Raw genomic sequence first — 144,179 nt, 5'->3', positions numbered from 1 at the left:
GCTGTCAAGCATAAGGAAAACAATGAAGCTTTAATGAACGATGAATGTTTAAATCATTCAATGGATAATTTTATTTAAACATATTTAGAAATTTGGAAAAAAATATATTAAACAATATTATATCTATCGAAGTGTGCAATATTAATAATAAAACATACACGGGCAAGATTATCTATGGAGTTGACTTCTTTGGAATGTGTAATTTGCATAGTATTTTGCCAAACCATTTGATAGACTAATAAAAATCCATGAAAATAATATAATTTCTTACTTCGAATTTACTCATTAAAAATGCTCGGTCACGATTTCCAATAAAGCTTTAATTTATACTTGTCGACCAAAACATGCCATTAAAATTGACAACAAAGTACACACTCTTAAGCCAACAAGCCCTGAATCTTTGAATTCTTGGAGGCTAAATATATCAATTTTTTTATTAAAGCTGGATGAGGCCTTTACCCGTGAAGGGTTTCCGATCGACGGTAATAAAGGAAGATAGAATATAGGATAACAAGCAAAAGAAAAAAAGAATGTATAAAAATGTAAAATAATTAATCTAAGCTGTATATTATAATTTGTTTTTGTCATGATTGGAAATAAACGGGCTTTATTATTATTATATTATACTTATACCTATTCTACCTATATTCTACAACTTACTTTAGTGTATTGCCTATACTATCTTTTATTATGCTTTCTTATCTAGGAAAGCTACATTAAGCAAAACTACAAAATTCCAATAAAACTGTATCGTATTATTCTAGCGTTTCTTATTTGCAATATAACCATTGACTAATATCTTCTGAAATATTTATGAAACCATCGGTGAAATGCACTCCAGATAATGCTGCTTGCAACTACATAACTCGGTTTCATCGTCCCCTTTCAAACTACGCTCGGCTAGAAGCACGCTGGAGTTTCACCCCTGCATTGTTGACATCCCAAAGTACCGCACTACACTATTTGGTGCGTCGTCTCTTGTGAAATGCGAAGAAGTAGAACTCCTTGCCCTCGTCGGTCTTCCCTTGAGAGTATAATATTGTCTCTTCCAAGCAGCGGATAAATAAACGCTGGTAAAGCCTGCCCTTCAATAGGTCATCTCACTTCATTTCACGTCACTCAGGTGGGATTACAGCCATATGTGGTTTGGCTGAGCCAATTTTGTATAAAAAATTGAAATTCAAAAATAATTTATAATTCTAGCAATATGAAGAAAATAAAAATCCAAATATTGTTAATGTTATAATACTTATGGCAAGGATGTATTATACAATTTTGGAAAGTATTAAATACTTAGCTAGGCCATACGTATAAATCGCAACAAGCGCACATTGAATAGGTTACAAATTGGAATTGACATAATTTACGATAGTAAAAGGACGGTATCAAGATAAGTAATATAATTTCGATGAAGGAAACCCGCAAAATTCATTGATTTTCCCAATACAAGTCCGATTCAATGTGTACACGGTTTAGTCACTGATATGTAACACTTATCCTTATTTGCTCCAATGAACATCCTATTCGATTATATAATTATTATTGTGTGTATATTGTGACAATATATTTATTAATTTGATCCACACTTAAGAAGAAAAATAAATACATATACTAATTCATTAATTTGATTATAAATGTAACAAATAATATGTACCTTTTGCAAAAATATAATTCTAGAACCCGTTACAAAGAAGAATGGCACCAACATTTGAGTTGAGTGATAAACGTGCTAGATGTCGCTGCACCACACTTAAAACGCGATACAAGAGTACCGGAATATTTGTATACAATATTTTTCACAATACTAACATGTATCGCTTCTCGGCCTTTTGGCTAAGATCAAAGTGTAGTATCTGTTCTTTTCAGCTTAATATCTGAAAGTTCCCGCATAGCGGGACCAGTATATTAAACTGATTTTTGGAAACTGACGGGATGTTCGGGGCTCGCTCCACTCCTGTCACGGGTCGGCCCGGCATTGCAGTGCCGCCGGGATCGGCCCACATAATAAATATGAAACTAAAATAAATATTATCTCATAATCCTCATTCCTCGTAATTCGTATACATTTAAAATTAAAATACAAAACAAAAAGTAAAATAATTTTATTCAGCAGCACAAGGTTACAAACAATAAAAAAGCCAACAAAAATACTGCAATGTGCTACTGAAAAGGCATACACTCAGCTCTCAGGATCTAGAGTAATATAAGTGTGTAACTCATAGTCTTAATGTAGTGATTATCAGAGGACACTCATTATTATATTATCATACCATTTTGTGTTTTAGATGCCAAAGCATCCGTTTTTCTGATTTATAACGGTTTATTTACCACTAGTGCCACTTAAACTAGGAAACACATACATTTTATAGTACTAGTTATTGGACAGTAAACACTCTTTAATATTAGGAAATGCTTATCAAATTAGGCAAAAAATAACACCAAGTTCATTTTCGATTGTCATATTCCTATATGAAGACAGGATAAGTTATTAATTATTCAGTTTTGTAAATAAACAGTGTAGTTGAAATATTTTGGTATACAACATGTAATAGTAAAGTAGGCTATAAGTTAGTTAGTAGAGGAGCAGAGGTCTCATAACCTCATTATTGAGCGAAATTCAATCCACCCGCCCCCGAAGTCACTATGAATTATTACTATACGTACAGCTAAAACTTTGAGACGTATCTATATTATTGATCTATTCTCGGTAGATTTCGAATACCTAACCGATGATAATTAATTTCAACAGTGTTTTGGTTTGACATAATTAAGTCTAAAATTCCACGTTATTACGAGTAGATATCCTAGAGTAATATGTAGCACGCATAATATCACTTTCGAGTACCTTCCATGGCATTATCATCTCAAATACATTTTAAATTATTCAACCGTCTGAACTGAGATCAGAGTCAGTTGCACTAGTGGTGTGCCCAGTACGTGACTGCGGTATGTTTCACGTACTATGAAAATTTAGACGGTTTTCATGGACGTTGGCATTTTTATAGCAGTCTTATGTAAACGTAGTGCCAGCTTTGCACTAGCAAAGTGATTTATTGAACGCGCGGTTTGATTTCACGAGAAATAAAAATGTTGAGTGCGACCTAATTTAAAATAGTTTTATAACTTTTCTGTTAGTACGTTTAAAACTTATACTGACGATACACGGTATTTTTAAATAATATTTTCGTAATATAAACACGTGCTTTATGTGTCTATAATTCATTGTTTTAATACATTTAGCTCCTAACAAAATTAGACAGTCGCCATTTACTTTACGTATTGGACAAATTACCCAGATTAGTAAAGAGGTACGACGAATGATCACAAATAGAATTTCGTTTTTAATTTTTAATTTTTAAAAATTTGATTAACAATACTGGCAATTTAATAGAATTTAATTTACGAACATAAACGCGAATGAACTAGAGTTTCTCGTTGACCACGACTCCTGGAAAGCACTCGAAACGTCGATTTATGTAGGTAAATAATGTAATAAATTCGAAATAGAATATTTCATCTGCGGTACGTTAACCAAAGCCAATATTTTAACTGGCGAATTTCATTATTATTTGTATTTCTTAATAGCATATTATTTGTAAATATTGAGTGTGAAAAGTAATTTAACGAATTAAACTGACTTTAAAAAAACTTGTTGGCCTTTGTACACATGAGTGGTTTCAGCGTGTGACTCTCATCCCTAAGATCTATTACTTGCTCGTACAGTGAAGGATATCATCCTGAGAAAACCGGCGTTTTTCAATTATCCAAAAATCGGGGACGTGTGTCAGTCAGAAGTCTGATCACCTAAGATTTTCACAACTAAGCGTTTTCTAAGGCAGTTTTTGCCGCGCACCACCACTATGTGGAACCAGCTGCCCACTGAAGTATTTCCGAACCAATTCGACTTAAGGTTCATCAAGAAAAGAGCGTATCAATTCTTGAAAGGCCGGCAATACACTTGCGAGTCTTCTGGCAATGTGTGTGTCCGTGGGCTGCGGTATCACTTAACATCAGGTGAGCCTTCTGCCCGTTTGCATTCTATTACATAAAAAATAGGTGTAGACAAGTGTCTGTAACAATAATGATCAAAGAATCGGTTCCAATCTAGGTCATGTAGGATTGTAGCCCTACTGGATTATTATACCACTTGTACCACACATACCAAACAGCAACAACTTTTAATTTTGTGTTATTAAGTGTTTAAAATACATTTTTAAACGCAAAAGAAAACTATTGTTCGCACAATAAAGAGTAAAATTAGCAAATACAGCTTCCGCGGAGGCATCCGCTCGCTTAATATGCCCGTATGAGTATAGCAATATTAATTGAAAGCTTACAGCGCTAAAACGAGATAATGCATTGTTAACACTGAATGGAGTGTTAAATAGGGTTAATATGATACATTGTTCTATATGTGGTTATAGTGTTTAATTGTATTATTGTTATCAACGAGAGACGTAGCACCTTATTGTAAATTGCCTGAATTGAGAATCTTTGTCTGTGGAATAGTTTACTTTTAAAGTTGACATTCTGTTAGTGTGAGAAAGTTGATACTTAAGAGCAGAGTGGGATCTCGTTGGTTGGATTTTTTTGTAGATTGGGTATGTAAAAAGGTATAATAATATAAGTAATATCTATATATATGCGCTAGCTATTAATGTTCGCAAAGACAGTTTTGTCAACCCTCTAACGCGTCTTCAACTAAAAACACATTTAAATAGATTAAGTTTCCATCCCTATTCATCCATTATTCTTTATTCATGGTCTTCACATATAACTATAATATCAATATATATAAAATATTGTAAGTACTATTTACTACTGGCAACTAGTAATTTCTTTTTTAAATATTTTTTAATGTAAATTGTCTATTTCATAAACTACTAGCGGACCCGACAGACGTTGTCCTGTCTTAACTATGAATATTGATTTCAAATTGGTATAATTAATTAAAAAATATTTCAGAAACAAAGAGTCTATTATTCTAATGCTTTATGTTATACAACATTCTTTGTTTGTTTTTCTGGCTCGCATATTATTATATTATCAATACAATAACTCCGATCGAAGCATTTATTTTGAACGATATTTATTTTTCTTACATCCTCTGACGATATTTGCAGCACGCATTCTGTCAATGTTGTGTTATGTCAAACGCCATAAGGTTACACCAAAAAGTTCGAATTGTATGGTGGTTAAGTATTCTTGAATTTTCTAATTTTCCGCGCAAAGTTTTTATTTTTTTATTTTATAAGAACCTTCTCCTGACAATTACAAACACAACAAAAAAAAATCAGACAAATCGGTCGAGCCGTTTTCATGTGATGTCGTGACAACGGAAAACGGGTTTCATTTTTATATATATATAGATATAGATAATGTCATATAGGACGTGTATTGAATAATAAAATAGTCCCGACCTTCGAACATACATCATCGAATAAGGACAATGTTGACACAAGCAATAAAAATAAAGCGCTACAAAATATATTATCGCGCCCGGAATCACGTTGTTTGAAAAACTGTACCTGCGCATCGATATCTTTGTTAGCGTATGAATTTTGTATGAAATATAAGGAAGAACGATATTTATGATAGTAAATCAAGTGTTATAATATAGGGGAGGAAGGAGAAAACGTCTCTGAAATACGATATAGTATAGGTTATGTTTTGCTAACATCAGTGATTTCTTCAACTTTGTAAGCGGCTTTATATTTTCTGAGAAATAGTGGAAAATAGGACATAAATCTGCTTTACATTTTCGCTGTATCTTCGCTTGCAATTTTTCGCTGAATAAACGTTTAAGATACACCCTCCAACGTGATTTGTGTATTATGGATTCAAACAAATCCAAAAAAAAAATTTTTTTTTTAATTATTTGTCTTGCTTGATTTGCTTTGTCTAGTTTGCTTGAAATGTCTTGGAAGTTTTGTCTAGTTAAATAAATATCTTGGCTTGCAATTGTTTTTCATTAATACGATAATACCTTAAGGGAAAATAATATGTACGTTCCATTAAATCTAGTCATTAAGATACCTCTGTTAATTTAAAATCTAAGAACGTTTCATCTCTCAATATTGGTTGATAGGTCATTGACTTATAATCCAATACCTATGACGTGATACCATCGGGGTCTAAGTATATATAATTATTATCGCAATCGCAGGGGGTTCGCGATTGCGTTGCCGGCCTTTTAAGAATTGTAACGCTCATATCCTAAAGGAGCTTAAGTAGAATCGGAGTTGTGGAACGACGGACGTCGACCCATATCAACTGGGTGTAATTTTGTATTCTGCTTTGAATTTCAGCTTTATACAGTTCAAGCGATGTCCGGAGTGTACCGTCTCGGCTTGCTGAGCAGACCAAGCTTCTTGGAAGCTAATTTAGCATTTCCTTCCAAATGACCGCGAAACTGAACGTTCTATACGTTATGTCAACGCCTAGTATTCTGATATTAGTTGTGGATTTTAGGAGGAGGGGTGATTTTATCGGAAAACGCGTGTCTTCTTGGAGTTAAATTAACTACTGAAGTAGATTAATTCGATCCTAGACAGACTCTACAAACAAGAGTTTCGACTGCATACACAAAATATATGATTCTAAATAGTTTAATATATTTTCTATCTATACGGTCTACTTGCTATTCTTCAAGTTACAAAGACTCTTAAAATACGGACTTATTTAAATAAAACTTAAATAAATATACACAATTTCCCCCAATAGCATTGAATTACTTCTTCCACTTGGCGTTTCTTTAAGATCGGTTTCAGTTTGCAAAGTTAAGGCAAGTTTTAATGAAGAACTTGCCAAACTACGTTAGTGTTTGTTGTTCGATCAAATGAACTTGAAAATAAAAGGGTGGGAATTTTATTTCAAGCGTCATTTCTTTCAGGAAATCGCTTTTACATTATTTTCTATCTTTTACTGCAAAGGAGTGGGGGGGGGGGGTCTTTGATTTTCTTATTTGATGATACGTCAACATTAATTATTTACTTTTTACGCATATTACCCACACATTGTCTATGATTGAAAATTAAATGCATTTTCGAGGATTCCTACAAAAAATTAATTTGAGAGTTTTGCTTACTTTTTCTGACAAGAGGAGGGAGGGGGGGGGGGGGGGGAAAAATTGCAGTAAATCTCGTTAATACTTGAACTGCGACAAAAACAAATCCATTGTTTCGCCTGAATTGAAAACGATCAAATACATAGGTAACAGAAACCTAAGGGTACCAATTGAGCTAATTAATTATTATTTTTATCATTACTAGCTTTAACTCTCTTTGTTAGAGTTAATCATCCATTACAAACAAAAAAAATCCTATTTATATTTCTAAAGAAAATTTTATAAGACATATACTAAGCAGGTGTGCTTTATACTCTTACATAATTTATTCTCGTGTTCAAAGATCAAATTAATAATACTGAAGTAAACTTGAAATTCAAGATGTTTTCTATTTTATTAAAGCACATTTAAAATCTAAAACCGTATTGCGCTGTGCGAGACAGTCGTATTTATACTTGGTTTTCTATGCTCTATTCTTAGGAATAAGTACAAAAGATACAATCTAGATGTCTACAAAAGAAGGCTATATGACGTAGATAAAGTATTGGTTTGTATATTCTCAATCAAATATATTTTTTATCTATGGCCGTGGGTATCTTAGCAGACTTTTATAAACTTGTATGAGAGGCTCTTCAAAATGTTTGTATTAACACAGTAGATTTTTGGGTCTCAGGAGGTAAGGGATAAATATGACTCCCGTAAGTCCAAAATGTATTGAATTTGACATTCCGGTTTCCTCACAATTCCTTCACCATCCCCTATTGGTCTTCAAACCTGTCTGTTTTCAATAACATCCTAAGCAGGTCAGTCCCTTTCCATCTCGTATATCAGAAGATATACTTGACTTGTTTATCACCTAGTGAGTTCAATTAAATACCTTCTTTCTAACCGGCCGCAGCGACATTTATTTTCGTACTTTCTTCCGTTCTAACATAGTACAGTCAAACCTGAGTAAGTGACAACTGGGTAAGCTAGAAAACTTTATTAATGAGAGTATGTACCGGGTCCCGTCATTTTGCCCTTCTAAAACCACTATAAGTGAGAAACATGAAACCTGTATATGTGACGGTCTATTTTCACGCATGAACCTCTCCATAAGTTAAACGCATTTAACTTTTGCTATTTATGACTCAATCTTAAATTTCGAGGGACTATTATTTAATTCAAACCAAATGTGCGTCTGTTATTGTTCTCTATAGTTTTTTACACCTCTATATGTGAGACAGACCCTTCTGTAACTTTGTAACCTAGAAACCACTATAAGAGAAAATGAGATCGCGGTCCCTTGAGCTCTCACTTATCCAGGTTTGACTATATATATATAAGGTACACGAAACGCACCTGGACTTACAAATTTGAATATGTCCACGCAATGTATATAATTTATCCATCTAATATTAAGGGGCTACAATAATTACCTAAATAGGTACTGATGATTCTATAATCAAGTGTAACAATGTTTACTCGTGGGAGCGTGCGATTGATATTACCTAAACCAAACTCGAGCTCATCACTGAAATGAACCGTTGTGTCCACAGAGTATAGAATAACACCTGCATTGTAATTACCCATTCGTTCATTGAATAAACAATGCATTATTTAGTACCAATTTCGTTTGAAACTGGATTTCTCTAATAACATGTCTACATTGACGTTAGAGCTAATTCAGAGATACTTTGGTAACGTTATCTTTGAGAGCTGCCCTGCGTTTCTGTAACTCACTTCACGAACTCACACAGCGGTTTTCGCATCGGCGGTCTCTCTCAAATCAGTCGCGAAGCAGTCATTTTATGATTTGGCATTCTGATAAACAATACAAGCTCCCACCTTTTCAGAATGCCAAATAATAAAATGACTGCTTCACGACTGATTTGAGAGAGACCGCCGATGCGAAAACCGCTGTGTGAGTTACAGAATTGCAGAGCTGGTTTATGTTTATCCAAATAATCATAATACATAATTATATGGTCGCTTAGTAACATATATATATATTATTTATTTTTTTGTTTTAAAGAACAAGGTACGTTTTGAGTGTGTACTGTGTAATGCGTGTGTGTTGTGGTTGTAATTGGCCCTGGCTCAGCATTATGCTGAGGAGCAGATTGTTCCACAGCGCTGGACATTCTGAAAGAGAACACAGCAGTTAGTTGATGTATTAGTGTTATAACAATATATTTAATCAATTTAATTATTGCTTAAACTTTTTGTAATAGTAATTCGATTTTTTTTTTATAGAACAGGGGGCAAACGGGCAGGAGGCTCACCTGATGTTGAGTGATACCGCCGCCCATGGTCACTCTCAATGCCAGAGGGCTCGCGAGTGCGTGGCCGGCCTTTCAGGAATTTCTTGAAGGACCCTAAGTCGAATTGGTTCAGAAATACTTCAGTGGGCAAGTGGTTCCACAAAGTGGTGGTGCGCGGCAAAAACTGCCTTAAAAACGCTCAGTTGTGGAACGGCGGACGTCAAGGTGATACGGGTGGAATTTCGTATTCTGCCTCGACGTCCGATGATGAAACTCAGCTACAGGTATTAATCCGAACAACTCCTCTGAACACTCTCCATGGTAAATGCGGTATTTCTTATTTTATTTCCTTAAAATATAGGTAAGTTTGAATTCAAAAACAAATAAATTACTTTTGACCGGGGGGGTTATGTGGGATTGACTTACGCGCTATCGTGCACACTCACACTCACTCAAAAATCACCCTTATCCGCTTATCTTAAAAACCTTAAACATATGAGATGTTTAAGGTCCAAAAAGAACCAATAGCCAGGATTTTAACACTTTAAATGATTATAAAAACAAACAACCGTATGAGGTAAAACTATTAAAACGTTGTCCAATATTCCTTTTCATCAGAGACAATTATTTTAAATCTCTTCAATCAAGAGAGCTTAACTGAAGTGCCAATTAAAAGTACCGTATTTTGACAATATTATGAGTGTAATTTTACCGATTGCATTGATCGTTTAAATGTTTCATTGCAATTGAATTATACAGCCGCATTTTAACAGAGCGTCTATTAATCAAGGCTTCGAAAACATGCAATATTAATCTGTATGTAAATGCAGATAAACTTTTTTAAGCGCTGAATATTTTACTTCAAGCGAAATATTTGGGAGTATTATAACCATACATATATAAAGACCATTGAAGCGATTGAACTTCTCGCTATTAGATGTTTAAGAATATTTTTGGACGCGAGTTTAACATGTCATAGATATTATAACTTTTAATATTTTAATAAAAGTTAGTTAAATATTAAAAGTTAGACTTTTGATGTCTTTTAAATCAAATGTCAATAACCATTCTTTGAAATGTCAATAACCAGGAAATAATTAGCGGGAGATCAAACCTAGACCACCTATTTATTTGCATTTTGCGTTAAGCTTACAAATCGACGTTTCAAGTTCAACATGTATGATACAAGTAGAAACCAAATCCATTTAAAAGCGTATTTCATACGTAACATCTAAACCAATATTCTAAAAATGCTTTAATACCACAAATGATGAGCCTCCATTGATTTCTTCGTGCTTATCAAACAGTGCTACATAGGCCGACAGCAGCTTTCAGTGAAATAAAACGAACATTAACGTATTCAGTAAGTCTTTGCGGTTTCACCCGCATCTGTCGTATAGTGAATCAATTAACATTTAAAATTCATACATGCTCAAAGTAAATGTTTACAATGGCGCGTGTAAAATATCGCTGTCGTGTTAAACAAAATTTAAAACGTATGTTTTGCTGCAATTATTATTGACCATGCTTATAATTCTTTGTAGCCATTGTCGATATGTCAAATCTGCAAGCTAGTTTTGGAGGCAGTTGTGCATGCGAGTTTTTAGTTCAATTAAGGAATTGTATCATCTAATATATAAAATTCTCGTGTCGCGGTGTTTGTAGTTAAACTCCTCCGAAACGGCTTGACCGATTCTCATGAAATTTTGTATGCATATTGGGTATGTCTAAGAATCGGACAACATCAAATTTTCATCCCCCTAAATGTAAAGGGTAGTCCACCCCTAAATATTTTTTATTATATTTTTAGATATTTTTTCTATTTTTATGATACAGCATTAAAAAATACATACAACCCCTAACTTTCACCCCTCTACGATCAACCCCTATTTTTTATTATAAATGATATACCTACATGGAAAAACGACGTTTGCCCGGTCAGCTAGTATAATATAATAATGTTACAATTGAAACGAGTAGCGGAGGACGAAATTATAAAAATAATTTAATTAGCACTTTGTCAGTCCTTTCTAACATACTGTCTACCTGCATGGGGAGGAACGGCTGAATCTTTTCTGATTAAGTTGGAACGTGCACAAAGTGCAATTCTTAAAGTTGACTAGCGCAGACCGTTAAGATATCCCCACAGTCAAACTCCACCTAGAAACAAAAACTTATTCAGTAAGAAAGCTATACATCGTAGCGATCTGTTTAAGATATCACAAATTCCATGGCCTAACAAATGCGAACACATCTAAGAACAGACGTTGTATTCCCGACTGCAAAACAAGGACTGTGTTTGGCTTCTTTGTATTTAGGGGCCCCTTTCTCCATAATAACATTCCCAATGTATGGATTCTGAGAACTATCTGTCGAACTATCAGACAAACTCACAAATCACATAAAAATTACGCTAGCCGAATTAGATTTCAAATCTACGGAGGCCTTACTATGTATTTGGCATAACTCTGAAGTTTCAAACACTAACACAGACAACGCACGCTGATAACAACTCTCAAATACATGCGCATACACACCCATACACACACACACATTCATACTTAATTTCTTATAAGATTTGTTTTTGATTAGTTGTAACACTAAAACTACATTTATCGAAAAAATTATTTTAAACATGTATGATGTACCACGGAATAATTGTTATCCAGTTAGCCACAACTCCCTAGTATGGGGATTAGCGATAGATGAATTTTATCATGAATAAAGTTTTTATTATTATTATTAATAAGCATATCATTGGTATCCTCCGCGGCATGTACTACTGAATCGAAGTATAGTAAACCTTGGAACCCTTATATTGTTATATTACTTGTGATTTGTATACTAAAATGAAAAGCAAAAAGTATCTCATAATACTATGACAGTTTTCTAATTTATTATATAATTGTATTGCAATACTAATATATCGATAAATCCTCAATTTACTATTAACAATTTACCTGTCATTACACGGAAATGCCCATGTTCATTGAGTACTATTGGGAAAATCACTTAACTTAGGTTCCGCATAGTCGTATATGTAATTGAATGGCACATTACTAAGTTGAGTGGGTCAGGGGAGCGCACGTCAAACGCTAATCGTCCATTTGCAAGTGAATTATTCCGTAGTACGCTATGCAGAAACATTCCGGCCAATGATGAACTGACATTTACGTGCTGCGTTTACACGTACTGGCCGGTGCATTTGACAATTGCCGATGCGAAAAATCTTATAGTAATAATAATATTGAACGCACCGTGGGCGTGCGAAAAGAAGATCTAGTTGGCTCTATGCGAAGGGAACATGAGGGACCTGTTAAGAGAGGAACGAAAGGAATGATCATCTATCCTTAGAGGCATTAGAGCTAAGAAAATCTAAGCAACTTTTTTAAACAAACTGTTTTAAACATGTACCACGGAATAATTGTTATCTAGTTACCCACAACACAGGGACGCCGTAGTGTGGAACTAGCGATAGATGAATTTTGCCACAACTTATTACTGTCATGTGTAGAGCAGTGGCCTAGTGGCTTCAGCGTGCGACTCTCATACCTGAGGTCGTAGGTTTGGTCCCCGGCTCCGCACCAATGGACTTTTTTTCTATGTGCGAATTTTACATTTGCCCGAACGGTGAAGGAAAACATCGTGAGGAAACCGACATTTCTTAGATACAAAAAGTCGACGGCGTGTGTCAGGCACTGCAGGCTGATCACCACATCATGACAACAGATTCAGAAATCTGAGGCCAAGAACTAAAAAGGTTGTAGTGCCATTGATTTATTTATTTTATTACTGTCATGAATAAAGTTTTTATAATTATTATTGTTATAATTAAATATTAACTTTAAACATTAATCATATACAATGCATTGTTATAACATAAAAACACATTTTTATTTATATTATTTCTTATGCAACACAAGAGGTGAAGAATATAACAGCTACGACGCTGAAGGATAGGCAACCAGTTCAGTTTCTTTGGTATTCCGTGATATGATCAAACGTATTCTGAAATTGTAACGATAGTGTTAGAATACTTGAGCGAGTGAACTCGCCCGTATAAATGTCACATAAACCCGTGTACGTGTGAAAGCACTCGGTGTATTTCCCAAGGTGACGAAGCTGTCACAGCGTGAAGGCCCCGCTGATTGACGTCTAGGTGGATTTGCTTTCATGAAAAAACACTATTCCTACCAAAAATGGAACATTTACATAATGGTAAACGAATTCGGTTGCAATCGACGATAGTGGATACCCTCGGGATTTTGCTATTTACAGAAGGTTTCACCCGCAACTTCAACCGCGAGATTGTATCGCTGACGTCTTATAAATAATGTGTGTATTTTAATGTTTAATATTTATTTGAAAATATACATAAGTAAGTAAAAGTAAAGTCCAGGAATGCAATTCAACTCCAATACTAACTTGTTTCATCTAAGTTGTAATATACGTGATATAAATCAAAAAGGATCATCTTGTTATGGCTTTTAGTATCCGAGAAATTTCTGGAACAATAATACAAAATAACGTTAAGAACCTTATGGCGAAAGAACACAGAACACACATGAATAAAGTTTACCTATTATTTTCATATCATTCATTTGTTCTAAAATTGTAATATGTAAGATTTTCTGTAAATGGTGTTTAAATTACTTATTGTCTTAAGTTAGGCTAGACTGAAATGATGAAATTACTACAGACTATCAAATAGTCGTTAATTTGTAGATCTAGAAACATTGACAAATCAAATAAACCTCTTAATGGTTGTGAACTAATTTGACTTTGTTATTAATTTATAATGATTTATGGCAGCTGAAACTATCGCCATTAGTCCGACATTCATAATAATAACTGAAGTTATTATTATTATTACTACAGAATATTAAAAAGTCTGTTAATATGTAGATATTATCAATAGATTAGAATCACATAAACCATATAACAATAGCTGATTACACGATTACGAATGATTACAATAGCAGCTGATACCAGCGCCATTGCTCGGACATATCTAAATAATATATAAAACAAAGTCGTGTTAGTTACACCACTTATAACTCAAGATCGGCTGGACCGATGTTAGTTATCTCATTTTTGGTGTTGTAATAAATTAATCGGATAAGTTATCAAATAAAAATAAATAAATTAATTAATTTTATGAATGCAAACAGCATATGGTGCCATCTGTTGACAAAATTACGCATATAAAAGAAACCTACCACTTTGTTCTTGCGCCGGATAACAAAACAAAAAATGTTGTATATCGGAAAGTGCTTTAACATGCAGAATCGCAATATTAGCGCTAGAGAGAAGAAACCTAATGTGTAAAACTGCCATTCTTTTTTCGAAATGGCAAGCAATAAAACATTTCTGTATAAATGTTGTATTAATGTTTAAATATTTAAGTTGTATTAATGTTATTACCTAAATGAAATCCTAAATTAAGTTTAACTAAAGTCAACCCGATATTATTAGACAGTTAGGCGTAACAAAAGTCGCCCATTTCGCTAGTATTTATACATATATTATAAATAAATATATATGTATGAAACAGAATTAAGTTCAGATTTTAATCTCATACAGTAAATATCATTACCTGATGGTATTAAAAAGATCAAATTATCATTGTAACGATCTGACCTTATAGAAAACAGTGTCCAGAGGCCTTTAATTAAACCCGTCCCCTGTTAAATATTAAGTAACAAATTACAAGGTGTCCCTTAAAATATTTAAATGAACGATTCAATTCCTCAACAAGCCATTATTGTGTTTATCCTTTTTAATTAAACCCCTTTTTCAGGGGACTATTTTACTTTCTTTAAAGCCGCCATCTTTGTTAAATACACTGGCGGAATTGTTTTAAATATAAAAAAGTTTTTATATATTTTTAGTCTGTCGAATAAATATGTTTTTTACTTTAGTAAATGTACTCTAAGCGGTTGTTGTAAATTTAGTTTTCCTATTCATTCCATTTGGGTTTAAATATTAATTTTATACTTGCCTATAGGTTTTTTTTTATATTTCAGTAGTAAATAATATGTTTTTTTTATAAATTCGTGTCGTGTTATTTTGTAATTTATGCAGGGCTTGCAACAAAATTTTATTTACACTAACAGGAAAATTAACTATTAACTTAATATACATGTTACAATTTACTAGTGTTTACCTAGGTACATATGTTAAACATGGGACATGTTCAGAAATGCAATACAAATGTAATGTAAATTAAACTATTTGCTTTGATGAAATACACCTGATTTAAATAAAAGCAACTTTTTGATATGACTTTTAGTTTCCAAGAAATTTGTGGGCAAAATTCAACATTATTAAATATTTTGCAATAACATCACATACAAACAACATAAACCGATGCCGGTTAATAAATAAACTTAATACAATATTGGTCACGACATGTTTCTTTCTAATTTATTGTTTGTTAAAACAGTATTATGTATAATTAAATATATTTTTATTGTTTTAACACATTTCATATCTAGATTATACACACTCTTAATCTATACATATATGTATATATATATAGATAGATAGCCTACCTAGATTGGACATCGATTTGAGACGAAGTACGTAAAACAACGGCTGTTGATATTTCATCAATGCCACGTCGTGTATTTGAAGTAATTTATTTGATAAATGTTAAACCGTATATTATTTTGAATAATTTGCCTCTTTAAATGTTGAGCCATAGCCGTACATTACAATCCGGTTCATCTAAATTTGTACCAGCTTAGGAAACAGGGTAGCGTGGCGCAAATAATTCCAATGAATGGAAATTTATGGGACCCCATATTCAGAAGTGTTCAGCGGAAAATACGGCAAGACTTGGTGAGTAATTTGCGATACACTCTATGTGATATGGAACTGTTTAAAATCAAGTAATACGATGAATTTTACCCTTTTTTGTCGGCGTACCGACTATTCATATATATACATATATATAGCTCACGAGGAACGACAGCCCCAATGCTGTGTCTATTTTATTGACATTTTTACGGGAACAAGGCGATTATTGTCCCCGATGATTGGTTATTGGTTAACCACGATGGGAGTACACTTACCTTACTGAAACTTATGTTTTTTATGATTTCTTTTTCTCATATAATTGACGGAAGGTTTGGCTTTGATATATAGAGGAATGGAAGATTAACCAACAATGGCAAACTTATTTAATTAAACCACATCATAAATTGAAGGAGATTCTTATCACTGGAACCAGTCATCAAGGCACAACAGCTTCAAAAGTTTTTTGTTCTTATTTATTTCAGCCACTTGTATATACATCTTGTAATAATAATCAAGTGGCGCTATAACCCAAGAGAATTCCATTGTGTACAGCCGTGATTCGAACGCATTACCTCATGACCTGATGAGAGCCTCATGCTTAAGCTACTAGGCCAACACTACTCAACACAACACTACTTGTGTAAAGGCCTCCTCCAGAATATTAGTATCTATTCTTTGTTTTGTATTTCTTATTCCATCCAAAACTAAAATTCAATCCCAAAATAATTACATATGCCAAGATTAATCTTCCCCTCTGTATTTAATTTGACTAAATTGAGTCCATAGCATAATAGAATACAAATTCGTCAATTCACATTCAAAATCGTATTTCATTGTTGTTAAATTAAATGCGGTTACACTAAACACAACTAAACAGCGGAATAATTAATGCAAAACAGTGACTATGTCATGTAACTCGATTTGTAACTATGTGCTGAAGTAAAAAAGTTTTAATTTATTATATTTAAATTGTATTTTTAGAAGTGAACTAATTAATTATAATAAGTATTTAATTTTCTTATAAAAAATAGTTGCTATGATCATTTTTCTTTAAAGACCTTCTGCGCCAAGCCCATGCTTTCATTTCCCTTTACCCATATAATTGCGCACATGTACAAATCCATTGGTGCATAGCTGGGGTAAAAACACACGGCCTCAGCGTGACTATTAAACATAGCTTAGAAATAAAATACTACATTACATTCATATAAAATTTTAGCTACAGCCCTGGGATTCTGTAACTCACTTTTCGAACTCACACAGCGGTTTTCGCATCGGCGGTCGCTCTCAAATCAGTCGTGAAGCAGTTTTTTTTATGATTTGGCATTCTTGAAAGGTGGGAGCTTGAAGTTTATTGTTTATCAAAATGTCAAATCATAAAAAAACTGCTTCACGACTGATTTGAGAGCGACCGCCGATGCGAAAACCGCTGTGTGAGTTCGAAAAGTGAGTTACAGAATCGCAGGGCTGGACTAATTTGAAGAATTTTGACCGTTCAAAGTAGGCAAGACAAAACGAGGCAAGGCAAGGTGAAATGAGGCAAGGTGGCTCACCTTGCCTCAAGGCGTGGCATCGCGAGAAATCCACTCGTGTAGTCTTGGTTTCCGAGATCCCAGAGACCACCGTCTTATCTCTTTCAGGTTTTAACTTTTCCCACTTTTTAAACACGATGGTGTCACTCACTCTCCTCTACTACACCGGGAATCCAGTCAAGTTCCAATTAATAAGGAGGAAGTGAGTAAGTGGTAATGTAGCTATAATATATAGGAGAGATTAGCGACTGACTAGTCACAATAGCGATCATTATTTTGAAATTTGATATCCGACTAACGTCGTAGGCTCGACGTATAAGTACAAATAAAAACAACCTTTTACGAGTTATTATTATTATTAGAGCTTATTAATGAATCCATACAAAAAATTGGTAAGTTAAGATTTCTTAATATGAGTATTAGTTGTGTAAATATAAGTTGTTTAAAAAGGTAAAAGCCTCCTCCATATTTTCCATTCCCTTTTTTTTTCTGAATACATTGTTCAGATATAATTGTCTCATTTTGGATGATCGATGATTTTGGTATCTTACGTTGAAAGTGCGTAATTTTTATTGTTTTAATGTCGAGCGCCTTTTTTATTTTTATTATTGTCCTGTTCTTCGTTTTTCGGGTGGTGGTCGCTCTCCACACGGGGACCGGCCCGATTGGATTGTTAACGTGGTAACTGGTATTGTTGTATTTTCTTTTTTACCGGTATGCTGTGTTTTGTTTCCTTTTTTAGTTGCTAGATTCTCCACGTTGGATTTACTCTGGAGCGAAATATATTATAGGTTTTGTTCATTTTCTACCAGTTCTATAACAAGACAAAAATAAACCCTATAAGTACGCAATTATGCCGCCAATTACAAGTTCTATCTCAAGTCTGTATCAAAAGCACTTGTGAGGGAAAAGAGTAAAATCTTAAAATTATGTCAGATAGGAACAGTTTCAAAGTTTAATTTCATCGGGAAAGTTGGAGGCGCGTTCCCGTCATAGAATGTTACTGTAATGAAACTAATTGGATCTTTGATATTTTACCTTATTTAATCTGTGGTGAACACGTGCCTTTTATATTCAAAAACGTGGATTGTGATTACGCAGATGTCGAAGCTTTAAAAAGGAAAAATATAATTTGTAGTTGAATTTTATCTGACGCAAAAAGAGTGTCCTAATAATTTTGTGACGTACTAATTATATAATTGACTTATGACTTGTAATTTAATTATTTACTGCTGTTCCCAGCCGTTTCAGACGCGGTTATAAAGACGGTTATACAACGCGCATGTTTTTTTTTGTTGCGGATTTAGTTTTAATCTTCGAACAACATTTATTGTCACTTAGGTTCAATGCTTTGGCAAACCCTGATGATTTAAGGGCTGTGTGGTAGGCTGAAGTGTTTTAGTGGGAATGCCCTCGCTACCTCTGAATAGCACTTTGAGGACTTTGAGGGTAGACCCAGCCCCACAGTCCCCCCGGCAAGTCCAACATCGGAGGCGTGGGCCTGCGTAAGACCATTTTCAGCCTTAAACAAAGGATTCACTAAAATCCTTTTTTTTGCTCAGTTTAAGAAGTGTAGGTTTTTTGGGTGTAGATATATAAATAAGCAACATAGCAGATTACGCGGTTCATATACTACCAACATAAACAAGTTTATAGAATATTTAATTTCTTTAAAATCATTATAAGATAATCGTAATATTTCTAAGAAAAGAAGAAAGATTCTTTTGTAGCTGTGTAGTATACTAAGACAATACATTTTTATCAAAATTGTAATTCTGCTAATATGTATACAAGAAATATATTCTTTATATATAACTGCGGAATCCTGTTAATATACAGAACAGTGTTGGCTTCAGCGTGCGTCTCTCATCCCTGAGTTCGATCCCCGGCTGTGCACCAATGGACTTTTTGTGTACAGTGAAGGAAACCGACCTGCAGAAAATCAACGCCGTGAGAAGAAGGCTGATCTCCTACTTACCGATTTAAAAAAAATGATCACGAAACAGATACAGAAATCTAAGGCCTAGACCTAAAAGGTTGTAGCGCCAACTATACACATATAAATATCCAATAAATAATTTATTAATATGCTTTTCACAATTGTGTTCTTTTTATATACTATACATGTTACCTATACATACAATAAAACAAACAAAATTGCATATACAAACCGTACAAGAATCTGTGCCTTTAGTAAAGTTTTAATTTTATTGTCGGCTCCATCCACGAGATAACGTCTCGAATATGCCATTTGACTCCGGGCTTACTTTGTAATCGCGCGAGATTTACGACGCGAGAAATCGAAATTCCCCAATCATTTATCCGAGCTACAATTTTTTTCCTTTCCTCGTCAATTATTGAGAATATTGTCTTATTTTTAGAACCCAAGGCTGCGGAAAATGAGCCATATTATTGTGTGATGCTTTTAAGGTCAAAGTTGTATGGTGAGAAAAATTCGTAAAATTGTCGGAATTTTTTATAGACAATATGTTAAAATCTGTGGTTGTGTTATTACATTTTTATATGGTGCCACAGATTACTAAAAAAAGTTTTCTCTGTTATCATACCAAAAACTATAGAAAGCAGACTTCATAAATTTTCCGAACACGATTATATAAACTTCTATATAAGCTCAGTTGCGACTCGACAGACTTTAGAGTCTTTTCATAAATCTCATGACAATACGTTTTTTGATATTCTAGAGTCTATTAGCGCTGGTCTAGTACCTGCATAGAAATTATATGTATTTTAAATCTGCCTTTATATCAGTCTTAGCCAAATCTAAAACAAGCATAAAATGCTAAATTATTCAATAGGCGTAGGCAAATGGGTCAAATTAGATCAATTGTCTATCCGAGTCCATTTGCAAACAGTTTGAATATTTCCGTGCAGTGTGGATACCGTAGTTATACGTGTCACCTGCATGTTCTCACGGAAGTGTCATCAGAGCTACTGTGCCCATGATTAAGGATTTTATAGGATATCTTGAAACCATTCCACCCGTATCACCTCGACGTCCGTCGTTCCACATTTGAGCGTTTTTTAAGGCTTTTTTTGCCGCGCACCACCACTATATGCACCCAGCTGTCCACCCATATATTACCGAACCAATTCGACCTAGAACAGAGCGTGCCAATTCCAAAAAGGCTTGCAACGCAGGTGCGAGTTCTCTGGAATTCTGAGTGTCTATGGGCGGCGGTATCACTTATCATCAGGTGAGTTTCCTGCGCGTTTCCCCGTGTTACATTAATAAAAAAATGTACTACATGAAAGTGTGTGACATACACCTTTTGCCTTTTTGATTATAAAATTCAAGGCAAAGACAATTGAAACGATATTTATAAAAATGTTTTAAAAGGCTCTCACTGTTCTTCTGTTAATTAGCACTTAGATGCTCTTCTATCAAAATCCCAGATATCATTGGATCACAAAACAGATGCGAAAATCTGAAGCCCAAACCTAAAAGAAAGGTTGTAGCGCAGATTTAGAACTGCATCTTGTAGCTCCATGTTAGGAGTTCTAGTTATTGTATTGACTATGTAAAAACAAATGCAAACCTTACAAAATGGTTATCCTACAACAGTCACGGTAAGCAACATTCCATGCGCATGAGCAATTATGTTCCCGACTGTACACAATTGCAGCTTCATAAACTCTTTGTGTTGACAAAGTTTCAGTGTTTAATGCAAAGCTCTTTAAACAGCTTTTCTTCAATATACATAAATACAATCTTGATATGTTTGTAAAATTAATATTTATATCGTACATTATTTATAAATTATGACTTTTTTTCAAAATTCTTAATTAAAGCAACAACACAACCAAAATACCGTTTATTCATGAAGGTAACTCAATGTACACTTATCGACGTCAGTTAATAATCCTTCTAAAATTACATTTACTGCCAGTTCTTAAATTAAGGGCGTAGAGTGGACGAGAACTGGCAATAACAGTCGACATTTACATTTACAACATGTTTGTAAGCACCTGCAACCATCAACCATCATAAAGCATAAGCATAAATGAAAAAATAAATAAAAAACCCATTAGCTAGGCACGATGAAATAGGAGTATGTACATTAATTACTGTGGGTACAACACGCAAACAAGTAGTAGCAGAAATAATGAATAGTACAAGTAGAACCTGTTCACGAGTGCGAACATATACAAACCAGTCAAATAATGTAGAGTTCATATGATTCATTGATCAACTCCTCAATACGCTGTATAGAATAATCTTATGCAGTCAGATAAATGGGCAACCGTCTTAGACCGGCACAGCTACCAACCGGCTTCCCTCATAAAGGACCCCATTACTTTTATAAAACTTTAGAACTTTTTCTACTGACTGGGGGCAAACGGGCAGGAGGCTCACCTGAGGTTAAGTGATACCACGGTCTATGGACATTCTCAAAATAGGAAGGCTCGTAAGTGCGTTGTTGGCCTTTTAAAATTGGAATGTATTTTCTTGCAGGACCCTAAGGCGTCAAAATAGCGCGTCCTAATTCTTGAACGCAGATAGTAAAACACAGGAGATAAATACTTTAAAAGTAAAAAAAGTCAAAAGTCAAAATCATTTATTCATATAGGTAACACAATGTACACTTATGAACGTCCAAAAAGAAATATATATTAAAAGCTTCTAATTTTACATTTACTGCCAGTTCTCTAATCAAGGGCGTAGAAGAGAAGAACTGGCAAAAAACTCTCCGCCACTCTTTTATTGAAATATTGACGACAACATGAATACCGTTACCGGAAATATGAGTAATACATACTAAATAGAAATTAATAAAATTAAATATTATATAGACAAACTTACGCCCAACAATAGCTACAAAAGAACTTTATTTATTTATACAGAAAATACTTAAACTAATATGTAGCCTCAATTAGGCGGCGTGCAAGACCAACAGAGCATACTAGACTAAATTTAAATGTCTGTACTAGAAATAAATAGGTTCATGTATTCGGGTTGATTTGTTGAAACAAATACAGCTCAACCACAATATGAACGTAGACATAAAAGCTGCCCCATCCACTTCATGTTAATAAGTGATTTGCATCTATCGGGTATGTTAAGGCTGGTTAACAACGTTTCAACTTTCTATACGTATTATATTGAGACTCAACAGTTTTCGTACATAGTCGCCTTATACGTACGCTTAGGAATAGAGCAAGCATGGGCGAAACTAAAAATGTATGTAATGAACACATTTTATATTTGAATATTGTTCGTTAACCAGAATAAAAATAAATGCGCAAATACTGTCCGAAACTGACTATCGTATTTACAAAACTGTCGATATACTTTAAAATACCGGAATTTTCATCGGACGTCGAGGCAGAACACGAAATTCCACCCGTATCACCTCGACGTCCGCCATTCCACAACTGAGCGTTTTTAATGGCAGTTTTTGCCGCGCCAGGTTGCCACGCTGAACCAGCTGCCCACAGAAGTATTTCCGAACCAATTCGACTTAGGAAAGAAAAGAGCGTACCAATTCTTAAAAGACTGTAACTCAAAGTATATGTCAAATTAACAAAGCTCTTTGAAGATCAAAGAGCTCTAGCTAGCTAGCTTACTCAACTAGTGAGATTTGTTATTAATATTATCAATATCTATGAAAAATATACTTAACAAAGTGAAACACATCAGTGGAAAGGGATTTTGCTTAATTTAAAATAACCCATAAACGAGTTCAAGATCGTAAATCTATAAGGGAAGTTATTTCTAGGTGTGTTCAAGCCTTACCCATCTCAATCGGCCATGGTTGTCCATCAACGCTGGCTCGCACATCTGCTTGCCAATCTACTATCAATTTCAACTGTCTCACACGGCTCCATGCAATTTATATGTAGATTTATATCGGCTAAATGGTTCTAGAACGTTCTACCAGTTTTTTATTGAACAAATAGTGGAACCAATATCCTGAGTGCATTTTATTCGAATTTGTATTGGCTATTGTGAAAAACAGAAGAAATAAAGATATTATTTTATGGTTGGATTAGATATCATGGTATATCTAAAAGTTTGTTTATAATAAATTAGTAATATTAAGTCGTATTATTAAAAATATTTTTTTAAATACGTGTTTAATTTGTATTTCTAATTCTGTAATTTTGTCAATACGCTGTTTTTAAAGAAGAAATAATAACTATAAATTACTAATAGATTAAATGTAAGAATCGTCATTTTATTTTATAAAAATTGAGTACAATGTAATAATTAGTCCTAACATTTTCACTTGTTAACTATAATATTTTTATTTCACAAATTCAGTTGCTGGCTAAAGAAATATTGTTTCACAATCTAATTAACTTATTAGTCGTATCGGACCATTATATCTAGTCTAATTTTGTTTAAATACTTGGCCTAATGCACTATGACCACTGGAGGGCGTCCACAGTGACCCTTCATCGCATACAATCTTGAGTATCGCATTTTACCTCGCTCCAAGTCTTTCCAGCTTTCCTTGCCTCTTCTGCAACTGTACGTCGCTAAATTTGCTTCCGCTTCAGCATTCCTTGTGCTTTCCAAATGCCTTCTTGAGGATAAGATTGCCATGTATCTATTTCAATTGCGTTCATACAGTGTACTATTTTTGTGAAAACAGACTGTTATAAATATTGTATTAATTAAACAAGGGAGCTTTAAATGACATTTTCGGTCTGGAATCGGGTCTTATATTCATATTTAAAACAATTTTGTAAAATCTGTGACTATTGTAGGCATTTTTCTTAAGGCTGCGAAGTGCTCATTTCGTCAACATTTGCTAAGATCTGATTTCCCAAGGGCAAAAATCTTGGATTTTAATGTTTATGAACGAATAATTTTGCGTATAAAATATTTTTAAACGAAAATCACAAATTTTTTAGCAGTATAGAAATAAATATAAAAGGAATCTTCAGGCAGCTTCAGGGAAGATTATTAGCCGAAACTTAGCACGACTAATTACTTACGAGAGTAAGTATAATAGACAGTCTAATTATAATAGATTTTTTGACATACTTAAATCTCAACTTTGAATCTTATTCTTAGAGCCTGCTTTATCAATGTACTCTTCAGGCACAAAGAGTAACAATAAAACTTCTTGCGTGAGTAGGTGGATAAAATAATGCTTTTTCGCTAATGCGTCACGCGAAGTGAAGTAGTAGTGTAAGTTTCAGTAGTACAAAGCTACTTTTTATTAAAACAAATACCATCAGTATAAACTTATTTTTTTTATTTCTATTCGACCTATTTTTATTTATATTCTCACAATTTTATAAATAGTTTACGTTCAACTGATTTAATATAGAAATTATTTAAATATTTCATTTACCTATTCACAGTTTTTAGCACAAGACAGAAATGTTCAATTAATTTCAATATAATTTGTGGAAAGTTTTAAGTATTTATTCAAAAGACTTTTACGCCTTTTACTTTCGGTAGAGTAAAACTGAGTAGGGCTAAGTGAAATATGCTGAGAGCTATTCAAGTAATTCAGACTAATATTTTGACACGCCATTAAACGTAATCGTCCAGACGCAATCGTGAAGTGAAATTGTTGGAAACTTGATGGTTCATTTCAATCAATTTTAATTTGTAACACTATTCAAAGATAACTTTTAGGAGATACTAAATAATTGTTGCTCAATGTCGCTAACGTATTTTGGGCGTGGGTTAGACTTATTTTGTTTTTCAGTCATATTATTTGAAGGTCGAATTAGAACTTTTGGATTATGAAATAATTACTACCTGATAAATAAACAATAAACACTTGTATTTAATGACGGTGACGTTTATATAACTATAGAATAATTATATAATTTAAAAATAAAAAACCTTATTTGAATTCTATTTAAAAAAATACTTATATATTTAATCTATAAATTATTTAATAGAGTAAGACAAAAATCAAAATAGACATTTTTAAACATTATCAGACATTTAATGTCACTTATTCAAGCCAATTTTAACATACAGGCACAAATAAACACACACACACACCCTATACTCATTCTCTCTCTCATATTATTGTTAAGTCTGTAAACCTTCTAATTGGCGTTTCGATGTATAAAAATTGTATTAAAAAAGAATAAGCGGTAAGGTTTTGCTAAATAAATATCCTATTACACCAAATAAACAATAAAAATAACCAACGACCGACTAACTATACAATTTATTGATAAAGTACCACAAAATATACTTAAAGAAGATACAAAATTGATTTTGTTCCCTTTGGAGCAGAGCCTTAGGCCGTGGGGTTTTAGTTCATAGACGCTAATTAAAGATTTAGGTTGGCGCTTGGTGTACCGGTGACCCCAGGGCTGGTGCTTTCCTCTTTTATTATTATTAAAGCTTTATTTAATCCATACATACAACAATTGTTAGTTTATATTCCTTAATATTTTATTAGTATTAGTTAAGTTAGTAAGTTTTAACAAAATTTAAGTTAGATTTTATTTATTATTTTTTTTATATCTGGTTTTTTTATGGCCCCTTTTAGGGTAAAAGCCTCCTCCATAATTTTCCATTTTTCTTTGTTTTGCGCAATGGATAAAAATATTATAAAACTGTATATTTTTGTGTTGGAAATTAATATTTCTGTCATATTTAAAAATATTGTTTTAACATATTGTTCTTTATAGGTCAGAATGCGTGGTATAATGTTATTGTGGCATACGGTGATAAACTCCACATAACATTTGCACTCCCAAAGAGACACAGTGACACATGTATAACAATGTGAAAGTTGCTTTCAACGACCGGAAAGACCGTCCCCTACTACGGAAACATATGAAGATTATTGTGCAAAAAGGAATTAGCTATCCCTATTTTGTACGTGAGTTCGTTAGTCCTAGTGAGGATTAAAGTTGGACGAAAACTAGTAACTGCATCGTATTAGAAGAATGACTACGTCTTAAAATTGCCGAATGGCAAATAGTATTGTGAAAGTTTGGTCGTAGAACACTTACCATCGGATGAATTTTCAGTCCCTTCGCCTATAAGAGCAAAAAAATATTGAAAAATCTAAACAATAATTATTTATCATACATTAACAAATATCTGAAGAAGACTGCTACGATATTTTCAACCGCTACGAAGGCAAAGCGCTACGGAAATTGGAATAGTTGTACTATGAATTACTCTATAATTCCATAGTTAGAAAACAGCTTGATCACTTTAATGGAAAATATAGTCCTTATTATTTATTTTAATTGGTTTGGTTGTAATAGTTTTAATCTAAAGGTTCAGAATCAAATTAAGTGAAAGTCTCGAAAAGGGTTACTTGCAAAATATATGACAAATTTCAATATGTATTTATGTATATGTATGATAGTTCGTATACTTAATAACCTCAAACGATATCTATTACAATACTATATTTATTGTTTACAAACTATAAAAACAACTAATACGGGTTACAGCTTAAACTATATTAAAATACCTAGTAGTGGTCACAACTCCGGAGACCAAAGTCAGATCAAGATAATCCAACTCCACTGCTGACTTCAAAATATTCAAACTGACCATCTCCGGCAAATCCTTAGACTCAGGTCCATTTCCGTGCCCCAGATTGTTGATTCAAACGTAAGACTTGCAATGAATACAGAATTTTTAATATACATTGTTTGAAACCGAGAAAGATGGTACTTGTAAGTAAAGTTAGGCATCATGTTTTACGTTTTTTAGTTGGCCGCCCACTGAGTATATAAATACTTAAACAGTCGTATTTTTCTTCAATAATTAACAATTTCCGCCCCTAATACATTATTTTTAAACTCATACTAATGACATTTATAAGTTTAGTAGACAGAAAGAAGTAGTGCCAAAGGAAGTGCGGTCTACAAATAATGAGTCTCCAAGTACCCATTTACAGCAATGATTTAATACTAAATAGTCTTAAATATTTCTCGTCAGTTATAATAAATTTATTAAAAGTATATCCTTCCCTTTAAATTAGCATCATGTTAGCTTTGAGAAGGGTTCACACATGTAAGCACATTTTAATACTTTTAGTTTCGATACAGCTGTTGCTAACCTATTCCTAAATAAATCATGTCTCCAACTGTTAATGTTTATATAGCTAATATTTCTAGACAGTTTTTTCGTCGATATATTTTATTTTAGGTTGAATAACTTATTCTGCACACATCAACAAATAAAAAAAAATAAAAGGGTCGACTTAGCGCCACATTATAACGTCGTAGCTAACTTAGGTTAACCAATAACTTTTTAAAATTAATAACCTCATAACTTCGTTGAACCAAGTTAAATAAAGCGTTGTGTAATAAGCGTGTTAAATAGACAGGAAGTCCATTGTTGCAGCCGTGGTTCGAACCAACGACCTCAGGGATTAGATACGCCACTAGTGGCTTTGTGGCACTAAGCACACTATTGAAGAATAAAATACCCAGAATAGTTTGTAATAAAATGTATTAATAGTTCTAAGAACTGAACTCATCTTCAGATATTTATTCAAGTTGGTTGAAAGCAATTTATTTTTACATTTCGATGAAGAGTTGCAAACGAACGTTTTAAGGTTCTTTGCTTTGGAATGGTAATGGTCTATTCAACGTGCTAAATAAATTAAAATTGATGTAAAGCATTTCAAAACGTTTAATTATTACAATTTCAAAATACTTGTAACTTTATGTGTATTTGTTGCAAAAGCGTTGATAGTAGATCATATCATATATCGAATTATCTTTGCGATTATATTTAACAATATATTACGCCCAAAGCCTGTCTAAGAAAGCTCAAACTCTTGCAAAAGACAGTAGAGTGTAATTTATACCGAGCATAAAAGTAATATTATAACTTTACAAAATTCAATACCAAGTTCGTGGTGAACTCAAACAGTCAATAACGTACTGAAATTTAAAATCCGCAATAAACAGTAAACACAATTTCTAGATGTGAAAAGATAAATCTCTGTGGCAAATACGATTTCGGTTCAAGTGGAATATGTGCGAGTTTGATTCCATTCTTACGATTCGGTAGCGAAAATATTGCAAATACGTCACACGGACTTGTCCTATCAGACTGCAGTCCATTTGAAAATAAGGTTCAACTACTTCCAACATATACTACACTGACTTCAATAGTGATTTTTAGTCAAAAAAAAGTTAAAAGTAAAAAAAATCATTTAATCATGTAGGTAACATAATGTAACCTTACGACTTGTCAGTAAAGAAATACATATTAATGCTTCTAATTTTACATTTACTGCCAGTTCTCAAATCAAGGGCGTAGAACCGTAGAGAAGAACTGGCAATGAACTCTCCGCCACTCTTTTTAATCGCCATTTTTTTTTACACAACGTTTGTAAGGAGCTGCAACCATTACACCATGTTCCACATGACATATTAAGTAATTAATAATAATAACATAAATTAAAGAAAAAAACAAAGACTTGTCCTCTATCAGCAGGAGGCATGGTGAAATAGGAGCACGCACTTATTGCTTGTTATTCTCGTGGGAATAACAAGCAAACACATAGTCGAAATAAGCAACATCACCGCATACACGAATTCAAGTACGACCAGTCACCACAAGCAGCACCCGTTCACGAGCATGACGCATGGCCAGCAGGAAAGTATTATAATCAGTAATCATGAGCGTAGAGCAGTAATAATTTATGTTATTTATTTAGATCACTTCCAGGCAACCCTAGCAAGAAAAAAAATACTAAGGGTAAAGTGAAAGAAGTGCATAACCAAATCAACAAAAATAAAATTACAAGTAACACTGAAAAATTATAGAACTAAGCATTAAACATTAAGCGTCTCACTCTCAGATGGGCACGTAGCACTTGCTCCTGAAAGCAAACATCGTGAGGAAACCGGCAGGTCTGATATCCTTAAATCAATGACATATGTCAGATACAGGACTGTTCATGTACTTGTCTATAAAATAAACATTATCGAAGAAACGGATACAATCTGAGGCCCATTGAATTATTATTAATCATGTACATACTAATTAATTTTACTTCTGTATTCGTGTTGAATAAAGTTGCAGAATTACAAACCCTAGTTCTAACATAAAAACAACCCGCGTTGATTAGTAAACCAGGAAATAGCATAGTATGTGCAAGGTCCCACACAAACATTTGCATTACAATAGCGTGTGCATTCTAATGAATCTTAATTGTTTAACTCACAAGAATGGTGCGGGCCGTGCTACAACTTACAAACTGTTAATTGGTTTTGTTTACGAACTCTTGTGCGTTTTGGTTTTGAATGAGCACTAAAACAATCAGGGCCACTACACTTTCAATAACGGTTACGTTTTGAATGGATCAAACGGGTTTGCCCACCATTTGACCTTATAGCCATGTATATGAACTAGCAACACTGGTATTTTCTCTAATTGCAACAAAGTTTAGTCCGTCAAACACCAGCTTTTTAATGTGGACTTATTTATCTTTAACGAATGTAAATGTAAATATACTCTTCATCAAGTACTGTGACGTTACAGTTTGGGCTTGTTAACTTAATATAATGAAACATAGAATGAAAAATTGTATTAGTTTTTAACTCGACAAGAAATAGTTTTTTTTTTTTTTTTTTTTAATACAATTCACACCAATTGACCTAGTCCCATGCTAAGCTGGTGAAGCTTGTGTTATGGGTACTAGGCAAGGATATACATACATATTATAGATAGATATACATATAAATACATATTTAAACACCCAAGACCTAAGAACAACACCAAATGCTCATCACATCGATGTTCGCCTCAGCCGGGGATCGAACCCGGGACCCATGGATTCGCAGGGGTACTAACCACTAGACCAATGAGTCGTCAAGTTTTATAATGTGAACGTGCCAACGAGTTCCCAAAGCTAATATACGGAATGTACGAATCCTTCAGGCAGGTTTAGCTAAGTGTGTTATTAGGCGGCTGTGCATTATGCATACAGCTTATAACACATTCATAGACACTGCGCCCAAATCCCAGCTTGTTCCAGCTTGCCGCCAAATAGCAGTAATACATGGACATAGTGTGAGCGTTTTGCGGACGCTTGTTTTGTCTTTGTTAAGCTTTTAAAAGAGCTATTGTTTCCTCGCTGTAGCTGATTTTAATGTTTTGTAAGTTTAGCTTTTGTTTAATTGCAGTAGATTTATACAACTGCGTATATTTACTAGTAATATAGGACTTATGTATCGACATTGATCTTACCATACATGACAATTCTATAATAGTATAGTTTCTCACCTTATTTCATAGTTTTGCTACTAACTAATTGAAATGAGTAGAATACAGCTTAACTTAAGTTTAAATTAGTATTTCACTGAACATAATATTGCATTGGATGTCACCAATACATTTAAGTATATTCGACGACTGTAAAATCCGTGTCAAAATTTCAAATTTCTTCACTATCAAACTGAAACATATTACATAGTGTTTAAAGAAATCTTGGCTACATGAATTTAAAAATTACCCCAAGAATAAACTTACGTCCGCTAGCGGTTTTTATAAATTATCCCCGCGAAAAGTCTCACTACAACAACAGAGGTCAGCGACGGATTAGTTGTTATTACACCTGAATATAACATCACAAGCCGTCAACTGTCAGATCAAAAAACGCGCTCGACATCTGTGGCGGGTGACCGACTATTTTCCCGCCCAAATCCGTGTCACGTTCTACCACAGACTATAACTGCATTTTGTTTTTAATTAAAAACATTTATTATTTTAAAATGTTGTTCTTGTAACTTGTTTTACACTTTTGATGATCGTTTTGGTATCATGTGGCCAAAAAATCAATTATCAATTCGAATTGCGAATTAGCAATTTCTTGTTTTAACATTTAACTATTCAAGGAGAATTACATTTTAATATCTTCAAAACAAAGAGTTTTAAGTAGTCTAGTTATATATTTAAAAAAAAAACTATTTTAATTTAAAGAATCTTTAAATTTTTATAAAACCAGTAAGTAAAGTAGCGAGTTAATGATATATTTTCATATTAATCTCACTCTGTAAGACTGAGATCAATTATAATTACAACTTTGTTACTATAAAAACGATTATTGATGGGAATTACGACATGTAACCATGAGTGATTAACATTTAAGTAATAATAAAGCGATAACGGCTTATGTACGAAATATCATATTAAAATCCGGAGGGGAGTCTTCGGAAGCTAACTAGACAGGCGGATATTTATGAGACAATAGTAATATCATTCAGATTTACAACGTATTCAGCTCTCATAAATCATTCGAATAATTCTCCAATTACAAATGGTATTCGGCTATTATTCATCTACGGATTAATTGTTAACAATAACAAATGATAGTTTGTCAGTACCTTCGGCTATTTTGTCTTGCCTATGGCCTGAATAAAAGTCAAACAATGTTAATTGATATATATTTGAAATTTTATCGATTGAACATAAATTAAGCTTTCAGTTCACCGACTTTGACCAACGTCAATTTGACTGCTATAAGAGTGTGAAATATGGAAAGTCACTGACGACATCTCGCACGAGCTCCAAGTCTTCATCAACCTCTGTCTTTTCCGAAGGCATTTACAGGCCCGAAAAGATCTCCAAACGAGCAACTCTTGGAGCGATGCTGAGAAACTCCGATTAGCCAGCAGATCGAGCGAAGGTGGAACTGGATAGGCCATACACTACGAAGAGATTCCAATTATATCCTCTAAAATGTGGCTATCCTAAGCAATCCTGGCGACTTACTGTTGTAGATGAGGCAAAGGGAGCCGGAAAGACTTGGAGCGAGGTGACATGCGAAGCTGAAGATCGAACGAACTGTGGACGCCATCTGCTACATCCAGAGGTCATAGGACATTAAGACAAGTAAAAACGTTAAAAAGGCGATTAGATGTTCATAAAAAATATAGTTTTATAATTAACATTAGTTCTCGTACATACATATGTTTCTGTAAACAGCTGTAGAAATATTAGCAATGAAACGTAGAAGCAAATACATATATTATCTACCCAATCATGAAATTTTAATTTGTCGCATAACACTGTTGGTTACTCGTTCCATTTCGTCGAATTATGTTCACTATATGATTTGTTTTGTTTTGTTTAATCTAATCCAAGTAATGACTAAGGAACGGCCGTATAAATTTAGAGCCCACATTAATATTTCCAATATAGATGAACGTGTCCATAAAATATATAATTCGTCTTAAAATATAGAAATCAATGGCGCTACAACCTTTTTCGGTCTGGGCCTCAGATTTCTGTATCTGTATCATAATTATTTGTCAATCTAATAGACACACGCCGTCGGCTTTTTGGGTCTAACGCAAGCCGGTTTCCTCACGATGTTTTCCTTCACCGTTCGAGCGAATTTAAAATGCGCACATAGAAAGAAAGTCCATAGGTAGCACAGCCGGGGATCGAATCTACGACCTCAGGGATGAGAGTCGCACGCTGAAGCCACTAGGCCAACACTGCTATGTATAACACATACACATTATGATTGCGTCATCATGTAAAGTTTTTTAAATTAATACATTAAGGAAGTCCAACATTTCTAAAGTTCACGAATCTTCGGGAGATGTTTCAAAGTTGTATATGGCCTGCGCGGCGTAAGCTTTTCATTTTATTCATATGCTTTCCGGGTGTTGCAATATTTCTAAGAGCTTAACTTCAAATCGAAGCTAACTTTGACTTACTCAAGCTCGGAAGTCTGAAGTTATTTGCTGAAAATCTTTTAGTATTTTTATTTAGGTCATATTTCAATCCTATATTTGTGGGATGTGAAATGAAATTTTGTGTTTGTCCACGACTTCGTTTGCGTGTTATTGGGACACGAACTAGTTTGTCTCTATAATTTATATTTGTGAATGAGTTTTAAGCTCTAAAGCTTGCTAACGCTCGGCACACTGATACATTTGTACTAGAAAAATAAAAAACAATATTTAATATGACAATAGGTAAATCAAACACGAAGATAGTAGTAGAGATACAAAAAAAAATAAACCAAAAAATTACATTAATAAAATCTTTAGGAAGTGTGAGGGGTAGCAACTATGTATATCCAGACCTAGCTCGTACTAAGCCTGTTTGTATTATGCACGTGAATACACTTACGTAAGCTGAACCCGGCTAAGCGATGTAAAATTCTAATCTAATGAATCTCGGATTATCGTCTTTCTAAGCAACAATATAATATAACATGTATGTCCTGAATTCATTTGTCTCTACATATCACGCTTCTTTATCTTTATAAAGAAGGCTTAAAGAAAACAGTATAAACATTGAATGTAAACATATAAGGGTTATGGCATAATCAGCATCTCCATACTTACGAATCATTTCTTTTGCTACGTCACTTAAAAAAATGTAATCGTTTGTATGCATAAAACTTCCATGACTAACCAAAATTCATGCACTAGAATGTTCTAGTATTTTTTTTTTGCATAGAGCAAAGGGGAATTGCAAAGGTAATTATTCCAATAGCGACTGTAACAATAAACGGTCAATAGTACCAATAAAGTTGTTAAACCCTATTACTGGATTTTATTGAAAAAGTTTGTGTTCCGTATAGCGGAGCGCCACCGCTTGGGAGTTAAATTTAAACTAAATTTTATTGAAGTTTTATTGCCATACAACAAATACGGCGCAAATAAAACAATATGGCAACAGTAAAACATAAAAGTAATTATGTTTTAAGAATATTTTACAAAGCTTGTACTACACGTTGTGGTACGTTTATAGAACGTATTAATTGAAGTATGGTATTGAATATTCCGACATTTTTGTATTCTTTACTATAATTTCCCTGTAACACTGGGAACCATACAAGTTCTTAACAAATGTGATAGGTTTTCTGGAAGCCAACATGGTATCATATAGGCATTTTGCCGTTAATAAAACCTTAAAAATCTTAGTTAATAATCGACTGTTAGTAGACTTACTAAATATGCATAAAAAAAATTATAAGAATCGGTCGAGCCGTTTCGGAGGAATAAGGGAACGAACATTGTGACACGAGAATTTTCTATATTAGATAGCTCTAATAACTTATTACACTACTATACATTTCTCATGCCAACCTGATATGAATATTTTAAGCCATTTCATTATAATCATCAAGACTACATTTTTGCAATGCCTATTTTGCGGGCAATCATTTAAGTTTAACACGAAATTGTTTCAGTTAAAAACATTTAAGTGTAATGTTAAAGTATGAATTTCCAATTAAAATTAACGAGTGAGTCGGCCCCTTAATGGGCAGTCTTTAGTTACTGTAATGAGGCCTATATAAAATTCATGTGTGCCTTAAGAGGGTAAATCTGTGACTGAGAATTTAGAATTTAAAATCAAGCAAAAGCTGGCTTGATTTTAAGCAATCAGAGGTTTGTAGGCGATTTTTAAACAAAAGAATAACGTCTTTTATTATGAGTTTCACAAATTTACAAGACTTTTAGGAAATCATAAACATATATATTTTTTTATACAAACAATAAACTACAAGCTCCCTCCTTATCAGAATGCCAAATCGTAAAATGACTGCTTCACGACTGATTTGAGCGCGACCGCCGCTGCGAAAATCGCAGTGAGAGTTCGAAAAGTGAGTTACAGATTCGCAAGGCTGGACAGACGTTTGTCCACAAATCCGCCTGATGTTACCTATTGGAGGGCACGCTAGGAGATGCCTGTTTAACCGCCGCTTAAATGAACCCATATTATACTGTCTAGGAAAGATGGAAGGAATTATAAGAAACGACGAACCAAATGTTGACAACGAAGGGGTGCGTGCTTCTAGATGAGCGTTGTTTATGGTATATGAACGAATTTTCTTCCAGAGATTGTGTAATAATATGAGATATATTTTAATCTTATTTTATTTATATTTGTAAGCATTTCAGGCTGTACATCTACACTGGGATACCGATGTGACTGAATCAAACTTTTATTTTAAGATGGAGGTAAATCATACTTAATTTTACTTGCCACAGGCGTCACATACAGCCTTGCGATTCTGTAACTCACTTTGCGAACTCTCTCTGATAAACAATAAACTACAAACTCCCTCCTTATCAGAATGCCAAATCATAAAATGACTGCTTCACGACTGATTTGAGCGCGATCGCCGCTGCGAAAACCGCTGTGAGAGTTCGAAAAGTGAGTTACAGAATCGCAAGGCAGGTCTACTGTCGCACCTTAATAAACCAATAATTATAATATTATTGTTATGAATATCGGCGCTTCGTGGACCGAAAATTGTGACCAATTTCTGTTCCACCGTCACAGAATTTTTTGTATTTTAACTTCTTTAAATAAATATTGTAATTCGTGTTATACCAAGCAAATTAACTTTCTAAATTTGAAAGTGGTATTGGCTAAAGCAACTCTCACCTGAGGTGTTCAAACTTCAGCTGTGCATCAAATGACTTTTATGAGCGCAATCAACATTTACTCATACAACGAAGGCCAAATGACCCAATGAGGAGACATGTCTTCCCAATCTGAGACCCATAAAGGTTTGAGCACCACTGGATTGATGACGTAAATGATAAAAATTATCATAATTCGTATTAGCTAATTTTTGCAAACTTAATACTTTTTAGATTCAATTTTCGTGTTCTCTATATGAACTATTTGCAAGGCGGCGTCTGCTGGGAAATCTCAAAGAGGAATTGTTTCGAAATGACTCGCTTCAAAGTTTAGTGTTCTCTAGAGGACATATTAGGATTATGTAATAACTTCAATTTTTAAATATTAAGCTTTTACTATAACTTTATTATTATAAGACCAAATATAGACCCATATATGACCCAATTTAGATTCAATAAAATCTAAATTGGGTCATTTTATAGATATTTCCAGTAATTGTACATCTCTTTGTCTACCTCTTTCTTACATATCACACACGAGATCAATCAAGATGTATCATTGCTTAATGTATATAATTTATTATAATTTATTTTTTCATCACACATTTTCCGAGTAAATATTAAACGTTAATTTATTAAAACAAAAGAAATTAAACATATTATTTGTTTTCTTTATGTTTAAGTTATTTTATATCTTATGTCGTTCTTCACTTTTCGCACTAACATTATATATCTATATAATTGTATTTTTACTTACGTTGTCCTCCTTTTTAATAAATTATAATTTTTACTGATTTTTGCAACAAAGAGTAAATAAAATATATGGATTATGTTTATCTGAAAAAATCTGAATCTAACGATAAAAAGAAGTCCGCTCCCTGCTGCGATTCACCAACTTTCAAGTTGTTTTTGCTCTTTTATCATAAAATCTTCGGACTCGATAATAATAAAAAAATATCGAAACTATAAATCAAATAAAACTGATTATTGCGAAAACCGGACAATCATTGAATTATGATTAATAGGGCGGAAGTAAGAAGGGAATATATCAACTCTGGCTGCCTTCCAAGATCTTATGACCCACTAAAATATGTTGTAAGAGCACATAATATACGCTAATATGAGTTCCGACAAACGGAATGGAAATATCAAAAACTAGGATTGAGTTCGCTGAGTATAACGTTTATTGAATCGTAAAATGGTTATGGTACTAATATTAATAAGTTTTTGGGATAGATTTATGGATATTTTATCTGCGCACAATTTTGTTACGATTTAAGAGGTCGGCTCCATCTGTATTTTTTTGTCTATGAAGTTACAGAATGGTATTATAAGGGCAATACAGATTATAGATTTATTTGACCCCTACAGTTTTTAGAAACAGGTAAATGCCTCTACCGCTATTGTTTTAGAGTGTCTTTTTTGTATGCACGCGAACTCAAAGCATCTGATAGACACTAATATCCATTTGTTTAATGTGCAGAGTAAACTCTTTATAATGGCATTTGTTATAACAGAAATCTCTCTATAATGTAAAAATAATACAATTTTGTTTGGTTAAACACAAAACCCTTACATTAATGCACTCTTTATAACGAAACAGTCAGAACAGAAATATTATCATATTAAGACATCAACAACATACCTTAGTGCAATTGTTTTTATAATCATCTTATAAAACTAAACTTTTGAGGTGCCGAAATTTCTAAGAAAGACACTTGAGGTCATAAACAGCCGATATATATTACATTGCCTGTAGGAAGTTTTGGTCTCAGTTACTAAACGCACCATCGTCACCTATCGTTTATTATCGTCGTAAACAAACTTTGAAACTGTCAAGATGGCCAGTAAAAGAAAAATGTTATGTGTTTAGAATAATTTACCTATTGATAGAAATAAAATTATAAATTATTGTAATTGGTTAAATTAGGTTTTTTCATTGGCTCCCTATAACGAGAACTCTTTATAACGAAAATAATTATCGGTCCCTTGAAATTCGTTATAAAGAGTTTACACTGTATATTTTCTTAAACTAATTACGCTCCATGCTTAAGAAGACGGTAAACTTATTCGGTCATCATCATCCTTCAAATCACTCGAGTCCATAAATGATACCCTTCAGTATAAATCCAATGAAAAACTCAACGATCTTAAAGCAATCCTCTTAAATTTCCACAATACTTAGCCGTAAATTCCTAAATCGAGTTTAATCCCTGAGCAGTCTCATTAAGACGGTGTATATCACATTAAGACTCTTTAAGTTATTACTTCGTACCCAAGTTGCCACAAACAATCAAATTAACGTACCAATTAGGGACCATATTCTGTATCTAATCTTGGTGCTAAGCCACTGGCTGATAGCAAGCTAATCAAATGCTAAGATAACTAATATTATCTGTGGTAGTTGGAAAATATAAATCAAGCTATAGTCGACATCTAGGTACATTTTAAGGAAATTTCAATCTAGCTGTGTATTTATTTTATCATGTATTTATATTATTCATGTTATGTATTATAACAGTTCGAACTAATCGATAGCGAGCAGACGAAAGTACGCCTGTGACATTCGTTGATTATTGTTTGTAGGCACGACTAAAGCGAAATCAATAATTTTTCGCCAGAAATAATACCGACCTAGGTGTATGTTGTTGTATATGCTGGTTATAAGCCATGTAATCAACAGTAAATCACACGAAAAATAAGCGACAAACATATTATTGTAAAATCAAAATACGTTATCGCGCGATTTTTTCGCTGAATATTTGACATATACCTAAAAGCTGTTTGTATCAGGTCTACGCCACATCCAGCTTCCAAGTGTAAGATTAACGGTAACTGTCTGGATGCATCCCGACTCCAGGCTTCAGACCTCGGTCCCGCCACTTTATGTTATTACCCCTTAATCGAATTTTATTGCGATCTAATAATGGGAAGTGTTCTTGAGACATCCAATTTCTTTAAAGAATTCTTATCTGTTAAGGATCGGATAATATGAATAAAATATCGAAAAATTAATGCAGAAATATTTATTATTGTCAAACATTATACAAAATAGTAATACAAATTTTATGCTACTAATATACTAATGACTCGAAAGTAATGACTATTCAATATCAATTTCTTCGATTTTTCATAATTATTTCAATTTCCTTTTTTCGCGACCAGTTTTGGTCTTAATGCTAATTTGATGGACACTTAATTATATTTATAAAACAGCTGTATGCGTTTATAAAAATAATACAAGATAATATTCATATACAAAAATATATCAATATCTCAATACTGAACTTGCTAACTTACATAATGTAGTATGCCTAAGTTCCTAATAAAAGGCCAACGTTACTAAAAATATCGTAACACGTAAATGCTGAATATTTTAAGCTATTTTGCACAGTTGTATATTTGGTCGAACGTGGAACAACAATTGATTGTCAATTATTTCGAACAATTTCCTGCTTTTGAATTTACGTCTGATTTTTGGATTTGCATTTGAAACAGAAAATGGCTGCTATTTAGCATATATTCACTGTATTTTTGTAGCCGAGGTTTTCCCGCAAGGTATGGAACTTTTTGTTCCACTCTCTGCGGTGCCGATCGGTGACAAGTCCCAGCCTTGGCTTAAACGTTATTGCAAGGTGGCCTTACGTCTTAAGCGAGAATGCTTTAAAGCCTGGGCAGAAGCGGCGACATCCGAAAACGAAACGACGGATTGTGTCGCGTGTCTAGAAATGAACTAATTGAGATTGAGAAAATCAATTTTAGAATTTATTCAAGGGCACATGCGAAACGCGTCATCATTTCCATCATTTCGTATTAACTGATATCCAACTTAATAGTGGTAAGGTAATAAGAACTACTTTCGGTGACATAGAACCTGAACTGATTTCGTCTGTTTCGGTAAAGAGTAAACAGTTGCCTATACATAATTTTATTAATTTATTACTAACTTATTATCGTATTTTATCTTTTAATTACCGCCAGCTTCTAAACGGTACTTAAGAAGACACTCCCCCCATTCACTCGAGGTACACTCTTCTGCTATTTTTAATTCTGATATCATTGGCTCCTCTTTTTCATCTTCTTTTCTGTAAAAAGGTTTCAGAAATTGTTACTACTGGCGCTACAAACCTTGGTCTTGGTCAGATTTCTACGTATATATCTGTTTCAGCCTCCTGTTCGTGACACACGCCGACTACTTTTGGGCATAAGGCATGCCGGTTTCGTCGATTTCGTCACCGTAGAAACGAGTGTTAAATACGCACATTGAAACTAAACTCCAATAGTGCACAGCCGGGGTTCGAACCTTTGACCTCAGGGATGAGAGACTTTATAGTCATACATTGCTGAATTCTATCTACATAATAATATGTTGTCAGAATGAAATTTACTACTTCAATCATTCCGAACAGCAATATAGTTCTATAATTAATTGTTGCGAAAACTAATTTAATTAATATGAAATAATTGTGATCAATAAACGCGTTGTAATTGGTCAAACAGAATTTTGAAATATGTAATAATAATACTTACTCTTCTGGGTTTTCTCTCTGTTCTTCCTGTAGATCATTTTGCACGTCAGAGCATGTGAAAACTGAATCTAAAAATATTTTTAATATACAACCAAAAAATCAAATGGATCTCACTCAATTAATTTTAGTTTTTTTTATAAATATTACGAACGCAAAATACATTGAATAATCTTAATTAATATAAAAATAGTATGAAAAATATACCGTCTTGAGAACATTCAGCCCCAACTAAAGGAAAGACGTTCAAGAGTCTGACTTGTAACAAGGCGAAAGGTTTCATCTCGTTAAGATTCATTTGGTAGAAGGGCGACTCCTTGTTGAATGACCCCACAGCCACGCGACTCACGACATCACGCGGCTGAGTTACCGATGGGACAGACTAAAGAAAAATATAAACTATTTGTATTGAGATTTTGTATCATATCTTTTTATTAAGTAAATTTCTTTATTAGGTAAATTCTGCAATCTCGTTTGACAAAAATATATCCATATAATGGACTAGCGAATTATCCCGCCATTTTAGTTATGAATTTTATATCTATTTTCTAAAATAAAGGTCAGTTTTGCTGGCTTAGGCCACGATTCCCTTGAGTTCTCTTATAGAGTAAGACCTACAACGCACTAGCGGCTGGCCGCAATGCGGTGTGCCGCTGCGGCGGGCCGCACATCGATTATTATATGAAACCGCACGATAACAACGCACTGACTTGCGGTCAACCGTCAACCGCTCCGGTTGATCTGGAGCTCCGGCGAGCCGCACCAGTTGAATGATGCGGCGCGCCGCGTCCCCTCCACGCACTCGGCGCGGTTAGCCGTCCTACCTACGTCATCACATATAATTATTTAACAAATGTAAACAAAATATTGTAAACCTATTTTAAAAGAGTAAAAAATAAAAAAATAAAATATGTTTATTATGGAACATAAGATACATGTATCACTTATTCCACGTCATTAAATTTGAATTTGTAATATTTCAAGAAGCACTGACGAGTGACGATTGCGGCAGACCGCAATAGGACCGCAATAGGGACGGTTAGCCGGAATACGGCAGGCCGCTACGGCGGACCGTATATACCGCGGCCCGCCGCAGCGGCACACCGCATTGCGGCCAGCCGCTAGTGCGTTGTAGGCCTTAGACTAGCAAACTCGGCGAACTCCGTTTCGCCACCAGATGGCTTCGTTTGGTGATCCCGCTTTTCTGTTGATTTTTTCCTGAATTTTCTTTGCTATAAACCTCACGGAGCCCGAGACCTTTCCAACGAATGCAAAACCGTGGAAATCGGTTCGTGCGTTCTTGAGTTATAGCGTCAGGAAGGAAAACCCGACTTATTTTTATATAGTAGATATTCATAAAAAATACTGTCTTTCAAACTTGAATGGAAAATGCTTGGCATTTTAAAAAAATATCCGTACCTCATAAGAGACTCCATCCATAGTTCCCGCATCCCACGGAAATAGTGGAATCTCAGATTCCTTCAACCATCCAACGTTAGTGCAAAGTTCAAATTTGTATGCTCCCAGGAACCAATCTGGAGACGGTTTTATTGCTACTACCAATGAGAATAGGTGGTGAACATTATCCACACGAAATAAAGAATGTGATGGTTCACCCATGTTTGGGTGAAAACGACGTTTCCCTATTATCAGGGTCCTTGTACCGTTTAGAGGCGACATCTGGAATTTAAACATTTTTTATAGTACGGGGGGCAAACGGGCAGGAGTATCATCTGATGTTAAGTGATAGAGAGGCTCGCTAGTGCGTTGCCGGCATTATAGGAATTGGCACGCTCTTATCCCTAAGTCGAGTCGGTCCGGAAATACTTCAGTGGGCAACTTTGGTATGACAAATAAAATTAACACAGTTTGGTAAACTGATGATGTTTACTCCGATCAAAAAAATCTCTGGGCTTTTGACATATACAAACATAAAGCTATTTGAACAGCATTATTAATTTCTCTTTTAATTAAAGGTCACACAACATTGGTTAATAGGCAAGGCTTTTTAAAGCTGCTGATCAAAGCTGATCAATATTTATCATCTTTATTAACGCTATATGAACTTACAGAATCAATAATTTCCCTTTCTATTAAACTTATATCAGCTTCCTCTGCCAATTTTTGGAGCCCCGGCGACGCTTGATCTGCAGGTTGCCAAATTGTGTGAGAAAAAGAATGGGAGGCTCCCACTAAATGACTATAACCATTGTCATCTGGTTTGCTTGGGTAGTAGCGTGGATGAGTCATTCTCGACCAGCGTCCGTTGAAAATAACCTAAAGTACAATTCTTTTTAATTACCCTTCCTATATATATGCTAAATCCAGTCTGTATACACTGCTTTGACTTTGGTTAAAAGTTTTATGCTTAGTTACGTGAACGTAATATGACGGTAAAAGACAAAGGAGTGAACGACGAACGAAATTCAAAAGTAATAATGTTTATACTCAATAATTATACAATATGATGGAAAAATAAGAATCTCTCAAGACGAAAATATATTATAATTAACACGGCAACACTTTGTATTTTCAGGACTCAAAGGATAAAAATTTATGTATGATTAACATAAAGATGTAATAAGAACAGTTTTGCATTTGAACATCGAGATTACGATTGTGATAGTACAATGATTTAAAGTAACAAACTTTGATTTCCGTTCTGCGCTTAAATAACTTTAGGAAGTAGGTAAGTGCTTACTCAAACTTGTAATTACTTTTTCATTCAAAGGATTTCAGTTGAAACATTTTTAAACAAAAGATTACGGAAGAAAATTATTAAAATGAGCGAATATAACATTACAATGATATTTATCTTAATCACTCCTAACTAGAATTAAACTTTAAGTTACTGAGTTTTGAAAGTAAGGCGAAATAATTAATCAAAATGATCAACTAAAATCACTCTCTAAGTCTCTTTAACCGACTCAAAAGGAAAACTTTTCGATGCCGTATTATCTAAAACATATTTAGATTTAATTCCTTATTTGCGACAGACTATGTATTGGTTTCCATGTAATCGAGATGGTTCATCTTGGGACTTGACTCTGAAACTTGTTTAATTACCTATAGCCTATCGTTTTGGTAGCTTTTAACAGACTTCAAAAGGGATATCCTCTTGTAGTTTTATTTGTTTTGATTGATTTAGAATTTACTTTTAAACGCAAACATTAATCGAGGTTTCGTACTGTTATCCTTATGACAATTTTGCAAATACCTCATATTGTGCCTCACTGCACAAATTACAATTTGGTTCGGGAGGATAGGGAGGGCTATCCAGGGGTCGACGGTCATCCTTCTCCAAGGTGATGGTAAGGTTTTCCCCTACGTGCCATACTTCTTTATTCTCAGCCACCATAGCGCGAAGTCTAACCTTCTGTCTACGTGCATTTTGCTTCGGTGACACCCAATGAATCTGAGATTAGAAGTTGAAGAAGAAGAATTAGATTAACATTAGTATTTTCTAAAGACCTACAAGTTCTTTGAGATGACACACACATAATATTTGACACACAGACGTCCGTATGTAGATTTTATTATGTATTCATGTGCACTGTGCACATAGATAATAAAATAATAGATCGCATTAATAGGTCGATCATAACCTAAACATATCATCGTCTCTAGAAATCGTATGTTATTAATGACTACTTACTAAAGACTTACAAATCAGCGGGTTTGGTTGCTTGTGAATAAATGAATTTGAAGAATTTTGATATAAAGGTAGTTTTTTTTTATGGCTCTGTGCATTAGCCAGCGTCAAGTATAAGATTTTATATCATTCGTGCTTTTTGCCTTAGAAATTCGATCATATCCTCCATGTACGGTTTAGGCACTCGCCCGGTACCGCACAATCCTCCCAAAGGCCGGGAATAAATTTTAAATTAAATTAAAACTTGCCCTCGAACCGGGAATCGAACCCGATACCCCTCACTTAGCTGCCACTTAATAAGACCGCTATAAAGGTAGTTGTGATCTTTGAGCACTCTTTAATTTCATTTTATGCAATACAATTTTTTTCGGATTATCTGGACTATCCAAGACAAAATATATTTATAACAAATCGAAGGAATTTTCTAACCAGTAGTTAGAAACAAAAAAAATGTTTAGATAACTATTACTTGGTCAGTTATAGCATTTTATATTTTTAGCTTGAGGTTTCAATTCATCATTTTATTTATTAAATTTGATAGTACGTACCTCAACTTTATATTTGTCAGAGTTATCAGTATTTTCTACAGAATTATAACATCTCTCACTATATCGGGACTGCTTGTTTGTGTCAATAGTTTTGAGGCTGCCGACATCCACCAATTTCGGATCATACTCCGAATTATTATCCATCTCTGGATCCTCTACCGTTATCATGAACCATCGAAAAGGACGCGTCGCGTTGTTTGTTGTTAATTTCACTGAAATCAGTTTCGTAAGGTTTTATACTTTACGTAAATTGCAAATTATATTATCTGATTATTAATATAAAATAAGTTTTCTTCTAAAATCATTTGTTCAACTACTCATAAGAGTACCTGCCTATTATTAATAATATATTAACTATATAATTTATTACCGATTAAAAAGTGTTTTAACATCGATTTTTTTATTGCTTAATATATATATAAAGTACTGAAACACCAAAAAACCACTACGGGGTTTAACCTTGGGGCCTGAAGGGCTAAACCACACTACCAATTTAAATTCCTTATAAACTAAAAATAAATACAATTAATACGAATTTAATTCTTACGAATTAAAATAAAGATAGATCAGTATAAAGACCTACAAACGTATGTCTGATCCGGTCGGTAGATGTTGGTGTCATTCCCTTTGGTGCTGATACTCATACGATAGATGCCCATGTTGTCTGATGGAGTAATTACAGTCGCTTGTGGTGGCGTCTGGTCGCATCTTTGTTTTTGCCCTCTTGATAGAACCAGCAGAGATAAGAGTATACAGAATCTATAATGTAAATATATATAAAGAAATGGCTATGGCGTGCGACGTAAGTCTTGAAAAAATACGTGTAACTGTATTAGTATATTCTTTATTTTCGTAGCTTATGACAAGAATTGTTTTAAAATGCGAAGCATGGAAGTTGTACTGCCTCAGAGGCCGAGATCTTGTATATGTACTCGGCATTTGATAACACCGATTGAACCGATTATAGCCGCAAATTGTAGGTGTCGCTACAAACTGATTTGTATATCTAAACAAAATTTTAACAGACTCGAATTAAAAAAACAAAACCTTTTTTAATTTGTATCAAGTCGAGTAGCATGCTGCTATTAAATATGTTAGGGTTAATAAGAATTAGCTAAAGCTTAGATTTCGATGAGAGATTAGACAGTTGTTTTTTCACAATACCGAAATGACAAATACGTACACTTTAAACATACTTCATCAGCATTAATGGTATTCTCAAAAGATTGCTAAAATGCAGGAACTCTAACTTAAATAATTGTTTGCACTGCACAGTTTATTGTATGTTTACTATAAATATGGAAAGCTTAATTGGAATAGATTTGGTTATCGCGTCGTCTACCGAGCGCGGCTTGATCTAAATAAGCCAGCAGTGCGTTCTTTTGGAAACATGCCAAGAATCCAAAACAAACTCTAAAAAGAAAATATTGTTTAGTGTAAAATACTATATATATTATGTCTATTGGGTCAATATTCATAGTCCTTTAGCTGCAAAATGTAAGTACCTACTAACGACGGAACCTCCATCGAACCTAGGTATAATGTAATGGTCTACTACCTACTTTAATATGTGCGAGGAACAGAAATAAATTTATTAATTCATAAATAATGACATAAAAACCCTTTGTTCCAATGTACAAAAAATACAGATTGTGATTTTTAATTATAACAAACTGTTTATAAATAAAACAAATGTTAACAGCTATATTTTATACTTCATCCAATGTATGCTTGTTTTTAACGCTAACTAGACATAAGCAAAAGTACCTACTATTCAAGTAACATAAGAAGTAGAAAAAAGAGTACAAGAAAATAAAATTTAATTCGCTTGTAAAAATCTAATCCATAGTTACATTTAAAAATGACACATCTAAGGTATCTGTCAAAGTCAAAATGACAGCCTACACAAACTTCAAACCCAAGACTTTAATTGATATTTAAAGTCGAAACAAAACAGAAATCCTTTGTAATTGCAATTGGCATTTAATACAATTTTAGTTCAGATTAATATGTATTGTTAAAATACAATAATGGCACAGAGTCTTAGACAGGCTACTATTTATCGTCCCTTACATATAGTACGATATTATTGTCAAGGTGAACCGAAATCTTTGTATGAGAAACATGAAAGAGGGGAGCAGCCAAGAAAAGTGCATGGCGAACTATATCCTGAGTGGCGTAAACCTTGGCATAAGAGGGAAGGTGAAACCATTAGCAAATTAAATATATTCGTTGAAAAAAACCCAAGTATGAATATACTTAATGCCATGCAAAAAATCCCTAATCTCACATTTGGAGACGTAAAAGATTGGTGGAAAGAGATGAAAGAAATTCAGGAAATACAAAATCAAAAGTTTTTGCCTGAAAGAGTTGCAACTTTGGGTAGCAATTTGGCTGCAGTGCACTTTTTCACATATCGTCATTGTTCTGTTCGGTTGGTAGCTTGCTTAAAAATTTTGTTTATCAATATTAAAAATAAATACTTATTATGTACATGAACTTATTTTAATTTTAGACTAAAAGATTCGAAGGAGTGGATTTCTGGAGATGCTATGACTCTAAATCTACCTAGTAATTTCGTCAGTGGTTATTTTGTTGAAGCTGTAGATTGCTCAAAATTCCACTACAATGGTATCAGGTATGAGGGTATTCAAAATCTGACAGGTCTTAATTTTTTAAAATGGCTTTCATTGAGAAACAATAAATTTATTGATGTCTGGTGTCTAGATCGATTAGCAGGACAGAACGGAAATAGTTTAGAATTTCTTGACATTGTTGGTTGTAATATATGTGTAGGTTCAATATTTGCTCTATCAAGAATGTTGTCTCTTAAGTTTTTAGTCCTTAGTGATCCTGGAGATAATATAGAATTGCAGGCAGCCTTATCTATGCTTGAAGAAGATAAACCTGGATTATTAATAAAAACTATACCAAAACCTGAAAGTGTAAATTTAGATTGATACTTATTCATTTTTTATAAAATTTTAGTGCTAATAGCAATCATTAGATAGAATATAGCAGATTTTATTTATTAACTAAATGATTCTACTGAAAGCTTAATTGATTATGTTTGATGTAAAGAAAATAAATGAAACACACAAATGTTTTTTAGTTTTTATGTTTAAACATAAGTTCATACAATGATCCAATATGCTTGAACAGTATGTCCAGTATCTGTTTTGTCTATAAATTTGTTTTTGATGTCTTCACTTCCATTACAAAGATTATTGGTCCATAAACTGGATTAATTAAAAAACTCCCCTACAATGTTTCTGATTTTAGGTTTATCTAATGCAATCTAATTTACATTAAATTGAAACACTTAAATCTAAAATAAACTGATCTAAATAAGTTATTTACAAAGTACACCATTCTGACTAAACAATTATACTAATAGCTTATTTAGAAGAAATAAATAACGAATATGAAATGCTTCCATTTAAAATGTTTTTTTCAAAATTATATCTATACCTTAAAAGTATAACATTACAACGTTATATGCAACAAAGTAAAATCAGTCTAAAAAGAAACTGCTTATTAACCATATTGACTAACAAAGCCTAGGTTTGTATATGGCGCAAATGTTTTGTACACTATTCTAAGTTCTGAGAGTCAATAAGGCACTAGTAATATGCAGCATCAAGATTTTCATATTTGTTATTGACAACACAAAATACATTCAAAGTTAGAAACGGACAAACAAAAAGTGGACTGTGTAAGCAAATTGAAACATCAATATAAACTCCTAATTTCGAGGTCTTGTCAAAATGTGCAATTGATTTAATGTACCCGGTTTTGAATGAAATAAGTTCCTGATGAAAATAATGATTTGACATTATTTCTAAGATTTGACAAGGCCTTTAAACTAGATGAAATTATATTTCACTAAAGTGCAAGTAAAACATAAAATGTAATAGGGTAATTTGTGGATATGACAAATATAATCACAATATTTAATTTTCCTATCTGTTATGGTATAATAATTATTCTATTATAATCCTTTCTTTATTACCTCTTATAGTTCCACATCATTAAAATAAGTTTAATATAATTAGGCCAATTGTAGTTAAAAGGATGCTATTGAATAATAAAAAATATTTGATAAATCCCAAATTCTTATATCCCATCTGAAACATGTGTATAATATGGAAATATAAGAGGCAATTAGAATATGTAATTAATCTAGTCATGAAAAATGGAATTATCTACTGATAAGTATATAGTTAATATCTATTGTAAATAATTACTCATGTCAGCTATTGTTAAATACCCTCGAAAAAAGACAAGATGGTATCACATAATTATGTGGTTAATAAATTGCATCTTTTACCGGGACAGATAAACATGGTCGGAAATAAAACATAAAGTTGAAGATGCTGCTCTATTATAACACACATTCTACAATCACACATAATTTGGATTTGGAGGGGACTGTATGGTAACAACTGCTACACACATTTACACCAACAATAAATTGACTATATTAATCATTTTGCTTCGTCTATTTTCGAATAGCTTCAGATCGAACAAACAGTTGAATTGTCTTATTTTGCGATTGTTTAAATTAAATAATTCATTGTTGTTTTTATAAACCACATTGGTCTTACCGTCAGATATAGCTATTTCATTAATCATTTTTGTTCACAAGCATGATCAGCTCTTTATGCCAGATCGTTTGGATTATCAATGTTTAATTTATTTTTGCTCTAAGACAATTCAACCGCATCTCGTTTAGATTCGGATCTCTGTTAAGTCGTTAAGTTCACATTTTACATACACCTATAAAGATAAGATTTAACAGTGCGAAAATATTCTCTTACATTATAGATTTAATAAATTCTCTCCACTTCCGGACTCCTAAAGCAATTATTCTAACTCGAAAGAGATCATTTTAAAAATACGTTTTTTTTTCATATAAACATTTGTATTGGCCGAAAATTTCTCGAGTATAAATAATATATCTCATCTAAAATTAGCATTCTAAATAAAAACCCTAATTACTTTGAGAGCCAGGAATACTTAAGGCTAAGTTAAAATTTCATTAATATTTACAGTGAGATTGTATAAATATTGATTTAGCTATCATTAATGATTTGAGCTGATTCTGTGAAATGTCCATAATTATATATCTCTAAAACTATAAAAATAACAGCCAAATCTACAAAGGTTAAGCAAGATAATAAATCATATAAATAAAAAATATTTCAGAAAATTTAAGTTGTTATGTAACATTCATATTCCTAAATTATTTTTTTCGTAATCAGCTAAGCTTTAGCAAAATTTGGAGCGACATTAACTTAAGCATCATTCAAAACTAAACTTAGCTTTTATTAAACAAATGTCGCTCTGTACGTTGCTATAACATAAGCACCACTAAATAAAAAACTTATATTACATGGCAACTAATCGACCACTTGCCACTTAAACCACTGTACATAAAGATTTAAATAAGTAGATATTCATTTTATAAAATGATTTTTTTTTTTCAAACGCGTGGAAGACGAACATCACAACATAAAATAGAAAATTATAAAGATTAATGCCTAAACGATTGTTTGCACCAAATTTCGCCCCATTCGAGTCATCAGAATTAATATTTCTTTAAACATTAAGATGTTGTATTTAAGAATTCAGTGTGGTTATTTCTTAAGCAATATAATAGGTTTCCTTTGACTATTTGTAGTTTTAAATAAAGTTAGTTAAACGAGACGTTGAATGGGGCATTATACACAGTCCGTATTGCAAATAACATTTGGTACTCTTGTAGATTGTGATTTAAGACAGTTTAAGAATTAGACTCAAAGTCGAGACTGGCTGAGTTATATTGTCTAAAACTTAATGGATTTTTTCATACAGGTGTCCTATTTCTCTGAATAGTCTCTAGGGAGTCTCGACTCTGAATTAAAACCTTGGTGTGAACTAAGTGATATTGAACACTCCGTGTTAGTTCACACTTCTCTGAATTTAACCATGTCTAAAGACACAAATACCAATAAAACTCAGAGCTTAAAACTCTCCTTGAAATCCTAGAAGGGGGAGGACTTTAAATACCTCTGATTTATTGACCCTTGCATATTCAGACAGAAATTTGACGAAGAGCCAAATGTTAAGGATATACATCCTTCATTCCCTTAACTACATGTACTATACATATGTTTTATACAAATATTTCCAACGAAATACAATAAACATTGAGATCGTGCACGTTTGAGTATATGATAACTATATGAATACATATATAAATCGTATTTTATGTTTCATATAATTCGCAATTGGTAAACAATTTACCCACATTTAACAATTGTTATCACCTCCCACCTACTCAACCTATTTTCATTAGTGCCTGCTAAATCGGACTTAATTAGTTAAGAATCTGCTTAAATCTGAGAGGTGCTTAGAGTAAAAATATCTGTATGAAGCTGTATCCGAATGAATTAGAGAAAAGTGCATATTTTAAAACTGTGAATAACACAACCGCGTACCATAACACTCACGCACTTAACATTTTTTATTTATTTTTGTATTTTTTTCTTAACCTAATTATTCGGTTACTTAATAACCAATTGCATCATTTAAATGCATACCACAAGTATCAATTGAAAATAGCTCCATTGCAGTACGAACTTATAAATCTTATACTGATTCGTGATTTTTACTGTTGCGTATCGCTTCTATTAGAATCCAATTTCCTGTACTTTCAAATCATCACAGATTATAGAGAATAGACTATACATACATATTCTTTGAAAGAGCTGATATGTACACAGGTTCATATGAAAAAAAAATCTAATTTATAACATTTAGGCCCGTAGGAACGTCAAACTTTAATTCAAGAGCTGCCAAACCATTTTTTCTGTATCAAATTTGACAGCGATTCAATACGATATTGAGTCGAAATACGATTTAGAATTGCATGGACCTTAGTTGACTATAAACCAGTGCAACGACAGAAGTAATAATAAGTTCTAGAAGGAAACGATTGACCACAACTTCTGAGCTTCAAATAAAATTAGTCTATCCTCTTCATAACAATACCGAACCAAAAACATTCCTTATCTGGTATGGTCAAACATCTTGCAATTCAATGACGCACCACAATGGAGAGTGTGTAACCGCATCGCTAACTGGCCGTTGACGTCGGCTGCAGAGTGCTGGATACGAGCGGAGAGTTAATGTCTGAAATAATTTTATTTATTTATTTCCTTATTTTCTATTCTTACAGTAACTTAATACTATTACAATAACTTATTAATACAATATTTAAACTAAGAACATAATATTACATATCAATAAAATCTAATCCTTTTTATAACAAATTATGAATAATGCAATCCTCGTGAATTCAGCCAGTGTGCAAGTAATAAATCATTCACATTCACATACAATAGTATGTGAGAATGATTGTACGCGCAGGCGGCACTGGTAGCAATTGATTTATTAATCAATGATTATTTGTCACTCGCAGCCCTAGTATATCCAATGTATCTTCATTATATAATGTTTTATATCATTTACGTACCATGAGTATAGATTTTCATTTGTATTTTATGTGATAAAAAGTACGAATCAGCCAGGTTTTCCGAAATAAGAAACATCGGAACAATAGAATTTGCCCGATAGGAAGCGTACAAATATTACGTCACGCAACCGGTTGGGACATACAGGGCCCCCCCCCCCCCCATTTCGTTACGTAATACTTGAACGATCCCTTATTCATAAAAACAAATGCATTCTTTTAACTAATCTTTCGTAACTTTCTGTCAGTTTGTGCCTAAGCTTTGATGGAAAGAGACAGATGAGTAGGTAAACCGATGCAAATAGATAATATGTTTGAGTTAAACTATACTATATGACCATAAGTTTGTTACATTAAACATATGAAGTTATTTTATAAAACTCACTAGTAGGCGTGTTGACGTCCGAGTGCGGAGTGAGATTTGACTGGGCCATCAGTTTCTGTCGCACCTCGCGAATCTTTAACTGCAAGGACATCTTGGTCGGGAATATGTCTGTGTGGGCCGCCTGCAAATGTTATCAAACAATACGATCAGTTCGAGGAGCTGTCAAAACGTTCTCGCGTGAAGTTTGACAACAGTGTTTTGCGACTGACTGTTGTAATATTCTTACGGCTGTATAAGGTAATGGTATAATGGAAGATTTATGGTTATGACCGATGACGTTGCACTTTAAGAGAGCCATGAAAATATAGTAAACAGAAGTCATAGTATGAAAAAAAAGCAGAAAGTTGTCGAATTTAAAGCTTTATGTTCAATGTACAAATCGACCTCAGGTTTTCTATCTCCTCTGGTCCAGCTCAGCAATTTTACTTGGATTTTACCGGATTGAATGAAAACCGTCTTAATACGCCATCATGGGTCGTTGACTATTTGTAGTATTTAACATAAAAATAAGAAACAACTCATATGATTTTTTATAATAACCATTGGCTATTACCATTAAAATATATATAGTTGATGTTGTAACTGAATAATTCAAAGTACGAGAATTTTAGTCATACATCTTTCTTGAAAGAGCTTTATCTTGAAGAGCTTTATCTTGATAAAGCTTCAATACATTAATATTCTAATAAACAAACATTATTATTAATTCAATTTCTCAATTGTTGCATTATTTAAAACAAACTGTCAGCCACAACACAGGTATGTCTAGAACATTGTGGGTGACAGACTCTTCTGATATACAAAAAATAAAAACTTTGTACTGAAATTTACATGATATTTCTATTATAATTTAAAACTCTTTGAAAAAATGAAAATGATCTCTCCATAACAAATAAATACCTGAAAACTAGTAGTGGCCTGCGTAGTAGGGAACATGCCGTGTTCCTGAAACAGTTTGAGCACTAGATGTCGCCTCTGTTCCAATACTCTTCTGTGTCCAGCTTCTCCTCTCGCACCCGAACACGCAGCAGATCCAGGTGCAGAACACGGTGTACGGGGAGACATTTCTTCCATACTCTCTGACACTAATGAAAATAAAACATTATTTGAAGTGACTAAAAGAAAAACTAAGAATTTTTTTTTTATATTCCGATTATTTGTAATTCAGCATTTTTTTAAACATTTACATTTGCATACATTTAACACGGACATTTCTTATTGTATTGGACGAAAGCTTTTAAGATGTTAATAGAAAACTTGACTTAAGGCCCTATCCCAGCACGAATTTCTGAGTCAGTGTCTCGGGGTGGACTGCGGTGCGCAGAGAGGCGCGTCGCGTCGGCCCGTAATAACAATTAGTTATGTAAAACATTAAATTAATGTAATTTTATCATTTTTTTTTTCTGAAATGGATTACTTGGCTTGCGATTAAATATATCGTGTAAATTTCAAAATTATGTTCTATATACATTTCCGTCATAAAATGAATTCAAAGTGTTAAAAATTGGCTCTGTTTGGATTTTTTTTCTATCGAGCGAAGTTATTTAAATAGTGTATCGATCTTTCAAAATGGATACATAAACTACTCAACTCCATCATATATTTTTTCCATTCGCCGTACTTCAAGTAAAGATGACGAAAAATGGAAAGAAACAATGTACTTTTTTGGAGTTTAGCGATAGGATAGGCCCTTAAAATTCCAAATACCTCTAAAAGTGTCAATGTTGAAGTCGGGCCCGAAGAAAGTGTTCCCCACTAGTTTAGTGGTGGTGTGTGGTGTGCCGTACGAATGGGGAGTCGGGATTCCATTTCCATTAAGCACCTCCGCTTCTATTTGAGGCGTCACAACGGTTGTCTCGTCATCTGAAATAATATATATCTAAAACCTTCGACAATAGAATGAGAGAAGTAGGGGCATTCGAGTTTATTTCCCAATCTTTTATATGTATTTTATATATATATATATATATATATAAGTAACGCCTGTATTCAATCACATTATAGGTTTAAGCATATTTTGTTTAAATTAGATTAGATAATAATATCCACAGCCCCTGAAGATAGACTTAGGGACTGGCTAATTGACCTAATTGTTAGTTTACTTTTTTATTTTAACTGTCATTTGTTTTTACATTTGTCTTTATGCAAGTAGTAAAAATAAGAATAAACCAATGAAAACCCTTCGACTTTTTCTTAAAAGACATGTACGAGCCAAGGCTGTACAAGGGAGCATTCAAGTATTACGTCACGCAATATTTGGAGATTATTGGACCCCCCCCCCCCCATGTAACGCGCCGTAACGTTTTTCTGTACCCAAGTATAGTAAAACGTTTCGTAACCACCTAGTGACTCTTTATTCCTTAAAGTTACCATTATGTGGTGTAAAGTACTGGAAAGTCGAAAATAATAAAAACTCGTTTCGTAATATTTAAACGCTCCCCAAGACAAAAAGTTACGAATTATAAATTACATTTATTTAAAAGTATTATATAGTAGAGATAAAAATATACTTTAAATTAAATAAAATAGAACATACCCATTTTATGTTTCTTCCTGAGATATAGCTGTGGACTTCGTGGTACAACCATACCACTGGGACTGCAGGCATCGGGTTTGAACTGTGGTAACGTACTGAACTTGGCTTCAAAGTTAACTGTCTCTAGCACCCTGTAATAAGGAGATTAATAAACATATATGACTTATATAGTTAATATACATCTATGAAAGGTAAAAGGAATCTTTAAATTAAGTAAATAGTACAAATTAAAATAAAAACTAATGGCGCTACAATCTTTTAGATCTGAGCCTCAGATTTCTGTATTTGTTTCGTGATTATTATTTTTCTTAATAGACAAGTTTGATTAGCCTTCTGTGCCTGACACACGCCGTCGACTTTTTGGGTTAAAGGCCGGTTTTCCTCACATTGTTTTCCTTCACCGTACGAGCGTGTATTAAATGCGTATCTAGACAAAAAGTCCATCTAGAAACAAGACAATCTGCCACAACTGAATGGAGGACATCTTTTAAAAAATATATTTTTTATTAGAGAAAAATTCAAAATCTTCAACACGTAGCATGGTTTTTTAAACTTAAATAAAAATATAATTTCAAGAAATCTTACTATATATCAGTAAATAACATAAAAAAATATGGATTTTTTAAAATTTGCTTAACAAATATATGTATTTAAAACTTACTTATCTCTTCCATCCTCATTGCCTTTCTTAAACAGGGTTTTCTTCAGCAATGGACTGGGCAAGTTCTCGAGTTTCTTGGGCGATTGTATCAGCTCTTGCGTATCAAAGGGGGTGGAGTTACTCTCTGACCGCGGTACACTCTGGTCGACGCTACCTGTTGAACCCGTTGAAGTGCCTGGAATAACAAAGTTCTCTAAAATATGAAATACAGAGAATATTAAAAATTTATTGTAATAAAGATATTACAGTAGTATAGTACACATTAATATTGTAAAAAGAAAGGAATTGTTTAATTTCTTGTAATAATTAATAAACGATAAAACTACTAAACTTTAATGTCTACAATATTTCTCTTCAAATATTAAAAATAAAAAGTTCATGAAGTTACCTCGACTGAGTCTCTTTTGTAATGGCGCGCGTCCCAATTGCGCTGGAGTAGGTGCGAGAGGGAAAGGACGAGTTTCCTCCACATTATCCCATTCACTAAACAAAACATTGCTGTTATAAATATTGAACCTTATTGATAAATAAAAAATCATGATTATTTTAACTGAAATAGATAGATATACATATAAATACATATTTAAACACCCAAGACCTAAGAACAACACCAAATCCCAACCCGGGACCCATGGATTCGCAGTCAGGGGTACTAACTACTAGAGTCGTCAAACCCGTCGTTTGAACCAGTGCAATGAGACTGATTAATTTTGTAATGATTTGTGTATTTCTTACTACATTTAAATGTATAAAAATATGTATTGCTTTTAAATTCCGACTACATTCTTAAATTCTATAAAACATTTTATATAATAATTGAAATAGTTGCACACACCAGTTATGTCGCTAAGAAATATATTACAAGCAAGCAAATTCAGAGAAAGTTATAAACAAACATAGCTTATCTCTTATCAGCACATACCTACTCTGATAATGTAAATGTTATTCGATTTTTAAGCAAAGCAAAAAGATCTTTATCTAATGTAATTTAGTTTTTCTGACATTTCTTTCATACAATGGTATTGCATATCCTATGATCAACCAAAATATGCACAGACGAATAACATGCCTACTAAGCATTTGGCTACAAAACTTACGTTGGTTTGCTCTGTGGTGCGTTGTTGTTCACATTGTTATTGTTAACGTTGTTATTGCTCTGTGACACTATAACAGATGGAGGAGCACTCTGGACTGTTTGGGTTTGCGTCTGATTTTGATTTGATTCCACTTCTAAAAGAACATAAGAAATATTTATTGTACAAAAGGAAATAAATATTCCGGAACAAAGAAACAATTGTATAAAAGAGACTGAAAATGTATGGCGAAAGATGAAAAGATTGTGCGCTCTGTTCCATTGTGATTTGTCAACACCATCATGATCGCAATACTAAAAATGCAACAAAAATTTGTCTATGAAACAAACAATTCACTTCTACAATTGTAACTTGTATATTTTTTTTTACATATTACATGATTTGTGATGAGTCTGTCATGTTTCCTGATAAATAAATTTTTAAAAATACGCGTTGTCACGCGACATAATGCGTTATGTTATTACGTCCATTTAAACAATCACAATCAAACGAAACATTCGTCTGCGTCTTTCGTTTTCTCACGCACCATTAACTTTTGAATGTTTAGTATGAAGCATGTATCTAAAATTGCGATGTATACTATTCTAAAAAGATTTGAGTTATTAGCTTTAATTGTTAATACTGAAATTAATAAGTTATTTTATTATTATTCAATAAAATCCCAATTCAATTTCCCCTTCCATGCCTTAAGAACTTTACTAAGTGACTAATAAAAAGGAGATAATTATATATGTTCTATTATGAGATGAAATAATCTAATTGAATATTACGATCTAGGCTGACTTAAGACACATAAGTAATAAAGGTCTTTTCACGGCTAGACCATTCAAACAGTCATAAAATTGTGTAGCTCAGATAAATGTTGAAGATTATATGTGTTCCTAAAACTTACCAGTAGTAAATGAAGGTACGTAAAGCCGTTGTAACTGCACGTAGTGAAGTCTGTTTGGCTCATTGGCTGGCTCACTGGGTTGGCTTGTCTTTATAAACAAGTTGCCTGATGCATCCACCGAGAGCGTAATTGGTCCTTCAATTTGACACTTCATTCATTAAACCTTAATTATGAGCTTTTATTGATATGAGGTTCTATTTAATCCAGAGAATATCTGAGCCTTAGATTTCTATTTCTGATTCGTGAGCATTTGTTTTTTCTAATAGGCAAGTAGGTGATCAGACTTTGGTGCCCGATACGTTTCCTCACGATATTTTCCACTATTGGTACACAATTGGTGCACTAGAGTAGAATAGTAGTCAATGTTTAAATAATATTTTTTTAATTCTCTAATTTAATTTTAGAAATCCCTGGTTAGAATGACAAAAATCTTATTACAAAATTTTTTTTAGACAACCAAAAAAAAATACACCCCGAAAAAACTCTACTATTCGAGAAAAACACGCAGAAATTTGTTTGTCCTAATTAGAGAAAACTCCAAGCAACAGGAGGAGAAGAAGGAGAAGAGAGGGCCCTAAAAATGTGGATAGAAGAAATAGAAGCGATAGCAGGAAGCGAATGGAAAAAGAAAGAGATAGTTGGAAAGGTAGTGGATACCTTTACCCTTGAAAGATGGTACTGAAGGTGGCTAGGATATACGATAAAAAATTATAATATATACATACAAATCTAGGCTGTATACTCTATTTTTGTAATACTATTATATTATAATATTACTATTGCAATATTTTTGTAAACAGGCGTTTATTATTATTATAATTGGATAACTCTACAACCTATCCCAAAATTATACATACCTGTAGGTTTATTATCACTGAAATTCCGATTAACCAGCGTGACACTCTTCAACAGTGCGTTATTCAAGGCACTTGTCGACATCGTCGGATTAGACATTCCAGTCGATATTACTTGCACACCACTACTGGCCGATGGACTGTTTATTATCGACGCAATTGCGTTATCTAGTGCTGTTTGTGTCGATATATTGGGTGTGTTTAGAGAAATCCCTTGAACACTGTTAGTGATGTTCTGTGTGCTTGTGTGAGGCGAACTTGGCACTGGTAGAGTGGATTTTACGGCTGTGAATGCTGTCCATTGTCTGTGGTTATCTCCTGTTGGGATTGATATTGAATTATCCACTGTTTGCATGATGGCGCGATATTTATACAATAAAGTGAAAAATCTTATGCGGGTTCAATATGTTGTCACTTTCAGCAGATATAGATGTTACTTATGTTATTTTTGCCGGTTAAATACGACGTTTATTTAAAATTAATATAAAAGTTAACTTTTGAACCATTTCGTTTTATTAGTAATTTTATTAAATAATTGCTAACATTATACGAATAATTACAGATTTTGCCGGAGCATATTTCATACGCTTTTCACAGAATTTTGAGTCTTTTTTTAAGTTTTTAAAAATTATAACTATAGACATCTAACATCTGTAAAAATTTGGTATATTGGATCATAACCTTAAAAATTCAAAAAGGAAAACTTTAAGCTAGTCTTAGATTACTTATGTCGGTAAATAATGTTTCCAAAACTCCATTTCCAAATCCAACCCATAAATACAAAATTCCAAAATATTTACCACTATCAGCATGTGTAGACTTAAATGCACCTCCCGTGGGCTGAAATACCTTGGACCCGCCAGGACTCGAAGCTGTTATACCCAGTAGATTATCAGATGATCCAGCTCTGTAAATAAAATCTCAGTATTAAATATATGGTACCAATATATTATAAGTAGGCCATAAGTTTGGCAACAATTAATTATAAATAGCTTGACTTATTATTATGACAGATGTTCTTATTATATGACTTAAGGAAAATTAATGTGACATTTGCATATCTATTTACATATGGAACATGGTGTAATGGTTGTAGCTCTTTACAAACGTTGTGAAAAAAAAATGGCGATTAAAAAGAATGGCGGAGAGTTTATTGCCAGTTCTTCTCTTCCGTTCTACGCCCTTGATTTGAGAACTGGCAGTAAATGTAAAATTAAAAGCATTTAATGTATACATATTTCTTTTTTGACGTTCATAAGTGTACATTGTGTTACCTACATGAATAAATGATTTTTGACTTTGACTTTGAAACCAAAAACTTTTATCTTTATAATATTAGTGTTAGCCGATACTATTCATCAAGGACCCTATACTTGTAATTATTATGCACCACCGGAAAAGTTATAACACAATTAAGGGAGCGTTCAAGTATTACGTAACGCAATTTTTGGTGATTATTGACCCCCCCCCCATGTAACTCGCCGTAACGTTATTCAGTACCCAAGTACAGTACTTTACGCAAGTATGTATCCGTACCTAGCCTTGATGGCCTTAGGCCGCCTTGTGTGGTCATGATGCGTCAAATATTCTCTCGCCTCGATGCCCTCAGAGTCTGAATCGTTGACTTTCTCTCCGCACTTCAGGTCCATCTCATTTCCTCCGGCTGGTGGAGGCTCTTCTATAGTCTGGGTTACCTATAAAAAAAATTAAGTTAAGAAAACAGTATTGTGACCTTTTCATTTACGTCATGCCACTTTTACCGCCAGCGGCTATACAAAGCAAATTTTCTAAGCTATTTTTATTTTATTTACTAAGATTGATTGTTTGCACATTAATTGTTTCGGGTAAAAGCCACTAAATATGGCCCCCAATTTACCCAAATATTGCCATCAAATAGTTTTAATAATTAACGAATTATATAAAAGATTGTAATAATTTTGCGGTTTAAAGCGCATATAAATAAATTTTTAAATGTTAGCTTTGGTGATAATAAATGAGCTTTTTAGTTTTTCATACACAAATTATACATTCTCGAAAACGAGATCACTTATATTCTTTATAAATAACAGATGTGTACTTAGTTTTATGAACCCATACATAACTTTAGTTACAGTTTTTCATTAGTCCAGTGTTGCAACCCCACTACCCCTACTTTTATATTAGATATAAGCTGTTGTTTTTAACGATTAAAGACAGCAGTTAGCTTCGAACAAAGTGTTTAATTTATTTAAGCATCCCTCCAACAACCGCCACCGAACTTAGCTAGTGACAAGATTTTTTATTAACTTTATGTAAATAAAAGAATATTACCATAGGTTCATCGTCGCTAAGTTGAGGCGAAGCGATGTGAGTGTATGAGTTAGTATTCATAGTAATTTCAGGTCCACTAGTCGGCAAACCGCTGGTCATTACATCAGACGGCGTTCGAGGACTCTGTTGATATCAATAAAATATTACATCCAGAAAATCTAAAAGGTGTTCACAATATTAAGTAACATATTTACGGATTGTAAATAGAAAAATATTTTTGAAGTTATACTTCTTTAGGCGCGTTATGAAAAATTTATGCCGATTTTACGAGCCGCGCGCACCGTGACACAAAATTATCAGAATGAAGTTGCCCACGCTAATTTAAAAACAACATTCGAATAATAATAGAATTTATGTTACACTTAATGTAAGAGAACAATAATAAATATTAATTTATTTAATTTTTCAAATGTAAACTGAACTTTATTGACTATAATGACTCCTTTTCCAGTCTTTGATTATTTAATTGTAATTAATTATTTGCATGTAATCAAAAACTATTTTTAATAATGCCAAAGAAGTATACTTCTTACGCACGTACATAAGTACACGAACCCTTTTTTTTACTTATATGTACAGTGGTCAGTTATTCTTCTGTCTTATGATCTATATGTAAATTAACAATTATTTGCATAATTGAAGCGTCAAAACTTTTATTTTTGCTCATTTTGAACTAATAAAATTCAGATAAAATCTTGAATTGCCGCAAAAATAATAGAAAAAGCCAAGAAATAAATGTTATAAGAAGTTTTTCTAATTATATGTCCACCACTGTATATAATATCGCTAGGTGAAATATTTTATAACCTTGGCCTGCTGACTGAAGTTTATACATGACTCCTAATCGCATGTTATAATGAATAAATGAAATAGACCAATAAATAAAATAATGTTCTTTCAATGGCGATGGCTTTCTTTTTGAAGTGAAACTTTTTTATCGGCCTTGGAAAAAAATTTACGTCACGTGACGTCATCACATTTTTCTGTTACGCGCCATCTTTTTCTTGTCCTGCGATTTCGGATCCAGTTTATTGATTAGTTGCAAGATTTGTTGTTTGTGCAGTTTGCCTACCTCTGAAAACTAACTTCAGGCTTACCGCAACGTACTCTTATTTATATTTGATAATTTTTTTCACGTTTTATTTAATTAACTATGTCTATGATAATAAAAGCCTTTTTTTAAACTTTATCTATGTTAACTTTATTTAACCAATTTCTGTAAAGTTGCATATAGTAGATCATTTTTCGTAAAATAAGGTCATAAAGAACTTTCACTTCTTACACGCACGTACACTACTACACGCATACATTTTTTTAATGGCGATGGTAACTCAGAGCTGTGATCAAATATATTAAGAATACGTTTATTTCAGACCAAAAAAAAAATGTATTATTTACCTTTACGTTACTAACGTTTTAAACTAATACCACATACTCATACAATGTAATAAAGTCATAAGTTCAATTATCAATTCAGAATTTAATTATGCGATTTTTAAGGAAAATTAATGCTGAAACATTTAATTTATTCACATACCTGTGGCATAGAACCCGTGGGATCCCTGCTGCTTGAAGATTTACGACGATCTTTGTTACACCACTTCCATTCAGGGTGTGCTTTGAAATGTGCTTCCTTAACCTATAACAAAGCAATTAGATTCAATACTTCGAGTAAACTCCCTAGGTTATCTGAGTTATTGATATTTAAGTAAACAATATTTAATATTTTGTCATTCGAGGTAACAAAAGTTTTACCGAGTCGAATCCGGCTCGAAGGACCTATTTTTGATTTTTTAACCAACTGATTTAAGGAGGTTTTTTTTAAATAACATGCTGTATACGCAATACATTACTTTAATCCTTACTATTTTTACGCAGACTCACCTCACTAGCGAGTTCATTATACTTCTGTTTCTCATCAGGTTTGAGGGCATACCACCATTCTCCCAAAATCTTGCTAACAGTACGATTGTCCTGATTGGGATGTAATTGATGGACCACCTGTCGATGCCGTTTAGAGAATATCATAAACGCGTTCATTGGACGGCGGATGCGACGTTCTTTCTGGAATAAGAGGTCAAACTTGAGCAACATTTTATTACAAGTAAAGAAAAATACATGTTTGTCACCATGGCAACGCAAAAACAAACCTTTTCTGGCCCTCCAGGCTGACTGAGAGAGGAAAGGCTCTGCGTTCGACGATTGTTAGTATTATCACCACAATTCGGAGTATTGTCTTCACATTCAAATACTTCATCATCTTCGTCTGTACACATCGATGTTACGGTATCTGTAACTTAAGCATTGAACATACTTTTTAGGAGCTAATAAAGAGGGTCTAAAAACTTTAGAATCTTATTAAGTCATTTAATTAAACTGGTAAAAATTTGAATTTCAACACAGCTTGACCAACGTTAAAATTCGTTGTCAAAACAAATGTATTATTATCAATAAAAAATCCTAAAGCATTTTAGGAAGCTTACTATACTTTAAACAGAAACAAAAACCTCGCTGTTCATGAATTTGTAAGATTAGCTTTTAAGTTTTTAGTCTGTTATTAATATCTTCTTGTGTATTACTTTATATTAAGTTTATATATATATATTATTTTTTTATATAACATTTGGTTCTGCACTTCTCGCACGCATCATGTTTCTTCTTTTTTTTTTCGTTTTTCTCTTTAACTAGGGTTACTTGGAAGAGATCGCTTATTAGCGATAAGGCATCCCTTATAATTTTTATGTATTGTGTTTCTTTTATTTGCAAGTGTAAATAAATAAAAAATAAATTAAATAAATAAATATCGGTAACTCACCGTTACTCTCTGCCTTGATTTCCTCACTCTTAATATGCGGCGTGTGCGGTGTATGTGGGGTATGGGGTGTATGCGGGGTGCGGGGTGTACGAGGCGAAGGGGGTTGAGCGGGCGCCGCGGCGGGAGGAGACGCCGCACGCAGTAAGGGCACTAGGGACTGCCAGGGAAACACGCTGCCATTGACGCCGCTTGTGGATACTGGGACAATATAAATACACTTCGTCACCAAATTGTTCGTTCTAACACCACTATTCAATTTTAACAGACAAACAACACTAATTTAACTGTATTGCGCAGCGGTCGCACAAACATAGTATTTCAAAGAACAATTACTTATTAATTTTCGCGTATTTTTTCTTTTTTTTAATTTACACTTCTTGTGACGCAATTCAAATATCAGATCATAAAATATAATATCTCCAAGAAGATGCGTGTCTTAATATTTTACTTACACTTTACAATAGTATAACAAAATATGATTAAGATAATAGTAATTTTCACGATAAAATAATAAATTTATTTGATGTTAAGTTTTTGCTGCAACCGAGCAAATTCAATAAGTATAAAATGGCAAATTTATAAATGTATATTAAACTTTTAACAAATATTAAAGACATTTTCCACTCCCGTAAAAATCCAAATCACTTCAACGTAAAATTACTTTTTACTCACCAATGATAGCTGTGTGAGGGTTAGGTGCTGGTAATACGGGTAACAGCTGACTGGGGTGGACGATAACTGCACTACTATTCACATTATTTACCTGCATATAAAAATATAATAAATAAGATTTAAATATTAAATATAATCGAAAAAGCATTTTATACGGGTCAAACAATGGTTAAACGTAAAATTAGTGTTTTAGCGCTGTTTTATCCTAAGTTCAAGTATTACGTGAGCAGATTTACTGCAATTTATTACTCTTGTCAGCAAAAGTAAGAAAAGCTCTCAATAGTACATAAACGTATTAATTTTTTGTAAGAATACTTGCAAATTCATTACGTTTTCAAGCATAGACAATGTGTGGGTAATATATATAAATAAGAAAATCAAAGATTTTGTACGGCCCCTAAGCATTTATCTGTTTTTTTTTATAGAACAATAATCAATAATCTACAAAAATTGCGTGACGTAATACTTGAACGCTCCCTAACAAGAAATCATAAAAATACTTACATGGTCGCCATTGTCTAGTCCCCTTGGTTCGGACTCGGGCTCGTTAAGCGGCATTGCTAGCTGATGCGCTTTGTGATCTATCTGTAACCAGACATGACTTAACAGTACATCTTGTTGTATGGACTATGTCTAAACGTCTTTATTGTTTAAGAAGACCTGCCTGATTTTGAGGCAATTCTTATAGACCAAGAGCTAGTGAACCCTCCGAGTTGGAAAATCTTATAATGATGAGTCATAGCATGGTTCCATATATGCTAGTTTTATACAAAAATGTATTGTTATTTATTACGTTAACTAAGAATTATAGGTAATTGACAAGTTCATCCTGACTTAATCTCGGTTCTTACCTTTAACGAACGGTACGATGATTACGTTTTAATGTACCGTTCGTTAAATTAAGAACCGAGATTAAGTCAGGATGAACTTGTCAATTACCTATAATTCTTAAAAGTCCGAAACAGGAACAGACCAGGGATGGCAAAATAAGTATGAAAGAGGTAAGACTGTTTGTTGAACAATTAAAATTACAACTTACTTGCATAGTTTCCGTCGGCTCGTTCTTAATCAGCACGATTTTCTTTTCGATACTATTCTGTGGTATCACGTAGTAACGTTTGACCGAATCCCTTGAATCTGTGTCCAAAAGGGACACGAGACGCGCCTGTAAAGGGGCCGGTTTGACAATTCTCTTCTCGTCCATTCGAGCCTCGGAGAGTTCTATGGGACGTGGGTCAGCACGGTGACCATCCGTTTGTGGGACGGAGTGGTCGTCGTCGTCATACTCCGAGACTCGTCTATTCTGAAAATTTTCATGGTTACCCGGTGACGTCATCTCTTCGCGTCGATACTGAAATCAAATTGACTTTTAAGTTTTATTATAATTTACGTATTTTTTTCACACATAATGACAGCAGAATAGCGTAAATATTTCCAAAAGAAAAATAAAACAGTCAATAATTAATTAATTAATTATTTTAATTATGCATCTTTCTTAATTAAGAATTTAAAATCAAATTCGAATTTATATTAATTACACACAACTATCTCGGCGTAACGTCTTGTGTTCGATTCTCGGTGAAACAATTATTGTTTCGAATTTGTAAGCTTGGCTTGGTAACAAATAAATACAAATGGAACAACTGTTCCATGCCTTAGGAGAATTCACATATTGCAATATTTTAGTTTAATCACTTTATTTTTTTTAAATAATAATAATAATAAAAGCCTTTATTGCTGTAATTACTTTTACTAGTACATAAAAATGTGAAGAACTAATGAATTAACACACAACATTAAAAAAAATTAACTCCAATAATTAATCGGCAAGCCGGTTAATTTCTGTTATACAGCTTGTCCTTGGACATACGCCTCCTCTAAGAGCTTCCACTCTTCTGTTTCTAGCTTTACGTAGCCACATTAAAAATTGTTAGTACTTTATAAATTACTAGCTGACCCGGCAAACGTCGTTTTGCCATGTATATTATTTCTAGGAAACATTATTTTTGTTCAATAAAAATAACTATCTTCAATAATAAAAAATAGGGCTTGATCGTAGAGGATGAAGATTAGGGGTTGCAAGTTTTTTGTATGTATCATAAAAAAATAAAAACAAAAAAATTGTTTAAAAAAAATTAAATCTTGTGGACACCCCTTATCACTTAGGGGTTTGAAAGATAGATAGTAGCCGATTCTCAGACTTAGGGAGCGTTCAAGTATTACGTAACGAATTTTGGGAGGGGGGGGGGTCCTTTTGTAAAACGTTACGATGCGGGGCGGGGATTGAATTACGCGTTATCCTTACGTTTTCCTATACAATACATACAATAATCTCCAAATATAGCGTGACGTAATACTAGAACGCTCCCTTACTTAATATGCATTAAAAGTTTAATAAGAATCGGTCGAGCCGTTTAGGAGGAGTACGGGAACGAACATTGTGACACGAGAATTTTATATATTAGATTTACCTGAATATCATGCAATCCATTCCTCAAATGTTGACCCCGATACATGTCAATATCCATGCCATTTGCCGGAATACTTCTTTGCAAGACCAAATTGTGTGGTTCATCTTTTCTTATATTTGACAAACTTTGGTTCATACTAATGGAAATGGAGTGGTTCGGGGTCGAATTCAGGGGCGGTGTGAAGTTTGACTGTATACTGCTGGGTATATTGATCCCGGATGACTGTATACTTATTATATTGGATTGGGTGGATTGGATTGGGCCGTTCCGCTCCTGAAATAAGTTTTTGAAGTTATACTTTTTTTTTAGGGAAAAATTATGAGAGTAAATTTTTACGATGCGCGCGCACACCCTCACAAAAAACCGACACTCTAAAGTAAGCTATAGTCAACATTTTAAAATAAAAAAGTCAATTTCTTAAATTATGCAGAAATATTTTTTTCTGATATTTAAAAACTTTATTTTTACTACATAATGCGTTATAATAAAATTTTCTATTTTTCTACAACAGTAGAATAAGACGAAAGATTAAAAATTTAAAAAGATTTTATCTTGTTACGCCAAAGAAGTATAATTTCTAACGCGTGTACATAAGTACACACACATGTTTTTTATTAAATAAATAAAAGTTTAGCGCCTACACCATTGTTTTAGCAAGACTTATTTTTACTTTAAATTCTCGTGAATTGTAATGGCGACATTTGTGCATTGAGTCAAAAAGTATTTTGCACAAAATATATTTTTGTATCGGCGTATTTTGATGGTTAAAAATTAAAAATGAATAACGGTTTGGGGTTAAACGCATAAATGGTTGACATACAAAATTAAGAGAGAATTACTTAATTGTTTCTTCCTAATTCATATGATTGCTTATGTACGTTAGTCTTAAAAATATTTATATTTAAACTCTGATTTTTAATTCCGTAAAATTCTGATAGCTATTCTTTTGTGACATGTCAGAGATAGCAAACCTTTTTGCCAGGCACATTTTTCAATTTCAATACGCGTTTCAATATTCATTTTATTTATTAGTGAATGTATCCATTTTATTAAGTGCGGTGCTCCACATTAAAAGTGGCTAAACGGTAAGTGATAATTACATCCCTTTTCATCACAAGCAGTAAAAAACGCACAAATAAAGATATAATTTTTGAAGTTATACTTCTTTAGGCGCGTTATGAAAAATTTATGAGAGTGAAATTTTACGATGCGCGCGCACCTGTGACACAAAATTGGGAGTGTGATTATAGCGTGCGCGAGCGAGATAGGAGTAAGACAATCTACAAGTAAAAAGAAATAGAATATGCGTGAAGTTCGTATGCCAAGAATTTTGAATGACCATAATGACATTTGTCATTTACCTTTTAAACAAATAAAGGAGTTTTTATTATTTTTTCAAAGAAATTTAGCAATGCTTTTTCACAAAGACCTATTGTTACTTAGTTAAAAGGTTATGAAACATACGTAGTTATTAAATATTGAATGAATAATATAATAAAATAATAAATAATAATTATTATTAATATTAATTATTAATTGAATAATATACTAAATATTAAATATTATTACATTATTAACGTTAAATATTTGTTATTATTTATTTAATATTTAAAAAAAATAAAGAAAGCCAAAGAAGTATAACTTCTTACGCGCGTACATGAGTACACGCACCCTTTTTTTTTTTTTAAAGGATTATTAAATCTTGAACTAGTAGGCAGTGATGCCAGCTAAATAATAAAATAAAGTGATTAAAGTGAATTCGATTCGATTCGAGATATTGACATATTTGTTATTTTTGTATTAGCTAACATGAGTAAGTAAATATTTAGATTTAAATTTTTGTAGGTACAACCTAAAAAAATACATAGCATTTTTTTATTTCCCTCAAATGAGTCAAATTTGTCCCTTTTTCGGTGGATAACTTTTTAAGTAGCAACACTTATGAAATATCAGAATTCTACGAAATGAAAATTCAGAGCATAATTATTTACAATAAATCTTATGTTGAAGATATAAAAAGTAAAGATAATGAAAGTATATTATATATGTAATGGAATGATATTTCATTAATTTGAATTTGACGCGTCGGAGTGACACGCGATAAAATGGCGGATGACGTGTAAATTAATTTAGTGGATTATAGTGTAAAAAGATAGATTAAAGGATAAATGAACATTAAATGTCGTTTCTTTGTATTTCAGGTAAGAATAATTATAATAGTTAGATCATAAGTGCATTATATTATAAAATGTGATAAATAAAATAAAAACTTTGTATTTCAGAGAAACAATTTTGTGTTTTCATTTAGAAAAAATCCTTGATAATATTACTTATAAAACGACATTTTTGTTTATTAAAAAAAGATGGACCGGCTGCAATTTGAGTTTACAATGATAGCCTCAATCGATGGCAAATCTAATATATTGGCCATAACTTCAATATTGACAGAAGAAGGAAAATGTTATGTTTTACCTGATGAACTGAAGCCGGTGATTCATCATAAATATATAGTTAAATTGAACACTTTTTCAAAAATAAAAAATAGTATAAAGAAAAGGCACCAAAGCAGAAAGATATGGGTAAAATTAGATGAAGATCTAAAGAAAACATATATAGATGAGGAAGGTAATATGCAATTTTTAGATCAATATTTAGAGGAAATGAGCACAAAACAACCAAGAGGCAATGATGATAATTTGCAACATATCCTGGAAAAATTAATAGAATCTACGACAAAAAAAGAAAATCAACATAATTTAAAACATGTTTCAGAGAAATTTATTATTGAAAAATTCACAAGTAAGAATCCTAATGCAGTGCAATGGATAGAGAATTTTGAAAAAGAGTGTGAGCGTTTTAATATTACAAAAGATGAAACAAAAATAGATATATTGAGATTATTTTTAGAAAACTCCAGTTTGGATTGGTATAGCTCGATGGTAATTAAACTATCAGTAAATTCTGAATGGAATGAATGGAAAGACAAATTTTTAGAAACTTTTAGGAACCAAGGGTGGGATGTAGTCACAACTGCTTTCACATTCAAGTATAAAGAAGGGCTGTTAATTGATTATGCTATAAAAAAAGAACGGCTTATACTAGACATAAATAAATCGATAGATTCCAGAACAATGATAGATCTAATTGCAACTGGTTTACCTGGTTTTATCTTGAATAAGTTAAACAGGGACGAACTCAACAACACTACTGATTTGTTCAACGAGATAAGAAAATATGAAGGTATGATCTTCAAGAAAAACTCAACTATATCAAAGAATATATATTCTTATAAAAATAAATTTAATGAGAAGAAGCCATGTAAGACTTGTGAATCCTTGGACAAAGGAATTAGATATCATCCGGAGGAGTTATGTTGGTTCAAGAAAAATAAAAATGAATCTGAAAAGGTTTTTAAAGCCAAAAATGTAAATAATAATTCGATTATTGAAGTAGATATGAATACTGAGAAAAAAAACGAGTAAGTACACCATTAATCAAAATCAAGCTTATATTAGAAAATAAACTAGAAGTGAGCGGTGTTTATGATTCAGGCTCACAGATCTCTTTAATAAATTCAAGATTGATTAAAGTAAAAGAAAAAAAAGACAATGTGAATATAACATATATGAAAACGGTTAATGGTGTGAAGAAGACAGATGGCTTGATAACAATAAAAATAAAAATCTTTGATTTAGAAGAAGAGGTCGATATATATATAGTAGAAAATGAAGATTTTGAGGATTTTATAATCGGATTGGATATGATAAAGAAGTTCAAATTAATCCAAAATGAGGACTTGCAGATAGAACAAAGGAAAATAGACAGGATGTCTAAAGATAACAGAAATGAAGATAAGAATATAAAAATATATGCAATAAATTTCAATGAACACATAGAAACAGAGGAATTTGTTAGTAAGACAGATCATTTAGATAAAGAAAAGAAAATTGAGATAGAAGAAGTTATAAATAAATATAAAACTATTTTTGCTAGGGACAAGTATGATATAGGATCAGTTAAAGATTATGAAGCTCACATAGATTTACTTGTAAATACATACTGTAGTAAAAGACCATACAGATGTACAATAGAAGATAAATTAGAAATCGAAGAACAAATATCCAGATTACTAAAGAATAATTTAATAGAAGAATCTTACAGTCCTTTTGCTGCGCCAGTGACATTAGCATTTAAAAAAGGTGAAAATAGAAAATCTCGATTATGTATAGATTTTAGAGAACTTAACAAAATTGTTGTACCACAAGCTCAACCTTTCCCATTAATAGATGATTTAATTATTAAGACAAGAAATTGTAAGTATTTTACTACTCTTGATATAAACTCAGCATTTTGGGCCATACCACTACGGGTGGAAGATAGATATAAAACAGGATTTGTCACACAAGATGGCCATTTTCAGTGGACCTGCCTTCCTTTTGGTTTAAAAACATCACCAGCAATTTTCCAGAGAGTTTTAAGTAATATTCTGAGAAAGCACAATCTCACAGGATACTCTGTAAATTATATTGATGACATTTTAATCTACTCCTCTACTTTTGAGGACCATATAAGACACATAAAAAATGTATTAGAGGCAATAATAAAAGAAGGCTTTAGATTGAAGTTTATGAAGTGTACCTTTGCCTCAGACTCAGTAAAGTATCTTGGCCATGTAATTCAAAACAACTCGGTAAGACCGTTAAAAGACAATTTGATTTCGATAAAACATTTTCCAACTCCGAAGACACAAAAGAATATCAGACAATTTTTGGGAAAAATTAACTTTTACCATGAATACATACCAAGGAGCGCGATTATCTTAGATCCATTACATAAGTTATTAAGAAAAAACGAAAAGTTTGTGTGGTCAGAGAAGTGTGAAGAATCATTTAATCAAATAAAGAGATATTTATGTTCTCAACCGGTATTGGAAATATATGACAAAGACTTACCAATAAAAATCTTCACAGATGCTTCCTTAGAGGGTATCGGAGCAATATTAAAACAAACACAACTGGACGGTAATGACAAACCAGTGGCATATTTTTCAAAAAAACTGAATGAATCTCAAAAACGGAAAAAAGCTATATACTTAGAATGTTTTGCTATGAAAGAAGCAGTCAAATACTGGCAACACTGGCTCATTGGAAAACAATTCACTATTTACTCAGACCACAAACCTTTAGAAAACATGAACATTAAATGCAGGACAGACGAAGAATTGGGTGATCTCACATACTACCTGTCTCAATACGACTTTACGGTAAAATATATACCTGGTAAAGAAAATGTAGAAGCAGACTGTTTGAGCCGAAATCCTGTATTAGAATCAGAAGATAACAAAGAAGAATTATTGAAAATTGTTAATTTAATACAAATAAAGGATATAGTTGAAGATCAAGAGCAAAATGAAACAATAAAAGAAACAAAAGAAAATCTAATACAAAAAAATACAATATATTATAAGAAAATAAAGAAACATGAAAAGATTATCCTCTCAGAAGAATTTAGTAAGAAACTTATAAAAAAGGTGCATGAAGATTTATGCCATATTGGGATCAGACAATTGCAGAAAAAAATAAGTCCAATATACACAGCTAAAAACCTAACAAAGAATATTATAAATATTTGTAAAACATGTGAAATATGCATAAAAAATAAATCAAGAGGTCAAGGAAAATTTGGATTAATGTCACAACTGGGACCAGCAACAAAACCATTTGAGATAATGTCAATGGATACTATAGGTGGCTTTGGAGGATCTAGATCAACAAAAAAGTACCTACACCTTTTAGTAGACCATTATACAAGATATGCATTTATTGTGACGTCAAAAACACAGAATGCAAGTGATTTTATAAAACTAACAAAGAATGTACTAGAAACAGATGAGATTGGAATAATTTTGACAGATCAATATCCAGGCATCAATTCAAGAGAATTTAAGCAATATCTAAATGAAAATAATGTGAAATTAATTTTTACAGCTGTGAATACACCATTCTCAAATGGCTTGAATGAAAGGTTAAATCAAACAATAGTTAATAAAATAAGATGTAGAATAAATGAGAAAAATAATAAGAGAACATGGACAACAGTGGCAAGAGAATGTATAGAGAAATATAATGAAACAGAACACTCCGTTACAGGTTTTGCACCAAAATATTTACTGGATGGTACAAATGTCAGCATTCTACCAAATGAATTAAAAATAATAGAGGGAGAAGACAAGTGGATTGCTGATAAAAGATTGGCATTAGAAAATACAATAAAATCCCACAAGTATAATAAGAAAATATTTGATAGAAAAAGAAAAATGCAAGAGTTTAATATAGGAGACAGTGTATATGTTGAGAATGGAAATAGACTGAATAGAAAGAAATTAGACGAATTAAAAATAGGTCCTTTTAAGATAGTAGGGAAAATATCGAACTCCATTTACAGGATTGACACTGGTAACAGAAAAACAGAATCAACTTTGTTCCACATAACAAAATTACAACCGGTTACAACAGAATCTGAAGAAGATGAAATATAAGGAAACGAATATGAAGATAGCTATTAAGTATAGTGTGTAGATATATTATTCAGAATTTTTTCTCTTAGGGGGGGAGATGTAATGGAATGATATTTCATTAATTTGAATTTGACGCGTCGGAGTGACACGCGATAAAATGGCGGATGACGTGTAAATTAATTTAGTGGATTATAGTGTAAAAAGATAGATTAAAGGATAAATGAACATTAAATGTCGTTTCTTTGTATTTCAGGTAAGAATAATTATAATAGTTAGATCATAAGTGCATTATATTATAAAATGTGATAAATAAAATAAAAACTTTGTATTTCAGAGAAACAATTTTGTGTTTTCATTTAGAAAAAATCCTTGATAATATTACTTATATATATATAACGCATTGATACTCAATATGTTACTATATTATAAAACGCGATAAATAAATGTAAATTACCTGATATTGATAATGGTAAGTAGGGGCTGGAGATAGTCTGATAACACTAGTAGCAATACAGGCTGGCGAACTCATTCTGCCTGGTCGCACCAACTCGGGCCTAGTAAAAAAAATATAACCTTAAAAATATATAATAAATGCACGCTTGTATATAATCATTTCTATTAGACTTATAACCAGTTACTGATATTACTGTGGAATTTTTTTTAAGACTTTATAAGACTGTAAATAGTTATGAAACTTTTAAATTTCAAATGTTGATAGTTATAATAACTAATTTCAATTAAATTTTAATTATAATAAAAATTAAAATTATACATGTTTTATTTATACCATAAAAGAAGAATTAAAAATTTATGTAAAATAATTTTTATATTAATTCAAAACGTCGACTAATTATTACTAAATAATTTGCCTTGTTTTAATCGAGTAAAAGTGTATAAATACATTACCTTATAAGATGGTGTGGCGGCGCTGCAGGCGGTTGTGGTGAGGAAATGGGGACAAAAACGTTATCGCCTACTGGGGACGCTCCCGGACTGCCGGAGCGAGAGCTGCCCAGGGAAACTGAACAGACAAAATTTTAACTATAAGTAAAATATTATTATTATTCGGAAATAGTTATTATTATTAGGTTTAATATAATTTGAGGCAACTTTTGTCCGTGTGTCGTACACAAATGCCTGCTTTATATCCTTCCGCATATAGCGGAGAACCGGCAATGCAGTTATTCAAACTAATATTTGCTACGCCACATTTCATTTATTAACAAATATACTTTAATTTTTTTCACATTAAGTTTCAAAATGATTACTATCGAACTTTAATGACATAACAGTATTATCAATTGTATTTAGTATATTGTAGTACACGACGGTTCTCTTTCCGCAAAGATTAACTTATGGTGATAGCAATTCAAGCAAAAGTCGCCAACTTGGGATTGCGCGGTTTAACTCAAAGTCGGAGTAAAACTCACCCAGCATATTAGCAGCCTCGGTTTCGTCGGGGTCAAAGCGCCCCGCAACGCGATAGTTAGGTGGAGTTGTGTCTGACTCACGAGAAGTTTCATCCCCTTCGATCCCCGTACCACTTGACGACAATGATTTACTGCTGCTTCTGAAATACGATTAAAATATATTTATAAACGTACTATCTCCCTTTGATCGGCAAAAAAAAAATCGATCATCCCGATAGAATTTTTACTTTCCAAGAAAATTCAGGACTAACATACAAACTAACATATACTGCATAGCTTCCTGCTTAGAATCCTAAATATATAATAGTATTCTCATAATATATTTCTACTCAACACAACGAGCTTAACCAATACTCCTTTTAAAAGTGGGTTAAAATAAGCAACAAAAGCAAAAATATTTGAAAACTAACCTCTGTTGGGGCGTATGTGTTGCTCCCTGCGCAAGCGGTGTATTGGAGGACCTAGGTACACCTCGCAACGATAGATGGCGGGAACAAAAGCCGCGGCGCTGACTCTCCTTTGTGCAGCCGTCCTTTGAACAAAGCCGCCTCCACTGCTTCCCGTTAAACTTCTTACGAATACCAGTGGGTGTGGATACAACATCGCCCTTTTTGTACTTATGTGGCGTTGCTGCTTGAGATCTGCAAGTATAAGAAGAAATATTATAAATGTGAAATGGAAATATTTTAATAGCATTATTTTTACCAAAAATAATTACTTAACTATAGTCAGTCGTACTACTTATTATATTATTGTACCTATATGAATTTATTAATTTGGATTATTCCCCTTAACCTGTTTTCCCAAAATAGATATCCTGAGACAACCAAGCGCGAACTAGCGTACTCGCGAGCGCGAATCACGTACGTCAATATATTTTTGACATATAAGTTTATTTATTGACAAAAACAGATTACATAACAACCACCTATTCCAGGGTCATAATTTCAGGAGCCTGTGACATCCCATTTTCATGTTATATGTAGCAATATCAAGAATTAATTACATTATTTAGATAAATAGAAAATTAAATAAACTTATATAGGTGAGTCATAGTTCCGCTATAAATCTAAATTTATAGAGTGTTTTAATAAAAGTTTGTTGCTGAAAGTTTTAATTATAAAACACATTATTATGTCATGTTTCTATTAAAAGAAAAAACACATAGTCTAATATAATTCGTAAAACTGCTAAGTAAAACAAGTAGTGATTACAACCCAGAAATTTCTGTTTTCCTAGCGTTTTTCTCATTGTTTTCAGCAGTCTTTTGCGTAAAGAAGAATCTGGTAATCAGTAGAAATCTCTCCCACGGCCGCAGAGGTTTATAAATACCTGGGTGTAGGCGGTTGAGATCGCGGAGTAAGACTCCCTTCTATGAGACTCGATGTACTTCCTCGGCTTTGGAGACTGCTGCGTTTACTATTGCTGCAATCTAAAAATACAAACATTATTATACAATAAATCACAATGACACCTTATTATATAGTTTTTTATACACGAATTTGTTCTTTAGAAATCATCCCTTATATAAAGCTTAGCCACACACATAAATTCGACATCATGGAGTACAAAGTTCAATTCGTGATAGTTATGGTCTATGAATAACAACAATGTAGTATTTTTTTAATACTTTTAATTCTTAACATACCACAGACTAAGTACTAAAATAGTTACCAAGTTTCACAAAGATCATTGTAGACCAGTCTAAAATGTTTTAGGTCTATATCGAAATTAATATAACTATTTAATGGGGTTTTAGAACAGGTATTCGTAGGTTCGATCTGCAGCTGTACCAATATACTTTCTATGTATGCATTTAACGCTCGTACGGTGAAGGAAAACATCGTGAGAAAACTGGTATGACCCAAAAAGTCAAAGGCACAGAGGGCTGATCGCCTACTTTCCTATTAAAACCAACTATCACGAAACAAAAGGTTTTAGCACCATTGTTTCTTTTATCGCGGTTGCAATTAAATCTTAAAATAACATACCCATATGCGAGGCATCAGTAGGAAACATGATATCCTCCCTTGGCAGGTCATCATCACTTTCTCCATAATCATCAAATGGCCTGGAACCATTTGAGAGGGCACCAACTGTCACAACTTGCCCTGCACCAGCTAAAGGCGATGACGTCACAAACTCCCCACCGCCCATGGAGTACTGGAAGTTACGAGGAGCCCATACATAATTATGTTATACGTAACAATGCATATTTCATATCTATACCATAATAAATGTTAATAAAAGAACACAGAAATTTCCTAACATAGTCCATTCACCTACAATATCATAAATAAGGGGGAGTCGAAATGTTTTCTACATATCTCTTAGCGTTTGTATGGACACACAATATGTAACAAATAGTTTTTTTTTTAAATAAAAAAGGCAAAGGGCAACGGTGCAGGAGGCTCATCTCCACTCTCAATGCCAAGGGCTTTAAGAAATGGACTTATTTAATTTTCTTGAAGGACCCTAAGTCGAATTGGTTCGGAAATACTTCAGTGGGCAGCTGGTTTCACATAGTGGTGGTGCGCGGTAAAAACTTCCTTAAGAAACGCTCAGTTGTGGAACGACGGACTTCGAGTTGATACGGGTGGAACTTCGTATTTTAACTTTCCAATGCTCACAAGGTTTTTGTTGTAATGTAAATTCTTATATAAATTACGATATGATAATTTAATCGGCTATAATAACTACCATTGGTATCTTCTGGATTATACAGGATACTCGTTATTTTTAAGCCATAATAACAGACATTACGTAATATATACATTTGGTTTAACCTTGTGGTTAGCAATTATGGGCAAATACAACCCAACAATATAGATAATAAATTATAAATTAGTTTAAATCTATTTATGTTTTTAAACTCGTAACTTAACCAGATTTTTCGCGGTAGGAGAAAGTCGCATGCACTTAATTATGAAAAAAAAAAAGACTAAACCTATATCTTAAATGTAGGCAATGCTGCAAAAACCTTTAGCAAAAAAAAATGATTGTTTTGATGTTTCGGATTGGTCCGTTTGTGATTAATTTTTATAGTGAGGAGAAAGTTCCAAGGAAGAGTTGCTCAATCGTGCTTACCGGTACACAGGTAGAAACGGGATGTATCCGCAAATGCTGGGGCATCATGGCCGCGTGCGAACCAGCATCTTCTAACTCGTCAGCCCAGGGAGGCTGCAGTAGACGGATATCAGCTCTTTTCACTTCAACCGTGTCCTTTATACCTTCACCGTCAATGACCTATAAAAGAAGTTATTGTTAAAGAGCATTGCTTCTTACATACCTCAAAAGTTGGAGTTACAATGAAACTAAACAAAAAAGTCATAGCACAGCGCAAAAGATGACTACGACCAGAGTTAGCCAAAAGACCACGAGCTGTCCACACAGACTTATATATTCGTTTCAAAATTTTATTAGAGTTTATAATTGATAGCGTATTTTTTTTTTGACAATTCACACCAAATGACCGAGTCCCATGCTAAGCTGGTGAAGCTTGTGTTATGGGTACTAGGCAACGGATATACATACATAGTTAGATAGACATATAAATACATATTTAAACACCCAAGACCTAAGCACAACACCAAATGCTCATCACATCGATGTTCGTCTCAGCCGGGGATCGAACCCGGGACCCATGGATTCGCAGTCAGGGGTACTAACCACTAGACCAATGAGTCGTCTAAATAGTATAGAATAGAGATTGTATTCCAAACTCTCAATTATAAAATACTTGTATATTTTAAAGAATATCGACTGCATTTTAATAAAGGGTTTTATTATAATAAAATGTTTTTAAGTGTACACACGATAATACGATCAAAAGAATGTCCAACCTATTTCCTGCTTCTAACTTGTTTAAAACTCAACATAGATTCATCAGCGTAACGCGAATTATCATTTGATTGAATTCAATCATTATATTTTACTACTATTCCGATACTATCGAAATGTTCTTTTCTGTTTTTTTTCTGTTACTGTATTAAAATAAAAATGCTATTAGACCCATAAAATACTAGACTTACCTGTACTCGAATCCTGATAGGCGAATTATGTATTTCGAACACGTAACCTTCTACAAACACGTTTTGAACACTGTCCCGACTAGCATCAGTCCTAACGACACACGAAGACCCAATAGATATATGACTCAATTGGGGACTCGCATCACTGATAACGTCATACTTATTTGCACCAAACACATTACCATATTCAATCGCTTCATTTTCCTGTCCATCCAATTCCACTATCACTTTACAACCCTCTGCCTGTCGAATGACCCCCGGCGTGTAAATTCCGCGCTGTTTCGCTAAGACTCTGTGATCCCGCCACTCAGATAAGTCTATGTTTGGATAAGAGATGTATTCTGTTTGTTTTATCGGTGACGATCGCACGATCGGCGAAGGTTGGAGAATAGACTGATACGTGGGCGTGTATTCAACTGACGGAGCTGAAACTTGGACATTTAGATTTCTTTCAGTGAGGCTGTTCATACAATTCCTTTCTATCTCCTCTAGTTCAGATGGCGCCAATTTCCGTTTCTTCGGCAAATTGCGGATCGGTGCCTGCGTTGGAGTTTGTTGAGCAGGTTGACCACCGTTGGTATTAGGTGTAGTCGGATTAGCCATTGTTATATTTGGGGTTGGATTGGTACTTGATTGTGACAAACTCACTGTTCCCACACTACTAATCACCGATGCTGGGATCTGAAAACAATACATTTCTAAATGAATATTGTTTGATATACACAAAAATTTGAAAATATATCAAAGTGTTAAATGGCTATTATTTTGCTTGCAAGTATCTTCCCGTTAACTACCAAATGTAATAAAAATTAAAGAGATGGCGATTACGTAAACACGTTTAAAATAGTTTACGATAAGATCTTCAATAACAAGTATTTAAATGTGACATAAAGTTATCAAACTTCCATTATATTATTATTTGGCATTTTTTTTTTTAAGACAATTCACACCAATTGACCTAGTCCCATGCTAAGCTGGTGAAGCATGTGTTATGGGTACTAGGCAACGGATATACATACATATTATAGATAGATAGACATATAAATACATATTTAAACACCCAAGACCTAAGCACAACACCAAATGCTCATCACATCGATGTTCGTCTCAGCCGGGGATCGAACCCGGGACCCATGGATTCGCAGTCAGGGGTACTAACCACTAGACCAATGAGTCGTCTCGAATTATTTGGCATGAATCAGTGTAAACACAGTAGCTTGAAGCTTCAAACCCAAAGGTTGTTCTTTCGAACCACAAAAGGCTGATCACCTACTTGCCTATAAAGAATAATAATGAAGGCAATGGATAAAGAAATCTGAGGTCAAGACCAAGAGTTGCCAATGGCAAGTGTTTTCGTTTTACGTTAGTACACAATCGTAATGGTATTTCTTGTAGTTATAATTATATCGTAAAAGAAATTAGTTTATAAATATGACATAATTATTATCAAACAATTAAAATTAAATTAATTATTTCGGGGAAACAATCTTTGATTATCGAACGTGACGTATTCTGAAAAGAAACCAAACAGTGTATCTTTATTCAACTATTCTAAATCACATTACGAGTTAAGGAATGTCCAGACCAAATGATTTTTCAAATAAAAACCTATTCCAATATTAGTTTTACCATATAGGAATCAAGACACGACTGTGGGCGCATCTCAACTCCTTTTTGTAAAGACCAGAAAACATAACAATATTATACCCTTGAGGAGATCTCAAGGGCATACATTATGTAGATAGCGTCATATTAATCAGTTTCTGAACTACATTTTTAATCCTCGGCTTAATGAAAAGAACATAATCTGCTAGCTGAGCCCTATTTGTTCAAATTGTTATATAATCGAACTGAATATACCCCTTTGTATTATGAAAAAAACATACATGTTTATAAAGTATTCCTAAAATTTGATTTAAAAAAATCTTATATAAAATAGTAAATATATAGGAATAGGAATATAAAATATAGTTAATATATTCATTAGACTAGTATAACAGTAAATAACTTATCTGACCAAAATGTGGCAAAATAATACCAATGATAATCTATCCTATTTTTCCTATTTTTCCTACTTAAACCTACCAAAGCTTCAATTCGATTAGATTGTTATATTTTAACTTGTTTGCTAACGAGTGTGATAAGGACAAAACATACAATAACTTTTTAGAGTTTACTGAGTTTTGAAAAAGAGGGGTTAGGGGCCGTTCAAGTAATACGTAAGCACTATAGGTGTGAGGGTGGGGGGGTCTTAATAGATCAATTTGATCTGATTACGTCAACAGTACTTTTTTACACATATTACCCACACATGGTCTATGCTTGCATGCATTTTCGAGGATTCCTACAAAAAAAAACATTTATGTACTATTATTTTTGAGACCTTTAATTACTTTTGCTGACAAGAGGGGGGGGGGGGGGGAATAAATTGCAGTAAATCTGCTTACGTAATACTTGAACGGCCCCTATAGGTAAACAAATTATGACCTATTTCATTCTAATGAAATATTAAAATATTGCCCTAACCCAAACTTATCCAGATAGTTTCGGATTCGTAATAAATCCATTTGATATTTTATATGGGCGCACAATGAGTCAGTGCGATTTTTAAAACGCGAGGACCGACACGTATTCAATAAAGAAGGATATAGATATCAATGTATGTTTATAGTTGAAGAAGGTGACATTTTCCACCTTACAAGAGAGGATGAGAGGAAATATTTTAGAAAGCAGCCGTAACAATTATGTTTTTCTTTTAAGTATTAACTTGTAGTTCGTTTAATGTTTAATTTCAGTTTTAGTTTATTTTCTATTCATGTGCTATAATTGACTTGTTTTCTGTTCCGTATATTTGTTTAACAATGTAATCTATTTTGGATTTGTATATTGTCTAAGTATTTTCTTTTTAATATGTGGCGCTCAGTGGAGTAACAATAGGGCGGCAAAATGCCACGGGCCCCCGACCCAACAGGGCCCCTGCCCAAGAGATATTATGTTATATAGATGAATGCGAAGTCTCCAATACGCATTGGGCTAGCGTGGGGACTACAGACCATTCCCTCTCGCCTAAGAGAGGAGTCCTATGGCCATTAGTGGGACATATACAACGTGTAATTGAGTACGCTGAAAATCTCGAAGTTTATTAAAATTAAACTGAGTACAACGTGACGATTTTTACTGATAGGGCCCCATCAAACGAATTTGCCACGGGCCTCAGATGGTATAGTTACGACACTGATGTAGCTGTAAGATTACTTATAAATAAATAAATAGTTGGTATGTTTACCTGATCGTCTATATCAGGGTAATGCGAGTGCGCGCGATAATGCCGCGTGGAGCTGGGCGGCTGCGTGCCCGCGCCGCTCGTTTGAGCGCGCTGCATCACCGCCGCTACCACGGCTCACTCATTGCGCCTGAAAACATCAAGATTTAAAGATTATACACACCAGTATAATAGAGTTCCTATGTAACTTCTAGATATACAAATTATTTATATAATCATACAAACTATCGTCATTTGCTAGCGAGTCTAACATCGAAATTAGTAGAGTAAAACTAACGTGACGAGACGTCCCGTTTTGAACGGGACTGTCCCTTTTTCCAATTAGGAGTCCCGGTGACCCCAAAATGAACTGTAGGACGCAAAATTGTCCCGTTTTCAGAAACCGCGCGAAAATTTAAGCAGCAGAATATAAAAAAACATGCCAAGAGTTTCATTCTTATTTGTAATCGTCACTAGCTATATTAAAATTTGTTCTTCTGATAAATATAAACATATGTAAACATTTTGGGTACCTACATTTTGTGATTCGTAACTTTTAACCCAACAAACTTTTTCTGAATAAATAACTTTAAAAAAGTGTTTTTTTTTCATTGACTACTTATTATTTGACCTAGACTAAACCAATGTCCCGTTTTGAGTCAATAAATAAATGGTCACTTTAGGTAAATCACAAACATAGTAATACAGTTGACCTATAATATTAGATTATACCTAGAATTACATGCTCTTAAACATAAGACAAAACTCGTTCTTCAATATACAAGGAAAACCGATGAGTAATAGTTCTAATAAGCGATATTATACGGTGTAATTCAACAATAGGCAATGATTTTTTACTCAATTTAAACTCGTTAATAATAAAATAACTCTGCTTTACAAGAAATTTGATCATTTCGTAATACTAGTTCGTAACTAGTTACGTACGGGCTTTAACAGGGTTAAATCTTCTATTTTTTGTTTCAAAGAACATGGTTCACACGGGCAGGAGGCTCACCTGATATTAAGTGACACAGACACTCTCAATGCCAAAGAGCTCACGAGTGCGTTGCCGGCATTTTAAATTGAAATTCTATTGCATTCTACTCGCTCAATATGTGCTTTGTAAAATTTCCTTTAATTAGAACTCTTTGAGCCCAATTCTTAAATTGTAGTGTACTATACACGTAGATATTGCAAATACATGAATCAAATGTTGCAATAATATTCATCACGACAGTTATTTTCGCTTACATCGAAATAGACATAGCTTCGATCAATAACCTGGAGCTAAGTTGAGCACTAATTGTTTTATTCTTTCACTCCCGACAATGGGGCGTGGTAATTAATATTATACGTACATTGTTCAATGGTATTTGGCGTTGCGCGTTGTACCTTTTAGCGCACCCCTCAACCCGTTTGACGAAACACGATGAAATTGATTTATAAAAATCTGCTATAGACACAAGCCACAATTATATGTTAAAATGGCTATTCACTTGTTCTCCTGACCTTATTAAATACACATTAAAAGTGGAAATAAAACTGAAATGTTTATTTTTAATACATTTTTAAAACGTTTGTATCACAAACAGGTGAATTTATTGTGAATGAAACATATAACCGTGACTATTGAACAATTTGAATATATAAACTATTTTGCAGTTAGCGGTCCGCGTGGTTGCTGATGAGTAATAGTCACAATACAGTAGTAACGATGGTTTTATTTACGTAACCATCGTACATATTTCATATAAATTTGGCAACTTGTTAGAATAGTTTTTTAGGGTAACTCTCATTATTTTATAATTAACATAGTTCATGTTGTCAATAAAAGAAATTATTTCACCAAAATTATTACCTTTTTTTCATAATAAATGTCAAGAGCAATTTATATTTGTGTTTAAATATGTATTTCTATTGCTATTGTGTCATTGTATACTATAACTAGCTGTAGGAATCCAAAAAAATCTAAGGGCCGATTTACATTATCTTAGTGTTTAGGAGAGTGCTTTAGTACAACTTGAAAGGCAAGTTCTTTAGCGTAGCGTTTACTAAAGCAAGTAGCGTTTACATGTTTCAACTAAAGTACTATCCTAAAGCACTCTGCTAAATACTAAGATAATGTAAATCGGCCTTAACTTATATTTACTAATTTATTAAGTACCTACTTTAAACCGGGCGTAAGTACAAATAAACTTCACATTTCGTTTAACAAAAGTACTAGGTACGTAACCAAGAGAGCTGTGTAATAATCCTATGCAACTATATATAAAAGAAAATAATTACACTCTCATTACACAAACTGACGTCATAAAGAGATTAATAAAACATGGAGCTGAACTCGGCTCATAATTACCTCCTCATAGTTACTTCACAGCGCAGGCAAGTTCAAACATGTTTATACTCAATCCCAACGACCTTGTTTTAAGTGTAGTTTATGAATCCCACATTCGAGTAAAGAGCCCATTAGTCAAATACTACTTACAAGTTTCTAACGAGATAACGAACGTATTGGAGTCAGAAAGCCATATATTAAAATTTAAATAAAACTTAAGTATTTAAGCGGTTTTCTGGCGATTTCAAAATAAATTTTCAAATATAGAACGATAAATGACAATCAACTCACATATCTTGTTGTTGTTGTTGTGATATTTATACATTTAAAAAAAACTACAACCTCCAAATTTCTGATCATTTGTGTTTTCTATTAGGCAAGTACGTGATCAGCCTTTGGGTCTAAGACATGGCGGTTTCCTCACGATGTTTTCCCTTCACTGTACGAGCGAGTGTTAAATCCAGTACATTGATGCACAGTCGGGTATTAAACCTACGACCTCTGGGACGAGAGTACACACTAAAGCCTCACCTATCCTAACATGAGCAGGTATATCAGAGTATTGGCTAGCATATATAATACCGTGTCCATGTAAATTATTTGTATGAGAAATCTTAATGTGGCGCGTAACCAGAGTTTCTACTGGTAGGCGCGGATGTTTTTGTCTTTATAGTTCAATTAACCTTTACTTCAATTTGTTCTTATGGAATAACTACAGAGAAAGAGATAAATGATCAGAACCTGACATCAGTGACGTCACTGTTAATTTAACAAACCTGGATCAAACGCTGATTTTATGAGTAAGGAATTGTTTATGGTCTACCTACCTACCTACTAATTGTTTATCATAGACACAGTAACAGTTTTATTAACTTGTGGCCCAGAAGATTTTGAGTTTGAGATTGTTTTAGAATGTTACCTGACCTTATACATTAGTTGATATCTATATGATTTACGCTCAGTACAAAATACTTTATGTAGATAACGTAGTTTTTTACCAAAGTGCCACTTAAGCCCGGATTTCCGATTCCGGAGCACAGCCTAGACATTCTCAATATTGTATCATACAGTGAGAACAGCAACCTACTATTTAAATTCTAAGCACTTGACAATTCCTATGACTTAAGGCCGATTTACATTATCTTAGTGTTTAGGAGAGCGCTTTAGTACAACTTGAAAGGCAAGTTCTTTAGCGTAGCGTTTACTAAAGCAAGTAGCGTTTACATGTTTCAACTAAGTACTATCCTAAAGCACTCTCCTAAACACTAAGATAATGTAAATCGGCCTTTAGAAGAGAGAAAAGAGATTCATGTATTTGTTTGTTTAATGTTAAATTTCCATTTTCTTTTCTTTTGTTTATTAATGTACTTACTTATGTTTTCTGTTTCATATATATCGTTTATCTATGTAATCTGTTTTGGCTTTATATATTTTCCAAGTGTTTTGTTTATAATATGTATTTTAGCTGTAAGATTACTTATAAATAAATGTATCATAATCAGAATTGATCATCGAGTATCGTACCATCAACAGATAGACAGCTAACAACCGTGCATCAGTTTGGTTGATAATAATAATCTAAGCAATTTCATAAAATAACTTTTTCCGCTAGTAGTTCCTGAAGCTACTCAATTTTTATCTATCCCTATATTCTATATTTGTGTGCTCCACCAAGACCATGGGCATCATACTCGAAACATTCAACAAAAAATCACAAAGTATAAAATTTTGTACCACAATACAAGCCGAAACAAGCATTACGTGACCGTGTTTTTCGACGATGATTCACCTTATATCAGGTTAGGCACACATACATGTAAAAGGTATGGTTAAGTGAATAATATCGAATACTACAATCTTATAGAATAACTAGACTATAAGAGTATAATAAAAAAACTAATACCGATTTGATATATAATTTTTAACAGTATGAAATTAAAGTAACTGTATTATTATTATTTATAATGTTAACAGAGTATATATTATGTATTACGATGTATGCATTCTAGGCCTACTTAGATCGATTGTGTCGGAGGTACAAAAATTCAATCCTGGCAACGAAAATAAAAAAGTTTTGATATTAAGTACTAACCCATCTAAGTACTTGTTAATAATCTCTATAGTAGAAAACAAACTTGCTAACCCATTATCTTGGTGCTTACTGCTTAGCTCTTTTAACTTCACGTTCCTATTTCCTCGACATCAAAGTCGCGAAATTAATAGCGAGTAATGACGTATATATGGCTGTCACGAAGACGTAACAAAATTACTGTGCTTTAAAAAATCAGTGGCACTAAAACCTATTTTAGGTCTGAGCCTCAGATTTCTGAATCTGTTTCATGATCATTTTTCAATCTAATAGGGAAGTAGGTGATTAGCCTCCTGTGCCTGACACACGCCGTCGACTTTTTGGGTCTTCGACGTGTCGGTTTCCTCATGATGTTTTCCTTTACCGTTCAAGCGAATGTTAAATGCGCACATAGAAAGAAAGTCTATTGGTGCACAGCCTGGGATCGAACCGACGACCTCAGGGATGAGAGTCGCACGCTGAAGCTTTGTTCAACAATTAGTATTCTCAATAACCAAAACCACACTTTCACACTTGTTTGAAACGACGCGCGATTAAACAATAATTATTTTATAAACTTTTTTTATTCAAAAACGACGTTAACGGGTACAGCCGCTTTCTTAATCCCACGGGACTCGAACTCGATAGAAAAAAAGAAATCTCGCCGAAGACAAAAACAATAATGCTTATTTCCGGTTGAGCGTACCTGTGGAGGTATGGAGCTTATATTACTTTCTACCAAATGGCGTGTCTGGCCCTTTCACAAATAAAAAATGTCCTGTCGTCCTAAAAACTTGAAGTGCATTCCTTGCATGATATAATTTCCTGCCTGTGTTTATTACTTTAAAATATTAAATTCAACATATGGGGTTTTCATGTGAATTATTTAAAATTCTAACACTGCATACCTACCATCTTTTTGTTGTAATGTCTACTGTAATAGATTAAATATTCAGTAGTTAAGTAAATATACAAGTAATGTTTGTTGATTTTAAATTCTAATAAAACTAGTTATAGAGAATTATAAAAAAAAATATCTACATATTTATAATAGCATTTATATTGTATTTATTTTTGAATAGTGATAAATGAAGCTCTTTTATGTATAAATATTAAAAACAATATAAACAGTATCATTATTTTTTTAACCACATTTCAATCCTAATTTAAAACAGGTTATATTTCTATGTTGTGTGCAGAAACAATCAGCAGATAGTTTATTACAAAACTATAACTTAATATTAATGTACCTTATTATTAATGTACTCTCACAGTAATTATACACTAAAAACAATTTATTTTGTTTATGGTCTTATGAACATATAAACAGCAAAACCTTAAACAACAAAAGACCTTAAAGACTGTATAATGTGAGAAAATGTTATCTAAATACCAAGTCCTAATAGTAAAATTCAAAATATAAAAGATATGGATTCAAAATATCGCACAGAGTATTATTATTAGTTTTATTACAGTTAACTAAAATAATAATTTTGGAAATTTAATTTCAATGTGTTATATTAAAAGCCCTAGAAATATTTACTCCGTCAATATTTGTTGCAATTGCATCATCTAAGACATAAAACTTACATATAATGATATAAAGGTTCATACATTAATATCACTGATACAAACATACAAAGTTTAATAAAACATACAAAGTAAAATTATGTTAAAATGATCACCAAATATAAGGTAGTAAGAAGTTGAATAGAGAACATATATTATGTATAAAGTAGAATAAAAATATGAGATTGAAAAAAACCTACAATAATGGAATGCCATATTTGAAGAATGTACAAGTATTATTGCATAGCATAGTAGTAATCTATTTAGCATTATAGCAATCTTTCCAACCAAATAATGTAATATTCCACAGTAATTTAAACCAATCACCAAGAGTCTCTATAGTCCACACCCACACAAGTTTGTCTTCTATAAATGATTGCTGCATATCATCTACTACTAGTAACTATAAAAATATCTTTGTGCTACTATGAGACTAAATTTTAATAGAATTTATGTCTCTTAGTGCCACTGCTAATTAGCATGTATATATACACATACATATATGAAGCACTTTATAAAAACAGGTATTTGCTAAAACATTTTGCTTACTTACTTAGATTAAACAAGTAGCTGACTGGACAGTTGGATCATGGCTATTCACAATTATTTATAAACAATTCAAGTTGCAAGGCAACCAAAGCATTTATGTAGTGTAATCAGCTGATAACAGCTATATGAACGCGAGCAACGTACGTAAATAGGCAGCACCGAGACGATAGGCGCATGCTTAGATATTGACCGAAATCAATTTTATCCACAACACACTAGACGCCGCGGCGTATGCACCAGTGGGCAGGTACTAATATTTCTCATGATCAACTAACAACTCGTCACCACGACTGCGCCTCGCGGTGCACAAATCGAATACCATTACTTATTCACCGATGCAAAGTTATAGCCGTGTGCGCCCTACATGCGCAGACAACGTTTCGCACCCTGTCACTTTATCTTTTCAACTCACCGTCCTTTGCCATTCCCAGGAACACGATGCACGTAAACAACCAAACCACATAATAAAACAAAATGGTAGTCCGGATCGCACTCGCAGCGAGATGAGAAATTTTATGAGCGAACACCTCACGAGTAGTAAAACGTTGTTACTATCTTAACGTAGTATTTTAACAGCCCCCCACCAATTTATTATCTGCCTTCACTGCACTCTATTGTTCACTTCGTTATGATATACAATATCCACCAACACTTTATCAGAACTAGAATTGTTCAGTTTATCAACGTTTTGCACTGATTTTTAGATCTACCACATCCACTTAAAAATAATGATCATTGAAGCGTTTGACATCGCGAGACAAAACACCCACACCAAAAAAATCTACATCACGACTGGCCTAGCTGAGCGCATTATAATTTCCACTCAAATGTATTCCTATTTCACTCGTTCACCATTCATTTGATTATTTCTCAATACGTGCGAAAGAGATAGAAATATTAAAATATTTCCTATGTATGAATAGGATCGGTGTTATGAAGTATCCCTCCCTAGAGCGCTGGCCAAAATCGAGTTGAATGGACCCGAGACGCGCTCAACCATTGGATCGATTCTAGTCACGTGATATAAATATGTCGCTGACTGCATTTATAACCGCGAATTTTAAACTTATGTACTGATTTATATACATTTTATCTCGATCATTAAATTCAAATGGTCTATAATACTTTGATTAAAGTTACTACTTAATGTTATTGTTGTGTAAAGTTATTTTTTCTTTAAAGTAGCTACACTGCAAAGCTATGCATAAATATAAAATCAATTATGAATTGTGTACAATACATACATGTATTAAATAAAATTAGGTCTATGTAATAATTCAGATCAAACACAAATAAATAAATGTTTAAAAAATAAGGTGTCAATATTTACTTGCTTTAAATAATCTACAAGTTTTTATAAAATCATTTATTATATACATATTACATTACCAATGTTCTTAGGCCAGATACATACACAATGAAACTACAAAAAGAATTTAATGAAATTTATTTTATAAATATTGTTAAAGCAAATAAAAATATATTATATACACTCCCAGTGTGCCATAAAAATCATTTCCACATCTCTTTGACTCTGATGCCTTTGTAAATTATCAGCCTTCAAGGTAGGGTCAGCATTAAAAAAATAAAGAAGCTAAGTGAGCTGGTTTACAATTGACAGAATTATTCATATTTTCTGCCATACCAACTACTGTCACTGGTGTTAGATGTTTTACCTTAGACTTAATTTATGGGTAACAAAGAATACATTTATTACTAAAACACAGTAAAGGGTTTTAAATAATTAGATTTATTGAGTACGAAAATATATCCTAGTCACTATAATTAAGCAAAGAACTTAATTTAGATTTTATATAAAGTAAAGTGTACTTTCTGTCTTTTAAACCAAACAAACATTTCTCATTGAAAAGCACTTTATTATGTGTTGCCACTATTTATAGTTTTAATATTATTTTTGATACTTAAATGAGTTTAAATTATCAAACACAATACTGATAGCAATATTTTTATAAATATAAATTGTGTGCAATGACGGAAAATATACAGGCTAGTTGATTTAACATCTAAATTCCAAGGCCGAAAACAGATACAATGCAGTACATAGTTTTATTTTCCCAGCGAACAGTGCATGAACCATCTGTATTGTTGTCCCAGAAACAGGATGAAGCAGTGTGCAGCCCTGCACCATTCTTTTGCATAATTGTACAGGTCACTATAATTCAGAATACCATATATATTATTTTAAACATGACATCATATTTTAAAAATATGTATCTAGACAAAAAGCACAAAACAGTTTTCTTTTTAATGTTATGTTTACATTAGATATTTTGACAAAAAAAGCCAGGCTTTAAGCCTTTATTATATCTCTATTACACTCATACTGCATACAGAATTATTTTAAGGAAAATTAGTAAAAAAACATTAGAGAGAGAACATTATAAAGGGGTAAAATCCCTAGATGAAAATTTACTAATTCATCGAGCACAAGAACCCTAACACAGCTGTACTTACCAATATATTTGTATGGTTTTTGAAGCTTTGTAAGTTGACCTAAACACGATTCTACAACCGCCGATGTCCACTGATTTACTTTATTGTGCTGATACGCCGTTCCTCCAATAGAATTTTCGATTGCCTCTTTTATAATTTTACTCACATCGTCCACGATGAATTGATTCTACAACAAAAATGTTCCGGATATTGATACTTGTGATCGATTTCGTGTTAACTTTATGATCAACAATTTGTTTACTTACTTCTTCAGTTAAATCGTTGCACTCTTTAACATCCATGGCTAGAAATTCTTATTTCCTAAAATTTGGTATTTGTTGATATCGATTTTATTGAGACTTCTAGAAACCCTACAAAATACAACAAAATTTGACGCTAACTAATGCTGCAAAATTTGGAAACTTAAATGTCAGTGCAACTGCACTCTCCTCTCCACAGAAAAAGCGGGTAGCACAGTCATTGTAAGTCTACTTCAATTAAAGCATAGAGTAAATTAACATTTAACCTGTGCTGTTATATTAACGTTTTATTCTACTTCTTTCAACCTACAATAACCTACAAAACCTAAAGCGTGTAAAGCCGTGTCTGTCCGGTCCGCTAGAACATTTATTAAAGCAAGCAACAATATACCAATGTATAGTGCTTTTCATTAAAGAAGTCCCGCGGAGATTTTTGTAACTAAATTTGACAGGTCGGCCATGTTGTCGTTCGTCGATGTTATCAAGTTCGTTTGTTGTGGTAGATTTTTGTGAGTTTTTAACTAGCTTAGTGCATTTTATAGATTGTTTACAATGCCAAAAGTTGTAAAAAGTTCGGTTTGAGAAATTATATTGAAGATGAAAGTTGAAGATGAGATGAAGATGAGAGTTCTGTGAAGCGGAACAAAAGAATCAAGGCGTTTTAATACCACTAACACTAAACAGTAAGGGTATGTTCCGATATACACTGCGACCACTGTACAGAGTACCGTCAATTTAGTATACTGTGAAACCGTTTCTCTATAGCCAGCTATACTGGTTACAATTTAAAACGGAACGCAGTCCACTGTCCAGTATACTAGTCAGCTTCGTTTTTCGACACAGGTTTCAAATGAGTGCATCAAAGTTTTTCAATTCAACAAGAAAAACTATTATTGGAGTATTATCGCATTAAAACATCTATATTAATATTAACTGTCAATTGAATTAATACTACAAAGAAAGTAAGTTAGAATTTTAAATGTTTGTTATTAAACTGTAAGTTATATCAGCCGTTAGGCAATCAAGTGGTTTTGATTGATCACGTGATCAAAGCACTGCGAGTACCTTACCTCGAAAACGCCAGTGCTCGCAGTAGAAGTATAGCGGGGATTTGTGACGTCATATATTTCCCTAGGACGCTGCGGCTGTATACTGGCAGTCCATAGAGGAACGAATTTTTGAACAGTGGGAGCACTATACAGTACTCGCAGTGTATATACGGAACATACCCTAAACAATGTTCGGACTTCGGAAGAGAGTCGCCGGCCGCCGCTATAACAGGTACTTTTTAGAGTTGCCACATAATATTTTTTTGCTGTATTGATGGGACTTTTGACGTGATAACGTCTTTAAAATCGTTTTAGTCGGGTGACATGTTCAGAAACTTGTGTCACACCAAAACCTCACGAGCGCGATCGCAGGTATAACGAGAGAGAGACGGACCGATCTCCCGTCTCATCTCGAGCGCTGCCAGTCATTCCGTGAATGTATGAAGAAAAATGTATATCATAGTCGAATAAGTAAACTTGTCATTTTACAATTTACACCCGAAATTTATCATCAAAAGTGTGAATAAAACGATAGATGTAATTTAAAATTTGAAAAAATTGTTATCTTCATTAATTCCTTACTTCCCAAAAACTTATATCACCAATAAGACGTTATCACGTAAACATCTCGATCGTAAACCTACTTTACAAACAACCAATATTTTTTATGATATAAATTCATTTTTGCGACAAAATTGATCAAATACTTAACGTATGAAACTAGGTACTTAACTGAAATTAAAACATATATTACATAGTACATAAGCATTATAAACTTAAAGTTACTATAATTTTTAATAGTTCATTATTTAATTGTAGGCGTGTCAGAGAGAACTGTAACAAGAATTACAAATGAAGGTATAACAGCGGCGAGTACTTCGAACAAAATTGTCACTCCGTGGAAGAGTCGCATCCGAAATAGTATCAATATAAAAAAGAACAATTATATCTTCGGCTAGTGATACTGAAACAGAATCTGATTCTGATTCCATCCACTCTTCAGACAGTGATGTTCCTATGGCCGCTGATATAAAATTATTCAATAAAACTCTGAATAAAAAATTGTAATGCTTTTCTTTACCCTATTTTCTCATCTTATCCCTGTAAGTAGGTAGAACACCGCTTATATAAGTAAATAAAAATATACTTTTTACATTACAGAAATATTGTTTCATCAAAGTATGCAGAAAATAGTATTATTTGATAAATTAAATATACTAAATGTAAACTAGGTAAATTTTTTACTCATAAATGGTAATATTACGTCACGCGATTACAGCGCTGCGTCTGGGTGAATTTTTTCGTGTAAAGGACTATAGTTCCAAAAATCTCCGCGGGTCTTTAATCATGAAAAGGACTATTGCTGAAGTGCCAGTACAAAACAAATATTTAGATGTCGCCGTCTCACTTTAGCATTATTATAAGAACCCATCTACAGATATCAAGTTCTACGATAATAATTATTAATGTCATAAGTTGCTGGTAGTCAACTGTCAACCGAGACGCAAAAGCTACTGATTTTATATAATCTATACCGTGGTTTATTTCAATTTTCAAATCAAATTTCAATTTAGTTGACATTTTTGATTTTTAGTTCGGGTACAAAATATGGATTTGTAAATTTTATTTTAATGGCTTCATCAGTGCAAAATAATAGGGTTTCTCCTTCTGGCTATTGTGCATGTTGTCGAACGTGCAATATGTATTGCTGGAGGGCATTAAAATGGATTCCAGTACTGTTGATAGTTTCTATTGTGACATGGTCGTATTATGCATACGTTCTCCAGTTATGCATTTGTGAGTATTTCATTAATTTTATTATAATGTGAGATCTATTCAATGAACGAAACATGATACTATGATACTTTACAGTTACCATTGAGAGTACAGTGCAACAATGTGTCTATCTCGTGCTTTACCACATTTTATTTATAATGTTCGCTTGGTCGTATTGGCGAACAATTTTCGCTGACATCAAGTCGATTCCTGATAAGGTGAGTCCCATGAAACAAAATCAACTTAGTAATTTTTTTGAGTTTGCTATTAAAATTTAATTCATAATTTAAATGCATGTTGTGTTTTATACGGCTCACATACTCATGATCAGTTTTTTGTTTAGTTAATGTTCGAAATATATTTAAATATAATTTATTGCCATAGTAAATAGAAATCGAGAGCTCATTTAAATTGATAGTTAGTCATGTTACGTTATGGCAGAAACTAATGACCTACTTTAACCAAAGGAAGGAAAGTACATATAGCCATTATTTTCATATTACCATATTTTATTTATTTCAGTATAAGTTACCTGAAGAGGAATTAGAAAAGTTGTTAAGTGCAGACACAGAAGAAGGACAGCGTACAGTTTTGGAGAATTATGCTAAAGATCTTCCAATAGTCACTAGGTAAATGTATATTATATTATCAAATGTTAGAGATGTATTGGTGCTTGACAATGATTTTTTATCATAACATAACATGGGATAAATTATTTATGTCTGTATAGAATGTACATGATTTTTTTCTAAAACAAAGAAATATAATTCAGACAACAATCGAGAAATTAGGATTTTATTCGTAACTCAATAATGGGTGTCTATTGAAATAAATTATTTAAGAATAATTTTATTATTGCCTAAAATAATTTTATTTTCTCAATCCTAGCATCATAAGTGCTTTACGAAAATTCATCAGGGTCCTCTTTAATATGGAAAGCAGAAAAGAAATATTAGAAAATTTCGCTAGCACTATCCCTGTTTTAACAAGGTTTGTTGCTTATATTGCAGTAGCTAGAATTGAGAAAATAAATATTTTTATGGCCCATGTGAATATTCATAACTTATTGTAGGTTTCAGTAGTGAAAATTATAATATAATCTGTCACCACCAAAAATAATATGACATTTTATTGAGTTACTAGTGGACCCGAAAACGTTGTCCTGCATGATATTTCAAGCGATTAGTAAAGCAAAGTATGAAAGTACCGACTGCAGCGCCATCTGGCGGGCTGATTTGTGAATCTAAACCATTCCCAGATCCCCTTGAACACACACAAAAAATTTCATCAAAATCGGTCCAGTCATTTGAGAGAAGTTCAGTGACATACACACTCACAGAAGAATTATATATATATAGATTGAGTCGTACAGTGTAGTGTTAGTACTAATAATATATGACAGTACAATGAAACTGTGTCTAGTAGGTATTAAAACATTGCTTTATTTACAGAACAATGTCAGGGTCAGTGCGGTATTGCAACCGCTGTGTTCTTGTGAAGCCAGACCGTGCCCACCACTGCAGTATATGTGCTAGATGTGTACTAAAGATGGATCACCATTGTCCATGGGTGAACAATTGTGTCTGTTTCCACAACTACAAGTTCTTCATGCTATTCCTTGGATATGCGTTGCTGTATTGTGTATTCATTATGTCAACGTGTTTGCCATATTTCATCAAGTTTTGGAAGGTAAGATTATTTAAACAGTTTTCATTTATCTATGGAATGACAAATTGCACTGCTTATCAGATTTGGATTTACTTCAAAATTTATAAATCCTTACAACTAACACTGGCTAACTAACAACTAATTAGAAGTAAGAAAAATTGATTTTGTTTTAGCAAGCCTTAAAGGCTTAATTATACATACAATTAGGTTAGCAAGTAAATTTTCTTTGAAATTATATGTATGAATCAACTGTAATGAAAATTATTGTCTTATAATAATTGGCACATTATCATTGGACGCTACCAACATTTAGCAAAAAGTTAAGTTGCCTGAAAGAGCTTGAAGTTCGGCCTTAGTTTTGTCCTTGATCAATAAAATTTACTTGCAAAAAAAATAAAATTAATACAATGGGATTGTTAGCTCACATTTTAATACTTTAAGGAATAGAAAGAAAATAATTATTTTATTTATAGTAAATTATTTTTGATACATATTAACCTAGTTGTCGACTGATAATTTTATAATTGCACTATTTATGAATATTACAGATGTATCAGGAATACAAGCATGCTCACTGCGATCGTTTTATTGAAAACGGTTCATATACTAAACAATGCATGGATATTCTTAATGTAACTCCCTTTTTAACTTAGCTCGAATCATATTAACATTAGATATCCGTAGTTCAAAATGTCACTCTTATCATTTACATACCATAAGTATAGATTTTCATTTATATTTAATTATGATTAAAAGTACGTTTGCCATAATCCGAAACATTGTAACTAGTTTGGCCCTTATACATAATAAAAATTGCATCCTTTTAACTAATCTTTCGTCTTTTTCTGTTGTCACAAATGAATACTTTAGTAAAAGTTTCAATTAGACAGTTTCTTTATAAGGGACTGATTGTCAAATAGTTTTACTCCATTTCAATCCTACTATTAACCATTCCTACATAAGTAAAGTTTTACCCTGTGCGGATAAAATGTTTTCATATATATTTCATAATATTTTAATTAAAAATTTACTATGTACTTATATACGTTTTTTTCTTAAAATTACTAATTATGCCATAGTGAATGTCGGGTGTTATTGTTAATTACTACTAAGGATTTGGGCACATATTTAAAACAGTTAGTCGGATAATGTTAGGTTTAAAAATAGCGTATTTTCAATTAATTTGTATCTGAGAGCACTTTTGGTATACATATGTATTAATTAAGCAAGAAGGCGATCGGCCATCTACAGCCAGAATGATTGTTTTTCCGGAAAACTAACTCTACGGAGGTGGTCTGCATACATAAAAATTTGCGTGCAATTATAACAAAGCAAGTACAGTATCGTCTATTCTTACATACGAAAATGTATCAATCAGCTACGAAACTCGCAGGCAAGGTCGTGGCCGCGGTGATTTTATGTATTTTGTGTCATAACTTATCTGATATAGATATAGGACGTAACATTCCTTGTTAAAAGTACTAATACATATTTCATTGTTAATAGAACTACTTATTCAATATAATCTAAGTTTTTATCTTTTTCGTAGAAAATCGTCGTTCGTTTGTTTTACGTACATTAAAGGCCCATTTACACGATGCCATTTTCTTGTACATAGGATGCCATACTGGTATGAAAAATTCGACAACGCAAATACGTGCAATACTTGAACGAAAGCGCTATTAAATGGTATACGCACGTACAAGCCTAAACTTGAAAGCAATAATATAATAGTTGTATTGATGTAAACAAAAAGCATATGCAAGTATTTCCTAGTCAAAACTTGTATACAATAATTGCATTCAAGTTTTCAAGTGTAAACAGTTGCATACAATTCTTGAATGTCAATTATTGCGCTTCAATTATTGCTCTGGTATGTACAAGAAAATGGCATCGTGTAAATGAGCCTTAAGTTTCTAATAGGAAGAATAAATACTAAACGAAAATATACCAACGTACCTGTCATCCATTGTTTTTATTTGAAATTAGAAAGTAGAAATCATAGCCTTTTAAAATATCATCTAGATAACGGTGCGTAACTCATTAGTTAAATATAGGATATGTTCCACATTGTTTTCCGTTGTATCGCAGTGGGGATGACTTTTTTGATAATATGATGTATATGAACAATGTGGAATATATGTGTATTAATTAGTTTTAGCTATTTTAATAACTAAGCTATTGTTCATTGAAGTTGATGACGTGGATACTAATTAAAATCAAGGGCTTTCGAACGAACTTAAAGTTTCGTGTCAAATTAAAAATGATATAGAACCTTTTTAACATTGTCAAGAACAGTTAATAGTTGTTTGTTTTTCACGACTTAAGTATAAATAATAATTGCTCCCATAAATTTCAGTTAAAAACATTGTTAAATAAAATGTAAGAAAAACTTATATATGTCACCGTAAATTTGTAAACACCGTTAGATTGTAATCTATCTCGCGAGATTATAAACTGTCGAAAGATTGTGAACCTCAACGAACTGCTTACAATTTAACGTATTATTATTCGGTAGTTATATGATATTGTTGGGAAGTAAAATTAATCTGTAATTGACCAAAGAAGTTTGAATGATAACTAAGTTAGTGTAGTACAATCTACCGAAATAATAATACGTTAAATTGTAAGCAGTAAGCTGAGGTTCACAATCTTTCGACAGTTTATAATCTCGCGAGATAGATTACAATCTAACGGTGTTTACAATTTTACGTTAACATAAATAATATAGATTGATGCAAGTCTTTATATATTATATATTCATCTGCAGGGTGATTTCGGTGCAGCTGGAAGCTCGGGTCGTTACCACATAGTGTTCGCATTCTTTGTGGCTCTCATGTTTGCGGTATCTCTTGGTTCGCTCTTCGGCTACCATTGCTATCTTGTATCGCATAATAGGACTACGTTAGGTGAGTACATTTTATTTCGTACAATTATTATATTAAATACACTAGCTTATAAATCTGATTATTGAAGAAATGGCAGCGCGATTCAGATTCTTATTCATTCTTTTGATGATTCGTAAGGAACCAATTATTCTAATGAGCAATTAACAAAATGCTGTTTCTTGATTCTAATACAACGAAGCAGCTCTATTTGCATTAGTTTCTTTGTTACGAACTTGGTTCAGCGAACAAACGACAAGTGAATTACTGATATAAGAATATCATTTTAAATATACGATTATTCATTGGAACTCTAAACTAAAGAGCTATATATTGTACGTTAATGTGTCGAGGTATTGATAAAGTTCTTCAAATGTAACGTAATCTATATGTCGCAGCCAACTAGCTTAATAAGCCGTTCAATTAACAGCCTAGCCTCTTAACTAAACAGCGCCGTTTAACTATCGGCCTGGATGATATTCAGCCAGTTGATTTGAAATATGGCGTCGGCAAACCACAACTTTGATAGTGTTTTCCAAAATTGTAATGAAAAACAACAAGTACAATGGAAGAATGTAGTGACATTTATAACGTGAATTTAGCTGTGACTGACTCAGGCAATTTAATTTTTAAATAAATATTTTTTATAAAAATATTGTTATATTATATTGTTTCACCTTTTTTATATCTGCCACATAGACACTATCGTACGAATGGCCTAAGCATTAGCCAGCCGGTTTGTTAAACGTTGTTGCGGCTGAATATCTTTCAGACCGCTAGTTAAACGGCGCTGTTTAGTTGAAAGGCTAGGCTGTTGATTGAATGGCTTATTACACAAGTTGGCTGCGACATATACATTGTATGAGCAAATAATTGTATAGTCATAGATATTATTAATCTACGACATATCACGTTATCACAATTCTGATTTATCAATTATTCTTACATTTGTCATAGGATTTTCCCATTAGTTTTCCTGTTATAAATCATAAGTAAATACCACGGTTATATATTAAAAACACCAATCGTATTTGTTACGAATAGTAGATTTTTAGAACTGGCTAGTTCTTTATAAAATAAAGAATTGTATTCGAAATTTATAATTAACGTTTTTAATGACGAAGTATATCTGATATCTGAAAATACTGTTTTTTTTTTATTAAACGAAAATTTGCTTTCAGATATGCTTGTGTCATACAACCATTCAGGAAGTCCGACGGGACAGATAGTTAACTCTATGCTATTAAATTTGTTTAATGGTAACAGCATATATTCCGTAGAATTGAACAGTATAGTGCCTTAGTTTCTTGGGTCGTTATTGTAGTAGATGGTAGAGTTTGTTTAGATTGTACTGGTAGGAACTAAGGATTATTCTATAATAAAGTTGTATTTAATCAAAATGCTTAAAAAAAAGTAGTTTTCCGGCGTAATGCAACATTTTTGGGGTGAGGGAAAGTTTACGAGTACCTACGTTGTAGCACCCAAAAATTACGTCTTACGAAAAATTTATAATTTCCTTGATTTTAATAACACAAATCACTAGTATAGAAGATGTATCCTAAACTCCGTAATGTATTGTTTATTTTTGAAGTTATACTTCTTTAGGCGCGTTATGATAAATTTATGAGAGTGAAATTTTACGATGCGCGCGCACCGTGACACAAAATTAACAGAATGAAGTTGCCCAAAGAAGATACTACGGCATTGGACATAATTTTAAAACAACATTCGAATAATAATAGAATTTATGTTACACTTAATGTAAGAGAATAATGATAAATATTTATTTATTTAATTATTCAAATGTAAACTGAATTTTATTGACTATGACTTTTCCAGTCTTTGATTATTTAATTGTAATTAATTATTTGCATGCAATCAAAAACTATTTTTAATAATGCCAAAGAAGTATAACTTACGCGCGTACATAAGTACACGCTCCCTTTTTTTGTGCATAATATCTTAGTGAATTTGAATACAAATTTCAGAAGCATTCCGTGCTCCAATGTTCCGTGGTGGCGCCGACAAGAACGGATTCTCGATTGGTGCCTTCAAAAATTTCAAAGAGGTGTTTGGCAATAGTCCAAACCTCTGGTTCCTGCCTGTGTTTACGAGGTACACGGTTAATATATATTTTTTTACAGCATTAACATAAATTATTTCTAGATGAATTCCCAATCAGTAGGGTTTTCTACTGTCTTTAAAATGTTAATACATTGCGATTTCGTCTCCAAATACGAAAGTCTAACATAGATAATTTTATGCATAAAGTGACCAAATTTGGTATAGAAATGGGGAAGCTTACCTATCCTTTTTACACTCATAAGGGACCACCAGGAAATGCTATGCTATTGCTATGGACGGTACGATTTTTCACAAAACTACCAAAAATTCGAACTCCGGACCTCTACAGTGTAAATATCATTGGATAATTCTTATGCTATTATTATTGTGTGTGTTGCAGCTTAGTATTGCTTAGATTTAGATGTTTTGCTATGTTAGAGTGTATATGTGTGGTGTCTAAGTATAGTCTAGATTTTTAGTTCTAGGATAACGTTATTAATTATTAATTCAAAAGTTTCGGTTTTCAAATGCCTTAATATCGAATCTGCTTTTCTCCATCCATTGACTGTAGTAACCCATCATTATGGAAAATATATGCGCCCGATTTTCTGAATATAGTCTGTTGTTAACGTGCTATACCTCGTCAATAAGTCCCTTCTGTCCTCTCGTCTCAAAATTGTTATAAATTTATAAACGATTCCAATTTTAATATTGAGTTTTCGTAATTCCTATTGTATCATCGCTACGGATGTTGAAATCGAAATTAGGTGTCGTCCTTAGATTTCATGGGCTTTTTCTTATTGTCAATAAAGAATAAGTATTAAGTCATTTAAATACGTGATGGGTTTTCAGAGTAAGGGCAGGATCTCCGAATTCATCGAAATAAATGTTTAAAGAACTTTATTTCTCATTACAATTTTTTTTTAAATGAGAAACTTAATATATACCAACGAGATACACTTCGCCATTAGATGGCCGTCCTAATTTTTAGATAACACCGAAATTATATTAAAAAATACAGTCGAATATTTTTTGGACACATTTTCATAAAATTTACAAAAATAGGGCTTTTTAATATCGTTTAGGTTTGCATGTTGTGTGAAAAAGAAGTGAATGACCTAATGTTTGTCCGTGGTTACGAAACGTGTAACTAATTTCAAAGTGTCTACTAACATATTAATATTATGTATGTATGCATCATAAATTTATTTTATCATATCATAACACGTAAACTTCAAAATAATGGGACTTACTAACTCGCTCTTGAAAAGTTAATAAACAAGATATTGGACTATATAAGGTATTGTAATTTTTATCAATTGCAAGTGATTTGCTTGAAAGCATTTTGCATGTCTGGCGAATTGAAAGTTAACATACTAATTAGTACGCGAATAGCTTATTTTACATTGCATAACGAATAAATTTTAATTCGACATTAATACTATATTGCGAACAGAAACATAAAGAGTCTTGCACTAAATACACGTTAAGGCTTAAGCCGCACTACGGTTAATACTGCGGTTTGTACCTCATAATCTAACAAATAAATCTGCTTGCGGCGTTACCACGTTAATTTCTAATAATAGGCTCCCATATAAACGTTACTGTTCGATTTATTATTCAAATTAAAACATTTTATAAATTGGTAGGTACCACAGTAACAATACTTTCACTGTACTTAATCGTTGTGGATTAATGTCAACGGATTCTCGAACGACCGCTGGTAGAGCAGCCTAAGCCTTACTGTATATGCAATAAAAGCTAAAATTCCATCCAGCCTGGGTGACGGCTGCGAATACCCGGTGCGCCGCGAGCACCAGCTACAAACTTTCACGACTGCGCCGGACGGGCTCGGGTACGAATCTATGGGCACCACGCGCTCAAGGTCAGATCGCACGCACATACCTTGAGAATAAGACCTATGACTTTCATGTCTAATCATATCCCCATGACTCGACCTTTTCAGCGGCATGTTAGGCCGTCAAACAAGGTGCTTATTCTGGTGCGAGTCGAGAGATAAATTAGATAATAACAAAAATAACATTGGAGTAAACAAGGAACAAATTACTATTTTGATACATACGTGCGTATTTCTGAAAAATATTTTTAAACACTACATCAGAATAGGTACGGAAGCTTGTTTAGTATCTGTGCTTACAAATTAAAGGACAAAAATAAATATGCGATAGTAATTTAAATTGCCTTATTTTTTATAATTTATAACTGTTAAATAGTGTAATTTATGTCTGTTGATGGGCGACTCTTACGATGGCGGCCTAGCGTACCTGGAGCGATCACTATATATTTTATCTAACAATACGATTGATTATAATTCTGTATTTATAATTTTCTTTTTCTTTTATTATGTTTCTGAAAGTTTTTTATAAAGTGGGGATATAATTACACTTAAAAATACATCTTCTGATTTATGTTAACATATTTTATTTTGTGTATTTTTATTCGAAAGTCATAGCCGAGTGGCCTATTGTGTTGTCCCCAAACGCGATTCGAAATTATTATTTGTAGAGTTAATTGTAATCATTTATCGATATTAGTGTAATTTCTAGTTATGTATTGCTACCGTGAGCTATGTACTTTTAAAACTATTTTACAAAGTTTCAGTACGTTTGTACGCCTATAAGAAAATATATTAGTGGTGCTAAAATATGGCAATAAAATTACACCTTGCAAATGTGCCAAATAGAAATCCATGAATTTAAATTGAATTTGTTCGAATAGTCTTAACTGCTCAATTTTAAAATTAGTGCCAAGCTCGCAATTTAATACCCGTAATTATAATTAGCTTGGTTTGAGCCGTCGGTTTTATACTCAAGATATGTGAGCGTCGGACGTCATTGAACGAAACCCAAACTATAATTCCATTGCTTATGCATTTATTTTAGAGCTATATACAACACACAAGACTGATGCTATAATGTTAAACTGTATAGTGTATTTTGTAAGTCGTTTTGTGCACAATAAAAGGTTTTGTTCATTAATTTTGTTTCTTTTATTTTTTATGCCAGTACACGCTGTCAGGTGACTTACAAAGTTGGGATTTTAATATTACTCTACGGCGTTACATTTTGAATTTTACCGAATGTTCTAATTATTGTGAAGTCATCTGATATGAAATTACGCATTAGTCGCTATGATAAAGCAAAGCAAGCAAATGGATGCAAGTGACTTCGTGAAATTGGCAATCATTTCGTCTGTGTGATGTATAAATGCAAATTACACAAAAAGACCTATAAGAGCCGTGTGCCAGCCCAATATTTAACTATCTCTCTCAGTCTTCTTTAAATCGTCGGGTTCCTCCACAAGAACACTAGCAAACATTAGAATAGCCTTGTGGAGGGGTTCGATGCTTTAATACCATTTTAAAACGCAGAGTTCAGTAGCGTAAGTTTTACAATTTTAGCGTGGCAGTGGCATACGAAACTGAGAGATGGAGACTTTGTCCCCGAAGGGGGCGGACCGTCCCGCAAATAGTATAAGGAACACTTACAATTTCGTTATATTTTTATTATAATTTTATTTAAATAAAATCCTTACAACTAATATACGCTTTTCATTCATCAACATTCGAGTTTTCCAAATTGCGTCATTCACTTCTTTTTCGTAAAGAGTTGTGTCCTTTTGCATGCTATTTATGTCAACCACTTAGGAGTGACTAGATTGCTTGTTACCATCGTAGAATTCTGATGGATAGTAAGTGGGTATGTGTGCCAGTAGTACAGCTATATATGGATGGATATTTAAATGTGTAGATGGCTACTTTTATTCTCTTTATGTAGATTTTAGTGGCATACGAACAAAATCCCTCCTCAATACACAGTTTTAGTTTTTATTACAATTAAAACATGGATATTAAAAAAACATTTGCGCTATTTATATACATAACACATTCACACGCTTGATGCATTTTGTAGTACTTTTTATTATTATACCAGAAAATATTCAATAATAAATTTCAAATTTAATGTTTGTCTGATATTTGGTATTTTCTGGTAATTATCAAACCTCGTAAAGAATAATGACTAGCAATGGTGTAGCTTTGGCGATGGGATCGTCTACCCGGTACCTCAACAAGATGAAGACACGGAATCACTTCTGAGCTCAGAAAGATGGGACCGTTGGGGCGAAAGGGCGCGGCCCTTCGACGAACGAGAGAGCTCCTCGTACGACGAACTCTGAGTAGCGGGCTGGTCACGTTTACGAAATGCAGGCTTAGTGTATTATGTGTAGGTTTAAAAAAAAATATGGATTTATTAGTTACGCAGAAACCTAAAAATTACATAATTGGGCTGTTTACAACCTACGGTTTTGTGGTGTTGTATCTTGTTGCAGCACAATCTCAGTTAATATGATCATTTTAAATACAGTCAAAATCTGTTATAACGACATCGAAGGGACTACTCATATTTGGTCGTAAAATCCGATAGTCGTAACAGCCGATGATGTTATTAAGTACCTAATACAATAGAATTCAGCCGGGACCTTTGATTTTGGGTAAAATAATCGGTATGTTGTTCTAAACAATGTCGTCGTAAACGGTTTTGACTAGATTCTTAAAAACATCTGTTTTGAAAATTCGCAATACATAAGTATTCGCTGCGAAACTAACATTTTATGCGATGCAGTTCACACGTCTTAAATAGAATTTCTTTAATAAAATAGATATTTAACTGGGTTTATTTGAACCTGTTTAATATGGTGATTTAAAGTGAAATTAATTGATGTTAAGAAGCGGCAACACAGTCTTCGTACTTACTATTATTAGGCCTTAGCCATAGTTGTATATTGCCTGCCATGTAACGTGACCATTTATTAAAAATGTATAGAACGGTGCTGATCCTTAAGTAAAATTAAAAAAATATTATATATTAAAATTAAAAAATGAAAAAAATTGTCTCGACCCTTCGAATGTACCCACATTAAAGTTCTAATCATCGTGTATATAAAGTTACTATTTAAAAAAGTTTTAACACGTCAGTATAAATGTATAAAATTCATTATGAGTCACTGTAGGTTGTTCCGATGTACAACAGATCAATGTAAGGTTTCATAAGATAGAATTAATACAAAAATTATTAATGTTAATCCAGAAGCCCATTAAATGTATAATATCTATAAATTGATAGTGGATTCGCGATTCGATCACGCTGTACGCGTACGCTGCCAAGATTACCCCGGAAATCAAGTGAACTTGATTGGTTGTAAATAGTGCTTTTAACTAAAAAGACTGCTCTAAATAGTAGTTATAAATTGAGTTAATTTTATTAAATTCCAGCCAGAATTTTGTTAGTTTATATATTACATTCCATTGTTAATCTGATGTATATGTTTATAATTTATAGTACATCCTTGCGGTGCGTTGTAAGTTTGTTGTTTTAAAGAATAAACATAGTGAGCAATTTTATATGAATTATTAGACTAAGGAAGGGAAATATTTAGACTTTTAAGATTTTTATTTCTCTTATTTAACGAACGTATTAGGCTGATAGTTTCTCTTTAAATGAACAATTACTTAAGCCTAGTCATTAAATGTAAGTAGCTAAATGTATTTATGATACATTACATTAATATAAATTGTATAACTTGTTGTCCGAAACATTTTTTGATATTTCTAAACTATGTTCATGAATAGTTTATAAGGACAAATTCAAGCTAGATTCTATGATATTTTTAGTCACAATGAAAAACGTCTTTTAATTCGAGGCTCTACATAAATATGTACGCTTTATGCTCATTATGCAATAATATATTTAAAACGTCTACATTCTAGAATTATTTTTTTATTATTCCAGCCCTTGTTTTTAGTATGAGTTGTATTATAAAAATTTTATCATTACTTTTTGGTTTTGATAATCTATCATTTTATCACAATTGATAAGATGTGATAAGATTTAGGCGAAGTGAATGTGACGTGAGATACATAGAATTCGGGCTTTACTGTCTCAATTTTTTTCTCATTTTCGTTTTTTATTAGTTGACGTTAAAATAGTTATAAGAAGATCTATTGCATTTTTGTTTTACCATGTAATTATGTAAAGTGAGATTAAACGTGTGTTATGGTAATTTTGTAATTTATAAATGAATAAAATATAAAATATTGGAAACTTGTTTTTATTGTAAAAAAAATATTTATTGGTTCACATGGTGGGTTATACAATCACAATAATTATAATAGTAACATTAAAAATCACATTTTATATGAGGTTTTACAATAATATTTAATGGCAAAAAATAATCGTACATTTATTGCTATTTATATCAATTAGTGTCAATAAATGGCACAATTTTAGGTGCTAATAAAAACATCAAGAAATATAGTAACAAACTTATATTCTAAGACGATAAAAAACTCAAAAACCTAACCTAACAATACTTTCTATGTCTTCGAATATTTTTTTGTAATCATTTTTAGACGAAGAAAAAGCGAATGTGGTTTAAAATAGGTGCTAATTCTTGTAACAATATTTTTCGTTACAAAGTAATAAAGACATTAGAACTCAGATTAAAAGAATCCATAAGTTTTAACTTATTTTGGCTCTAAAGATGAAAGCGTAAAGGAAATGCTTAAAGTATTTTTTTTATTTCAAAACTTACATTTGCATAACAAAAGATATCCATAGTTTATATCCTACTTTTTCTTTTCTATAAAGTCTTTAGACCGTATGTTAAATTCTGTATTGTTTAATTCTCATTGGCGCTATTTTAGCAAAAGCAAATTGAAGTACGAAAAGGATTCAAATTGAGAAAATATAAAATTTTTTTTGAATAATTTTACATTAGAATAATGATTAAAATGTCTTCAAGCGAAACATTGAAAACATTGGTTCTTTTTTAAGATTTTAAGGCTCGGTAGCGACATTAATTTTTCAAATTAAACCAGCTACAATTAAAAACGATGCTTAGCAGATATTTTTTTAAACGCCTAAGGGGCAGGCTTGAGTCTTTCGACCAAGTCTACGCAGAACATCTTACCCTAATCTAGATATAAAAAAAAATTAAATTGTCAATTCAGCAAGAAGTTTCCTCATATTTGATACTTGACCAATCTTCATAATTTCTTTGAAAGTCCTTATTAGATTAGCTTCAGTTTCGAGTTTTTTCGATATATTTCGCGCTCGACGCGTTATTTCTTGCGGGATCCCAGCTAATTTTGCGGCATTAAACCCATACGATTTTGGACAAGCACCAGGACTCAGTTTGTATAAGAAGGTTATTGTTTCTTCTGGGATATCATCAGTTTCCGTTTCCTCTGTTTCTACCATACATGCCTGAAAACATACAAGTCTTAAAATACAACTCGCACTATAAAAATGAATTACATTAAACTGTAATGACATATAAGAAAAAAGTTGTTATGGAAGATATTTACTTAGAAATGGTGTTTTTCTTGTTCACTATTCAATTAACAAAAGAGTGAAACAATTATAATATGTCTCACCATATATAGTCGAATTTTTAATTAGACGAAGTCAACTGACGTTTACGGTGTTGTCAGTTTTTGATGAAATAAAAATAGTGTTGTGACAAAGTAAAAACCCGTGAATTAATGATCGGTGATGGCACTAGTCGCCGCGCCGCGCTTTGTAATAAGACGTCAAAAAACTGATTGTAGTTACATAGTACTAGTACCTAACTTATATCAGAGCACTTTCATACAATTTTGAAATAGAAATAATATTCTTTTATTGTTTGAAATGATTGACTATTCACACTCATTGTTCATTCATCTGATTGAACAAGAACTGAACGCATCACTATTACTTTAAATATGGCAACATTATTTTACAAAGTGACATTAGCTACTGTCAGTTGGCTTCGTCTAATTAAAAATACGACTATAGGATATTTAATATTGTTAAACGTAAATATAATTTTACAATCTTTATCTGTTAATTACATATTGACAGATTAAAACGCCGCGTTCAAATAGAAATTATAAAGTCAAAATTGACAGTTTTCATGAACTTCCGAATACCGTCTGAGGTTCGATGTCAAGAGCAAAAACGTTTTAGATTTATGGACACAAGATATTTCGAATATACTAACCATATGCCCCAGTTGCACATTAGGGTGTGTCGCAAGGTGTGTGACGAGTGTGTGATAATGTGTGGAGAATAACACTCTACATCCACGCTCTGCCAATTCCACACACACACCACTAGCTATCGCCGTACCGTCGTATGTACTTGTGCCGCGACCTGATAAAAAAAACAGTATTTTAAATCCACAAATCATTTTATCTGATCTATCACACGCTCAAGGGAATCTTAATTAAAAAAAAGGGTGCGTGTACTTATGTACGCGCGTAAGAAGTTATACTTTTTGGCATTATTAAAAATAGTTTTTGATTGCATGCAAATAATTAATTACAATTAAATAATCAAAGACTGGAAAAGGAGTCAATATAGTCAATAAAGTTCAGTTTACATTTGAAAAATTAAATAAATAAATATATACATATTATTATTCGAATGTTGTTTTTAAATTATGTCCAATGCCGTTGCATCTTCCGTGGGCAACTTAATTTTGTATCACGGTGCGCGCGCATCGTAAAATTTCACTCTCATCAATTTTTCATAACGCGCCTAAAGAAGTATAACTTCAAAAATAATTAAAACTCCTTTATTTGTTTAAAAGGTAAAAGGTAAATGACAAATGTCATTATGGTCATTCAAAATTCTTGGCATACGAACTTCACGCATATTCTATTTCTTTTTACTTGTAGATTGTCTTATTTCTATCTCGCTCGCGCACGCTATAATCACACTCCCAATTTTGTGTCACAGGTGCGCGCGCATCGTAACATTTCACTCTCATAAATTTTTCATAACGCGCCTAAAGAAGTATAACTTCAAAAATAATGTTAATAATAACATCACTGTTCCTTTTCTTTACTTTAACTTCTTGACTGTCCGACTTTCGCAAGAGCCGGCCGCGATCTCGAGACTGGTATAGGCTATTTCACATAGTGCTTGAGCAGAGAGCGCATGTAAATCACTCAGACGAATAGGAGAGGAGGTAACGCGGATCCATGCCAGCGGGTTTCCACTCGCCCATAACGGAGTAATAAAGTCCCTTTCTAGGAAAGGGTAGACTAGACACTCCCCTGTAGTTTCACCTCGGGCACGGATCTGCCCTTTCGCGAGAATTAACGTGATAGACGTAAAAAAACAAATACATGTCTAAGGAAATAATGTCTAAAGGAATTTCTTTTTAAGAAATTAGACGATTGATTCAACGTAAAATTCCTGCTGGTTAAGGAAAACATTGTTAAATACAACGTTATAATGGTTCAAAGGTAGAAAGTTACTACGAAATTCATGTTTTTTAATATTATGTTTTCCAAGAAGCGCGCTGTAGCTATATATTATCTACAATCTACAACTAAAATCACTGCGATTACGTTACACTCTAAAACGCTCGAACAAACTTAATACGTTAAGGATATTAAGCAACTTCGACCTTAGCTAATGAGGCTTTTGGGCTAGTCAGCACTTAGGTCAGAGCAAGAGCCCGGCATATTTTAAAGGCCGGAAACGCACTTGCGAACCTTCTGGCAATGTGAATGACCATGGGCGGCGGTATCACTTTACATCAGGTGAGCCCGCTTGCCTCCTATTACATAAAAAAAACCTTCGCTCTGCGCTCGCTATTCAAGTTATCAAATTGACCTTTAATTAATTATAATATTCAATTAAACTTGTGATTAGATAGCCATTGCATCGCTTTTTAAGATTAATAAGTCCAACAGAAATAAAGCTTTAAATAAAGGAGGTTATCAGATTGACGTGTATTGTTGCAATTTAATATTCGAGTATGATTTAGGTTCCCAAACAGTAAAACTTTATAGGAATGGATATGTTTGTAATAAATGTATTTTTAACAATAAATTAATTAAAAAAAACCTGTGCCACATTACGAAAGCAAGAGGGAACAGTTTAAGTTTCATTAAAATCGGCTCAGTGGGTTTTAAGATGTGTGTCTTAACACATATATTTTTCTTATATCATCAAATAATACTCACCTAATTCATCCAACAACACAAGGGAATGAAGCGAGGCGTGTTTAATGATGGCCGCCGTCTCATTCATCTCCACAAGGAATGTGGAATGACCGGACAAAATATCATCAGACGCCCCTAAACGAGTGAAGATGCGATCCACTAAACTGAGCTTGCATTTCTGTGCTGGGACGTAGCTTCCCTGAAATATTTGTAAATTGAGATGATTGATGTAAATGCGCCATCTATCGCAAGCCCGACAAAATTGTGTCCTATTTACGACAAATTAATGAACATGAAGCAGCTGTATGTTAAGGCCGATTTACATTATCTTAGTGTTTAGGAGAGTATTTTAGTACAACTTGAAAGGCAAGTTCTTTAGTGCTTAAGTGCGTTGCGAGTGAACGTTTACATTTCTTCCAGTAGAGTATCATTACAGCGCCACAATGAACGCGCAACGACGTCGGCAAATACGCTCTATTCTACGCAAAATACTAATTATAGTCATGGAAAAAATAGAAGACGAGATTTTATTCGAAATAAATTAACTAAATATAAATAATAAACAAAATAGCTTCTTTTAAGGCAGTGTATGCCGAATGCCTAGCCTGTTTGTTTTTGTATAAATTGTTTTTAACGTTCCACAAACATTCGTGAACAACATATTCAGACACAAATTTGATAGTTGTATCTTCCGACCATTTAGCCATCTTTAAAAATCAAAAAACACGCACGCGTTTCACGGCACTTGTGCACTCTCCTAAAGATTTTACTAAATTACGTGTTTACACACAACGAGGGAAGATCACGGGGGTTGCGCGGGCGCGGGAGGGGTATCACTTGAAACAAAAATAAAAAGCGATTCTATTTTGATTCAACTTGAAAGTCAAGTAGAACCGTACTAAAGCAAGTAGCGTTTACATGTTTCAACTAAAGTACTATCCTAAAGCACTCTCCTAAACACTAAGATAATGTAAATCGGCCCTAACTAAATCAATGTTTTAGTTGAAATTACGTAACCAAATACACAACAGCATTAAATTTAACTTCTATCCCACACGTAGCCAGCATAACACTAATCATACAAATCTACCTAAAATAAGAACGGAATATGGTCGCAAAAACCTAGGAATACACGAAAAAGCAGTGGAGTCGCTCCAATGCAGTAACAGCGTACGACGGTGGCGTGATATATTTTACACTTTATTTTTTCTTTTAATATTAAGAAACATCTATGTTTTTAATAAGATAACTTTTTTAAACCTTACATATTAGGTTTATGCGAGTAATATTTAAATAAAACCTTACTTACATATACTAATATAATAAATATAATCTTTGAGGACATTTGCGTGCGTCTACATCATCTGGTATCATTTTTGATGGACGAGGCGATGCCGTAAGAGCCTCGAGGCCATATTTTATTTTCCAAAGAAAATGGTAAACTTTTATCAGTCGACGATTCTAATAATTTCTTGTGAAACCAAGTATAAATTCTTTTATTAGTCTCTATCGGTCCCTTTTGTGCAAGCTGATTGATTTGTTTTGTGAAAATGCCCTTTCTGATCGACAAGAATTATGTTATTCAATGTAATACTCGCGTAAACCAAAGACAATATTCTTCTATCCACTTGATGATTACTTTAGATTTCTATCTATATATATATAGGTATATAGCATTCAAAATGTTGGCATTTGAAACTAATGTAATATTTTTTTTTAATTTGTTTTGTTTATTAAATCCATTATTTTATTAAAATTAAACAATCTAGCTAATAGTTGTCATTGTATTGGTATTATATATATCAAAGAATGTATCAAGGTAAATTTGATTCTAAATGAATCCGTTAATTTGGATACTACCATTATTATCGTTCTTTAATTTACCCTCAGTAGGTATTTCTTTTTTAATTTTTACTTTCTAAATCGGGTTGGGTGGTAACAAATAGCTTGTTAGCCGTTCCCTAATAATTTCTGTTACCTGTTTTTTATACGTATTTTTAATGTTTAATTATTTACAACTGATTTAATTACATATAACATAAAAGATATTAAAAATAATTAATTGAGATAATTTAAATAATTAATTCTATTTACGAAAGTGCGTTAAAATAAGAAATATTTTTTTCATTTATTTTATAATTATATACGTAGACAATAGAAGAGAATATTTACCAAATGCGCAAGGACAGTTAATAGTCCGACTTGTCTCATTAGAGTGGACTTTCCGCCCATATTAGGTCCCGTTAGTAATAACAAACTCGCTCCGTTCTCCCCAAGGGATGTATCATTTGGGATGAAATCGTTCACAATTGGTATGCAGGGGTGACGACCTTCTACTATGCTTATGTAAGGCTAAAATTTTATATAAATCAAAATTAAAAAATTAACAAATTTTTAATTTTATATACTAACTTTAATATAGAAGAAATTATATATTTGAAATCTAATATATAAAATTCTCGTGTCGCGGTGTTTGTGGTTAAACTCCTCTGAAACGGCTCGACAACATCTATTTTTCATCCCCCTAAATGTTAAGGGTAGTCCAGTCCACCCCTAAATATTTTTTTTGTTTTTATTTTTTTATGATACAGCATTAAAAAATACATACAACCCCTAACTTTCACCCCTCTACAATCAACCCCTATTTTATTATTATAAATGATATACATGGCAAAACGACGTTTGCCGGATCAGCTAGTAATTATATAGGTCCCATCTATGGGACCTAGATTCAATTCCTGGCGAAACAATAATGGCTTTGCCACTTGCAAATGAGAAAATAATCAAAAATGTATTTATTTAGGAAAAAATTTAGTATAATATGTACATTATCTTTATATTTAGATAAGCGATAAAAATAAATTTCAAATAATAACGTTAAAAAAATTGTATTGTAATCAAACCTGTGTATCACCAAATGTAACCTCAGGCAAACAAATATCGCTCGTCTGTTGTCTAGCGAATTCACAAAGGGACAGCAACACATCGAGCGTCGCCACGCACTGTACGGCAGCGGCCCATTGGGAATAATGACTTGAGAATTTCTCAAATATCCTACGACTGAGATCCTTTAGTACTACGCGTTTTTGCTCTTCAGCCGCCATCATGCGTGCGAGGAAGTCCTAGAATTGTAAAAAAATGGGATATAATAGGAGTGGGACAATCTTTTATAGCTTTAGATAGAGAATATAGAGAAAAAAATTCTTGGTTTTAGTGGTATAGAAATATGTTTTTTGATTCAATTGTTTCGCATCTTTTTTCTTTAATTAGTTGCCTGGAAGAGATCGCTTAGTAGCGATAAGGCCGCCCGTTATACCATGTTTTTTCTTTTTTTTAAGTTAATTAAATGCAACCAGTATAATGTATTTATAAATATAAAAGGATAAAATAATATATTGTTTACGAAAAAATTAATTAGATTAATCACATTAACTTTCTATCTCAATTTTTTTGTTAAACTTTTTATTTATACTGAAGTAGCAACTTTATGGAAAATAACATATTCTAAATGAACTAAAATTAAAGTATAATATTTACACGCCATAAACAAAATCACACAAAAAAATGTGTTATTGATGTGCCTCCGGAAAACATACAGCATTGTATAATGAAGAAGCAATGTATACTTAGCCATGAAGTGCGATACATACCGAGTGAAATAGTTCCGCTTAGATAGAATAGATGGCGCTGTAATCGCCTCAACTTCATACTTATCTTAACCAGCTAGGACGGTGTCATTTCCACAGTCATAGCGTTGTGTACTTTCGCCGCGTGCGGTCGAAACCGAAACAAATCAATAACGACTTAAAACCTTATAGTCTTTCTTAGTGTTAATTATTAGCAAAACGCATTATTATACATCACAATTGCGTAATGGACTCACGATGCCGATAAGGCCGCCGCCGGGGCCGATCAGGCAAGTAGTCTAAAAAATGTCGAGCAAGGTCGCGAACAAGACAAAGAGGACTCCACGTGCACCAGCAGCGCGTCTGATAGCGACTCGGAGTGCGAGGGACCGCCACGAAAGAAAAGGAAACGAGTAGCACAGGTAACGGTCGATCCCATGATCGACGCGTTATATAATCAGGTGAGTTTCCTCACAAATTTTATAATGCATCAACGATATTATGTACCAAATGTCAACGCCAGTGCGTCCAATGACGAGGGTACCCACTGACCGACCAACTACTATAGCCATTTTTTATTAATCCGTCGACCCGAAAATCGAAATCTCTGGGCTTGGTCACAAATATTGATGATAAAAAGATTATTAAGAAATCGTTAAAAAAGAAAAAAAATTACAAAATAAATATATAAAAATATAATAATATAAAAATATAATAATATATTAAGCTTTTAAAACTCCTATGTCAAAGGGAATTACTACAATCTGGATTACAAAAAATCATAAACTGGACTCGTAATAACCCAACGGAATTAAAACCCGCGATTAAATCTTTTCACAAAAATATCCTATATTGTTGGTAATGAATCACCTTCTTACAAATTACATGAACAAACCCTGCAAATTGTATGCGGAAAACGAGCGGAATGTATAGAAACTAGGCGTAAAAGATTAATAAGTAAGATTTCGGACAAAAGTATTCAAACTGCGCTTAGTAATATACCTCCTAGCGAGGAATTTTTATTTGACAAAAGTAAGCTCGCGTCCCTAATACAATCCCTCGGTGGGCCGCAATTCTGGTTATCTCCGCCGCAACCTTCAAGAGTAAGAGCTTTTTAAACCTAGATACAAAGAATCGTAAGCGTCTACATCCAAATACAGACACCAGGCACAAAATGGAAAAAATAATTTTCGTAATACCCACCTAAAACAAGAAACGCTGCGAACGTTTAACAGGAAAATCGATAGTCATAAACAACTTTAAAACTACCCGTTATCTAACAATGACGGAAAAAAATTACTATCCAACATAATTCAAGGATTCCGCATACCTCTGTACAAGAAACCGCTTTGTTAATGCCAATAAATCGAATAGTAGGTCAATACGCAACCGAACCGTCACCTACGACATCGCAGATAATCATAGAACTCCTGAATCAAGCAAGGTATCCTACAAACAGTTCTCAACAAAACCCCCAGTTTTATATCCAAAATGGTTCTTCGCAGGAAAAGCAACGGCACGATGCGTTCTGTCGTAGATTTGCGAGAACTAAACCGATTCGTAAAGACAAAACATTTTCGGTTGATCACCCACGGCTTAGTCCCAGACTTTCTTCAACTAGGGGACTGGATGATAAATAGATTTATCACAAGCCTATTTCCATCTACCGGCAGCGAGATCACACCGACCTTTCTTAAGGCTCAGCTAAAAAGGGCAGTTATACGAAAACATGACTTGCCTTCTGCTACTCATCAGACGACGCCTATACAATAATAATAATAATAATAATAAGTCATTTAATCATTTAGGTACAATTTGTACTCTTATGCATGTCAACTCCCCATCTTACAGCGGCACTAGTGCCCACACATTGTCATCGTCTATAAATTCCCGAACAGTGTAATATCCTCCCTTTGTTAGGATTTTCTTGATGCAAAGCTTAAACTCATGTATCGGAAGTTTGGTTACACGGTCCGGAATCTTGTTAAATATCTGTATACATTTCCCCATAAATGAGTGAGCAGTTTTATGAAGTCTGAAAGCTGGAAAATCAAGTCTATTCCTACTTCTTGTGTTTAAATTGTGACAGTCACTGCGCTTTATAAATTTATTAATGTTTTTATAAACGTACATAATATTTTCATACACATATTGGGAGGCAACTGTTAAAATACCAATCTCTTTAAATAATTCTCTTAGCGAGTCACGCGGTTTTAATTTGTATATAGCGCGTATTGCTCTTTTTTGTAAAACAAAAATATCTTGAATATCGGCCGCTGAGCCCCACAACAATATACCATATGTCATAACACTATGGAAGTAACTGAAGTATACAAGCCTCGCCGTTTCGACATCAGACATCCATCTAATCTTTCTTATCGCAAAAGCAGCCGAACTAAGTCTTGCCGATAGATTTGTAATATGGGGCTTCCATTGCAAACGAGAATCTAGAGTGATCCCTAAAAATACAGTTGAATCAACACATTGAATTATTTCCTCATTAATATTAATGTTTGTACTGACCTGTTTTACGTTAGGCAAAGAAAATCTAATACATTTTGTTTTATTAGAATTTAGTAACAAGTTATTATAAGTAAACCAACACATAACTCGGGAAAGGGCATCATTTACCTCGTCAAAATTTATTGCGTTCCTACTGATTTTAAAAATAAGAGATGTATCATCTGCAAATAATACCGTTTCACATAAGTTATTTATATAAAATGGCAGGTCATTTATGTAGATAAGAAAGAGCAACGGCCCCAATATCGACCCCTGAGGCACACAAAGAACCTGCAACCCACTTTCTAGCGACGGACGCCTCGGATTGGGGTTTGGGGGGGGTTCACATCTAGACGGAAACCTTGTCAGGAAAGTGGTCATACCAATAGAAAACGTGGCACTGCAACAAAAAGGACTTATATGCAGTGATAGCCGCAATAAAAATAAATGTAAAAATATTACAAAACACACACGTGTTAATACAATCGGACAAATGAAACTCTGATTGCATACATTCAAACAGAAGGAGGAACGAAATCGATAGGGTTACTTACACTAACCTTCAAACTATTGCACCTGACGGACAAATTCAACATAACTCTGTCGGTACATTACCTACCAGGGTGATCACCCTAGCAGACAGATTATAAAGGGGAAAAATGGCTGCGTAGTGGCACCTTCCTCCTCTAGCATGGGTGTTTCCCCCTCCAAGTCTGTTACCCTGAGTTTTAGCACACCTAAACCGGGCGACGGGAACCTATCTGATAGTTGCTTCAGATTGGCAGCAGGACCTGAAATCCAGGTCTCTAGATCACCCCCACGAAATTCAATACCTATCGCAGACACTCCTAGATACGACAATTGCACTGTCTCCTCCACAAATACAAGCATTGACCCTAAAAGTTTGGGAAATTGGGGGTGGGGTGCCCAAATAAAAGACTGGTCCACACTGGAAAAAGATTTACTTTTGAAGAATTGGTCACTCCACCTGTCCACTTATTTACCCGCAATCAAAAGAGGGCTGTCATGGTGTGACAACTCTCAAGTGAACCCAAAATCCCCTCAAACAGCCGATATTGCAAAAAATTTAATATCACTTTTTCTAAAAGAAAATTTATTTATTTATTTATTTAATTATAAGTAATCTTACAGCTAACATACATAATATTACAAAACAAACACTTAGACAGTACAGAAAGCCAAAACAGGAATCTATCCTATCAACCATCCTTGTTCGCAAATCGGCAATTTTAACTTTTTGCGGTCCCCATGTAGAACAACAAACACTTTCAAATTTTATTATTAAACACATCCTCAGAGTATTAGGAGTAGCTAAACCAAAAGTCGTGAAATCATCCATCACGTGGGACCCGCGAATAGTACTAGACTGGCTTTCTTCCAACCCTCATAGGGACACTTTATTCGATACGGCTCGCAGAACAGCCACAGTATTGCATTTAGCATTGGGCCGCAGGGTTCACTTTATTAGAAATTACTGACGAGCAATTCGTGGATGATGGTGGTAACATTTATTTAACACCGGTATTCGAATCTAAGACAGACACTCAAGACGCCAGTCAACATGGAAACTTTCTAAACACCACGATAAAACATATTATGCCCTATCACTTTAGTGAGACTTCAGTTAGTCCTGACGACTCATTGGTCTAGTGGTTAGTACCCCTGACTGCGAATCCATGGGTCCCAGGTTCGATTCCCGGCTGGGACGAACATTGATGTGATGAGCATTTGGTGTTGTGCTTGGGTCTTAGGTGTTTAAATATGTAATTATATGTCTATCTTTCTATAATATGTATGTATATCCGTTGCCTAGTACCCATAACACAAGCTTCACCAGCTTAGCATGGGACTAGGTTAATTGGTGTGAACTGTCTTTAAAAAAAAAAAAAAAAAAAAAAAATATTGCTTTGAGTAACAGGTACAACAAGATCTCAAGTAAAAAATCTAAACAATATTTTTTTATCCATCAACAGCAAAATAATTAGGTCGAAAATCAACGAATAGATGAAATTTTTTATTACACGGGGTAATTGGAAATCTTCAAATACATAGATTCTTTAATCATTACTGCCGCGAGATAGACTCTCGTAGAGAAAACTCATCACTCTTTCTTTAATACATTTGCACCATCGTAATTATAGAAATACCTTTTTGTTATGATAGGAAGTTTATATTATTATGTTAATTGTACATCTAAATCAGATGAGTAAATAGTTACTAGTAACTGTAGTTATATTTATACCGTAACTAAGAATAATAATTGCTAAATACTTATGCTTTGATTAAGAATAATGGCAAGTAAATAAAATAGTTATATAAACAATAACGGCTTTAGCTAAAGCCCGGACCTTAATTCTTCATAATCATCATAGCGTTGTGTTTTATATTGTACTCTATACATCCACCAGCAGATAACAAACACGTCTTCATTATACAATGCTGTATGTTTTCCGGAGGCACATCAATATGACGGTTTTACATAACAATAAAACCGATATTATGTGCCGAGAAGGAAAACATACAGCATTGTAGGAAGCTCTTCCTGGTGAAGACTCTATGACTGTGGAAATGACACCGTCCTAGCTGGTTAAGATAAGTATGAAGTTGAGGCGATTACAGCGCCATCTATTCTATCTAAGCGGAACTATTTCACTCGGTATGTATCGCACTTCATGGCTAAGTATACATTGCTTCTTCATTATACAATGCTGTATGTTTTCCTTCTCGGCACATAATATCGGTTTTATTGTTATGTAAAACCGTCATATTATTATTCGCCGATATACACAAAACATACCTTTGTCTCATAAGTGGAATATCTCTTATATCCCTTCCTAGCTCCTTCCATATGATAATCTCCTCCTGCTTTGGATGCGGCATTTTGCGGTATTTCCATTTGGTACCTCTTTTTATCACTACCCACATATGTTATCTGAAAATTTTCATAAATCTATATAGATATACGTTTTACGAACAGTCACAAACGGAACGTTACTTTGGGTATGTTCCGATATACACTGCGACCACTGTACAGAGTACCGTCAATTTAGTATACTGTGAAACCGTTTCTCTATAGCCAGCTATACTGGTTACAATTTAAAACGGAACGCAGTCCAGTATACTAGTCAGCTTCGTTTTTCGACACGGTTTTCAAATGAGTGCATCAAAGTTTTTCAATTCAACAAGAAAAACTATTATTGGAGTTTATTATTATTAATATAGATTTTTTTAATGCGATAATTAAAAAAATATATATTAATATTAACTGTCAATTGAATTAATACTACAAAGAAAGTAAGTTAGAATTTTAAATGTTTGTTATTAAACTGTAAGTTATATCAGCCGTTAGGCATTCAAGTGGTTTTGATTGATCACGTGATCAAAGCACTGCGAGTACCTTACCTCGAAAACGCCTAATTTCCTAGGACGCTGCGGCTGTATACTGCAGTCCATAGCGGAACAAATTTTTGAACAGTGGGAGCACTATACAGTACTCGCAGTGTGTATCGGAACATACCCTTAATAAATACGGGTGGTTTGCGTTTTATTAATAATTGAAACAATGACGTTTACCTAAACCATATAATTTCTACATTTACCAATAAACACTTCTTCATAATTTTTCATCTGTTACAATTTTTGAAGTTATACTTCTTTAGGCGCGTTATGAAAAATTGAAGAGAGTGAAATTTTACGATGCGCGCGCACCGTGACACAAAATTAACAGAATGAAGTTGCCCACGGAAGATGCTACGGCATTGGACATAATTTAAAAACAACATTCGAATAATAATAGAATTTATGTTACACTTAATGTAAGAGAATAATACTAAATATTTATTTATTTAATTTTTCAAATGTAAACTAAACTTTATTGACTATAATGACTCCTTTTCCAATCTTTGATTATTTAATTGTAATAAATTATTTGCATGCAATCAAAAACTATTTCTTACGCGCGTACATAAGTACAAGCACCCATTTTTTATTCCTTTGTAATAACAGAAAGTTAAATAATTCAATAAATATATCAATTTAGGATTACGACAACTTTAGTGACGTCAGAGATATATTTAACAACTGTAACAACTATTCATATTAGATTTAAAAAATAAACAAAATTTGTAGACATTAGTATATTAAATCAAGTAATTTTTGTTTTTAATTAAAGTATAAAAAAATAATTAAACCATTTACCTTGCACTTGAAGTATTTCTCCTGTTCCATCAAGTATTGCCTCAGCTCCTGCTCAATTTCTTCTATGAGCTCCAAAGTGTTGTCATACTCTTGGTCCACACCAGCCTCCGGCAAAATTTTTCCTTCCTTCTCCGCTTGAGTTTGATTGAAGCCTTCCTGTAATTTCATTGATATTGAAATAACAAAAAATAATCGTCAAAATAAAATTATTTATAAATTAAGCATAGAAAAGACGAGAAGAGAGCGAGAATTCTCCGCCATCCCTTATCAACGTACTGAATGCTGTCACCAGCGCTATCGACATCTTTATATGTTCACATTAGCGATATTGTGTATCTTATGTATTAAATATTATATATTTTATAATAATTTTTTTATCACTATCGAATTGGCTTAGTACTGTAAGGATAGTGTATGTATTTTTGTGAATAAATAGATAAATCTTGTATCATTTCACCAATAACAATAAAGGTGCACGCGTACGAGACGTACGTGACGAGAGAACACAATCTATAACCCTTGGACAGGACGTCCACAATGAGCCTAGTTTTTTCAGGAGTTTCGTCAAGTTAGTCAAAGCGGAGCAAGGTTGAATTTAATAATTAGAAATGAAATCACTAATTCAAATCCAATTAATCATTAATATCACATATTAATATATTTTACTTTTGTCTGCTTAAATTTAATAACTTATGACGAATTTTTATGTTCCTTTTGTAATAAAATCTCTCAATCGATGGATTCTGAGATAGTCAAACTATCCAAATTAAACTCACAAAAAGCATAAAAGGTATGCTAGCTGAATTGGATTTCGAGTCTGCAGAAGCCTTACCATATATTTTGGCATGACTCTGAGGTTACAAAAACTAGACACAGCGCACGCTTATAATAACTCTGTCACACTTTCAAATACAGAGTGTATCATACGCACACACACACACATTCACATACTTCTTTAATATATTCACGCATACTTACGGTCTTACACGACTTGTTTGATTAGATGTAACACTAAGACTCCTTTTTTAATGATTTATAGTTATTTAATTTTTAACTATGTACCACGTAATAAGTCTAAGTATAATTGTAACGTTATCTAAACGTTATTCACGAGTCATGTTTGAAATCTTGTTTTGGTATGGACGGAGAAACTAATTAGAAGTAGCCTGTCTAGCACTAGTCCCAGGCCCTTTTATCAACTAGATAATCGTTTACTTTATAGTAAGCCTCTTTACACAGCTTTTCTTTAATACATTTCTTAAATTTATGAAAAGGCAGAGATAAAAGAGCCTCTGGGATTTTATTAAAGAAGAGTATCCCTTATAATCATTAATACCTTAAAGAATTTCAAAGTCTCTCTATAATCTGGAAATTTCCCGTCCGGTGATAGTTGTGTGATCCTCTTCAATAAGACAGAGTCGGTGTCACAGAATAATTCTGACAGTTTCAACGCAGCAGTATACCCATTGAGTACGGAAATAAAATCCAGTACTTTTCTTTTGGAATAAGTCTTCTCTTCATATAAAATTGCTCTCGAATCGGGATGATCTTTTGATTTCTTTAAGTTCCCGAGGGAGTGGACTCTGAAATGATGATTGAAATGTGATTAGTCACTGAGTTATGTAATATATTTGAAAAAAAAACCTTTGTCAACTAAAAATAAATGTATATCTCAAAAACTGCTGAACCTATATTGATGATTTATACAGTTGCCTAAGTGGAAACATATCAATTGAAATCAAAGATCATGGATATGACTTTTACGTCCATATTCTAATTCGTATCTAAAGTCCGGTATTTAAAAGCCGGTAACGCACTTGAGAGCCTTCTGGCAATGAACTTCCTGCCCGTTTGACCCTTGTTACATAATAAAACAAGTCACAATCTCATCATGAGCGCTATCAAACTTTATACAAAAAAAAAAGGGTGCGTGTACTTATGTACGCGCGTAAGAAGTTATACATCTTTTGCATTATTAAAAATAGTTTTTGATTGCATGCAAATAACTAATTACAATTAAATAATCAAAGACTGGAAAAGGAGTCATTATAGTCAATAAAGTTCAGTTTACATTTGAAAAATTAAAAAAAATAAATATTTATTATTATTATCTTACATTAAGTGTAACATAAATTCTATTATTAGTCGAATGTTGTTTTTAAATTATGTCCAATGCCGTAGCATCTTCCGTGGGCAACTTCATTCTGTTAATTTTGTGTCACGGTGCGCGCGCATCGTAAAATTTCACTTTCACCAATTTTTCATAACGCGCCTAAAGAAGTATAACTTCAAAAATGGTTTGACAGCTCTTAAAACTAGATTTAAGTGAATACGGGTACTTAATTTTCGAGAAATTAGTGGACTGTACGAAACTTTTCATCATAGATTATATAAAATTCCAATAAAGCTTTTCATACTTAGCCAAGAGTCGTTCCAGATCTGGCAACGTTGTCAGCAAGTTCTTCGCCTCTTGACAGATGTCCTGGTTTTCGAATAAAGTTTTGATGGCTTCCTGACGTTCCTTAATCACTGTCAAATCACAGCTCGGGGAACATACCCATTGGTATAGCAATCTGTGGGCAAATATTTTTTATGTTATAGGACATAACAAAGGTTAGTCTGGCTAATGAAAGAAGATAACGAAAAAGCGCGGCAAATTCAAAAATTTTAGTATAGTATCCCTAAAAGTTTGATATATTTTGTGGATTAAACTTACTTGATACTTGATTATATTTTTATTATTTTTACTTTAGTAACTGTATTTCTATGAAATTAAGTACAATACGTATTTCGTCTTTTACTATTGATACTTAAAATGATTGGCATTGCATGGAAAACCAAAACTATATTTATTATAAAACAAGTTTTTTAGGAATAATCAAAATCAATAAAACAAAGTTTAGTTTATATCTTTTAACTATTCGGAAAAAATATATAATAGAAATAAAAATGAGTAATTGCATAAAGTATCAAGTCAATAAATCATGCTAACCTAAGAAATTCAATGACATTCTGTGTTGCCATTCGAAAGATTTCAAATAATTCAATTATTTTCTTTCATTAGCCAGACTCTATATATAAAGATATTTAATTTAGATTTACGGATTTTTGTATCTGTTTCGGGATCCTTTGTTGTTACTAATAGGCGTGTATGTGATCAGACTACTGTGCCTGACACACGCCGTCGACACCGTCTAAGGCATGATTTCCTTCACCGTAGGAGCTAGTGTTAAGACATAGACACAAAGTCAATTGATGCGCAACCGGGATTCGAACCTACGACCTCAGATGAGTCGCTGAAGCCACTATCGCCGGAAAAAAAAAGATTAAAGTAGAAGGATAGAGAAAATAGTAATTACGAAGAATTTTTTGTAAATATATTATACAAAAAATTATATATATATATTTTTATTACGTAACGCATTTTTTGGAGATTATTGACCCCCCCCCCCCCATGTAACTCGCCGTAACGTTTTTCAGTACAAGTATAGTAAAACGTTTCGTGACCACCTAGTGACTCTTTAGTTACTATTATGTGGTGTAAGTCGAAAAAAATATTAACAATAACGCGTAATTTAATCCCCGCCCCGCATCGTAACGTTTCACAAATAGACCCTCCCTCCCTCCTAAAATTCGTTACGTAATACTTGATCGCTCCCTAATTTGATTTTACAAAGAATAACAAACCTTTTTCCCATAGGCGTAGAGCATAAATTTAATTTATCATAGAGACATCCCTCATCCTGTACTATACGTAGATTTCTCAACGTAATAGAATCCAAGACCATAGTACTACCACCAGTCCATTGCGACGTCTCATTTTGAATGGTCATGTTTAGCACGTCAGGGGGTGTATATTCAGAGAACTGAGACATACCTACACACATAAAATAGGTATATCAGTGGCGCTACAAGTTTTTTAGGTCTCAGCCTCAGATATCCGTATCTGTTTCATGATCATGTGCCTGACACACGCCGTCGATTCGTCGTCGCCGGTTTCCTCACGATGTTTTCATTCACCGTTCGAGCGAATGTTAAAAGCGCACATCGAAATAAAGTTCATTGCCCAAAAGCATAACCGGGGATCGAATCAACGACCTCAGGTATAAGAGTCAAACGCTGAAGCCAACACTGCTCTTATACATAGAGTTTATTAATTGAAATCATGAAAACATTAACTATCGTTATATAAAAATGCCCTATCTTTTTATGTGGTTTCTGACCGTCACATACCAAATATAAAAGACTTACTACGTGAATAGTATTCTTGTCTAGGTAATAAGTTACAAACTTGCTATATATACAATCTATATACATATATATATATATAATGAAAATGGTCTTCGTTTGAGGCTCAATCACGCCTAAACCACTGATCGTATGATGGTTTATGGCTATTTATTTATTAAATTCCAATGTTCCTTCATTTTTTTATTGCTGTTTTACTTTTATGAAAATTTATCCATACGGACTTCACCGCGGGAACATTCGGGGAGGCTTCCTAGAACCTCTAAACGGCAACATCTGTTAAAAACTCGATTTTCGAAATATTTCAATTTTCTTAGCGGGAAGTTAAAAAGAAAAATAATAAAAATATGAAAAAAAATAAAATAATGAAACATAAAATTTATTTTAATTCGTCCAGCAAAGCGGGCGCGAAACGGCTAGTATATTATAAATATCTATAGTGAAATATATGTATTTGTATATAGTTTTAAAGTAGATTTTACCTAAAATTTGTATATCAAGCAAACATTCCGTGAGAAATGCTACACAACCCCCCAGAGCCTTAATTGCTAAACTACTGTTCGCAGCCGGCGTTAGACCCAGAGTGTCACCTGGAAATAACAAGAACGTATGATTTTTATCAATAAAAATATATATATATTATTTATAAATATATATAATATAGTTTATAAAAATTAAAAAAAAAATTACATTCTTAAACATACTTTACGTAGTGATGTAAAGAGATTCACACTTAGAAAACATTAGCGAATTATATAATTAGACTTCAAAATTAAATAAGTAATAAAAATATAATAACATTATGGAAATGTTAATGTCCTAGCATTCGCGCTTTACGCAAACGCGGTGGTGAGCGGAGTTTTTATTACACGTTCGAAGATTTTAATACCAACGTGATTATAGTAAAAAACAAATTTGGCTCATTTTTAACTTTCTTGGGTATTTTTTTTCAGAATCCTTGGAAAACGTCTTGCGTCTTTAATCTTTATTCTACGGAAATTATTTTGTGCACAATGTCAGTAATACTAGTAATAGATCGCAACAACAAATTAAGATAGTATTTGACGTTCATAAGTGTTACCTATATGAATAAATGATTTTTGACTTTTAGTTTAGATTGTAATTCTAACAAATAATTATAAAAGTTAATGCAACCGTTTGAAAATAAATAAAGTAAAATTTTAATAAGAAAAGTAAAATTTTTAATTATTTTTTTCATTTGTCAAGTTCATGTATAAATGAAGCTATCACTCCATTCAAAGATGTGACCGATAATACCGAAGTGTAACAGAAACTAAAGCTAAATTCGATTATTTTTTAATTAAAAATATTTTGTTATTTGAATGAAAGCATTCGAAACGCTCTTTGTTTTGTTTGTTATGCAAGTAATAAATTTACTAATATGAATATTAGATAACGTAATCTTATGCTAGCAACAACATTTTATTTACCTTCATGTAAAAACTGCAAGACCCCCTCCGGCCACTGTCCATTATCATTTGTCCTGTAATATTTTTCAGCCAACAATTTCAGCGTTTTCTCTGGTGGCGCCATATTTAACGTCTCCCTTCTCGCGCTATGACAATGTGTCGACAGAAGTTTTCTTGTCCGTACTGTGCATGACTTGCGATCGGAGATAATCTAATAAAATTTAAGATTTCTTTGTTTATATTGCATTAAAAATGCCATGGCTATTTAGTAATAATTAAGTATTGCAACAACTCTTTTTTTATGCCAAAGATTTGTTTCATTTATCATAATTTTAAAGACGAGCTTTTTGACGTGACAAAGTCTTATAATTCGATGGAGCACGCACGAGGCGTTCCATTTAAGGCTTGAAGTGCAAGCGAGAGCGCGTAACGAGCGACAAAGAGGCACAATCGGCCTCCACGTTCAGCAGCGTTTGTTCGTTAAAAAATTGACATAACTGTATTTATACAAATAAATGTAACTTGATCAATTCAATTGTGATTTCCATTTAACTCCTTCTCTATATCCATACAAAATATCTATCAAACAAATAAAATTAAAATTTTCTTTTGAAAAATGCAACCATTCCATCAGTATTTTCTTATGACGTGCAACTTCAGTAAACCGACTTTACAGACAACCGATTTTTATTTCACAAAAAATATCTGAAATCGAAGAAATCTTACCAAAGCAGGCGGAAAATGCGCAAGAGTTGTGAGCAGCCTCGAGGAGTGTTTATCGTCTTTAAACTGACCGATGTGGAATTGACCTATAGACGTATCAACGAAACACACACCGTATGTACTTATTCCATTGTTTTCCTGAAATATCAGAAATATAGTTGAACTATCTTAGAAACGATGACGTAAGTAAAACACCAATCATCTACTTGCTCAAACAAATAACGGGTAAGAATGAAAACCCCAGAAACGTGTATCACCCATGCCCCATTTGGGAAGGGCAGATTCACATGGAGGTGGAACAGGAAGTCCATAACTCATGACCAGGGGGCCATATGACATGAACAAGGGGCAAACGGGCTCACCTGATGTTAAGTGATACCGCCGCCCATGGACACTCTCAATGCCAGAGTGCTCGCGAGTGCGTTGCCGGCCTTTTAAAAATTGGTACGCTCTTTTCTTCAAGGACCCTAAGTCGAGTATTTGTATTGTATAAAATAGTTATGTTAGTGGATATTAACACGCTGATTATGTATACAAATTGGCTTATTTATAAAGTTTGACTGTGTGAACTAGTATTGTCTTTGATTGACATAACTTTTACACATTTAAATAAAAAACTGTTTTGACCGGATTGAAGTTATGTATTATTATAAATTTACAACTATTTAACATAATTTTAAATTTATCCGACGCTTCGCGTGCTTTACAGCGTGCGTGGTCACGGTGATAATAATACATAACTTCAATCCGGTCAAAACAGTTTTTTATTTAAATGTGTGAACTACGTAATTGCATAATGTATTCTAGTATTAACTGACTGAAAGATTACCAAAACAACATTACTAATATTATTTAATAGTAATAAAAACAATACCTCTTCAGCGACAGCCATCATAAACGGCGAGTTCGACTCCGAAGGACCATTGTCTTGAAGGCCGCAAACTTGTGCCCCTCGCACAGATACTTGGCAAATCTCACGACGGACCACTTTGTCATATTTACTTGTTTTTTGTTCTATAAAAAAAATCTAATATTTATACATAATTAATATATACAGTGTACTCTTTATAACGGCATTCGTAATAACGAAAAAAATGCTAGATCTTTTGAAATTCGTAATAAAGAGTTTACACTGTATGTAGTATTTTTTTGAAACTGAAATTACTTTACAATGTCAAAATTTATGTTAATTTTTTTAAATACTCTATTGAAGTCACACAGAAGAATAGTTTTTATTCATTGAAATAAAGTTCATTCTAGAATCTTGTAATAAAAATAAACGATTAAAAAGAATGAGCGGAGAATTTCTTGCCAGTTGTTCTGGTCCATTTTGAAAGTTGCCAATAATAACCTACGTTAATACGGGTGTCATCCCCCGTATTAACTTAGAATCTCTTAAGAGTATTTTTTATGACATTTAAACACAATAAGCTGAATTATTTTACTTTAAGAATAAATATATAACTTTACTTTGATATAAGTCAAAAATATATAGAATGACGTACCTCTTTTACATCTATCCTGCATCATTTCAGGGGTCTCTGTTTGTTCAACTCGCGCTACTTTATATCCCTTAGACACTAAAGTTGAAGACATTCGCGCGTATGCACTTTCCGGAAACCCCGAATGGGCAAATTCACCCTAAAAATTAGAATTACCAATTGAATTTTTTAAATGGTTTAGTGACTAGTTAAATGTTGGTGAAAACTAACAAACGAAATTATTTTGAGTTTTTAACAAAAAGAACAAATTTCTTGTCTGAAGAACAAAAGGAGAGATGCTGATCCATCCCCAAAAGCACTGGACCTAATCTCCCCTAGCTCCAACTACAAAGCAACTACTAGTTCGAACAGTCAAGTCTGGGAGGTAGTTGACCATGCGCCACTTAACCCTGAAGTGCGTTCGAATCACGGCTATGCAGCAATTAAATTTTCATGCATATAAAACACTTAATCCTACGGTGAAAGAAAACATCATGAGGAAATTGACAGTCTGTGTCGGGTACAGACGGCTGACCTGTACCTATTAAGAATGACCAGAAGCATAACCTAGCATACTTTACCTTCATGTAAGAGAAACCGAGTTCATTGACACCCACAGCAGCATCCATATGATACAACTCATAGAACTTTCCCACTTTAAAGAAAAGTACACAATCATAGTGCGCTGATTTTAACTCCCACCACTGTCTATGAGCCTAAAATAATTAAAAATCATTGATAAATTATGTTAAGTAGGACACTTGTTTAAAATGGGAAATAAAACTAATTTTATAAATATAATTTAAGTGTAGTAATAGGAATACTTTTATTATTTTCTATAGAATGAATTCGAAAGTATAATTTAGTTATTGTTCAGATCACACAAAACAGAAAAAATACGTAACTTAATCAAATTTTGAATGGTACATCTTTTTTTAACCAACTATGTGATTTAAATGATTTAAAATTATTTATTTAGGTTTCCTAGGACTACTGGCTTGAGAGTGTGACTTAGCTGATCACCTACTTATCTATAAGAAATAAAAATGATGAAACAGATTCTAGAGGCCAAGACTAAGGCTTTTAGGGCTGCTATTTTTTTATATTCTAATTTAGTGATTAGTTCTAGGTTTGAACAATAATTTACTTATCAACCCAGGTAATTCAATTATTGTTTTATTTGGTTTTTTCAATTGAAAGGTATTCAATGTCAGTTCAATTTTTTACAATACTTTCATACTTCAATATTAGCTTAATGCTTTTTGATAATTATTACACAATTTTGACATCAATATTAATTATGTTAATTACATACGGGAGTCTGACTCTTCATAAACTCCTTAGGTACATAAAGTGTGGTTGGTTCATATTCTGGATGGTCTGGCCTACGTCCCTTGGCATCTTTGATTTTATCTGGCTTGAGCCAGTCGAGTTTGCAATGAACCCAATCGCCTTCCTCAGCAATAACTGGTGATTCTTGAGACTCAGTTTTAACTTGAATTCTACAATAAGTGTTAAACATATAAAAGTAGTAGTAGTATATAGCTAAAATAATCAATAGAAAAATCCTCAAGGAGATAAATACCAACATATATTCCATATTGATGTTATAAATTTAATAAAACTTACACAACTGGGGTCTTCTTAATTTTACTTTTTGGTGTATCAGAAGGGTCATATTGAAAACTTTCTTGCAATGTCTTTCCTAATGAAGCTTTTTCCTTTGTTTTGATCTTATTATCTTCTGGAAATTTTAACATTGTTTATAAAAAATATGACTAATTTTTGTAATGGAGATTACCAAGAGATAGTAAAGATGAGGAAACATACAACATTAGCTTGTAAATAAATAATGTAGCAAAATGATACGAAAATCATACCTTTATTTTCAGTATCAGAATCATCTGTATCACAAGGATTAAGACGGATTCTTTTTCTTTTCTTTGGTGCAATTGGAGATTCGTCATCTGTGTGATTATTTTTATCTTCTCTTGGAGAGGGTGTCGTTTGCCTTACTCTCTTTTTGTCTGCAACATAAATAGAATTCTATTCTAAACCTGAAGTTTACTTTAATATTTAATAAATGTTTAGCGTTACTTTTATAAAGCATATATTAGTTTTTATCTCAACCGCACAAAGAAAAGTAAACCCCACACGATTAGATGCACGGATTATTTAGGTAACTAACACTGTCTAGAAACATTAAAAAGAAAATGAATAAATTATTGAGCTTACTTTCTATGGCCTCTACAGTTTCAGTAGAATTTTTCATTTCATTAGTTACACTGAGTTTGACTTTCTTCGTACTTGGCGGAGTTTTGGTAAAATAATTAAAAAGAGTATTAGTAGTAGAAGCGCCGACGCTATTTCGCTTCGACATTTTGATATGAATAAGTAAAATAGAGACCACAAAAGTAACAATAAAGATTATTTGTGTATAAAATTTTGGTTGCGATTCAAGAAAACTCAAAACGGCGGTCTTACATTTTTGCCGGTTCTGTCACGATGTCAATAGTCATAATTTTGAATTCGCTAACAGTCCATTGTAATGTTACATGGGCAGTGGGCTAAACATTTGTTAAAGGACTCAATTTTATGGTAGGTACATGTAGGGAGGGTCAATACAAGCTTAACCCCAAGTTTGTGGGATGCCTCGTAAAAAAAACGCGCCTACAGACTCTACCTCATAGGTGGCGGGGAAAAGAGTTGGTAATAAATAAGTAAAATTGTTGGAATTGAACAAAAATTTTAGAAAATTTGTTAAAAATATACGAGATCATAAAAGTAAAGTAAAATGTTGTTTTGACCGGCTTGTCATGAGAATTGACGAACCCAATCAACTTTGGAGCGCTGCCTTGCGATTCTGTAACTCACTTTTCGAACTCGCACAGTTTTCGCAGCGACGGTCGCGCTCGAATCAGTCGTGAAGCAGTCATTTTACGATTTGGCATTCTGATAAGGAGGGAGCTTGTAGTTTATTGTTTATCAGAATGTATGATTGCACATGTAAGTGTGTGTAGTGTGTAATGTTTGTATTGCAAAGCGATTTGCTACAAAATATAACAAATTTTTTGTTCGATGGATAGTTTAGGAGATATAACCAAAATCGTGTTTTTACCCCTTTTTCCAAGATGGCGGCCGGGGGACAAGGGCGCCAACCCCACAAACTTGGGGTTAAGCTTGTATTGACCACCCCTACATGCCCCATAAATAAAATTGCGACCTCTAACAAATGTTCGGGTTGGGTTTTAAATGTAACATTTTAATGGACTAATAATTGAACAGTAAGAAATTTAATTTTACCGGAAAATTCGAATTTCAAACTCCTTTGTTAGCATACTGCAAAACAAAATGAAACATTTAGTTTTAGGTTGTTTATTCGTAATACCGAATCCTGGAATTAGAAAACTTACTTCCGATATAGTGGAATAAAACAAAAATCATTGTTGGCCTAGTGGCTTGGCAGTGCGACTTCATCCCTAAGGTCGTAGGTTAGCTCCCCTGCTGTGCAGAAATGGTATGTCTTTATGCGCATTCACCACTCGGTCGTACGGTGAAGGAAAACATCGTGAAACCGGCATGTCAAATGCAAGAATCGACGGTATGTTTCAGGCAGACTTACTCTATGAAATAATAATGATCAAAGAAACAGATGCAGTCTAAGGGCAAGACCCATAGGCTGTGAATTATTATTATTACTTTATGTGTAAGGAAAACGCTATGGGTTCAAATACTTCATATAAAAATTACCCCAATGATTTACCAAAAATAAAAAACCCAACACTTATAATACAAATGACATTTATTTAAAAACTAATAAAAATTAATAATTGCAATAATCATACTACAACATATTCTATAGAATAGGTCTCTAAAATAACTAAAGAGTTTATATACAAAAATAATTTTTGGAATGTTAAAAAACTAATATTGCAGTTTTTAGCTAATAAAAATTCAATATTTTAATTTACTTAAATATGTACTTATTTCTGTAGCTGGCACTGTAAATGATGAAATCATTAATAATTAATCAGTCTGACAAAAGTAATGGTTTATTACACAAAATAATTTTCAATAGTTGTCTTTGAAATTTTTAAATATAGTTCATTTTTAGAAATAGAAAAAAATATCAGAGATATAAAATTAAGCCATAAAAATATATAAAATTGTTAACAAAAAATTAGAATAAAACATTTTACATTCGGACAGCATTCAATTAGTTTTTAAATCTGGAATAATATAATTTCAAAGAAGTCATAGTTTGCATAAAAATATGTACATCAGTCTTTACATAATAATCTGTGGTTCAGGCACAGATAAGGCTATAGACTTGTGTGGAAGTACTTGACCTCCATTGACATAGAGTTCATCTTTGACTATTACATCTTCACCAAGCACTGTGCAATTCTCCATTCTGACCCAACGACCCACAACTGACCGCCAACCTATAATACACCCATCAAGCCAAGCATGCTGCCTTACACATGCACCACGTAATATTGTCGTGCGTTTTATACACGCCCCTAGAAAATAAAAAATAATCATATTAACATTCTATAAGTATTCCATCATACAAACTTATCGAGGGGCTAGGGGGTTTCAAATCTTTTAAATAGTAATTTGGAATTTTCATTTTCCATGAGTTGTTTTAAAACTAATGACTTAAATTCGTATGATATGAAGACCTGTCGCCGAGACCGGCTTGGTATTGGATACAATTTTCCGGCTGACTGTCTCAATAATGTTTACATTAATTATGTCTATAGTAATAGAAAATTATAGTTAATAGCATAATATAAAATAGCTATTATATCTTTTGGCCTTGTGTCAGACAATATATTTAGGTTCATGTTATGTTTAGTTATTAATAAATTTATATTTACCATCTTCAATAACGACGTCAGGGCCTATGGTAACATTGGGTCCTATGCGACAACCTTTGCCTATAGTTGCCGTGGGATCAACCAAAACATTACCAACCACTTCAACACCATTGTGTAGTTTACTTGAATTCTTTTGTCTGAGACTGTTTAGATAGAGGCACATTCCTAAAACATAAATATAACATTTAAAACTATACAAAATTTATTTTGTGTAATTGTTAAATTAATAATTGATAACACATTTCCACAATGTCAGCATCGACAAGCTAGGTAAAACGAGGAATATTACAATAATACTGTGCACTTCATAGTGACAAAACGCTCTGTAAAAATGCCGGACTCGGGATAATGTGAATAGCTTTATATAAATTGTACAGCCACTAGCCCAACCGGCCCGTGCTCCTCTCACCCCACCCGTGCCCGTGTTCTGGGCAAATGCGTTCCCTGAAACTTGTATCTCGTAATCTACGACTATTGAAAGTCGTCCTAGTAAATCATCATATGTGGTTAATAATTAAAGAACTTTAATTTGTCACTTTTAAGTTCACCCATTAATGATTCAAATGTTCCAAGTGAAAATCTTTCCCGTAAAATAGCATGTACCAAATGTTTTGTTTTATTTTGCCTTCAATTAAGATACCACCCAACACAGCAATTTCGTCTATTGTGTGCACAGGTCCAAATTCAAGTGAGGTGAGTACTTGACTGTCCGATTTTCTTGTTGGAATTGGTGTTATGTGAACACTCTGTCCGGTGTCCGGAATTCGGCAGATCTTCCGGTCCGATATAGTGGGAACCCGGCCTTGCCTTACTCTAGATTTTTACTAAAAACATCTTTATGTAGAAATGTTTACATTATACCTGTAAGGAAGTCTTTCGGTTGTCCTACATCCATCCAAAACCCTTGCAGTTCCATAGCATAGAGTTGACCATCCTGGGCCATGAATGGAAAAACTTCTTTTTCAATTGAGGTTGGACGTAACTCTATTCTACTTAGAACTGATGGATTCAATATGTAAATACCTAAAACGAAATTTAAACACATATTTTTATTAAATGTATCATATTTTAAACTGGAATAATAGAAAGAGGTGGGATATAAAATATTAAATAACACACTTAAATAAGTTACAGGCCCTTCATTTATTAATAGGTATTTATTGTGGTATATAATAAAAATTTGTAATAAATAGGAATTAGTTTTTCAACTGTAAAAATAACTACCTAAAATATTAATTGAAGTGTTGATTTATTAAATTGATAATACATTTATTGATATAAACTTATTTTATATAATCAAATATACAAAAATGAATGTTCATTCAAAAACTGTAACATAACAATCAATTTCCAACTACAAGCACTATAAATAGTAACTACTCCACTCTACTTGTTACATTTTAAGAGTTTCTGGTCGTTATTAAAATCAATATTTCAAATCTGGTTCATACCTGAATTAATTTTATTAGAAATAAATTCTTGTGGCTTTTCAACAAAACTTTCAATCTCTCCATTTTCCTTGTAAAGAACAACACCATATTTGGAAGGCTCTTCAACTTTGGTAACTGCTATTGTACCTTCCTGAAAATTATATTAAACCACATGAGAAAACTTAATTAAAGCAAAACACGTTATGAGTTAATGTTAAACAATAAGCTAACAAAAAAATTTGAATTTAACCAGGCTTTATTAACTGCACTACAAATAGACATAGATCTGTAAATAACTGTAGTACATTATTTCTTCTAATAATAAAAAAATTAAACACACCTTGCCATGATTTCTGTGGAATTTTGCAAGTTCTTTAAAAGGGAATTCACATATAACATCAGAGTTCAGGACAAAGAAGGGTTCTGTACTTTTATTTAATAGTTCCCTGGCTAAAGCCAGTGGTCCAGCAGTACCTAAAGGTTCTGTCTCATGTGAGAATGTTAACGAAACACCAAGCTTTGAAACTTGCTCAGTCAATTCCTTCTCCATGTCCTCAGCCCTATATGAGACAGCTAATATTACCTGAAATGTGTAATATTGATTTAAACTGTACTTATGTATTCAAAAACATCATTACCTTTATGAGGTGTCTTTATAGTGATAATCGATTACCTCAGTTACTCCAGCATCAACAAGTGCTTCAATTTGGTGCATAAGTATTGGTTTATTAGCAAACTCTACTAATGGCTTCGGTCTACTTAATGTTAGGGGTCTTAAACGTGTTCCATAACCGCCGACAAGGATAAGCGCACGAATTTCATCTAATTTCTTATCAGAACCACACATTTCTACTTTTGTAAATTACGAAAAAAACTCTAAACAGTTTAGTTATTATCAGAATATACGTGGCTTTTCAGTTTAGACTTTAGAACTAAACTTATTGAAAACAATAAATAAACCAATAAAAACGCTCAACGTACACTCACAACAAAGACCACTATATTATTGTATATATATATGTAATATATATTATATTATTAATAAATATAGAATACTCTTCACCACACAAGATCAAAAAAAAGAACTGATTAATGACAGTTGTGACTTGTGAATTGTCAATTGACACTATCAATTTTTTTTTTGAAAGGAATCTCGCTTACAGGCTACAGCCCAACTCGGGCTGTTTTGACGAGCGTAAAGGCGTCTCCTGTGAGACTCGGACCCTTGGCTTGGGCCGTCACGGGGTGGTCAATCGCCTGAAGGGCAGGACGGAAGCTCACTGGAGTGAGCGAAGTACGAAGTAAAGGTCCTCGCCTTCGCCGGTGAAGGCGGTTTGTTTACTCTAATCTGATTTTGATTATTATTATTGGCCGCGCGGGCGGCTTTTAATATATTGTTAGCTACGGTAATTGGATCGTCCGGATCCGTTAGTGTGTGTCGGGGCCTCCTACGAGCCTTTTTTTTGTCGGGAAGGGATAATAGCTGATGCTTTTAGTTTTACATAACAACGGGTTGGGATGATGTTTAGCCTTGTCGAAGTGGCGTGTTTAATTTTTCATATAGCTTCTTTTTTCTAATTTGTTTGTAACATTTTACGATAGTGATTGAAAAAAAAAATATTATACAGGGTTATTGGTTTTTCAACTCGTTTAGGAGGTGATAATTGATTTGTGATAATTTTAATCATCTTTCTATTCATATGAATTATCTTTCCACCTGCTTTCTATGTGATATGTGCAATATATAATATTATCTATTCTCTTGCTTGACAACTGTCTAGAGTTAGACCCATTTCTGTAGTCTATACTCAAAAAATATTATTCTTGTCTAATGCTAAATCACGTCATTACGTAATGGCTGTGGTTGTCAGTGTCAGTAGTTAAAATTTTAAAAATATATCTTTTCTTCACATAAAATAATGGCTGTCCCGTTCCGGATTCGGTAACAGTTTTGAATACCATCGCACTTTTTTGACGATACTAATTATTTAGGAGTCTCGGAGGACCTTCATTGGAACACCTCCAAGTGAGTTTTGCTCCGGAAAATGTGATCACTTCCTCACTATTCAAGTCACGATTCACAACGGACCCATCGTCCTCAAAATCATTTTCACGAGTAAAACTTGTAGACGCCATCACTATAAATCTGAAAATGATTGCGAGAAATCAGTGTTGATTATGTATGTAAAGCCAAGTTTCAAAAAATGCAAATAAAATAACGCACTTTCACGTGAAAATAAAAAAGAAACTGATTTATAAAGTAAACTTTGCACTGTAAAACTAATTACCGCTAGTCTAGCATAAACCACATTCAAAATGGCCGATTAAGTTTATAAAATTAATAGGGATGTGAAAAATAATCGATTTTTTTTAAAGTGAAAATCGATTTTTGTATTCGATTTTAATATTAAAAATAATTGAAAATTCGGCGACCAAATATTCATATACTAACTCTAACCTAACCAATCTAAATAATATTTGTTTTTGTGGACAGCTCCGATCTAAATAGTAATTGTTTATTCAAGCCTCGGCTTCTCGGCGTCCTGGTCGCCTTCGGCGACCAAATATTCATATACTAACTCTAACCTAACCAATCTAAATAATATTTGTTTTTGTGGACAGCTCCGATCTAAATAGTAATTGTTTATTCAAGCCTCGGCTTCTCGGCGACCAAATATTCATATACTAACTCTAACCTAACCAATCTAAATAATATTTTTTTTTGTGGACAGCTCCGATCTAAATAGTAATTGTTTATTCAAGCCTCGGCTTCTCGGCGTCCTGGTCGCCTTCGGCGACCAAATATTCATATACTAACTCTAACCTAACCAATCTAAATAATATTTGTTTTTGTGGACAGCTCCGGCGCTACGGGAAATGCAGCCCCTCCACCCTTGCGTACCAAAGCACAGGCATTTTATTCAAGCCTCCGCAACCTCGGCTTTTTGGTCGCCTTCGGCGACCAGCCTCAGCCGCTACAGCTTTCATAATGCCTGTGCTTTGTTACAGCGGGTGGGGGCTGCTCTTCCTCCGCGCCTCCGATTATTTATATACACTCTAGGGGTAAGACAGACAAGACCACGTGGATAGTGGGGTGCTCTGATTCGGTTTTGGGTACTTTTTGGATATTAAAGTAAACACTTTATTCTAGTAGAAATTAAATAATATAGAAAGTTGCAAACAATGAAATACAAGTACTAATTAGAATATACAGACGAGTAGGTATCGATAATTTCAAAAAATTTCGGAACCCTATAATCTATCAACACGAAATTAGGTTAATTTCAATGTTGATTATTCTATAACTTTAAATTTCAAAAATGAGGAAATAATCGATAAATAAAACGATTATTAACAATCGATAAATTAAAAACACGATTTTTTTAAGTGAACGTCACATCACTTATAACCAATAGAAAAGTAGAAAATGGCGGATTGTTTACAAATTTTAATACATTACACAAAACTTTAAATTTTTTATAAAAATATTAAGACGCGTTTCCGGAGCAAAACTCACTTGGAGGTGTTCCAATGAAGGTCCCCCGGACACTCCTAGATAATTAGTATCGTCAAAAACGTGAGGTGGTATTTAACACCCAACCCATAAAATATAGTATAAAACATGAGTATCTGTACTGTATTGTAAAATATTCATCTCTATAACTAATTGGCTGTCTCGTACCTATATTCATAAATTTACTTCATGGTCAATGTTACGTATATACGTTTGGTAAAAATAAAAATTATGTTGATTTTTTTAGCATATTTTAACTGACAAATGTGGTTACTGATAAGATGTATTTTGATGTAAATATATACTGCACTTCAACCTTTGATAAATATACCTTATCTTTCTTGGTGTTCATTTATTTTTAATCCTAGCATATTTTGGCTCGAGTAATGGCAGATGTTTCCTTGGTTGATATAATATAACATGATAGAAGGGTTTATCTTTAAAAACTGTAAACTTCATATGGTCAGTATAAAACTTCTTACAAGGCCTTATGTAGTGTTTATCTTTAAAAACTGAAAACTTCATAAGGTTGATATAAAACTTCATACAAGGGCTTATATAGTGTTTATCTTACAAGACTGTTAACTTCATACGGTCAATATAAACTTCATACAAGGGCTTATATAACGTTTATGTTTAATAACTGTAAACTTCATAATCTATGTGTGCTATTGGAAAGTCGTATATATTTTATTTTTTGCTACTAATGAGAAGTTACTATGTGATATAAGTATACTTTTTTTTTGTACATCAGATAAGTTTTATAATAGTTAACTAATAATTACAAACTAAAACAATGTTTTTCAGATGGTTTTATGCTTGGAAATGTCAGATTTCAGTCTCAGTATACTGAGACTAGAAAAAACTTAATACTCACAAAAGAAACTAAAGTCATAGTGCAGGGTTTTACTGGCAAACAAGGAACATTCCATAGTCAACAGGCACTTGATTATGGAACTAATGTTGTTGGTGGTGTATCACCAAAAAAAGCTGGAACAGAACATCTGGGTAAACCAGTCTTTGCAACTGTGAAAGAGGCAAAAGAGAAAACTGGTGCCCAAGCATCTGTCATCTATGTACCACCTCCAGCTGCAGCTGGAGCCATTATGGAATCAATTGAAGCTGAAGTTCCTTTGGTTGTGTGCATCACTGAAGGAGTACCTCAACATGTAATCTATTTGTCTTATTAATGTAATTGCTGCATTATTTTAACTGGAATCTCCAAGAATTTTTGACTCAATACTAAAAATCTTAATTGAGCCCTTGTCACTGAATCAGTTCATGGTTGACAGAAGTTTGTTGTACTGGATTTGTTAATTTAATCAGAAGTGTTTTTTTTGTAAATTATAGGATATGGTACGTGTGAAGCATGCCCTACTCCGACAGAACAAGACCAGGCTGGTAGGCCCTAACTGTCCTGGTATAATAGCACCTGAGAAGTGCAAGATTGGCATCATGCCAGCAGCTGTGCATAAGTCTGGATGTATCGGAGTTGTTTCCCGATCTGGTACACTTACCTATGAGGCTGTACATCAGACAACAATAGTAAGAAAAACTATTTAAAAAAAATGTAAATGTAATGTTTAACATAACAAATTAATAGTAACAGATTGAACAAATACTCTCAAAAGTATATACAATGACAATACTATTTACAATGCAACAGCCTTGATCTTGAGAAGTATTATATGATAATCAAATAAATAAATTATGGTAATATTTAACATTATTACATAAAATGTGACTTTGAAATAGATTATGTCAGTCTGTTTTATAAAATAAAAGCAAGCCAAAGTTGGGTTAGGGAAACAAAACATATTATTAATTTATAATCATTCAGTTTAGTAGGCACAAAATGACTCATTAAAGGTAAAAACTTGAGAAATATATGCATATATGCTATCTGGGAAATGGCTTATACATATTTTGTTATTAATCTTAGACTAGCAAACTTGAACTACATACTCAAACCCAAATCACCGCATTCATTACAGTAGTCGCAGCACTAAATGTAAAGATACTGGAGTAACACTAGATAACTAGTTAGCCTAAATCTTTTCGGAGCCACTAAACCTAGTATAATCAAATCTTTATTTCAGACTGGCTTGGGCCAAACACTATGTGTTGGTATTGGTGGTGATCCTTTCAATGGAACAGACTTCATTGATTGCTTAGAAGTGTTTCTTGCTGATCCTAACACCAAGGGAATCATTCTTATTGGAGAGATTGGTGGTAATGCAGAAGAGTTAGCATCGGAATATCTTATCCAGAACAACACCGTAAGTATTTGTAAACATGTTGCGTAGAACTACTCTTCATTCGAGAATACAAACTTGACATATAAATGTAAAGAATGCAAGTATTGTATTAAATATTAAGGATTCCTGCTGATTTAAAAACAACATTTTGAAACATCATAAGAAATCTTTTCATATCAGAATATATTTTCTTTTATATACATTTTTTGTTAGGTTTGGTATTTGTGGTCTTTAATAGATTTTATAAGTTGTTATTTTTTGTTTTGACAGACCAAGGTAAAGAAAGAAACTGCAACAAGGTTACTTTTGTTTTTATAACATGTCAAGCATTACATTCAATATTAAAAGTATTGCATTTTAGAGTTACATGACTTAAATCATTTTATTCCATACTATTCAATTATATTTTAGAAACTCATTAGAAAAATTATCAACATTATTAGTAGTCTTGAATATGATGGATTTTAGTGTTGGTAGAAATGTGTGCTGTATAATTTTAACTTAATATTAAATTATTAACTGTGTGAATTTATTCAGGGTCAAAAGGCTAAGCCGGTGGTATCATTCATTGCTGGTTTGACAGCACCTCCTGGTAGACGCATGGGTCACGCTGGGGCAATCATATCAGGTGGCAAGGGAGGTGCCATGGACAAAATTAAAGCTTTAGAGAAAGCAAATGTTATCGTCACCCGCTCTCCTGCGAAAATGGGTGCCGAGTTGTTAAAAGAAATGAAGCGATTGGAACTTGTTTAAAGAATCATGCAGTGACATTATTTTACTTTGTATAGAATTTTAGTAATTATACCATATTTATTTATTCCCTGTTGTTGTTTAATTAGTAAATGTTTTAAATATATCCTATAGGAAAAATCATAATAATTGCACATACTTTTAGTCAACACTGTATAATTCATAACAGTAATGAATCATACTAATGAGTAAGTCTTGTCCAATTGATATTTCTTATATATATACTTAGCTAAGCTGCCACTTTTTGATATAATTTGGTTTTTGTAAAGCTTTCGATGTTTAAATGCTAAATAAGTATTGTACTCTCATACCTATTACCTCAAATGTTTGAAGATTTAAGTATGAAATAAAAACTACATAAATATACATGGATTTAATTGAACTTATTAACATAATTATATCCTTAAACCTTTTAAAATACTGTGATGATTTGATTCAATCACCATTTAAATTAATAATATTGGTCAAAGTACTTAAGACTGTTAGGTAATAGTTATTTAGGTAAATAAGTCATTAAACTTAATTCTTTAAGTCTTAATAACACAATTTGTTAATGTTTACCATTGAAAATGCTAATTATATTTATATACTTAAAACATCAGTTTTGAACGGGTTTTATTTTTTTTTACCGGGCGTAACAACGATACGCATTTATATTTTATACCCCCTTATAAAAATAACTCACTTTATTTCCACCTTTTCTAACAATTTGCCTACCTATGTCTTTTTATAGCACCGAACATAAGAAATTAACATTAGTTAAAAGAGAGCAATTCTGACTGATTTATTTTTTGTCAATAATTATTGGGTTATGTTAATTAAAGTAATATATTTTTTCTTTCAACTTCTAACTTAGCTTTCAGGAGATCTTCATTTTCGATATTTTATTTTGGCAATGGATAAATATTTTTCTTATAACAATATTTCAAGCAAGAGATTTCTACAAGTTTTCGCAAGAGTAACTGAATCAAAAAATAAATAACCGTTACTAAGGTACAACGTAATTTTACTTTACAATACAATAATGAGTTAACGGAATTATCTTTTATTAAAAGTATTTTAATTTTTATGAATTCCTCAAATGTACAACTCGCATAGTGCCCAGTAAAATCATTCCCACTTCAAGAAGTTATGGCCTATAGGCCCAGTTGATGACTGTGAGTTAAATAAAATGGAGTTAAGTATAATTTACACTTCCAAATCGGATACCATGGCAATACCGCATGACCGCGGTACTACCGGAACTTTCTTTAGTGTACAAAATGTTTGATACACTGCCTGAGGAATATTTTAAATTAAGATACAGTTGGATTGTCTAAATAAAAATTGTTAAGAATTTCACTGGATAGTTACGTGCTCATGAGAAAGAGCTAAAGAACGCCCATGGAAGGAAGCCTAGAAAATGGAATTGGATAAGCTTTGGAAGCTATGGATAAGACGTAAAAGAAACAGCGAATAAGGTGACGTCTAGTGAGACAAAAAAGTAAACACTAGGAGTTGCAAATGCTACTTTTGTAGTAAGTTGGACACTTAGGAGATTGAATGTCACTTGTAATAAATAGTAAGGAATGTAATACTGTCCGTTTATATACTTGCTATTCAACATAGAGATACAAAAAGTATTTCAAATCAACAGTAAATTCGTATTCCATGATTATTAGTGGAAAGGCTGTGTAAATAGGAAAAAGTCAGAGATTTGGTGAGATATAGCAGCTTGAGTGTAGTGCTATTAAACCGCACACAGTGGCCGTAAATACATTTGACACACTGCAGATAACAGATTTATGAAAGGTTTGCCACCAAGATAAACGGCATCTTAGAATTATCTTACAGAGAGAGCTGAATTTGAAGACAAAAGATGCGGGTGACCTGTATGAAGGATATATATTTGAAAAGTAGCATAATATAAAATTTGGAGTTAGAGAGATGGCAACGTCTCCAGGTGAAAGAATTCACTCTAACGTTTGCGGCCCTTAAAAGTGTTTACTTATCGGATATGATATTGATGATATGTAGTTATAGATTGTTTCAAATAAATATAATGTAAAATCGGATGAGATTGAAGTCGTGGAAATGGAAGTTGAACATAATGATCATGAAAGTGAAGAATTGTTTGAATCTAGAGAGGATGGTGTTTATGACGAATAAGTATAGCAAATGATAGACGGCTATAGAGGTATTAAGGCTATAGACAGGTTCAATTTGATTTTGGTAAATTTTCCAATAAATTAAAAAGCCATACCATGTTAGTAGGTATTTCGCATCCAGTTAAACAAAAAAAAA

At 33.0% G+C, this 144,179-nt stretch overlaps 8 protein-coding genes, 2 long non-coding RNA genes and 1 other non-coding gene across 23 annotated transcripts; 4 read left to right on the top strand and 7 right to left on the bottom strand.

The window, feature by feature from the left end:
• Window positions 1–1,813: 1,813 nt before the first annotated feature.
• On the top strand, window positions 1,814–2,006 carry LOC125054245. Its single transcript, XR_007117688.1, has one exon. It is a non-coding gene; the product is annotated as a U2 spliceosomal RNA (small nuclear RNA).
• A 36,968-nt stretch (window positions 2,007–38,974) lies between these two features.
• Window positions 38,975–46,066, bottom strand: LOC125053485 (spondin-2-like). Of its 3 annotated transcripts, XM_047654825.1 has the most exons (9): window positions 45,873–46,063; window positions 45,273–45,448; window positions 44,690–44,901; window positions 43,707–43,904; window positions 42,560–42,766; window positions 41,909–42,169; window positions 40,697–40,871; window positions 40,494–40,560; window positions 38,975–40,048 (listed from the first exon to the last, which is right to left on the bottom strand). In XM_047654825.1, exons 1-9 carry the CDS (start codon window positions 45,881–45,883, stop codon window positions 39,931–39,933), a joined length of 1,425 nt encoding a protein of 474 aa, XP_047510781.1. In that variant the 5' UTR covers window positions 45,884–46,063; the 3' UTR covers window positions 38,975–39,930. The 3 variants fall into 3 exon arrangements, with proteins under 3 accessions (XP_047510781.1, XP_047510783.1, XP_047510784.1); XM_047654827.1 differs by lacking the exon at window positions 45,873–46,063 and having other exon boundaries at window positions 45,269–45,406; XM_047654828.1 differs by lacking the exon at window positions 40,697–40,871 and having other exon boundaries at window positions 39,991–40,048; window positions 45,873–46,066.
• Window positions 46,067–46,610: 544 nt separating this feature from the next.
• LOC125053490 (distal membrane-arm assembly complex protein 2) lies at window positions 46,611–47,795 on the top strand. The gene is made up of 2 exons (XM_047654841.1): window positions 46,611–47,123; window positions 47,205–47,795. Exons 1-2 carry the CDS (start codon window positions 46,720–46,722, stop codon window positions 47,647–47,649), a joined length of 849 nt encoding a protein of 282 aa, XP_047510797.1. The 5' UTR covers window positions 46,611–46,719; the 3' UTR covers window positions 47,650–47,795.
• LOC125053482 (protein capicua homolog) lies at window positions 47,792–89,483 on the bottom strand. 3 transcript variants are annotated; one of them, XM_047654821.1, is made up of 31 exons: window positions 89,069–89,483; window positions 82,160–82,286; window positions 78,874–79,554; window positions 77,930–78,088; window positions 76,834–77,005; window positions 76,175–76,274; window positions 75,253–75,483; window positions 74,843–74,982; window positions 74,319–74,433; window positions 73,867–73,966; window positions 66,896–67,168; window positions 65,464–65,775; window positions 64,929–65,009; window positions 64,425–64,515; window positions 63,753–63,950; window positions 63,088–63,233; window positions 62,822–63,001; window positions 62,475–62,576; window positions 60,938–61,060; window positions 60,164–60,321; window positions 59,428–59,534; window positions 58,631–58,945; window positions 57,774–57,908; window positions 56,885–57,017; window positions 56,176–56,270; window positions 55,788–55,962; window positions 55,127–55,257; window positions 54,298–54,453; window positions 53,491–53,675; window positions 52,591–52,711; window positions 47,792–51,865 (listed from the first exon to the last, which is right to left on the bottom strand). In XM_047654821.1, the coding sequence occupies exons 2-31, from the start codon at window positions 82,253–82,255 to the stop codon at window positions 51,810–51,812; spliced, it is 5,067 nt and encodes a 1,688-aa protein (XP_047510777.1). In that variant the 5' UTR covers window positions 82,256–82,286; window positions 89,069–89,483; the 3' UTR covers window positions 47,792–51,809. The 3 variants fall into 3 exon arrangements, with proteins under 3 accessions (XP_047510777.1, XP_047510778.1, XP_047510779.1); XM_047654822.1 differs by having other exon boundaries at window positions 63,088–63,227; window positions 89,069–89,482; XM_047654823.1 differs by lacking the exons at window positions 82,160–82,286; window positions 89,069–89,483 and having other exon boundaries at window positions 79,056–79,165.
• Window positions 89,484–90,387: 904 nt separating this feature from the next.
• Window positions 90,388–91,556, bottom strand: LOC125053491 (dynein light chain Tctex-type). Its single transcript, XM_047654842.1, has 3 exons — window positions 91,377–91,556; window positions 91,132–91,297; window positions 90,388–90,829 (listed from the first exon to the last, which is right to left on the bottom strand). Exons 1-3 carry the CDS (start codon window positions 91,410–91,412, stop codon window positions 90,681–90,683), a joined length of 351 nt encoding a protein of 116 aa, XP_047510798.1. The 5' UTR covers window positions 91,413–91,556; the 3' UTR covers window positions 90,388–90,680.
• Window positions 91,557–93,930: 2,374 nt separating this feature from the next.
• LOC125053486 (palmitoyltransferase ZDHHC2-like) lies at window positions 93,931–105,725 on the top strand. 8 transcript variants are annotated; one of them, XM_047654829.1, is made up of 9 exons: window positions 93,931–94,216; window positions 94,292–94,413; window positions 94,718–94,824; window positions 95,647–95,884; window positions 96,412–96,495; window positions 98,634–98,772; window positions 100,737–100,863; window positions 102,590–102,697; window positions 104,868–105,725. In XM_047654829.1, the coding sequence occupies exons 1-9, from the start codon at window positions 94,051–94,053 to the stop codon at window positions 105,007–105,009; spliced, it is 1,233 nt and encodes a 410-aa protein (XP_047510785.1). In that variant the 5' UTR covers window positions 93,931–94,050; the 3' UTR covers window positions 105,010–105,725. The 8 variants fall into 8 exon arrangements, with proteins under 8 accessions (XP_047510785.1, XP_047510786.1, XP_047510789.1 ...); XM_047654830.1 differs by having other exon boundaries at window positions 93,932–94,216; window positions 102,590–102,667; XM_047654833.1 differs by lacking the exon at window positions 104,868–105,725 and adding an exon at window positions 104,234–104,373 and having other exon boundaries at window positions 93,933–94,216; window positions 102,590–102,667.
• Window positions 105,726–106,925: 1,200 nt separating this feature from the next.
• LOC125053484 (probable DNA mismatch repair protein Msh6) lies at window positions 106,926–131,537 on the bottom strand. The gene is made up of 20 exons (XM_047654824.1): window positions 131,297–131,537; window positions 130,942–131,088; window positions 130,691–130,805; window positions 130,377–130,563; window positions 129,643–129,777; window positions 129,086–129,221; window positions 128,455–128,594; window positions 127,584–127,718; window positions 126,879–127,068; window positions 125,910–126,017; window positions 124,867–125,056; window positions 123,597–123,752; window positions 122,516–122,762; window positions 121,180–121,335; window positions 119,780–119,914; window positions 113,737–113,955; window positions 113,006–113,185; window positions 110,855–111,032; window positions 108,877–109,028; window positions 106,926–108,098 (listed from the first exon to the last, which is right to left on the bottom strand). Exons 1-20 carry the CDS (start codon window positions 131,439–131,441, stop codon window positions 107,826–107,828), a joined length of 3,324 nt encoding a protein of 1,107 aa, XP_047510780.1. The 5' UTR covers window positions 131,442–131,537; the 3' UTR covers window positions 106,926–107,825.
• On the bottom strand, window positions 116,715–117,236 carry LOC125053493. Its single transcript, XR_007117586.1, has 2 exons — window positions 116,983–117,236; window positions 116,715–116,918 (listed from the first exon to the last, which is right to left on the bottom strand). It is a non-coding gene; the product is annotated as an uncharacterized LOC125053493 (long non-coding RNA).
• Window positions 131,538–132,845: 1,308 nt separating the features above from the next.
• Window positions 132,846–136,443, bottom strand: LOC125053488 (mannose-1-phosphate guanyltransferase beta). Its single transcript, XM_047654837.1, has 6 exons — window positions 136,048–136,443; window positions 135,715–135,957; window positions 135,396–135,525; window positions 134,806–134,967; window positions 133,945–134,109; window positions 132,846–133,584 (listed from the first exon to the last, which is right to left on the bottom strand). The coding sequence occupies exons 1-6, from the start codon at window positions 136,219–136,221 to the stop codon at window positions 133,349–133,351; spliced, it is 1,110 nt and encodes a 369-aa protein (XP_047510793.1). The 5' UTR covers window positions 136,222–136,443; the 3' UTR covers window positions 132,846–133,348.
• An 872-nt stretch (window positions 136,444–137,315) lies between these two features.
• LOC125053492 lies at window positions 137,316–137,823 on the bottom strand. Its single transcript, XR_007117585.1, has 2 exons — window positions 137,599–137,823; window positions 137,316–137,520 (listed from the first exon to the last, which is right to left on the bottom strand). It is a non-coding gene; the product is annotated as an uncharacterized LOC125053492 (long non-coding RNA).
• A 1,682-nt stretch (window positions 137,824–139,505) lies between these two features.
• On the top strand, window positions 139,506–142,260 carry LOC125053489 (succinate--CoA ligase [ADP/GDP-forming] subunit alpha, mitochondrial). 2 transcript variants are annotated; one of them, XM_047654838.1, is made up of 6 exons: window positions 139,506–139,569; window positions 139,696–140,057; window positions 140,239–140,433; window positions 140,988–141,167; window positions 141,417–141,422; window positions 141,684–142,260. In XM_047654838.1, exons 1-6 carry the CDS (start codon window positions 139,521–139,523, stop codon window positions 141,897–141,899), a joined length of 1,008 nt encoding a protein of 335 aa, XP_047510794.1. In that variant the 5' UTR covers window positions 139,506–139,520; the 3' UTR covers window positions 141,900–142,260. The 2 variants fall into 2 exon arrangements, with proteins under 2 accessions (XP_047510794.1, XP_047510795.1); XM_047654839.1 differs by lacking the exon at window positions 141,417–141,422.
• Window positions 142,261–144,179: the final 1,919 nt, after the last annotated feature.

Source organism: Pieris napi, chromosome 11 (assembly GCF_905475465.1).
Source record: "Pieris napi chromosome 11, ilPieNapi1.2, whole genome shotgun sequence".
Taxonomy (NCBI): Eukaryota; Metazoa; Arthropoda; class Insecta; order Lepidoptera; family Pieridae; genus Pieris; species Pieris napi.
Note: the sequence above shows the minus strand (reverse complement) of the source record. Positions and strands in the feature narration are given on the sequence as shown.

Coding starts and splice junctions, on each gene's coding strand:
- LOC125053485 (XM_047654825.1), bottom strand. Junction 40,872..41,908: donor TGGATGGAGTCTCTTATGAG/GTACGGATATTT, acceptor ATTTTTCTTTAG/TCTGTCCCATCGGTAACTCA. Junction 40,049..40,493: donor CAGAGAGAAAACCCAGAAGA/GTAAGTATTATT, acceptor ACCTTTTTACAG/AAAAGAAGATGAAAAAGAGG.
- LOC125053490 (XM_047654841.1), top strand. CDS start 46,720: ATGGCACAGAGTCTTAGACAGGCTACTATTTATCGTCCCTTACATATA. Junction 47,124..47,204: donor TATCGTCATTGTTCTGTTCG/GTTGGTAGCTTG, acceptor TTTTAATTTTAG/ACTAAAAGATTCGAAGGAGT.
- LOC125053482 (XM_047654821.1), bottom strand. CDS start 82,255: ATGCAGCGCGCTCAAACGAGCGGCGCGGGCACGCAGCCGCCCAGCTCC. Junction 58,946..59,427: donor GTCTACACATGCTGATAGTG/GTAAATATTTTG, acceptor CAATCCCAACAG/GAGATAACCACAGACAATGG. Junction 53,676..54,297: donor CAACATTGACACTTTTAGAG/GTATTTGGAATT, acceptor TATTTTCATTAG/TGTCAGAGAGTATGGAAGAA.
- LOC125053491 (XM_047654842.1), bottom strand. CDS start 91,412: ATGGATGTTAAAGAGTGCAACGATTTAACTGAAGAA. Junction 91,298..91,376: donor GCAACGATTTAACTGAAGAA/GTAAGTAAACAA, acceptor TTTTTGTTGTAG/AATCAATTCATCGTGGACGA. Junction 90,830..91,131: donor AAAACCATACAAATATATTG/GTAAGTACAGCT, acceptor TCTGAATTATAG/TGACCTGTACAATTATGCAA.
- LOC125053486 (XM_047654829.1), top strand. CDS start 94,051: ATGGCTTCATCAGTGCAAAATAATAGGGTTTCTCCTTCTGGCTATTGT. Junction 100,864..102,589: donor TTCCTGCCTGTGTTTACGAG/GTACACGGTTAA, acceptor AATTCCATCCAG/CCTGGGTGACGGCTGCGAAT. Junction 102,698..104,867: donor ATGGGCACCACGCGCTCAAG/GTCAGATCGCAC, acceptor GCAATGGTGTAG/CTTTGGCGATGGGATCGTCT.
- LOC125053484 (XM_047654824.1), bottom strand. CDS start 131,441: ATGTCGAAGCGAAATAGCGTCGGCGCTTCTACTACTAATACTCTTTTT. Junction 113,956..119,779: donor ATTCCACTTATGAGACAAAG/GTATGTTTTGTG, acceptor TTACAATTCTAG/GACTTCCTCGCACGCATGAT. Junction 111,033..113,005: donor TAACTGTCCTTGCGCATTTG/GTAAATATTCTC, acceptor CAAATATTTCAG/GGAAGCTACGTCCCAGCACA.
- LOC125053488 (XM_047654837.1), bottom strand. CDS start 136,221: ATGTGTGGTTCTGATAAGAAATTAGATGAAATTCGTGCGCTTATCCTT. Junction 135,958..136,047: donor TTGATGCTGGAGTAACTGAG/GTAATCGATTAT, acceptor TACACATTTCAG/GTAATATTAGCTGTCTCATA. Junction 133,585..133,944: donor TGACGTCGTTATTGAAGATG/GTAAATATAAAT, acceptor TTTATTTTCTAG/GGGCGTGTATAAAACGCACG.
- LOC125053489 (XM_047654838.1), top strand. CDS start 139,521: ATGTTTAATAACTGTAAACTTCATAATCTATGTGTGCTATTGGAAAGT. Junction 139,570..139,695: donor ATGTGTGCTATTGGAAAGTC/GTATATATTTTA, acceptor AATGTTTTTCAG/ATGGTTTTATGCTTGGAAAT. Junction 140,434..140,987: donor CTGTACATCAGACAACAATA/GTAAGAAAAACT, acceptor TCTTTATTTCAG/ACTGGCTTGGGCCAAACACT.